The sequence below is a fragment of the Hirsutella rhossiliensis genome, assembly GCF_020360975.1.
Source record: "Hirsutella rhossiliensis strain HR02 chromosome Unknown scaffold00001, whole genome shotgun sequence".
NCBI lineage: Eukaryota > Fungi > Ascomycota > Sordariomycetes > Hypocreales > Ophiocordycipitaceae > Hirsutella > Hirsutella rhossiliensis.
The window spans coordinates 5,607,945-5,752,123 of record NW_025408667.1 but is presented as its reverse complement, the minus strand read 5'-3'; the positions used below and the strand labels follow the sequence as shown (position 1 = coordinate 5,752,123).

Here is a 144,179-nt window from a genome sequence, read left to right as displayed (position 1 = left end):
CTGTCTTGGGCAGTGGCCCTGCGGAAGCCTGTGGTGACAGGGGCGTGCTGCGTCCAGAGTCTTGCGGGGAGGGCGTCGGTCGCAGCGACGGATAGGAAGGGTTCATGGGAGACGGTTTCGGCTGAAGGCCGCGCGGCTTTGACCAGTCAATTGCGGAAAGGTCATCCATCGTGGAATGGGTCGAGGGTGTTGCGTCGAGGGTCGTCGGTCGTCAAGTCATGGCCAGAAAGTCACGGCATCTTTCAGCGAGACGCGCAAAAGGTGATGCGTGGCCATTGGCAGTTGAGGTGACTGACTGGTGGCTGTACTGTAGCGCATCACATGACTCGCGGTGGTACATGGTTGCGCGCTGCATAGCAAGGGGAGGCGGGTGGTACGTGACAGCGTTTGGCGGGAGAGAAAGACTACGACGACACGCTGGACTGATGGCAATGCGAGTGAAGGCTTGGTTCGACAGACGGTGAGCAGCTGTGTCGCCGACGTCTGGGAGGCTCTACCTAGGCACCGTCATCGAGTGGTGAGTGCGCGTAGAGTACCTGACGTGTACAGTACGCAATGCGGCAATACCTGTCCTGCCTGAGCCGCGGTACCAGGTACTCGGTCTGGCATTTGAGAGCTTTGTCCCGAGACCGCCGTGGCTTGGGCTAAAGGTAAAAGACAAGCCGCCCGTGCTTGCGGTGGAAGACAATGTCGAAAGGGCATTCGGCCGCCCAGGGGAGGGGGGGCGCGTCGCCTGGCGCTCATTTCCAGCACCGAGGCATGACACCTACCCTACGCCTGCTGCCAAAGGCAGGCCCCTATTAATTAATGGACGGAGGTGGTGGACATGACGGAAGCTGGCCTGCTGTGAAGACGAGCGAGGCGCTGCCACGTGACATGACAAGTAGTGGATGCCATTCAGAGCAGGATGCGTCGGTACAGGACGTTGACTGCTACGGGGAAGTTGCTGCCCGCGAGAGTGCTGGCGACTGTTCATTGCATCTGGGGTACAAGAAACGGAGAGGACTGACTGAGCGGCAGCCAGTGTGCGAGACTGTGCAGGTACATGCATGGGCCACGTAGCTTAGGTGTCTACAGAGTACAGAAAAAGATGAGATTAAGGGAGAGCTTCCCATCCTGTCGGAGCCACGGCATTTTAGTGCTTGCAGGCATACGGAGTATGTGGCGCTCCTGACGATCGCCATATCCGGGTCTCAAACGCATTGCCTTGGCGCGGTTGCGCAGCGCTTGCGACCTTGCCGGCCTCTGGATTGGGCGCAGTTTGTACTTGTGTGTTTGATGACAGCCAATGACAGCCCAATGACAGCCAATGACGCATTCCAGGCCAGGCAAACAATTGGCACAACATCCTTTGTGCAGATGCAGATGGACCAACGGCGCGTGTTTTAAAACAAACAGAACAGACGGGACCATCGTGGAGGGGAGAAGAAGGGTCAGATGAATAGATGGATGGGTGATGCTTAATATTTTTATGGGGCTTCGTTTCATGTTTCTGGCGCTTGCCCCTGAGGTTAATTTCCGTGCCGAGGATCGATTGGGAAGTACCTACGGGTACTACACACGGCATAAAGTTGCGGGAGGGCGCTTTGTATCGCACATCATCGGTCGGCTCCGTGGAGGATCGTCGTCGGACGTGGCCAGCGGATCCCTGCCTGTTGCTTGGCCCAAGTCGAGAGCTGCCGCCATCATGCCGGAGAGCCATGTTAGTAATGGAGCGAGTGCCTAGAAGCCCAACCACGAAGGCCCCAGTCGCGAGCCTGGCGCTCTTGATCAGCCAACCAATGTACGAATATCCTATCCGTACGAGCACAAGCGTGCGAGAGGGCGGGTACCTTGCAGACCAGTCCGCAGCCCGCGCGCGTGGTGTGGCTGGCCGTTCGTGCAGCCCCGGGCGGGCCCTTGCAGCAGCGTCATTGCGGGTTTGGGTGCTATGGATACAGTGGCTTCCTGGCTGCCCATGCACGGAGCAGCGGGCGCGAGTCTCCAGCACGCACCGTGCGGCGGGGACCACGCTCTGGCGGCGATACCTGTACTTCTAGAAGGAGAGGCAGGCGCATGCATTGCATATGCAGCGACTGCAAGCAAGTGAGGCATGGTGATGACGGCACACGACACATGCATTACTTTGGCTGTACTGTACAGCACTGTAGAGCACAGTACCGTGGCCAAGGTCAAGCCGAGACGTGCATGCGTGCATTGGTGCTAGAGCCCAAGACGCACAAATAAAGACCACGTTGAGGCGACACGACACGGCCGGCGGTCAAGTGCCCCCAAAGCACGGGCAACCACCTTCTTGCCTCGGGGGAATAATGTTGGTTGAGGCCCCTTTAACTTACCTCGAATCCGCACGGAGGATGCAGATGACCAGATGGATGACCAGATGGCATTTCACAGGCGCGGGCGACGCACGTCCCCGCGCTCATTGCCTTGTGTGCAACAGTGCCACCGCAGTGCCCCCCCCTTGGAGGGCGCCAACAAGGGGCCGTCTCTCGCTCTCTCTCTCTTGTTGGCTGCTCATCGTTATTGGGGCCTGGGGAGCGGAAAGGACGGGAAAGCTCACTCATCTTATTCACGGCCAATGCCAGCAGCATCCTCGTCGTCCTTCATTCACCCCACCGCTGCACCACCTTGGCCCTTGGTTGGCCACCCCTCTCTCCGCCCTCCGCACCCCCCCGGCCCGGCCCCCCACCAACCGGCCCGGCCCCCTGCTTTGCGCTTGGCGGTGCCCCCGCTAGAGGCCTCGCAGGCCAATCAAGCGTGCGCCTCCAACTGGCCCTCCCCCGGCTTGGGCCCCTCTCCCTCCGATCCAGAGGTGCCCGATACCTCGCCCTCGAGCCCCTGAAGGCGCGGCGCCCATTGTCCCGGCCGTGTACTCGAGACTCGAGGGCTTGTTTGCTAGCTTTTCCACAATAGACGTCAGTTTGTCCCTTGCACATCAGCCCCCCGTATTCTGGCTAGACTGGCACAACATGTGAGCAACATGTGAGCATCTGGGCCCTTTGATGGGGTTGATGGACAAGACACACCCTACCACCCTACCCTTCCTACGCTCACTTCCCCCTTGATTTCCCGTGTCCTTCGTATCCCCGGCCATGCACTTCTCCTTTTCTGTCATTTACCTCTCTCCTCCTGCCACGCGCATCTCACCCTGTCCAACTACACCTACCTTCGTTTCTTGTCTCTCGACAGTTTGAGCAGTTCTCTCCTTAAGCTTCTCCGCTCAACTGGCCATCCGCTAAAGCCCTGCTCGGAATCGCCGACGACTTGTTCAACGAGCAACGACACTTGACAGCCGTGCCCGTGCAACCTTGAACAAAGCGTTTCGTTGCACCCGTCGACGACCGCCCTCTCTCCAGGCAGCGAGCCGTTGGCAGTCAATCCATTGTCCGGCATTTCAACCGGCTGATCGCGCCGACAAGTAGCCGACCAGCAGCTGTTTTTTTGTTTACGTGGACAGCCGCGCGAGCAAGCAACGGGTAGAGTGCCAGACATCTGTGTCGACACGCCGCGCTGGAATTCACCGTCTCGGATCAGCACTCGGGCATGGTTGAGCATCTCGCACCACAATCAGCTTGAGTAGAAAACTTTGGCCATCTTCCAGTTTTTGTCTGGCTCGGCCTTGCTGGACTTGCTCTCCTTCGTCCCCAGACTCCTCTGGCCATTGCGCCAACAACCACCTGGACCCCCGTCAACAGCAGCGGCCTTGCACCGACTGGTTTGCAGCGTACATAACCCGTTCGTCTTGGTAAGTAAAGAAAGAGGAAGAAAACAGCTCCTCATACAGCAACTTGCTGCGCGGTGCAAGTGCAGCAGCTCTCATCCCCTTGGCGCCATGACAAGACTATGGCATGGGTCACAAGGCGGACTCTTCTTCACTGCACTCTTTATGTTTCATGGTTACCGACACTCGTCAGGTGCGGCGGCCAGACGCGGTTGCCTCAGGTCGTCTGTTGCCGTCTGTAAACAGCTCACGCGCCTGCACCTGCCCTGCCCTCTCAACTCCCTCACGCTCCCCCGACCCGGCATCCCGCCTTTTCTCTCCACCATTCCACAGTTCAACTCCATCCTCACGCTCTTTTCTACTGTCTTGCCTTTGCCGACTGCCACCCCGTCTGTCTGCAGTAGACGGCTTCGGCCACCGCTGACCCTCCTCCAGACAGCCTGGTTGCGTCGTCCGCTCCTTTTCACCGCTCGTTAACCCAACAACGACCAAACACCACAGCAGCCTCCTACCGTCAGGCAAATCCGCATACATATCAACCATGATGAAATCCGTTGTCGCCCTGTCTGCCGGCTTCGTCGCCGGCGCCAACGCCTTCTGGCGGATGGAGTGCCCCGGCCGCGTCGGTATCGCGCGAATGGATCCCATTGTCAACCCTGGAGAGATGTCCAGCCACGTTCACTCGATTCACGGGTCTTCTGGTGAGAACAACAACAGCGACTCGTTATCCTGATGGATGCTAACTCGCGCCAGGATTCTATGGAAACGCAACGTGCCCCGATCTATTGGCCGGCGAGTGTACATCGTGCCGTGTCAAGCAGGACATGTCTTCCTACTGGCACCCTGCGCTGTACTTCAAGCACGAGTCCGGCGAGTACGAGCTCGTTGAGCAGGTTGGCGGCATGCTTGCGTAAGTCGTCGCCCCGGCGTCCAACTCTAGCTCCTGGGCAAACAAGCATTGGCTCTGAACTGTTCAGAGCTGACTCTGTCGACTTAGCTACTATCTGCTCTACGGAGATGACATCAAGGCGTTCCCTCATGGATTTCGAATGCTCTCTGGCGATACCGAGCGCCGTGAGTATACGCTGGGAGACCCGAGCAAGCCTGACCCGGACAAGTCTTCTTGGGCCTCGCTGAAGCAGACGACCCAAGCTGCTTTGGCTCAGCGTGCAGTCGGCTTCAATTGTCTCAACTACGGCAAGACCCCCGAGGGTACCCTTGCTCGCCACTTCCTGCCCGACAAGGCCTATCTCGACGCCAACTGCAAAGATGGTATCCGCTTCGAGATCATGTTTCCTTCCTGCTGGAAGGGTCATGGCGCCATCGACAGTGACAACCACATGGACCACGTTGCTTTCCCTGACCTCGTCATGAGCGGTACTTGCCCTGAATCCCACCCGATTCGCCTGCCCAGCCTTCTCTACGAAGTCATCTGGAATACCGGCGGATTCAAGGACAAGAAGGGCAAATTTTTGCTGTCCAATGGCGATGAAACAGGTATGTTGTCCCACAAGCTTCCACACGGCACAGTCCTAACTGGTCGCAGGCTACGGCTACCACGGAGACTTCATGATGGGCTGGGACGAGGATTTCCTCCAGAAGGCTGTCAACACGTGCACCAACGACTCGGGAAGAATCGAGGATTGCCCCCTTTTCGACATCATGACCAAGGACGAGGCCGACAAGTGCAGCATGGAGAAGCCGCTTCCCCAAGAGCTCCGCGACGAGAATGTCAAGGGACCGATGCCCAAACTTCCCGGCGGCGGCGGCAAAGGCCACGGCAGCGGCAAGACGCCCGTGCCAACCAAGAAGTATAGCCCCGGAGAGAAGCCTGCCAAGCCTGCGTCTCCCCTCCCGGGCCAAATTTTCAAAGAGAAGTCAAGGGGACCGGCGCCGGCCGCCACTGATACGGCCAAGAACGAGGCGGTTGTGGTGCCTGAGGCGGAGCCTACCCCGGCTGCCGCAGCGCCAGAGCCCGAAGACAAGAAGTGCTACAGCACTCAGTACGTGACCCATGGCAACGTGGTAAGCAAGATTCTGCTCGAAGCACAGACGGTGTATGCCACGGAGTATGTTGAGTCGACCAAGACGGTGACTGCTCGCGCAACCGATGCTGCCCACTACCGCCGCCACCGGGCCGCTCATCTGCACGCTCACGGCCACCGAAAGCGCAAGCTGTGAGGGGGCATGACGAGAAAATAAAAAAAAGACAAAATGACGTTCCTGGATTTTTGGGGTGAAGTTTTGCAATCTGGACGGGATCCAGACTTTTCAAATGACTTTCGAGTGGCATGATTGGAAGTACATTTGGCTTTGGTGCTCTTCTTTTCATAGTGCAGAGATGCTGTCCAGGACTTTTCGTAACATAGGGTCAATTGAGCAATGTGTCCAGCTTTGCTGCTTTTACTCGTCAGTCTTGTGTTACGGAGTGCTTGTGCAGTATTCTGTCCTGTGCGACTGTTAATCCGCACGACGAGAAGAGGTTGCCCCTTGGGATGCCGACCAAGTGAGGATAAACCAGGCATTCATATAAACGCTTAACGCTAGTAAACATCCTTCCTTGCTGGGAAAAAGGAGCAGAAAGATATATCCTTGCATGATCAGCTATTGCGGTATCCCTTTGGCTGTCATAAGATCGCATCTAGGTCACGGGCCCTATAGTAGGTAGACAGGATGACCGGGCTGACCCTCAGCCGGACCGCAACAGACTATTCATCGATTCGCTCTGCAACTGAGACCCACGGCAAATAACGCCCCGCAGCAAGTAAAGTTGCCCGGCTTTGTTTTCCACCTCAACTTCAGGGAGGTTGGCGGACGGTTTCGCGGTCCTGTACGAAGTTCCTCCCACTTCTCCTCTCCGCCTTCAAGCTGCTCAACAAAAGACAATCGCACTCCCCGCATCGTTAACTCGGCATACCCGCCAGCCCTTGCAATGGCTGCAAAACGCATCTTTGCAGGCCGCCGCCACCCCGGGCCTTTGCAACAAGGTCAACGATGAAATCCGTCAGTGGCATCCCAACCTTTATGAACCCGCAGGGAGCCGCCACTGAGCTCTCCTACAGCCGTATGAGTACGCATTGAGGACTCGGGACGCCAGACGACGTGTGTCAAATCAATTTTATTTCTCGTGCGTCTCCCTACCTGCTTAGACGCACTATAGGATAATACTCAACCACTCTTTAGCGTGGTTATCTAGCTAGGTAGTTACCGCCCGCCCGTCTCCCGGACTGCGCTAGCTTCCCTATATTACGGTGTACGGTAGGCATACGTAGCGCATATACCGCGGACGACGCTGATGGTCGACCCGTTTAAGTATATAGTATAGCCTCCCGTCGTATAAGGAGTCACCACTACTTTAACGGTCACACCGCAGCGGCCGCAGACAGTGTGACTCTAGTGGCATATAGTGGTTGTTTGGCTTGCCTAGTATTGGGCCTAGTTAGCCTATCTCTTAGACAGTTCTAGGGGCGACTACTTACGGGAGTAAATCGACACTGAGGGCAGGAGACTTAGAAGGACATCGAAGGTGCCCATAGTCTTATAAACTCAGTAATTAGTAAGATCTTTAGGCGGGATTGCAGGTGGCCGTGAATACGCACTAGTAACATTGCATTGATATAGTATAGGAGGGGGGCAAGTAGTAACTAGAACGTGATAATATAGTTCTTTATAAGTCCTTTAAGCTAGGCTTTACCCCCTAGGATAAGATATATATATAGTAAGTATCTAGATCTACTAAATAATTTAGATAGAGGAGGTAAGTATATAAATTAATAGGTAAGTCTTAAGTAAAGGCATAAGAGTATAATAAAAGAAATAAAGGTATAAAAAGGTTTAATGTATATCTTAGTCTATTTATTAAGATAAGGGAGGGGCTTATATAGGTATAGTAACTATAAATAGCTAGCTAAAAGAGGGTATTAAGATATTCCTATATTTAAATTAAGCTTATTTTATATTCTTAGGCTAAGGGAGTTATATTAATTAAGTAAGCTCCCTTATATATAATTTAACGGGGGCATCTATACCCTAAGGAATATATAGCCCGCGCAGCAGAGTCTTTGGCAAGGTCCTTGGTAGGGTCCTTAGCAGGATCCTTAGCAGGATCCTTAGCAGAGTCTCTAGCTAGCCCTCTTCTCGATTAAATAATCCCTTAGCCCCTATTCGTCTAAGGAAGAAGGAGGGAAAATTCGGTCTATAAAAGAGGTCTCTTTTCCCCCTTAGCTAGCAGATAGCATCTTCTCCTATATCTTCTTCTATATCCTCTTCTACTAATATACCTTTTTAGCCCTCTTTGCCTTTGCCTTACCCTGCCTAGTGCTTTCTCTTTTCCTTCGTTCCTCTTAGACCCCCTCGTCCTTCGGTATCTAGCTGCTGCTATTGCCGTTAGCATAGGTGTGTCTTTAGGTACCTAAGTTAAGCTTATATTATATCCTTAGGCTAAGGGAGTTATATTAGTTAAGTAGGCTCCCTTATATATAACTATTAGGTCTACTAGGCATAACTATAGCCTCTTATACCTACTCTCCTTTATTTATATATATTATAATCGCTTTTCTACCGCTTTTTAAATTTAGGAAAATTTAGCCCTATTGCGGTAGAGTTATTATAGATTGATGTCGAGCTCGTAGCGGCGTGTAAGTTCGGCGGGTCACGGGATCCGGCAGATTACCGGTAAATCCCTTATAGCCCGCCGTACTTTGCCCCACCTTATGCGGTCAATTTCCCCCGCATCCGGACCCTAAAGTGTCTGTCCTTTCACCTTCATATTACTCCGATATTTCTACCAAGTATTTGCCATCTCGATTCGCTACGTTGTTTTATAAACATGAGCATTCAAGATACTATTTTGGCTATCTACTCAGCGGAAGATGACTGCTTATACAGAATCCTTCGCGAGGACGATGTTCATGGGAAGAGGGCAGTTTATGTCTTGCTTGAATATCCCGATCTGATCCCGAAAGACTCTCGAACGTATGGCCCTACTGCTATACGAGAACTGTCTAAACTCACCGAGTGGTATGGTGAATGGAAGACTCTTACCATCTCAATAGACGAGTCTGGTTTACGAAGACAGCCTGACGCGTTTAAGCCGCATGCCTTATCGCAAGAATACGTGTACGACGGCTACGGCCTATTCGATATTTTTAAATTAAAAGATCTCGAGGGGGTTAAGACTCGAACTTGGCGCTTCCGAGAGCAAGAGAAGCCGTGCTATTTAAAAATGGCTCGTTTTGATTTCGAAATCGAAGCCTTAGAACGGGAAGCCAAAGCATACCAGACTTTAACCTATTATGGTTCGACACTGGCGCCAAAGTTACTTGGTTACGCTTACGAGGAGACACACGACCGAGTGATAGGGCTGATCATCGAGGAGGTTATTGGACGACATCCTACTATTGCGGATCTTGCGATATGCCGAGAAGGATTGCGGCAACTACATGGGTTCGGTATAATTCATGGGGATGTTAATATGTATAACATCTTTATCACCAAGGACGGGGCCAAGTTTATTGACTTTGAAGAGTCATGCATTGGCACTGCCGATCAGGAAGAAGCTTGGGTGCGACGGGCGAACAAGGAAATGCAAAGCCTTGAAGAGAAACTGCTAGACAAGTCAGGGGAGGGACGCCCGTGGGAGTGACTGCTATAAAAAAGTATGGTTGGGGAACTATTGGTCGGTACAAAAATATTGACTACATTGAGATCTTTACACAAGTATAATATCCATTAGTAGACCATACCTATGCACCGGATTGAGGTATCCCCGGCCGAAGCCGCGTCTTGGGTGTGTCGGAGAGCCCTTCATAATAGACATGAATCCTCAACTCCTCGAACAAGCGCGGTGATCATCATCGCCCAACACGGACCGATCCCGACATCCTACCTCGCTTTGTCGCTACTAAGACATTTTCTGCATTTATGTGAGGATATCTTTTCCTCCTTGCGCTCCCACGATGCGCGACCGCATCGCTCATCCACCTTCTTATCGTGAGTGGGACACTTCACGAATTCGGAATCGATGTCGTGTCCACAGGCATAGTGGATGTAATATTAAGTACAGATAGATCGCTGAGCAGGCATTGAGTCGACGAGGAGGCACCGATATAATAGGATTTTTGTAAATAGATGCCGAAGTTTCAGTGCTTTTGAGAAGAGGAAGGAACTTTTTGATCTGGAACGCGTAAGCTGCCGCCGTTTATATAACCTGATGCCGGGGCACCCCCGCTTTCTTCCGTTGCTGCCTTATGGGGAACTTTTTTATTGCAAAGCACATGCATGCCAAGTCCGGCCTGCTGTCTGGTGCACTGCCCTGTGGTTCGAATTGTCCGCAATTGAGGCACGTAAAGGATGACCTAACTCCTTGAGATGCAGGCAGCAGAGTCGTCCATTATAATATAAACCTTGGCTAAGAGAATTCGGGGTGTGCTGCTTTTGGCGACGGTCTTGGTGATCTGTTCTCGACATTTCCCAAACCAACAGTCATGTGCGTCCGCTACTCGCCATAGTTCCTCAGTACGAGGCGAAACCATTCCAGCTTTAGCAGTGATGTTTGTGGCACATTGTTTGCTCGGAGGTTCTGTTGCTTCCTCGCAATTGCTACGTTTCCGAGCTTTCGGCCGCCTTTTTTTGGGACGATCCTTCCAACCTATTATAGTCTGGTCGTCCTTGTTTTCGAACAAGTAGGTGTCACAGGTCCCGGGGCCGGCTGACCGGTCATCCGGTAATCGGATTACCGCACCGCCCCATACAAAGCCATATCGTTTTCGAAGGCCCAGCCCTACTGGGCCGGCGTTTTCTTACTCGGATTACCGCTATTACGCGGCAAAATCGAAGCTCTGGCCCCGCGGAGCCCGGCTCGTAACCTTCGATTTCGGTCTTACTTACGCGCGTTGCGCTTTATATAAAAATATAAGTAGACTTTCTACTTAAAAACTATATACTACTATATTCTAGTAACTATCTACTAATAAAGTTAGTAGATTAGTCTCTCTTAGACTTATTTAATAAGCGCTTTAAGGCTTAAGGGTATATTATAAAAGCGCTTATTATTATAATAAACTATAGAAAGACTAACTAGTATAGCTATATAAAGTATAGATCTACTTTATAGTATTAAGATCCTAGCTAGGTCTTATCTTATTAGCGCCCTTATATTTTAGCTGTTTTAGTACTAATAAGTAGAAAAGGTAGAAAGGTTTCCTTTCTTTTAAAGAGGTAAGGACTAATATAAGATAATAGTACTTTACTAATTAGTAAAAGAGCCTTAAAGTAAGTATAATAGTATTTACTAAGATCTTATAACTTAAAGAGTATATTAACCCTTTTACTTATTAAAACTTAGCTTTATTATTAAGTAAGTATACTTAAGAATAAGTATCTAAGTATTATAAAAAAGCTAGTATTAAGACTTTTAAAGTTACTTATATACCTTAAATAACTATAATATAAAACGCTAATATAGCTAAAGTAAATAAAAGCTAAGTATATTATTTACCTTAAGTAAGGTATTAATCTTTTTACTTAAGCTACCCTAAACTATATAGATTTATAAAGCTAGTATAAGGGTATTTTAATAAGGATAAAGGTATATACTTAATATATATATATCTTAAAGTATAGTATAATTTTATAGTTTTAAAGATATCCTTAAGTAAAAGGGATTATAAGAGTATTTACCCTTAGTATAGGTCTAGGTATTAGCCTAGACCTTAGCTAATAGCGTTATAGGGCAGGGTAGGCTATATATATAAACGCGTATTTAATAGTAGTAAGCGTAGTATATAGTTAGATCCTATATAGCTTATTATTATAATATAATAAAAGGTACTTATAGTATATCCCTTTACTTATATTACGAAGCGTAGCCTAATTTTATAGTTCTTAGAGATATCCTATAGTAAGAGGGACCTAAGAAGCTAAAAATACTTAGTATAAAAAAAGAAAGAAAGAGCTAAAAGGAGGTATAGAAAAGAGGGTAGGGGTATAAGGGGAAGTAGAAGTAGCGATTGCTTCCTATAAAGGTAGCGAGAGATAAGATAGATATACTAATAACGGCTAAAAAAGAGGGGAAAAACTAGTAAAAAGCTTAGTAGTTAAGAGGATATTAGTAGCTTCTTTAAGTAGGATCTTCTTTATTAATTAAGATACTAAATAGGTATAAAAAGGGGCGTTAGATAAAGAAAAAAAGGATAATTAAAGTAATATAATAATTACTCTCTTATTATAATTACTACCCTTATAAGAATTAAATATCTCTACCTTACTTATTTAACCCCTTACTTTTAATTTTACCTTTATATATTTTATATATACTTTTTATATCTCTTTTTATAAGAGTTATAAGCTTAAGAGGAATAGAATTCTTATACCTTCCGGCTACTATAAAATGCACTTTTCTTATATCCCTTATAGCCCCTTCTTTTTACCCCTCTTATAAGAAAAGCCGATTTTTAACTAACTTTTCTACCCTCTTCTATAATAATATCGAAAAACGATTCCTCTACCGCCCCTATAGTTTATAGGACGATTCTTAAAGAGCCCTAAGATTAAGATAAGTAGGTAAAGGAGCTATAGGCTTATATAAATAGGACTATTTATAATTTAGTCTTCTTTAATAAGTAGGACTATCTTAAGCCCCCTTTTTATTCTAAGGTAATAGAATCTATAGAGGGAGCTTCCCTCTTCTCCGAGCTAACCTCTATATAGTAAAGAGCTTTTTCTACTACCTTAAGTAACTACGAGAGTTACTATAAGGAATACCTCTATAAGATAAAGCTACTAACTACTATATATATAGTAATAATAGAATCTATTAATACTATAAAGCTAATCTCTCTTTAAGAAAAAGAGACTCTTAGGTAATAGCTTTTAAAGCTTAAAACCTTAATAGCTCCCTTAAAGGGCTATATAACTAACTATATTAGGAAGACCTATATAGTATACCTAGGAGCCTTTTTTACTAGGAACCTACTAGCTTCTTTATAGCTAGCTAAGTAAGAAGAAATCCTTAAAGAAATAAAGAGCTTTTAATTAGTCTATCCTTTTAAGCTTAAGAGTAAGAGAAATACTTATATTAATAAAAGAAAGGCTCCTTCCTTTTTCTTTTAGCTATTTCTATTAAACTAAATATCTCTTTTATAGTCTCTTAGCTAGCTAAGTATTACTAGAATCCTAGTCTTAGGTACTAAGAAGTAGTAAAGTAAGCTATTCTTTATCTCTATTTAATAAGATTATATAGTTTATACCTAAGAAGGTAAGGAAGGAAACTAGCTACTAAAATCTTTTTTTATTTAAGCGATTTATCCTTTATAGATAATTCCTTAGATAAAAAAAGCTTATAAGGGTATATTATATTTCTTTTTAAAGGAACTATTACTTAGAGAGCTTTAAAGTAAGCTACTATTATAACTTTAAGTATAGAGGTAAAGCTACTAGCTCTTTTAAAAGCTTTAAAGAAAGCTATTTTCCTTAGCTAGCTATTAATATCTTTATAACTATAAATTCTAAGCTTATTATTTATAAAATATAATAATATATAAACTATATAAATTTTAATAGAAAACGTAAAGCTAGTAACCGAACTATAATATATCGATATCTATTAGTATTAGTTATACTAAGAAGTTTAAAAGGGACTTATTTCTATTTATTAAGTTTTAATAGTATTAATAAAAGCAAACTATCTTATAAAGCCCTTATTAAAGTAAAAGCTAGCTATCTTTTTATAGTAAATAAGTCTAGAAAACATCTATAAGAAGCTATCTTTAAAGGCCCGCCTTAAGAGTTTATAAAAGAAGCTAATAGTTTATATAAGAAGGTAATATCTATAGCTAAAAAAAGGGAAGAAGTTTTCCCTTTAAAGGGCTCTTAATTTAATTAGGTTTCTCCCTTTTAAGATAGCCCCCTTTCCTATAAGACTTTCCTTTCTTTAAGCCCCTATTCCTTAAGTAGGTCTAAAAGAGCCTAGGGACCTAAAAGGGCCCTTACTTTCCTTAAGTAAAAAGATAAGTATAGAGCTAAGAACTTTTTTTATACGCTTACTAGCCTAAAGCTATATTAGCTATACCTTTAAAGGGTAAGCTATAGCTAAGGGGGTATATCGTAAAGCGTTACTTAATTTTATAGTTCTTAGAGATATCCTATAGTAAGAAGGACCTAGGAAGCTAAAAATACTTAGTATAGAAAAAGGAAGAAGGAGCTAAAAGGAGGTATAAAGAAGAGGGTAGGGGTATAAGGGAAAGTAAAAGTAGCGATAGCTTCTTATAAAAGTAGCGAGAGATAAAATAGATATATTAGTAAGGGCTAGAAAAGAAAGAAAAAACCGGTAAAAAGCTTAGTAGTTAAGAGGATATTAATAGCTTCTTTAAGTAAGATCTTCTTTATTAATTAAGATACTAAATAAGTATAAGAAAGGGCGTTAAATAAAAGAAAGAAAGATAATTAAGGTAATATAATAATTACTCCCTTACTATAATTACTACCCCTATAAAAATTAAATATCTTTACCTTACTTATTTTAACAGGGATAAGGGTATATACTTAAAGCACGTATAGTACGTAGCTAAGGATTAGTAAAGTATTTAACTACGTAATTATTTAATTATTAGTCCTATATATAGCTCTAAGGGCCTTAAGTTATAAATATAAGTCTTAGAGATTTCTTTACTCTATGCCTCTTTATCTCTACTAAAGTTATATAACTAGCGGTATCTACTTTAAAGGGGAAAAATAAAAATTTAAATTAACTATAATTAAGGAAGATACTTAATTAAATAATTAAGGTCTTTAAGACGCCTTTAAGTATACTTAGAAGTAAGTTAAAAAGGGAGTACTAGGGGTCTTATCCCTTTAACGGGCTAATATCTATAGGGGTACGATCTTACTTATTAAACTCTTCCTTAGCGACTTTCTAACCTAAGATACTAATAGAAAGGGCGCGATAATAATAGGTAAGGCTCTCTTTCTAAGTATATAAGTAAGTAAATAAACTATCGACGGAACTTTTCTCCTTTATTATAATCCTTTCCCTTCGCGTTCTTTATTCCTCCCTTTACCTATAAGCTACTTATTTAGCTCTTTCTTATTTTTACTTATATACTTCCTTCTTTAAATAATTATCTACTACCCTTTATATATACTCCTAAGTATTTACGCTTATTATTCTTAAGGGCGTTAAGGAAATAAAGTAGTTAGCGTCTTTACTAGTCTATAGCTTTAGGTATAGCTAAATTAAATAAGATATAAAGTCTTATAGGCTAATCGTTATTATATTACTAATAGTCCTATATAAATATATAGAATTATAGTCGTTAATATCCTAGTAGTAGTTCTAATATATTCCTAGGTTTTTAACTCCTTTAACCTAAGAGGATTTAAAACCTAGTATAAACCTTATAAGAACCGTAGCTAGAGAGGCTATTACTATACTTTATTTCTAAGGAGTAACGGGGCGTGCTATAGGCGTTACTAGAGTCTTCGGCCTTAAGGTAATTAACTAAGCGCCTAGTAATTTTAGAGTCCTAGGGTAAGTTAGTAGTTAAGCTATTTACCTTTCTTCCTTACTAGCTCTTTATTAGGTTATCGGCGGGGGTATAGTTATAAGTCTTTCGCTCCTTTATACGTTTAAAGGAGTTATTAGTAGTAAGCAAGGAGTAGGCCTAATTAGCTATATATCGAAGGGGGAGAATAAAGGCATCGTTTCTATATATATAAAGGGACTAGTAAGGGCGCTTAGCTCTCTTCTTTATAGGCTCTAGGGTAGGGATCCTATCTTAAGGTTACTTAGGAAAAGGCTACTTAGTTTAAATAAGGAGCTTAATTCGGTTAACGCTTAAGGTAATAAAGGACTAAGTTTATTCTTAATTCCTATCGGCGTAATTAAATAGTTAAGGGTCTTTTTAAGGAGGAGTTATATAAAGAAACCGCGTATAGCTTAAGCGATTAAGTTAGGTTGCTTTATAAGGGCAGCTAGTATAGATAGCTCCTTTCTTACTTTCCTTACTATATAAGCTAGTTCTATATCTCTTTAAAGTAGTAGTCTTTATCTAGTATACCTATCTAGGAGGTTAACTACCTCTAGGACTTCTTAGAGGTCTTATTCTTCTTAGTCTCCTAAGATAATATAGTTATATCGGTAAATCCGCTCGCTCCTAGGAATCCTTATAGGAAAGACTCCGTTAAAGGTCGTTAGACCTTAATTAAATAGTATCCTTTATAGTCGTCTAACCCCGCTATTAAACTACTAGGAAACTCTACCGCCCTATAATATCGCTTACGTATAATTAAGCTCGTTCGCTACGATAGCTTAGATTCTATATATTAGCCTATTAACGTAGCTTTTTATACTTATCCTCTTATCTAGCTTAAAGAAATACTAGTCTTAGTATAAGATCTTATCTATTTATAGGGCTTCTTACGTTACCTTATACCTTTACTTTAAAATTACTTTAACTTTTAGGTATTACTATTTAATTATCTTAAGGTATAGCTTAACTATACCTTTAACTTAGTATTAAATTATTATTAAAGCTAAGTAGCTATATTCCTACCCTTTTTACTAAGTAGTATAAGGGACTAGCGTATAGGTAAAGTTATAAGGAACTTAGAGGATATAAAGAAACTACCGCTATACTTATAGGAACGTATAGAGTTTAGCGTATTATCCTTCTTTCTAAGCATTAAAAACGACTAGGTTTCCTTCTTTATAGTCCTAAAAGAACGCCCTTTAATAGAGTCCCCCTTTATTTATACCTACTAAAAAGTTAATAACTTTAGTTATATACTTTTATTTATATATTATAAGGAATAGTGTTCCTACTATAAATAAAGCAGCTATAATATACTCTCCCGATTATATAAGCTAATAAGTAGTATATTAATTATAGATAAAATCGCATCCTATAAAGTAAGAATCGCTCGTTATTTTACATATTATTATATATTAAACGGGTTGCCGGTTATCGTATAATCGGGAATCGAAGGAACAGAGCTAGCTTAGAATGCTAGCTAAGACCTCTTAAGAACACCGGCACGACAAACCTCCTTTAAACACGAATATTAGTAGAACTAAGACACTTTTAGATTCACTCGAGGTATCACGGAATTCCCTAGTCTTAGGGCTATACGGCAGCCTAAATCTAGTCCCGAAAGGTTCTTCCGTTTAGCTACAATTGTCTATATTAGACAGTATATCCGCTAGTAGATAGATAGAAAATTATTAACTTTAACACCTCTTCTATATACTAATATACTACTAATAAATTCCGTTGAAAATCCTACCTTATACTCCTTCTTCCCCTCTATTATATAGTCTTACGTAATTCCTTGATTTCCTAAAATTCCGCTTTTGCTTATATACCTTAAGAGGTTATAAGCCTAGCTTACTCCTTTTAAGCTAGGAAATTAACTTATACCTTTGAAATTCCTTGTCGAAATACCCGATTAAAATTCCTTTCGAAAATCCCCCTAACGACTTTTTCTACCTTCCTACGCTCTTAAACTCCCGCCTAGACTTCTCGATCCCTACGAACGAAATAATACCGAATTTATATAAAATAGGTAGATAGAAAGAATATAAATTCTCTAGACTTAAGGAAATTTAAATTATACTCTTTAAACTATAAGGATAAGAGCTATCCTTACTAAGGAAAAGCTTATCGCTACCTTAGAGTAAGAAAATTATATAAAGACTATAAAAGCTTTATCCTAGATTTTTCTTTAAGTCGAAGATAGCCCTTTAATATAAATTAAGCATTTAATAAATGCTAAAGCTGCTTAGGATAAGCTTATAAAGCTATATAATCCGTCGAATTTCTCGTTGAATTATTTGCTTATAAAGCAGCTCTTTAATCTTAGTCCCTCGGGCTCTAATTTAGAGAAATACCTTTATAAGGTAAAAGAAATCTACGAGGATTTAAAATCCCGTAATATAGAAATTCTAAAAGTTATCCTTATAGCATGGATTCTTAATTGCCTTAATAAGGAATTTAGAAGCTATATTATAAATATTACGTAGAGCCTTAGGCATAATTCTACGGCGTTTACCCTCGAATCCCTAATAGCTAGTCTTTTAGACGAAGCTAGAAGAATAGAGGATATAGATAAATCTTTAGAGAAAGCCTTCCTAATACGAAGGAAGCCTTAGAAATCCTATAGAAATTCTATAGATACTCCTTATTATAAGGAATGCAAAAAACCAGGGCATTTTATAGTAAATTGCTATAAATTATACCCGAATAAGGCTCCTACTTATTAGGTTTTAAATAAAGGAAAAAAGGACGATAGGACTCGAATTTCTAAGAAGAGAAAATCTTCTTCTTTATCTTCTTCTTTTAGGAAGAAATCCCCTTTTAGTAGTATTTCTACTACTAATAAAAGAAGGAAGGCTCGAATTATAGAGCTAGAGTCCGATTCGGACGATAGTAATAAGGTCTTAAATATAGCTTCGTAAGAAAATATAGACCTAGATATCGACCTTATAGACCTTTCTAGGGCTCCGACCCCTATATAAACGTCTAAGGATTTAGAGGTAATTTTAACCTTTATAAATACCCTTATAGTAGAAGCTAATAAAGACTCTTTTTTAGGACCTCTAAAAGCCTTAATTCCTAGAATAAAGGAATTAGTTTTAAAGGTAAGAGAAGGAGAATTTCCTAGTTATAAGAATAAAAGGATCTTTAATTTTATCTATAATACCGGAGCTACTAAGTATATAGTATCTAATAAGAATTTCCTTATTAACTATAAAGAAATTAAGTCTAAAGTTTACTAGGGAAAAGCTTCCTTTATATTAGTAAAAGGAAAGGGGGACTTAGTATTTAAGTTCCTATATAGTAGAAAAAGGTATATCCTTCGAGACTGCTTTTATATACCCGAATTAGGGGTAAATATACTATCCTAATCTTATTTTAATAATACCTATGCCTTAATAGGAGGAAATAAAGTCCTTTTATTAGATAATAAGGCTAAGGTCCTTACTAAAGGATTTCTTAGAAATAAATTATATTATATTCCTATAGAACCTTTATTAGAAAGCTAATCGATCCTTATTATATCTTTAAAAGCAAAGGATATAGATTTTTATACTTAGTACTTACGCTTAGGGCATATAAATAGTAGGGCTATTTTAGAAATATTAAAAAGATATAATAAGGATATAAAAATGCCTCTAAAAGAGGAAAATAAAATAAGGCAATGCGAAATATATATTAAAGCTAAAGCAATAAATAAGGTTAATAGATAACCTTCGTATAAGTCTTATTCTTATTTAGAAAAAATAGTATTAGATATTTAGGGGCTAATTAAAGTGCCTACTTATAATAAATATTACTATTATATTTCTTTCCTACATATAGGAACCTAATATCTAGAAATATATCTTCTTCGAAAAAAAGGAGAAGCTCTAGATAGGTTCCTAGAATTTAAAAATAAGGTAGAAAATAACCCTAAAAATACTAGGATTATAGAAGCATTTTCTAATAATAGTAAAGAATTTATATATAAAATAAAGCTCTATTGCGAAAAAGAAGGAATTACCTTTAATTCTAGTCCTCCTAGGACGCTAGAATCTAACGGTAGAATAGAAAGAATAAATCGTACTATATTAGAAAAAGTACGAGCTCTTTTATTTACTACTAGGCTTCTTAAATATCTATAGGGAGAAGCTGTTTTAATAGCTACCTATTTATATAATAGATTACCGCATTCTACGATAGGATTTAAAAGTCTTATAGAAAAGAGGGATAATATAATACTACCCTTCGAGACCTTAAATAAAATTAAGACCTTCGGAAGCCTTATATATTATAAGAATAAAGACCCTAAAGATAAGCTAGATAATAGAGCTTTTAAGGGAATAATAGTAGGCTATTTAGAAAATATATATAAAATCTAGGATTTTTCTAAGAGAAAGATTACTATCTCTAGAGATATTACTATACTAGAAAATAAATTTATAAAAAATCTAGAAATCTCTAGTAGTAATAATACCTTTAACTTTAATTCTATTCTAAATAAAGATAAGCTAGAAAGCTATATCCTTATAGAGGAAGCTACTAAAGAACCTAGAGATAAAAGTCCCTCGCCCTCTATAGAAGAAGAGTCTCTAAATAACGATCCTATTCCTACTACTAGTAAAATAGTAGTAGAATTACCTAAGAAGCTAGAAGGGTTTAATTCTAACTATATCGAATACCCTAACGTTAATTTATTTCTAAACTACGATTTTATAGAGTTAATTCTAGCTAGTATAGAAAATCAGGATCTAAAAATTCTAAAGACTATAAATAGGCAATAAATAGCCCTAAAATAGCATTTTAGAAAGAAGCTATAATTAAGGAAATTATCTAGCTAATTAAATATAAAGCTTAGAATTTTCCTACCTCCTAGGGATAGGAGGCTATAGGAGGCCGCTAGGTCTATACTATTAAGAAGGATAGTTAAAATAATATAATAAAATATAAAGCCCGTTTCGTAATATAGGGATTTAAGCAGATCTATAGCTTAGATTTCCTAGATACCTTCTCGACTACGGCTAGACCTAAATCTATTAGAATTCTACTTATTTTAGCTATTATCTATAAATTCGAAGCTTTATAAATAGATATAATAAATGCCTTCGTATATACCGATATAGATAGCGAAGTATATATCGATCTTCCTATAGGCTACGAAGAATACGCTCTTAAAGAATATTATTTAAAATATAGATTAGCTTATAGAGCTAAAGAAATTAAATTAACTAAATTCCTAGACCTATATAAAACCGGTTAAATTAAAGCAAAGCTAAAGAAAGCATTATATAGCCTAAAATAAAGTCCTAAGCTCTAGTATAATTATTTAAAAATTATACTAAATAAACTCGGATTTCTACTTCTTTTAATAGACGAAGGAGTATTTATAAATAAGGACTATAGTATAGCCTTAGTAATTTCCGTCGACGACTTTCTTATAGTAGGGCCCCTTAAATCTATAATAGAAGAAAGATTATTTAAAGAATTATCTAAATTCCTAGATTTTACTATCTTAGGAGATATAAAAGACTTCTTAGGTCTAAATATTATAATAAACCGAGAAAATAAAGAGCTATCTATATCCTAAGAAAATTATACCTTAAATAAATTAAAGGAATTTAATAAAGAAGGTTTAGGACCTCGAATTTACCCGCTATAGTAGGCTTTAAGCTTATAAAAGCAAAGGAATTACCTTCTAAGGAAGATATATTATAATTTTAGAAAGAAATAGGATCTCTATTATACTTAGCCTTATTTACTAGGCTAGATATCTTATATTCTATAATTTCCTACGCTAGATTCGCGGCTAAGCCTAACTAGACGTATTTTAAGGCTTTAAATATAATTTAGAAATATTTAAATAAATTCTCTAGCCTAAAGATTAAATATAATTATAATATCCCTTTTACCTATCTATATATAAAGGGTTTTACCGACTCTAGCTAGGCGTCGGATTTAACGGACGGAAAATCCTTTTCTGGTTACTATTTTTATATATATAATAATATAATAAGCTAGGCTTGCTCTAAGTAAAAGGCCGTTGCCCTTTCTACCTATAAAGCAGAGTATATTAGCCTTAGGGAGGCAAATAAAGAAGCTATTTATTTAAATATGCTTTTTAAAAATATTACTAAGGATCTATCTATTAAGATTCTTAATACTATACCTCCTATTTTAACGGATAATACTGCTGCTATTAAATTAGCAGAAAATCCGGAATTTTATAAAAGGTCTAAGCATATAAGATTAGCCTATTACTATACTAGAACTAGTATAAGAGAAGGGGAAATTAGAGTTTTTTATATTAAATTAGAAGATAATATAGCTAATATTTTTATAAAGGAATTAAGACCTAGATTACTCTATAAATTTAAAGACGGTCTATCCTTAATATAAGTTCCTAAGCAATTAAAAGGGGTTTTTAGATATTTCTTATACTTTCTATATCTTTCCCTTACTAGGTTTTTCCTTTTAAGTTTCCTAGAGAAATATTTACTAGGTTTTTATCTATTAAGATTTTCCTAGCAATAATAGGTTTTACCTTATATAAGGTTATCCTATAAATAATTATTATAACTATAGATTTTTCCTACTATAGGTTTTTCTATTAGTATATACCTAAGGATTTCTTTCCTAAGAAAGAATAAGGTTTTATATATCCTATTAAGGTATAAGAATAGTTTTCCTAAATTAGGTTTTTACCCTATATATATACTACTATAAATAAATTAGTAAAGAGTATATAAATCTACTCTTTAAGGGAGGCTATAAGGAACGGTGTTCCTACTATAAATAAAGTAGCTATAATATACTCTCCCGATTATATAAGCTAATAAGTAGTATATTAATTATAGATAAAATCTTATCTTATAAAGCAAGAATCGCTCGTTATTTTACATGTTATTATGCATTAAACGGGTTGCCGGTTATCGTATAATCGGGAATCGAAGGAATAGAGCTAGCTTAGAATACTAGCTAAGACCTCTTAAGAACACCAGCACGACCAACCTCCTTTAAACACGAATATTAGTAGAACTAAGACACTTCTATATTTACTCGAGGTATCACGGAATTCCCTAGTCTTAGGGCTATAACGCAGCCTAAATCTAGTCCTAAAAGGTTCTTCCGTTTAGCTATAATTATCTATATAAGATAGTATGTCCGCTAGTAGATAGATAGAAAATTATTAACTTTAATACCTCTTCTATATACTAATACACTACTAATAAATTCCGTTGAAAATCCTACCTTATACTCCTTCTTCCCCTTTATTACGTAGTCTTACGTAATTCCTTAATTTCCTAAAATTCCGCTTTTGCTTATATACCTTAAGATATATAAAGCGACTAAGGTTAAAGGTAGGAGCGGTAAACTTAATTAGATACTCCTTATTATTTAGGTATTTATAGTACTTCTTTTATCTATCTTTTATATCTTTAATAGGTTCCCCTTAGTAGTCGGTATAAACTAATAATAAGTAAGGTAAAGGGTATACTACGTTCTTAATACCTCTTATTAAGATTTTAATTATAGCGCTAAGGCTAAAGCTTATAGCCTATCGTTTATCGATAGCTTTATAAAGAAAGTTATATATATCGACGATATACTCTTCTTAGCGGGCCTTATTCCTAGCGAATCTATTTATCTTTTTAACGCCCTTATATATTATCTAAGCGTTTTTAAGGGTAATATCCCGCCGCTTAATAAGGCCTATTAGTATTAGGTACTAACGATCTCTATAAATATACTAAGGAGGTTGCTTCTACTTATAAACGTCTTATTAGTCTTAGTCTATAAACCTTTCCTTATCTTTAGCATAGAAGCGCCCTTTACTACTTTTTACTTTAACTTTACTATAGTAAGTAGGTAAAATAGAGCTCCTACTCCTAAATAGTAATACGCTAAAGAAGATAGCGGCATTCTTAGGGAGGTCTATAGCTAGGCCTAAGATACTATTTAGGTTCGCCGCTATATCTTAGGAAAGGGTAGAGTAAGTAAAAGAGAGGGAGAAGCTAAGATTAAATAGTTAAGGTAAGTAGTTTTAAGTTATAATACTAAAAGGCTAAGAGGGTATTATATATATATATAGGAGTTATATTAGTAAAGGGGATTATTATAAGTAGGGAAGCGTATAAAGTATATATATATATATAGAAGGAAGAAGAAGGAAGGAAAAAGGAGGGTATAGTAAGAGGAATAAATAGTTATTAAAGTATATAGTTATTAGTTACTTTAGCCGGCCTCTATAATAGTAAGGTCTTAGGCGTATTTAAGGGTTACGCTTAAATAGCTTCTTTTACTAGTTATTAATTAAGGAGCTATTTAATCTCTACCCTTTTCTTTTCCTTTTTACTCTTTTTATTCCTCTTTTTCCTCTTCTCTCCTTTATCTTCTTTATTTTTCTAGACCGCTACCTCTTATCTTTTCCTTTTATAACTACTTCTTCTTCTTTATTATATTTCGTAAGACCGCTAAACTTAAAACTAAAGAGCTACTAAATATCGTTAACCTCTCTTTAACTACTCTTTTATAACCTTCCCTTATTACTACTACTCTTCTTACTTAAAATTATTATACTAAGGTCTTTCCTCTTTATATAAAGTACTTTTAAGTAATAACTATCTAACTTATCTAATCTTACTTAGCTTATTTTAACTATCTTCTTTTATAGATCTATAGTTACTTTAAGACCTAAGTCTATAGTAGAAATAATATTAGTTACTAAGGGTTTTTAATTTATATAGAAATTACCTTTTAGTTATAGGTTTTATTAAAAGCTCTTAATATTATTAAGATTAAAGCGTATAGTCGCTCTCCTCTCTCTTACTTTCTTAAGAGTATACTAAGTTAGTATAATTAAATTATCTTTTATACTCTTTATTATAGATATTACCTAGTAACCTATATCCCTATAGAAATCGCTTATCTATATAGATACTTCTTTTCTTAGCTTAGTTTAAGGTAGTAAGAATACTCTTAAGTAGTCTTAATTACTTTATATAAAACTTATAATCCTTGCCTTTATTAAGGGTATATTTAAACTTATTAAATAACTATAACTTTTACTTATAAGTATATTATATTTCCTTTTTATAAGTATATCTCTCTTTTAAGTACTACTAGTAGCTCTTATATTAACTATATCTAGGATTTAACTAAAGCGCCTATTTATAAATAGCAGTACTTCCTTAAATACTATAAGGCTACTTATAACCTTAATAGATTCGCTAACTATATATATAGTTATAATTTCTATACTAACCTTAAGACTAATAAATTTTATAATAAGTATATTAGTAATAAGACCGCCCTTTATCTTTTTCGTAATATCTTTAATCCCTTTAGTCTTACTAAGGATTTAAAGAAAGAGGAGGAAATTAACCTTACGCCCGTTTTACTTAAAAAGAGATTATATAAGTTTAACGAGCTCTCTCTTAAGTAATAATTAAATAGTCTTTAAGTCCGCTTTATAATAGTCTATAGTAGGTTTACTAAGAGTAGGTAGTCTCGCTTAGTCGCTATCTTTAGTAGTAAAAGTTTTTCTCTTAAGGTTATATACGTTTAATCTAGTAAGTCGAAAATATATTAAAATTTATCTTATAAGCGCGTTTATTTTCGCTATAGCGGGTCTCCCCCTCTATAATAAAGAATAGATATCCTTATTTATAAAGTAAAAAATCCTATTCTTAAAGGAGGTAAGTAGTAAGAATATTTATTTTCTTACTTTATTATTTAATTATATCTTTATTTATCTTCTTTAAGGTAGTAAAGGGTAGGTTATTATTAAGGAAGGGTAGGAAATATTATCTTTATTTACTTAAGGAGCTTTAAGTAGAAAATTTAAAATAATAAGGTAGTTAATAGGGCGCTTATAAATATCTTAGCTACTATAGTCGTCCTTCGATTAAATAGTTAAACGGTGCTTTAGTTACTAGTTAGGTTTTAGCGTACTTCTTACGATAGTTATAAATTTTTATCTTTACTACCTTTTCCTCCCTAGCTCCTTTTTACCTCCTTCTTTTCTTATTAGATTAGCGTTTTTAGGGCTCTTATATAAAGGTCCTTTTTTACTTTACTAAGTTATAGTAGCCGAACCTTAATTATATACCTTAGGCCTTTCTTAGGTATTTTAACGGTAACTATAGTATATACCTAAAGATAAACCTACGCTAACGGTAATAGTAGTAGCTAGATACCGAAGGATAAGGGGGTCTAAGGGGGATAAAGGAAATAAGAAAGTACTAGGTAAGGTAAGGTAAAGGCAAAGAGGGCTAAAAAGGTATATTAGTAAAAGAGGATATAAAAGAAGATAATACTAATAATAAAGAAGGAGAAAATAATACTAATGCTATCTACTAGCTAAGGAGGAAAAGAGACCTCTTTTATAGACTAAATTTTCCCTCCTTCTTCCCTAGACGAATAGGGGCTAAGGGATTATCTAATTAAGAAGAGGGCTAGCTAGAGACTCTACTAAGGATCCTACTAAGGACCCTACTAAGGACCCTACTAAGGACCCTGCTAAAGACTCTACTACGCGGGCTATATATTCCTTAGGGTATAGATGCCCCCGTTAAAGTATCTATAGTCGCTCTTCTTCTTCTTCCTAGCTTTAATCCTTCTAAGGTTTATTAAGGAGTCGTTACGATTATAGCACTATTTAATCTAAGGCTTCTCTACTTAGTAAAAGTAGTAAATTATTTACTTTATTTATTATTTCTTCCTTCCTCCTCTTATTAAGAGTAATATTATCCTAGAGTAACTAGTTATCCTTAATAGAGTACTATTAACCTTTCTTATCCTTTTTAAACTTCTTTAAATACTCTCCTAGGATTATCTTATTAAGTACGATTCTATTTAAAGTCTTAATCTTATACGCCCTAGACTACTTTAAGCGCGATACTACTTAAAAGGGACCGTTATACCTTATCTAATACTTAGCTTACCTCCCTAAATTATTTAATTATCTTACGTTAAATAGTAAGATAAGGTCTCTAAGTTATAGGCTTTCTTTCCTTATTATATACTTATTAGCTTTATCTATCCTCTCTACTAATTAATTTTAATATCTTATTACTCTTTTCTTAGCTTCTTTTATATCTTTTTCTTTCCTTTTTAAAACTTATACTTATACTTTAAATAATTCTTCTCTTATCTTTACTTTATCTTAGTTAATTAGTCGCTAAGTTAAGTATTTTACTTTAAGAGGTAGTACCGGTTCCTATCTATATAGTAGGTAGAAAGCTAATATTCTATAAGACTCTTTAACTACTATTCGGTCTATAAAGATTACTTAGTTAAGGTATTTAATCTACTTACCCTTTTTCTCTACTATTTTTATAAGTACTATTATTAACCTTTAGTACCTTTATTTTACTACTACGTTTACCTTTAAATTATATACTAAAGTTTAGATAACTTTAATGCCTATATCCTCTAGGATATACTTAAAGTCTTTCTTTATTTTAGGCCTTCTATCGATTATAGCGTATAGTATTACGCTATACCTATAAATAATAAAGAGTATAAATTTAGTTATAGCTCCTATAGTAATTTCTTTAACTAGGGTTACTTCTACTTATTTAATAAGGTCGTCTTATAGAAGTATAAGGTATAAATACCTATAATTAAATAGTATATACTAGCTATTAAAGTAAATCTTACTTATAGGGTAGCTAGGTACGGTCGCGGTTATAACTTCCTAGGGTCTCTTAGTTATAAAGTATTGGTATTCTTTATAAGAAGAGATTACGCTATAAATATCGTTTTAAAGGCTAGCTTATTAATACTTATTCTTTATAAATATATATATAACTTATTATCCTTTATATCCTATTTACGCGTAGTACTTTATAATAATCCTTTTCCGTTCTTTTAAGTCGTCTACGACTAGTATAGGTCCCCTTTCTTCCTTCTTAAGGAGTCGCTAAAGCTTTTAATCTTTAACGTAGAAATTTAAACTTTTTAGACATAGCTTCCTATAGTCTTATTTAAAAAGGCCCTCTAGCCGTTTTAACGTTTAAAGGAAGTCCGTAATTATCCTTAATTCCTTTAAGTAGTCCCTTTATAGCTTAGTCCCTTATACTACGTTTAAGTAAAAGTCTATAAATTCTTTAATATCCCTTTTTATTTCCCTATCTAATATATTAAAAGGTCCTTTAGGCTTTCTTAAAAGTCCGTTAGCTACGCTATTCTTCTTACTTTCGATATATCGTATAGTAAAGTTAAAGAGGAAAATATTACTTATTTAGCGAGTTACTATAGCTTTAAGGACGTCTTTAAAGGCACCTTTTAGTTAATTAACTAAGACCTATATATTAGTTTCTAGGATAAAATATACGCTATATAAGTATATTCTTAGTCTCCTAAGTATACTTAATATAGCCCTATACTCCCTTTTTATTATATTATATTTAGTTTTACTAGTAACTATATTTTACTTTCGAACCTTATAAGGCGCCTCTTTCTATGTACGATTTATATTAAGACTACCCCCTAGCGAAGTAGACTAGTATTATATATTAAAATAATATCTCCTCTTTCTAGGCTAACATTAAGGGATACTAAAAAGACTGGATTAATAATAGCTTCCTTAAGGGCAGCTATCGCTTTTATTTATTTATCTCCCTATTCTTAATAGACTTCTTTCTTTAATAGGTCTATAAGGGGTTTTATTAAGACATCGAACTATTTAATCTAGATTTAATAGTATCCTATAATACTAAGGAAAGCTTTAATATATATTATATTAAGGCATCTTATTTATTCCTTAATTTTAATAACTTTAGCTTCTACGGGGCACCTTCTATTTACTCTATAAATATAACTAATAACTTTAGTTACTTACTAGTAGTATTTCGATTTAGCCCTTATAATTATATAACTAAAGAGTTCGACGTTAACTAGGACTTTATTAAGGTTAATAAGGTATTTAAAGATAAATCTCCTTACTCCTAGCGCTACCTCTTTATTATTATATATTATATCGGGCCCCTTAATACCTATATTATTATAGAAATTCCTATAAATATTTAGTATAAGGTCTTATAGGATTCTTTATATTATCCTTATAAATTAGCCGACTAAGTTTATAGCCCTTTAAGGGAGTATATATATATATAAAAGGCTAATAAGTATCGCGAATATCGTTAAGTTATAGCTTTTAATATTAAGAGGGATCTAATTATAGCCTAAAAAAAGGTCTAGGAGGGAAAGGATCTTATATATCGAGAAGTAGTCGCTAAACCTATCTATATTTAGTAGTAGGTTTATATTTCTTATTATAACGGTATTTATATATATAGCGGAATTAATTAAGCATAGTCCTCTATCTTTCTTTACTACTAAGAAAAAATAGTTCTTATAAAGCCTATGCCTTTCTTTAAGGACTTTTATTTTTAGTTTAATTTTAAGGATATCGATAACTTTCTACTCTATCGCTTTTAGGATCGGGATTAAGGCTACTTACTATACCTTATATTCTATTATCTTAATAACCTATAGTAGGGCTATAGCTAAGTCGACTCTACCTCTTTCTATAAAGTCCTAGGATAACGCTACTTCCTTATTAAATAGAATACTATCGAAGATTTAGATTTCTACCTCTATAAGAAAGCCCTTAAATTATTTATAAATTACTTTAAGTCTTTCTTATATTAGCCGCTTTCCTTTCTATATACTTAAGAAGTTTCCTATTAAGTATTCTAGGTAGGGTCTAGGCTATATCTTATCTTTAATAGTATTTTATTTAGTTTTCTTTTAGTTAAGGTCCCCTTTTAGCGTTAAGCTGTTTAATAGAGTATCGTTAATAGGGTTAATCTTATAGGGTTAATCTTATTTACTTTTCTTTTAAAGAGAGTATTAACTCTTAGATTATATAATCTAATATATCGTTTCCTCCCTATCTTAACTTTAACCTTCTAGATCTTTCTAAACTTCTTTTTAGCTCTAATAATATTTTTCTTAAATTCTCCTATAGCCTTTATAACTATAACTTTAATAATCTCTTTTACTATTTTAGATCTAATAGCTAGAATCGCCTTATCTCCTTTATCTATAATTAATTACTATCGTACTAATACTATTAAGGGCTCGTTTACGCTAGCGTAGGCTAAGTTAAGGACTTAGTTAGTACCCCCTCTATAACTAAGGATCTTACCTCTTAGTAAGAGAATCTCCTAAGCCGTATAGTTACGTGCGGAGGGCCGGATCCTATATATATATATATAAGTTAGCCGCGTATAGAAGAGCTCTATATAGCTTATTAATATTATCCTATAGACGGTAGCTATACGTACGCCTTTACTTACTTTATAATTATAAGAAGGTATAAGCAATAAGTATAGAATCGGGTAATCGAAGTCGTAAGCGGAAAGATCGGTCGAAGGAGTATAGGGTAGGATTTCGTTCGGAATTTATAACGAGTATATAAGGGGCTAAATAGTATATTAAAAGAATAGCGTTGTAAAAGATGCTTACGAACTTGCTTATTCTATCTACTACTCCTAGGGAAATCCTTTGTCTTTTATAGACTATTGCTCGCCTACTAGTAGACCAATTAGTTAGCTTTCTAGTATATTCTATAGTGCTTAAAAAGCTCTATCTATAGTATATCTTCTTAACTTAGTAGGTAGTCTGATTATAGCGTGATAGTTAACGTAAGACTATGGGTTCTGGTATAAGTAGTGGATTTAACTAGAATGTTCTATGCCCTACCTATTCTCGTATCGCGGATATCTTTAGAACCGCTAGGCTAAAATAGGCAATAGGGTATCCGTTCTGCTCGTAATTAACTTATGTATTTTATATATATTTTTGTTTATAGGGATAGGCTTATCCTAACCCGCTTTTCCTAGAGGAAGATATAGATATCTAGTAAAGGTCTTTATCTTTTAAGGGTTATTCCCTTAGACTATATTATAGAGCCTCTTTTTACTAGCTTATTCTATAAAGCCTCCCTATACCTATTATTTCTTTATAATAGTAAAATAGGAATATAAGGGTATATTCTTATAATAATAGTATAAGCTATTAACTAATAGATTTAATAGATATCTCTTTAAAGGGGGTGCCTCCTCCTCGAGGAAGTACTCCGCCCCTCCCTAGATAAATAGGAAGTATCGTAGCTATCTTAGAAGCGATTAGAAGCGCGACGGCTAGCGAGAAGGACGAGGTTCTCGCTATACTAAGGGAGCCGTTTATAAGATAAGCTTTAACCCCTACGACCTCTATAACGCCGGTTACGGCAGCGATACTATTAATATAGAAGCCGCTCCCTTAGCCGACTTAGGATAGTAAGCCGGAGTCCTTTTACTTCTTCCTTAGCCGGCTATAGATAAAGTTTATAACCGACGAGAAATAGGGCCTAAATAGCTATCGCGATATAGCGTAGTATTCGCTCCTCTATACGCTACCGGAGCCCTAGATACGGCGGATCTCTAGATTCTAGGATAAGGGCGGCCCTAGGGGTAAACGCGACCTATAAGACTTCTTCTAATACCTTATATATATATTTAGCAATATATAGGAGCGGGTAAAGGCGTAAGATAGGCTATAGACCCTTAAGTAAAGAGACGGATAAACCTTTAGCGAATTCCTACCTTATTTTAAAGAGACGCTTTTATAGGTAGCGGGGACTATAGTATAGGAAGATAGCGCGAAGCTTATATAGCTACCGAATTCGATTACGCCGGCCTTATAAGAGCTACTTATCCCTATAATTATACTTACTAACTATAGCGAGTATATAAGCTAGTTAATAAAGGTAGTATAGGGCTATAAATAGACGCCGCGTTTTTAAAAGCTCTATAAGCGCTCGCCGTATAGCGGCGACGGGATTACCGCCCCTCTATAAGATAAATAACCGGCTATCGATATAGATAGGGATACCTTAATATCGGCTACCTATACGGACTAGGCTAAACGTAGTAAGAAGACGCCGTTAACTACCCCTTATACCGCCTTATACTTTAAGTAGCGGGCAAAGTAGGTAATAAGCGAGGAAATTAAAAAGAGGAAAGCTAACGGCCGCTACCTATATTACGGCGCGTTTATATACTTTATATTAAAATGCCCCTTTATTTTAGCTAAGCGGCCTATAGCGGTTTAAGTAGTAAAGATAGAACCGCTCTTTGCCTTAGACGATAAGGAGGACTCCGCCCCTTTAAGCCTAGAGGAAAAAGACTAGCTCTAAAGTAAAGATAAGCTCTAGAGCCCTAGTTACTAATACTAGTAAAAGAGAAGGAGGAATTATCCGCCTATATAAAGGAGGAGCCTACTTTAATATAGGTTATAATTAATAACTCCTTACTTATTACTACCTTTATAGATAAGGGCTACTAGTACTACGCCGTAGTTAACGAGGCGCTTATATAAGAGATATAAGTACTAGTAGAAAAGATCGCCTTAAGGCGAGTAAAGGGCGCCTTAAGCGTAATAAAGGGTGCGGTAATTAAGGGCATTATATAGCTAGCTATAGAGGTTAACGGTTATTATAAGCTTATCGTAGCTTATATAATCCCCTAACTAAAGTTTCCCTTAATCCTTAGGAAACCCTAGTTATTATATATAGAGTTATACTTAGTTCTATACTAAAGGAAGCTATAGTTTAGGCCTATGTAATAGTAGGTTTACTATAACGACGGTTTTATAGGCGTAGGACTAAGCGTACGAGCTTTATACTTAGTATAAGAAGTCCTTGCCTCTATCTTTATAGGAACTATATAATAGGTAGAGCGGGGGCAAGGCTAGCTAGCGGCTAACGCTATAGTTTATATAGTTAGCTTAGTAGATATCGATAAGGCCCTTTAAATAAAAAAGCTAAAGTCGCCTTCTAAGCTATAGTAGTAGATACTAAAGCGCTTTTACGACCTCCTACTACTATTTAAGTCCTAGGAAGCGGATAAGCTTAACTTATATAAGCTAAGGGTAGACTATAGGATTATACTTTATACCGATAAAAAGGGGTAAGAACTACTTATACCGTTTAGACCGCTATATAGTATATTATACGCAGAGCTATTAATACTAAAGAAGATACTAAGGGACCTCTTAGATAAGGGTTTTATTTAAGTAAGTAGCTTTAAAGTAAGAGCGCCGGTCTTATTTATATATAAACTAAGGGGCGGGATATAGTTTTATTATAACTATAAGGCTTTAAACGTAATTATAAGGTTAGACCGCTACCCCTTACCCTTAATCTTAGATACGCTTTATAACCTTTTAAAGGTAAAGTAGTTTATAAAGCTAGATATAAAATAGGCGTTTTATAAAGTATAGATCTTAGAGGGTAATAAGTAAAAGACAGCGTTCTATATATACTATAGCTTATTTAAGTAGCTTATAACGCCCTTTAGCCTCTTAAAAGCGCCCGCTACCTTTTAGTATTATATTAATAACGTACTTTAGGACTTCCTCAATAAGTTCGCCTTTATATATATAGATAATATCCTTATCTATATAAGCAGCTCCTATAAGGACTATATATAGAAAGTATAGAGGGTCCTAAAGCGCCTCTAGCTTTATAGGCTCTACCTTAACCTAGATAAGTGCGAATTTAAGGTTAAGAGGGTTAATTACCTAGGCTTTATTATCTATATAAGCGTAGGTATATAGGTAGATCCTATAAAGATCTAAGCGATCTAAGACTAAGCGGCCCTAACTATATAAACGGGCGTATAAAGCTTCCTTAAGTTCGCGAACTATTATAGGATATTTATTAAGGGCTTCTCTTATATTATAATGCCCTTAAATAAGATTACTAGGAAATAGACTGCCTTTTATTAATGGCCTATATAAGAAGGAGCATTCTATACGCTTAAGGACCTATTCTTATAAGCCCTAGTACTACTTTAGTAGGACTTCGACTAGTCTACGTTAGTCGAAGCGGACTATAGTAGCTAAGCACTTAGAGGAACGCTCTCTTAGGAGGTAGACGGGCGGAAGTAACTAATAGCGTTCTACTCTTATAAGCTAACCCTAGTAGAGCGGAATTACGCTATTTACGATAAGGAGATACTAGCGATTATTAGCTACCTCGAGTAATAGTAAGCGGAGCTCTAGAGTATTACGACTACGGTTAGTAGGCCGTAAGAGAGCCGGCTAAGTTTACGTAATAAGGCAGCTCGGAATAAAGGTCGGGATAAGAAGTTATATAAGCTTAGGTTACCTAGAGCGTACGTAAGCTAAGTAAGCCTTATATAGATAGATTACTACTTAGGAGTATAGCTTATAAGTAAGCTATAGTAAGCTATAAAGGGGATTATAGCTAGGACTATAATCTAAGGATAGTCTCTATAAGTATATATAGCTACCTACTTTTACTCCTTTAGATAGATAGCTCTCTAGCTTTTAATATAGATCTTTATTACGATTCTATCTTTAATTCTAATTACTTAGTTATAGTCTATAGTCTACGACCTCCGACTTATTACTAATATAATATATATATTATTACTTAGACCACGCCCTATTATATCTACTAATATAAACCCCTCGATAGGTTTATCCCTTAGGAATAATACTAGTCGTTATACGTTAAAAGCTCTTATTTAGTATAATACCGCGTTACTTTAAGTAATATCGTAACTATTAATATACCTATATAGTAAGCTAGATTAACTAACTCTAGAGCTATTATATTGCCTTAGGATATAATACGCGAAATTATCGCCCTTTAATATAAGGTATAGTTACTTAAGAACGGAGGAGGTAATAGATAAGTTAGGGACCTTAGAGAAGTAGTTAAACTAAAATAGCTAGGACTATTTAACGGTACTTATAGCACGCTTCGAGACTTTCTTACCTAACTTAAGGCCTACTACCGGTTTTACCCTACGAAACTTTTAGACCTAGTCGAAAAGGTACTTTATATAGGAAATTATTTATCTAGAATAGTACTCGCTTAGTTTAGACCTATTATAAGGGACTTTCTCGATAATTAACTAGCGCGACGAGATAATAAGATAGATAAAGTCTTTACTAGTTTCTAAGGATTTAAAGAAGCTATTATAAAGGTATTTAGAATAACTAACGAGGAATAAGAAGCTAAATAAAAACTTCGAGAACTTTAATAAAGGATCTTAGTATCGGATTATACTATAAAGTTCTGTTAAGTTACCTTAAAGCTTAATTAGGACGACGAACTTCTTATATTACGATTCTACGACGGGCTTAAGGAAGAAGTTAAGGACGAACTCTATAAGGAAAATCGACCTAATAACCTCTTAGACTATATTACTATAGTAGTACGAATTAATAATAGATAGTATACGCGAGAAATAAAAAAGAGGAAACTAGAACCCTTCTTATAAGAATAACTTTAACCGACGCGCTAACTATAAGAAAAAGCGCGAAACTCCTATTACCTACGCTTATATAACTAACCTAGGTAAGATAGATCTAAATATAATATAAAAAAGTAAAGGAAAGTATTTTAACTATAGGAAACTTAGATATTACTTTAAAGAATATAGATAACCTTATAAGGAGAAGAAAACCTACTAAGCACTAGCCCTAGAAGGTAAGAAATACCTAAACGCTATTAATAGATAGGAACTAAAGTATAAACTCCTTAGTTAGACTATATATTATAACGACGAATATATAGTATACTTAAGCGATAAGAACGGTACTAAATAGTTCCTAAAGCTATTAAAGAAGACCCTTATAATAATATAATAAAGGGACCCTAAAATATAGAAATAAGTTAAATTTATAAAACTAAAATACCCTTATCTTAAAGGAGTCTTATAAGACTAGATTAGAAAAAATAGTAAACGATTTTAGGAAGATATATAAAATAAAAATCAATAATAATAATAGGCAGTTTATAAGCAATATAATAAAGAAGATATAGACGTAGCCTTTATACTTATAAAACTTAAATAATAACCTAAAGAGGAATAATAAAGTATCGACGATATAAGCTTTAAAGAATAAGAAATACCTAGAGAAATAGAAGATAAGAACGAACTTATATTACTACCCTTACTACTAAGGGAAAATACTACGATTAAAGAATATGCTTTATACTTTAAAGAATTTAAAGAAATACTTAAAATTAAAACCTAATAAATACCTTAAATTCTTATAGAAAACTAATAAGCTATATTAATTCGATATTAACTAGCACTATATAAAGGAGACTACGCTATAGCTATTACTATAGTTAATACCTTTATAGCTTTATAATAAGAATAGTAACTATAAGGAGAATTTAAAGACGATCTACGAATACTACTTACTTATAAGTACTATAAGTATATTTTATAGATATTATACGTTTACTTAGATTATATAATATACTTCTAAATAAAAGCACGATATAACGCTTTCTTAGTTAAGTTCGAGGGATAAGTACTTTCGAAACCCTACTTAAGTATAAAACTAAACTACTAGAAAATTAATAAACTCTACCTAAACAATTAAGTTATATTATTAGAACCCGATTATAGTACGCTACTTAAATACTACGATAATTACGGTTTATTAATAAGATATCTTTTAAAGATATATAAAATCTATAAATACGCTAAAATAAAGGAATAATATAGCGCTACTTACTTTAAGGTATCTAAACCCTTAATCTTTTAAAGACTTACGTAATAAGTTAAATATAATAAAGAAAATTATAATAAATATATATACCTAAACTATAGAGTTTATAAATATAAAAAGGTATAAGTATAGTATAAACGATATAATAGTATATTAAAAGATTATTAGTAATATATATAAAGGCTATATACTATATTCGACTAAGGAAGAATTAATAAGGAAATACTATATACGAAATAAAAAGATATAAAACGAAAACTTAACCTTTAGTATAAAAATAAATAGAATTATAAAGTATAGTACGTAATTAACTATAAAGTAGTATAATATAAATAATATAGTATCGAGAAATAAGAAATCTTTAATTAGCTATAAGAAATTAGTCTCTTAAGCCTTAATATAATACTACGCGACGAAAATATAAAGAAACGATATTAATAATAAATCGAAGAAGAATACCTAAATAAAATAAATAAGGACTAAGTAAAAAATAAGGTATATTATTTATAAAAGGGCTATAGACTAGTATGATATAATAAGATCTAAGGACCCTATATATAGTAATAGTAAGCTATAGTAACTAAATAGTATTAGATATCTAAATCGCGGGATATTATATATATATACTTTTAAACTATAGCGTAATAGGTAATTACGTTTTACCTAAAGTCGTTAATCGTTACCGACTTATATAGAGATATAAGAAAGATCTATATAAACTTATAAATATCGAAGGAGAAGTATTTAACTATAATAACGGAATTATTAATATAGAGATTAATTACCTTAATATTAATATCTAAGGCTATAATAAACGAGTTAACTTTAATATTATAGATATTAAAGAATATAACCTTATATTAACACTTCTATAGCTATAAGAGAGCAACCTACTAATTAACTAAAAAACTAGCTAGCTATATTAAGATAAAGATATAAGTTTCTAAGACTAATAGATTTAGGAGAAAGTAAAATTTTATAATAATTTAGCTATTAAATAGAATAAAAAGGATATTATTATTATTAAGATTATACTAAGGACCTAGCTAGAGGTATCTAGAACTTTAATATTAAATAGGAGGGAAAAACTAAAGTGCCTAAGGGAAAACCCTCCCCTCTTTTAGTATAGGTCCGCCTCGAATAAGGTCGTAGTAGTAGTATATAGGAAATTTACGCTAGCTACCATGGGCTCCTCCCGAAATCGCGTTCGGCGCGGGCCCTTAGGCTATAGCCGCTACTATCCCGAGCGGCCGCGGCCCGGGCTCGCTAGCCCGGGCCTAGGGTTATAGGCAGTAGTCTCTCTCTAGGGGCCTAACTCGCGGGCGCCTCTATTTACCCTAGCTCCCGCGTCGTAGCTACGTAGCCGCGGTTATATTAGCTTATCGGTCTATTAGTTAGTAGGGCAAGTAATATCCGGTTGCTAGGCCGGGCGCTAGTATAGGTCGCTCCTAGGTAAGGCCGGTTAATCGAAATTCGGTCGGCTAGCTCTATTAATCGTAAATCGGTTCCCGTCTAGCTACGCGACTTCCCGATTAAGGGCGCGGCGGCCTATATTTACCCTCTATCTTATAGTTACTAATTACGCGCGCCCGGCTCGCGCCTATATATACCTGCCCTCCCCCCTTAGTTCTATATATACCTCCTCCTATCTCTCTATTATTTATCTCTTTCGTAGGCCTAACTACTACCTCGCCCGCCTTATTTCTATAACTCTAGGTCTCCTTAATACTATATCTAGTTCGCTCGTTATCGCGTCGCAATATCTAACTAGGAAGCTAACTTAGGTAGTAGCGGCTCGCCTCCTTTAAAACCCCCTCCTTATAAGAAAGTCGCTATAGTAGCGGGATCGGAGCGCTCTATCCTATATTTTATATATATCGGGCGTCTTACTAGTAAGCTTACTTATAAGTCCTTCGCCGGCTATTAAAACTAGTCTTATATATATTAATCCTAGCTTTATCTTAGGTCGGTCTTACCTTTAGTATTTTTACTAACTTTAATAGCCGTAAAGGCTAAAGCGTATATTGCTTACGCTAACTTTAACTAGTCTTATTACCGAGTAAGTAACCCCTTCCCACTATAGTACTATCTAAGTTTAGTACTAATCTAAGTTCTAGATTACCTCTAAAGGCGAGGAGGCCGCTAGTGCCCTCTACTAAGTATAGTCTAAGGTCGATAGCCCTTCCCTTATTAAGGGTTTAGTATAAGAGCGCCTTTATTATATTACTTTAGAAACTTATATTCGCGCTAGTTAGAAGGCCCCCGCCGCTAAGGGTAAGGGCGCGTTAAGCGAGTCCGCCCCTAGTCTAGCTATAGTCGCTAAGAATATAAAGACGCTTACGTCGGCCTTTACCTATTTTATAGATAATACCCGATATATATATAAGTCCCTAAAGAAGCACCTAAGTAAGTTTAGCGACGCTATTAAGACCGTAGCCTAGGTCGGGCCTAAGTCGCTCTTAGTCGCTTAGAAGACTCTTATAGTAGTTAACGATCTCGCTAACTATTTCTATCTTATTATTAGCGATAGCCCTAACGCGGAGGATAGCGGCTTTAATCTTACTAGTCTTACTAAGCCCGTTCTAGCCTTAATCCCCGTCGATAAGGGGAAGGGTAAAGGTAAGGGTAAGGCGGTAGCCGCGTTTAAGGCCCTATTTAAGGCTAAGGCTAAGGTATTTATACCTATAGCTATCGCGGAGCTAGCTTAGGAGCTAACTACGTCTCCTTCCGACGCCGAGCTATAGCCTAGTAGTTCTCCTAGCGCCGAGCCCGCCCTAAAGCGTCCCTATCTTACGTCGCCTACCGATCCTACTAACGCTCCCGACTTCGTTTAATAGCGTCTTTATAGCTATCGCGGTTTAGTCCCGGCTAAGATTATTATTAGTCTTAACCTCGATTAGATCTATAGTTATAATATAGGCCGTAGCGAACGCCTCTATACCGCCGCTAGTATAGGTCCTACTTTAGTAGAGACCCCGGTCGTTACTCTATCTCGTAAGCTAGCCGTCTAGGCTAGCTCCGGTTTAGGTTTAGGGTCGGGTCTATTCGGTTATTATTAGGGTTCTCGTAGTAATAGTAGTCCCTATACTCCTCGTAAGCCTTAGGTTACTCCCTCTTATACTCCGCGTACTACCTTAGGGGGGTCTCGTCGTTCTTACCGCGATAATAAAGCGGACGTTACTACCGATAAGCTAGGCTAAGGTCGTAGTTTAAGGGGGGCTAGTTATCGGCTCTATCTTAGTTCGGTTCTAGGTTAAGTCTTATTTAGTTACGGTCTTTCGGTAATAGGTCTTATTCTATAGCTATTAAGGTTAGTTCGGTTAGGTTATATTAGTTTTATTTAGTCTATAGTTTAATCGGCGAGGTTTACGCTTAGTCTAGGTCTAGTTTAGTCGAAGCTATAGTCTTATAATTATAAGTCCTCTCTCTTTCTAGGTCGCCCTAATAAGGGAGGTAGTTAGCTAAGGTAGTCCTAGTTAAGGCCGCTCTATCCCTAGCGCAACCCCGGTTTTATTATCCGGTATATCTATATATAGCTTCCGAGCTAGGTCGAACTAGCGGAGCCTACCTAAGTAAAGGAACTATTACGCTAACGGCGCTATAGTCCTTTTCCCTTAAAGGCCCGCTCTTATATTACCTACGTCTCGGGCCTATATTAAGAGGGACTCCCTTACCTCTACCGTTAATAGATAGTTAATTATCGTATAGTAGATAGTATCCTATCTTTATCTATAGGTATATATTAGCGAAACTATATTAAAGACCCGTCGGTTAAAGAGAAAGTTATTAAGCTTAATCTTTCCTATATATATCTAGGTAATTACTATACTAATATACTTAGGAAGGCCCTCGTAATAGTCTAGCGTTATCGCCTTATTAAACTAAGGCGGGAAGTTAGTAGGGTAAAGGGTAGTTTAGTATTATTAGATCGCGTCTTCCCTAGCGTTCTATTAAGCGGCCTATTCCTCGTTTAGCCTTTTAAGCGACTTAGCTTTATCTAAGAGGTCGTCTATTCCTATTTAGTTTTAGACCCCCCTTATCTCCTCTATAAGGGGGGGTTTACCTAGAGGTAGTGCCGCTAAGGGTCTGCCCTCTCTCTAGCATCGCCTCCTTTTAAGTATACCTATAACCGTATTAGACGCGCGTTAGATTTAGCTTAGGAGCCCTAAGTCTTTTAGTTTTTAGAGGGTATCTATTATTCTTTAGTTTAGGTAGAGGTCGATTAAGGGCACCTACGCCTCCGCTTCGACTTAGTAGACTAAGGTCGCGCGGTAGGCACCTATTACTACCTAGAGGTAGGCTAACTAGTCCCGGGTAAGGTCCCGCGCGATTTTATATAGTTTCCCCCCTATAGGCGTTATCTCGTAGAATATAACTATAGCGTAGGAGATTAAGCACCGGATTACCTTACTATAGACTTCCCTAGCGCGTAGTAGGGTATAGCCCTACGTAGACGCCGCGAGCCCGGTTAAGGCTATAGTCTAGCGCTTTAACTTTACTCGGAGTTATTTTAGGTACGCCTTCTAGCGTAGTTTCTAGTATACCTAAACCCTTAGTAGGCGGGCCTCCTAGACCGGGGTTACTACGTTAGCTCCGAGGTATACCGGCGTCGTTATTACTTATCTCCTTTATATAAAGTATATTAATTCGCTCTTCGACGGTTTAAAAGTAACTACGAACTCGGTCGCTTATTCCGCGTATACCCTCTAGGCTTCCTCTAAGCGTGCTACTATAGTAGCCTTATCGAGTCTAATATTAACTATATTTATATTATCGGCGAAGCCGATAGTATAAATACTATATATTATACTAAGCTTTTTATATAAAGGGGTTATATAGTATAGAAATAGGATCGGGGATAGGGGGGAGCCTTAAGGGACTCTTATCGGCACTTAAGTTAGCTCTAAGGTCCTTTTATCGAAGTAAAGGGTCGATCTCCTATCGCTTATAAAGCTCCGTATTAAGCTTATAAGCTACCTAGGGTATCCCCTAAGCTCTAGTTCCCTTATAAGCTTATTATAGTTAACTATATTAAATACGCCCTTAATATCTAGCTATAGGAATAATATAATGCCCCTCTAGGCCTACGTTACGCGTACTAGTTCTATTATTAGTAGGATCGCCGCCTCCGTAAAGCGTTCCCTCCTATTCCTTATTTATCCGTTTAGTAAGATACCGTTCGCCTCCGCTACTCCCGCGATCCTCTAAGCTAGTATCTACTCGAGTACTTTTCCTACTATAGGTAGGAGGGAGATTAGTCTCTAACCCCCTACTATATAGTAGGCGTCCGGCCTCTTACCTAGCTTTTAAATAACTACTATATTCGCGCTATAGAACTAACCTAGGAAATATAAGAGTTAGGTATAGGCGTTAAAGATCGTAGCTAGTCGCTAGACTAAGGCTAGGCTATACTTCTTAATAAACCTTAAGGGGACGCTATCTAGACCCGCTGCTTTCTAGCTTACTATCTTACCTAGCGCCCCTATAATATCGGCTAGCTAGATCTATTAGTTAACTATAAGGGTCGCCTTAGCTATAGGCCGGGGTAGCCCTTAGGTCGTACCGGCCTCTAGTAAGAAGAACTTAGCGGCTAGTAGCTAAGCCTTCCCTTTAAAGGTTTCCGTTAGTTAGTCCTTACCTTCCTTAACTAGCGGTAGGATATAGGTTAGTTCCGGTAGTAGCCTATTATAGAGTCTTACCTACCTCTCTACGTTCTAGAGCTTAGTATTATCGGCGCTAAATTCCTTTAAGAACTTACGCTAATAGGCCCTCCTCGCCTCGCGGACGGTCTACTTCTAAGCTATAGACGCCTTATATAGGTCTTCTTAGTTCGCCTTATTCCTTTCCCGCTTATACTTCCTCCTTGCCCTCTTAGCCTCCCTTATCGCCCTCCTTACCTCCGGGGTAAACTATACGTTGCCCTTAGGTAATACTCGCCCCCGACGCGGAACTATAGCTATCGCGATCTACGCTAGAGTAGCGAAAATATAGTCTAAGTCCTTATCGATATCCTTAGGCGTTTAGAGCATTAGCTAGTATAGTCCTAGCCGGGATATAGTCTTAGCTTCGACTAGCTTTACTTCCGCTTCTTTTTACCTTAAGGCTAGTTTAGGTACCTAGGCTTAAGTATCGACCTATAGTATAATAGTTTAAGGGATATAGTTTAACCTAGTTAGGTCTAAGTCGGGCCCGGTATACTATATTCTAGTCTCTAGCGTTACCTAAGCTAGGTCGATAGTACTATCCCTTTAGCTATAGAAGAATCTTATATACTCCCCTCTTAAGGTAGCGAGTTTAAGTTATAGCCTTATCGCCTCTTATATAAGTTATATCGCGCTATCCGAGGTTCTATTATATCCGTCCTAGAGCGGGTAATAGATATTAAAGTCCCCTACTATTACTATAAGGTGCTTTAGTTCGATTACGCTTAGGTCGCGTAGCGCTCTTACCCTCGCGGCCCTTAGTAGTAAGTAAATCGCCTATAGTTTAGTACTATCCCCGAAAATTACCTCGCTTTAGTCTAGTCTAGACTAAGGCGACTAAGTCCCCGGCCTAAGCCTTTTATATATATATAGCGCGCACCTCCCCTCCTTATAGACTAGGCTATAGGGCGCCGCTCTAAGGGGGGGGGGGCCGCCTCTTAGTATAGCTTCTACTTCCTATAGTACTATTAGGTTAAAGCCGGCCTAGTAGTAAAGCGCTAACTAAGCTAGCTTATATCTCTTTTATATATTTTAAAATAGTACTTTTAGTTATATATAAGTAAGGTTAGGGTAAAAAGGGTCGTCTATATAAAGAGGGAGGCGCTCTATCTCTTAGCGCTTCTCTATCTACTATACTTATAAATATCGTTCGTACTTAGTTCGGCCTCCCTAGCCCTATTAGCCGGCGGGTGTCTCGAGCTCGACCTCTTATCCCGGCGCGGTCTACCTAGTCCCCGCTTCCGGACTACGGTCGATTTAGGAACGCCCTAGGTTTCGACGGTAGGGAGCACCTATTACTCGGCGTACGTCTAGGTATTCGTAAACCGTTAGGGTCGTCGCGGGTAGTTTTCCCTCGCTTTTTCCTAGGCTTTATTTACTACGGGGTAGGTCTAGGTCTATAATAGGTAGTCTCCTTAGTATAAGATATAGTTATAGGGGATTTCGCCCTTCTTAGCCTTATATTCGTCCTTACCTCTATTATATACTATGCTCCTATATTAGCTATAGAGTTATATCGATATATATCGCCTAGCGATATAGCTATATCTATAGTAGTTATAGTACCTTTATAGTTAGACCGACTTATTATAGGGTTTATATTAAAAGATCTATACTTTAAGGACTAGGCCTAGGTCGTAGAGCCTATTAGCCTCCTCTAGGCTACTAACCCTAATAAGTATAGTCGTTGCCGTCGATATCTTAGATCGGGGGCATAGCGCCTAGGCCTAGAGGACCTCGACTTTATTTACCTCTATAATCTTATAAAGCAATCGCTCCCTATTTACTATCGCTACTACTAAGGGGACGTTCTTTACGACTACTATATACGCGCGGCGGGAGATCGTAGCCTCTAGTCTAAATACGGCCTTAACCTAGCCTTAGTCCCTTTAATAGGCTCTTACCGCGGTATTAAATATAACCGCGATATCTCCGCTTTAGAGGCGCCTCGCCGCTATAGCGCTCGTAGCTTTTAAGGCTATATTTACCGCCTTTACTATATCCTTCGGTTCGCGACTTAAGATTTCGGGCAGTGCCCTAGTAAGGACTATAATAATCTCGCGTTTATAGTACGGTAGGACCTATTTTACTATAGCTTTATATTAGGTTAGTCCCTTAGTCTCGGCTACGACCGCGGCCTAGGTTCGCTTAGGGCCCCTAGGGCCCGAAGCGATGCCTAGGCGGAGTTCTTCCTTAACTACCTCCTTAATTATATCCCGGATTATCGTCTTAAAGCTCTCGTCCGCGTAGAGCACCGCCGACGACGCGCTACCGGCGCAGCTCTTCGCCCTAGAGAGCCGTTCGACTACTGCCTATACCCTACCGAACTATACGCTTAGGATAAAGCCCGCGAGTTCGTCGTATATTACTTTTTCTATAAGGTCGCTCGGCGCCTAGGCCGGTATCGTATCGCTGCTTTAGGTTTATTAACTCGCTCTATCGGGGTATATAAATTCGGGTAGCGTCTCTTCGCGCTACGCGCTCTAATCGAGCCCGGTACGTCGAGGGCCGCTACTACGTCTACCTACCCCTCGGCCTTAGCGTAGCATCGTTACTAAGGGTAATTAATACTACTAAATTAATTCCTAGTATTAGTTAGTGTTTTAGTCGCGATGCGTACCCGCTACGGGCGTATATCGGTTTCGCGAGAAGTTTTTAATAAAAAGGATAACTATTTAAGTAAATTATTATAGGCTTTAGTAATATAAATAAAAATAGTAACTAAACTAGCGGATATAATAAAATCGATTAATAAGACCTATATACTAACTAATACGGCTATATAACTTAGTATCTAATATAAATAGAATAAAGGATATAATATAAAGATTTAAAGAGTTATTACTACTTTAAGGAAAGACCTTAAATAAATTAATAAAGAGCTTAAGTTAAGAGAAACTAGCTCTTAAAAGAAAGAATAAAGCTTATAAGATAGAATAAAGAATATCCCTTAAGAATACCGGAAATATAATAAACTCTTTAAGGAAGAACTTAAGATAGGGTTACCTAAATATAGCTAATAAGACTATAAAATTTATCTTAAGGATAGAATAACGCCGACGTTCTATAAGATCTATAACTTAAACGAAAAGTAACTATAAATACTATACGACTACCTCGACGAGAATCTATAAAAGGGATATATATAAATATTAATATCTAAAGTAAGCTATCTAGTTATATTTATTTTAAAGAAAAACGGTAAGCTACGATTAGTTATTAACTATAAACGCTTAAACGATATTATAATAAAAGACTAAATACTATTACCGCTTATATTAAAACTATAAAATCGATTATATAGTAAAAAATAGTTTATAGCCCTTAATCTTAAAGGCGCCTATAACTTAATACGTATAAAAAAAGGATATAAATAGATAATAGCCTTTAAAACGAAATTTAGACTATTTAAATATCTAGTAATACTATTTAGACTTATAAATATACTAGCTACCTTTTAATAGATAATTAATAATATCCTACGCGAATACTTAGATATCTTTATAATAGTATACTTAGATAATATCCTAATCTTCTTAGATACCTTAAAAGAATATAAGGAATACGTCTATAAGGTACTCCGCGTACTTTAGAATATAAAGTTACTAGTTAAACTAAAGAAAAGTAAGTTCTATATATAGGAAGTAGACTTCCTTAAATATACGATCTTACTAAGAGAGATATAAATATAATAAGATAAGATTAACTTAGTTAAAGAATAGCTAACGCTAAAGAACGTTAAGGATATATAAAGTTTCCTAGGATTTATAAATTACTACTAACGATTTATTAAAGATTTTAAAAAGATCGTAGTACTACTATATAACTTAATAAAGAAGGAAAAAGAATTTATATAGGACGATAAAGCTAACGAAGCTTTCGAATATATTAAAACTACGATTATATAAGAACTAGTCTTAACTACCTTTAATCTAAAACAATAAATCGAACTTAAAACTAATATATTAGACTTTACTCTAGGAGTATAAATCGGATAAAAGGATAATAAAGGAAGACTATAACTAATTATATTTTACTTAAAAAAGCTATATAGCGTAGAACTTAATTACCCTATCTACGATAAAGAATTCCTTATAATTATTTAAGCTTTTAAGGAATTTTAATACTACCTTCTTAAAAGTAAGTATAAAGTTAAGGTCTATATAGATTATAAGAATATCTTATACTTTATAATAATATAATAGTTAAATAGATAATAGATCTAATAAGCCGAATACTTATTAGAATTTAACTACGAAATAATCTATAAAAAAGGAATAGAAAATAGTTAAGCTAATACCCTTAGTTAATAAAGTAACTATAATATAAGAGCACCTATAGCGAAAGGATAGCTCTTAGAAATTAACGAAAATAGGAACTACTAGTAATAATAGCTAAATATAATATTTAAAGTATAACCTAACGACTCGATATACTAAAAGATCCTAAAATAAATAAAAGAATATAAAGTATTAAAGGGATACGATATAAAATATTCGGAAATTCTAATATATAAGAATAAAATCTAAATACTACTAGCGTTACGAGATAAAGTTATATAAGATATATACGAATATTTAATATATAGATACTAAGGAATCTAAAGAATAATAAAACGGATTAAACGATAATATAACTTCCTATAGCTTAAAGAAGTAGTACGATAAGTTATTAAAGAATATAAACTTTACGTATAAAGTAAAGCTAAACGATATAAACTATATAGAGAATTATAACCGCTACTAGTACTAGAAAAACTATAGGATTCGATAGCTTTTGACTATATTATAAAGCTATTACTATTAAAAGAACCTATAACTAACGTTAAGTATAATAGTATATTCGTTATTACTAATAGACTAATAAAGTATAAATACTTCTTACTATATAAAGAAGTAAGTAATATAGAAGAACTAGTATATATATTCCTATAAATAATTATTAGTAATTATAGACTACTAAATAAGATTATCTTTAATAAAGGAAGTATATTTATAGCTAAGTTTTAGTAAGCTCTTATAGTATAATTAAGGACGAAATATAAGCTTAGTATAGCTTATTACCTATAAATAGATAGATAAATAGAACGACTTAACTAAACGCTTAAATAATATTTACGATACTATATTAGCTACGAATAAAACAATTAAGTTAAATAGCTACTAATAGCGTAACTAGCTTATAATAGCTTAGTTATAAAAATAACTAAGCTCTTACTAGTATACGCTAATTATAGATATAACCTAGAAGTATTTAAGGTTACTCAATAAGGACTATAAGTAAAATAAGCGATACTATAAGTAGATTAGCTACGAAAATTATATAAAGAAATATAATAAGAACTTTAATTTATTAAAGAATAAATATCTACTTACTATAATCGGAAAAGATTATAGGGACTAATCTTTTAAGAGAGAGATATAGTCTACCTTATATAATAAAATATTAAAATAAAACGACTAAGTAATAAATTAGATTTTAAGAAACTTAGACCGTTTAAAGTTAAGAAAACTATTTTAAAAGTTAACTATAAACTTTCGCTACTAATAATAATACGGATATACCTAATATTTTATATCTTATTATTAGAACTAGCGCTACGAAACGCTAAACTATAGGAAAAAATTAAAGTTAACGACGATTAAGAATATAAAGCTAAATAAATACTAGATATAAGAAAATAAGGTTAGTAATAGGAATACCTTATTAAGTAGAAGGGATATAAACTAAAAGAAAATACTTAGGAACTACTTAAGTACTTAACCTACTACGGTTCTCTACTTTAATAGTTCTATTAGTAAAATCTACCCTAGGTATTATAAAATCGCCTAACGAACTAATAGCGTTCTAATTAATTATATTAAATCTACCTATAGACTAAATATCGACTACCGCTTTAGATTCTTAGCGCTTAGCCTCGTTAAGGTTATCTAAGGAATAAAGGCCCTAATAAACTATCTTAATACCCTTTATCTTTAGCTAGCGCTTTTAATAGTAAAGCCGCGCTAAACGAGCTAAGGCTTTATTTAGGTCGGCTTAAGCTTTTAATATTCGCTCCTTAGCAATTTCTTCTTCTTTATTTAATCGATCGGACTTTAGATTTATTTAGGATACTAAGGAATATATTAGCTATAAATAATAAGTAGGATAATAAAGTTACCTATAGGAGCTAATCGCTACGCCCGATATATCGTAAGAATAACCCTACTATATATATTCGGTATACTTAGAAGATTTCTTTAGTATTTTATAGCGGAAGCCGCGCGATAAATAGAAAGAATATAGTATAACGTCGAAACTAAGACGATTAATAAACTTAGCTAAACGAATACGCTTAAGGGTCTTACGAGAACGATCCTTCGATACGCGACTAAATATACTATTAGTAGTATATCCTAAGGGATAGAAAGGACGAATAGGGAATATATATACGCGCGATAAGGGTATATTTATATATAGCGGCTAAGGTAGTAGTAGGTCTTACGGATAAGACTAAAAGGAAGGGAGATATTATATTACGACTACGGTTAGCGGGCTATAGGAGAGCTAGCTAAGTTTACGTAATAAGGCGGCTCGGAATAAAGGTTAGGACGAGAAGTTACGTAGGCTTAGCTTACCTAGAGCGTATATAAGCTAAGTAAGCCTTATATAGATAGATTACTACTTAGGAGTATAGCTTATAAGTAAGCTATAGTAAGCTATAAAGGGGATTATAGCTAGGACTATAATCTAAGGATAGTCTTTATAGGTATATATAGCTACCTACTTTAACTCCTTTAAATAGATAGCTTTCCAGCTTTTAATATAGATCTTTATTATAATTCTATCTTTAATTCTAATTACTTAGTTATAGTCTACGGTCTATAACCTCTAACTTATTACTAACGTAATATATATATTATTACTTAGACCACGCCCTATTATATCTACTAATATAAACCCCTTAATAGGTTTATCCCTTAAGAATAATACTAGTCGTTATATAGAGCTACGAGAGCTTTAAGGTTCTTATAGATTATAGGAACCTTAAGTACTTTATAACCTACTAGTACCTCTTAGAGCGGTAAGCCCGCTAGGCGGAGTATCTCTTATACTTTAACTTCTTAATTAAGTACCGCCTTAAGCGGGACCCTATAGTCTTAAACGCGCTTTCTTAGAGGGATTAAGACTAGCTAATAAGAGCGGATATCAAGGCCTAGGATCTATAGCTTATCCTATAAGAAGCGCTACGGACTTATATAGGAGCTTCCTTAGTAAAGGAAAGCGCGGTACTAGTAGACGAGCTTTCCCTTATACCTTTACTACTAAACGAGCTTTACCCCGCGCCTTTACCTTAGCCTAGCGAGGAGGGATAGACCGGCCTAAGGGCGCGCGCGGCGAGAGTATTCTAAGATAAGGCCCTTTAACGCTTATAGGATAGGATAGCGGCTCTAGACTATACCTACGAGGGTATACGCCGCGCTATAGAGTCCGGCGCTCGATACTTAGACCTAAAGCTAAAGTTAAAGGTATAGGTAGCCGACTACTATATCGACCTATAAGGGCATCTACGCTAGTAAGGGAGACTATAAGTACTAGGCGTACTATATACTATAGAAGCTAAGGAGAAGGATAGACCGCTAGAGCTAGATAAATAGAACGAGCTTTAAAGGAAGCTAGTCTAGCTTATCTATAACTTTAATATCGTAGGCTACCTAGGTCGGTAGGGTATAGTAGTAGGCCTCGTAAGGGATTTTTACTAGCCCTTCTTATAATACTACGTTCGCTACTTCCTTTATAACTATAATATTTATAGCTATACTAAGATTTAAAGGGCATAGCTTAAGGGGCTACTTAAGTAGCTTCCGGTACCTAACTAGTTCTATATATATATATAAATAGACTTTATAATAGACCTTCTACTTATAGAAGGAGGTAACTACTATATATAGGTAATTAAGGACCGGCTTAGTAAATTAGTAGTACTAGAGCTAATACTATCTATAGATATAAAAGCTTATATAGAGCGCTTCCTTTAGTACTAAGCCCGCTTATATAGCTAGCTAACCTTTATTATAAGTAATAAAAGTTTAAACTAAACTAGCTACTTTTAGTAGTACCTATACTAGCTACTTTAAATTATATAGCTACTTAGTATAGCCTATTACTTATAGACTAATAAGGGACCTAAGAAGGTTAACTAAGAAGTATAGGCGTACTTATAAGTAATAGTAGCCTATAACTAAGTAGACTAAGACTATTAGCTCCCCGCGGCCTAGCTTACGTTAAATAGTAGACCCTAGACCTCTATTAAGATAGCCCCCTTCTTTACTATATATAGCTTTAAGCTGCCCTCCTTAATCCCGTTTACTATAAATATAGTAGTAGAGTAATATAGTAGTTCGTTACTAGAGAGCCGCGCCTCCGCGTTTATATAGAAGCTATAGGAAACTATAGAATACTACTAATCCGCGATAGCCGCCTCGGTATAAGATTAAAAGCGGCACGCTAATAAGACTTAGGCCCTAGTAAATAGGTTTATAGTAGGAGATAAAGTATAGATTAACCTCTATAACTATAGGTTAGTATAGTTAAAGAAGAAGCTATACTAGCTATATATAAAGTTTATAGTATAAAGGGTTATTAGCCTATAAGTAGTTAAGCTCGATAGTCTTTTAACGGGGGTTTATAATAAGATTAATATTAACCTCCTTTACTAAGCCTCCTTTAACCCGCTACTTAAATAAGAAGTAGCGGACGCTTAACCGCCCGCTATTAAGGTAGAGGGGGATAACGAATTCGAGGTTAAGGAGATACGGGCTATATACTAAAAGAAGGTTAGCTAAGGGAATCGCTAAGAGGTCCTTATAAAGTAGCGAGGGTACCTCGACCTAACGTAAGAACCTATATATAAGTTTACGGGAGCTATAGCCCTTAATAAGTTTAAGGCCTTATATAAACTAATAGATAAAAATAATAAACTAATAAACTACTAGCGGTAGCTTAGGCTAGGACTATAAAGTAAGTAAAATAGAAAGGGTAGTTATAGTAACGCGGGCGTAGTAGTATAAGTAGAGATAAAAATAGCGTTTATTATAAAGCAAAGCCCTTAGACTACCTAAGCCTATTCCTTATCGTTATTATTACCTTTATTATTATTATTATTATTATTATTATCCTTATTAGCCTCCTCTTACTTATTAGCGGCGGCGGCGGCGCTCTTTAGCGCGCTAAGTTAGCCCTCTAGGCCTATAAGCTAGTCAGCGGCGGCGGCGGCTCTAGGGGCAAAGGGGCAGCGGCTAGCTCTAGCGGCGGTAGTAGGGGCGGTGGTAGCGGCGGCGGCGGGCATAGCTAAAGGGACCGCTAATAAGGCGACGGAGGCGGTGTCCCTAGTACCGGGAGAGTTAGTAGCGGAGGTAGAAGAGCGGAGGGGGGAAGAACCTACTTAAGGATAAGCCCCTAGCGCTCTAGGGCGCGGAGGTTATAGTAGGCGGCGGCGGCGGCGGTAAGGCGCTTCTTAGTAGCCCCCCGTGCCTACCTATACGCGCCGGCCTTCTAAGCCGACGCCGTAGCGAGTAAGACGAGAGGCGCCGCCTTATAAGCGCGGCCGGCACGCGTATACTAGTAATAACTACCGCCGCGGCGGCGCCCGACTTAGTCGGCGTAAGGGAGCTCCTACGACGTATACCGTATATAAGGAGCCGCGCGAGCGGCTCTAGCCTAGACCTAGCGCTTATACTTTAAGAGGTTAGCGGAAGACGTCTATTACGCTTACTTAACTATAGACTTACGGGGGTAGCGGAGACGGAGGCGGGGGCCGAGGGGCCGGGCGTTCTAGGTAGCGGCGGGGACGGCGTTGTTACCCTAAAGGGCGATATAAGAGCGGCTAGCGCGGCGGAGGTATTAGCAGCGGCGGTAGGCGCGGTGGCAGCGGCGCGGGCGGGAGCAGCGGTAGCGGCGGAGCCGTCGTCGGCCGCGCCTAGTATAGCGTCGACGAACGACTCCGTATACTCTAAGAAAGAGGAGGCGGGGGAGGGGAAGGTAGATATATCTATCGCGGAAGTTAATATTATAGATTACGGCCTCCCGCTCTATAAGGTAGGAAACTTATTAGTTAAAGTTATTATTATTATTAAGGCTATTATTATTACTATAGCTATTACTATAAATATATATTAATAGAGCGGCCTATATAGCTAGGAACGAACTAACGCTTTAAGTAGAGCGGAACTTACTTATTATAACTATTACTACGGTTAAAGAAGGAAGAGAAAGAAAGGGAAGAGGAAGAAGGGTTACTGCCTTATATACCCCTTAGTAGAGGAGGCTGCCTAAGGTTAAGGGGACGGGCAACCTAAGGCTTACGTAGGTCTAGGCCGGCCGCCGGCTACCTAAGGGTATATATAATAAGTTACGCTCTTATTTAAACGGCTAGCCGGCCGATAAGTATAGAGCTAGGTTATAGCTGCTTAGGCTAATAAGCGTAGGGATAATAGGGCTAGGGGGGCTAGTACGATTAACGGGGAAAAGGCTAGGTAGAGCTAGCGGCACGGGCCTAATAGTACGGAAGCTATTAATAGGGCAGCGCCGCGCCGCGCTTAAGGGAGGGCATTATATAAGAGTCTTTAACTATTATAGGTTATAAGCTTAGGCTATAGCCTAAGCTATATAGTTATATATAAAGGGCCGGATCCTATATATATATATATAGGTTAGCCGCGTATAAAAGAGCTCTATATAGCTTATTAATATTATCCTATAAATAGTACCTATATATATACCTCTACCTACTCTATAATAATAAGATAGGGTTAAGGATAATTATATAATTAACTATTAACTAAAAACGCTTATACTACTAATTAACGCTATATACCCTATATATATAAAGGAGTTACTTTCTAAGGTTACTTTATAGCGGGGCTAATATAATTCCGACTAACTATAACGATACTTAAGATAGCTAGCGTAAGATTCCTATATATTATAACCGCGACCTGGTATAAGGGCGTATTACGACTACGGTTAGCGGGCCGTAGGAGAGCCAGCTAAGTTCACGTAATAAGGCGGCTCGGAATAATAGTTAGGACGAGAAGTTACTTAGGCTTAGCTCACCTAGAGCGTACGTAAGCTAAGTAAGCCTTATATAGATAGATCACTACTTAGGAGCATAGCTTACGAGTAAGCTATAGTAAGCCACGAAGGGGATTACGACTAGGACCGTGATCTAAGGACAGTCTCTATAGGTATATATAGCCACCTACTTTTACTCCTTTAGATAGATAGCTCTCTAGCTTTTAATATAATATAGATCTTTATTACGATTCTATCTCTAATTCTAATTACCTAGTTATAGTCTACGGTCTACGACCTCCGACTTATTACTAACGTGATATACCTATTATTGCTTAGACCACGCCCTATTATATCTGCTAATATAAACCCCTCGATAGGTTTATCCCTTAGGAATAACACCGGTCGTTATAGGGCGGACTAGCTATAAAAGAGGGGAGGGTTTTCCTTTAAGTACTTTAGTTTTTCCCTTTTATTTAACGCTAAAGTTCTAGATACCTCTAGATAGGTTACTAGTATAATCTTAATAATAATATCGGCTTATAGAACTAGAAACCCTCGCTTACTATTTAATACCTATATACTACCTAGCCTTAGATTATATCCTAATAATAGTAAATAGCTAGCTTAACCGTAAAGTATTAATAGAGAAGGCTTAATAAGCAGCGCTAGCGGCCTTTCTAGATATAACGTTTATATAGTTATAGAGCGAGTAAGAAGAATTATAGAGCGAGCCCGAGAGGGTGTTTCGAAGCCTCTAGGCCCGTATACTCGGCGTTAATACGTCCTCTATCGTGAGGAAGACGTTATTCCTCTTTCTTAGCGGAGACTTACTATCTACTATAAGACTAGTTAATGCCGCAAGAAAAGAAGGATATTTAATTACCGTAGCAGACATGCTCCAGCGGCCTGCCCTTGCTAACATAGCGGCCGTGGCACGACGGGAGGCACCCGGCATCGTCTCGACACCGCCATCTATCCCGCCCTTTTCCCTTCTTATATAGGAAGTTGATAAAGCTAAGTTTGGATTCGCCTATTGCAAAGATGCCTCCTATATCGAAGACGCGTGTCCGTGCTCGCCGCTACAGGCCGACATATTAGCACGCACTGCGCAGCACGCTAGAGATTTGTCTCCCGAGGCTTCATCCTATTACCCGCTAAAGTAAACTTAGACTGCTTAAAGCAGGCCTATGACACCGTGGCCGAATACGCGCCTATCTTACGCACGAGATTCGTTGATTTGCCTGGCCAAGGTCTGTTGCAAGTAGTGCTAAAGGAGCCCATATCGTGGTCTGTCTACGACAGCCTTAGCTAAGTCTCGCACATATTAGTGAGCCTTAGCGAGCCTCTTATCCGCATCTATGTTATTCATTCTGCCGGTAGAGAATGCTCGAGCTCTTATCTCCTTATCGTGATTTATTACGCCGTCTATAATTAATAGAGTACTTCGCTTATACTTAAGGCCGTCGAGTCCGTCTACTTAGGCGGACAGCTCCATAAGAGGCTGCTACCTTATAATATATTTATCTAGCACCTTAAGTAGAATCTCGATCAAGAGCTAGCCGCGGCGTTTTAGAAAAACTACCTTACGGGCATTAATACTTCCGAATTCCCTAGTCTTCTAAGCCCGAGACATCATGCAACCCTAGACGCTTTCCTTAAGCACCATATATAGGACATGCACTGGCCCCAAAACACGACACCCTTAATACTTGTTAAGGCCAATTAGGCGATCGTGAGCTCTCTGTCTAGCAACAATAGCGACGTCTTATTCGGCCTAACGGTTATAGGCCGGCAGGGGTCTATAGTTAGTGTCGAAGCCATTGCTGGCCCAACCGTTGCCATAGTTCCTATACGCGTTATTGTGGACTAGAACTAAAGTCCCCTGGCCTTGCTGCGAAGCGTTCAACGGCAGGCGACGGACATTATTCCCTTTGAGCAGTTTGGCCTGGGCAGGATTCGGAGGCTCAACAAAGATACAGAGTACGCATCGCATTTCTAGTGTCTTCTAGTCATTCAGCCAGCGGACGAGAAAGCCTCGGATCATAATATGATAAGCCTGCAGTTGGGTGACGATGACTTACATAGCGGCAACACGGTGGCCGCCATTGTAGAATGCGTCCTCGAGGGCTAAGAGAGCGTGCTATCAACCTCAGCTTTAACCAACAAGTCTTAGATCCGACACAAGCGCGACGCTTACTCGACCAGCTAGACTATATGCTAAATCAGCTCTGCACACATGCCGGGTCAGACGACGTGGCCCTCATGCATCTTAGCATGGTCTGCCAGCAGGACCTACATGCCATCTGGACGGCGAGTTCCGTAGGCAATCAACGCATGCGTTGGTGATGTTCTCACGGAGCGCATCGCCGAGTGGCCTACTGCCACGGCTATCAACGCTTAGGACGGCGAGCTTTCCTGTCGAGATTTTCATACTCGATCTCGTCAACTAGCTCACCTGCTAGTCGTCTAGCAAGGCGCTAGGCCCGAGGTCCCGGTTCTTATATGCTGCGATAAATCCCTTTTAGCTCCCGTCGCCATGCTAGCCGTCCTTATAGCCGGCGGTGTTATCGTTATGCTAGACCCTCGGCAGCTAGTACAACGTCTGATTAAGATAGCCCGTTAGGTTAACGCACGTCTCGTCCTAGCATCGAGCTAAATAGGGATGGTTTCCCGGCGCCTTTACCCGGAAGTCGTCGTCGTCAACCACGACTTACTCGCTGCGCCCTATATAAACGGCGCCGACGACTTATAGCTACGCAAATCCAGTCTAGAAAGCGCTGCTTATATTATCTTCACGTCAGGCAGCACTAGCACCCCTAAGGGGGCCGTCATCACGCACAGCAACTGCTACAGCGCCATAGACCATATACAGCAACGGCTCGGCATTAAAACGACGACCCGTGCCCTAGACCTATCCTCGTATAGCTTTAACATCTCTTAGAAGCTCTTTTTACACATCATCTATACGGGAGCATATCTCTATATCCCCTCGGAGCATAACCGCTTTAACGATATCGAAGGCGCAGTCCGCCGCCTAAGGGTCAACTATCTAGACACGACGCCTTCACTTACCCGAACCATTAACCCATCGGCAGTTCCTAGCGTCGAGACAATCGTCTTTAGCGGGGAGCCGCTTTCTATAGACGATATTTTACGCTAGGGCTCCAAGGTAGACGTGCGCAAGTCCTATAGGCCGTCCGAGTGCACCCTATCGAGCTCTGTTGCCGTATACGGACACGACTTCTTCAGCAAAGTAAACCTTGGCCTAATATGCGGGCTAAATGGCTGGATTATTAGCAACGTCCCGCCAGATGCGTTAGGCCCCGTAGGAGGCATAGGGGAGCTCGTGCTCGAAGGGCCTCTAGGAGGTAGGGGCTACGCGAATTCCCCAGACGAGACGGCCAAGTCCTTCGTCCGCGATCCAGAGTGGCTATAGAGATGGAACGGGGCGTCCAGGCCGGGACGGAGAGGCCAGACCTACCGGACCGGCGATCTAACCACGCGTTTTTTGAAAACCCTCCCCGCTTACATAGTTCCATCCTCTTTCGTCCCTATAGAACGTCTTCCTCTCACTCCCACCGGCAAGATCGATCGCAAGGCTCTAAGACTGCTCGGGAGTCAAGCCAAGGTCCATGCCATGCAGTAGAGGAGAAGGAGCGCGCAGCCCGTAACGGATAGCTAACGTTATCTAGCATCGTCTTAGTCTACAGTGCTCGGTCTGGCCGTCGAGACCATTAGCCAGCAAGACAACTTCTTCGACATAGGAGGCGACTTAGTAGCGGCCATCGAACTAGTTAGGGATGCCCGCAAGTTCGGCTTATGTCTCTCCGTCGTTATGGTTTTCCGCCACCTAAAACTTATCGACATGGCCCGTTAGCTTAAAGATGCCAGCGAATTACCAGAGGAAACTGCCTCCCTATCGTCGCGCCCCTTGATCGCCCACTGCACTCCGCTCCCCACCCCTGCCGAGCTATCTGCCATGATATCCGCCGACGAAAAGGCCATCACGGACGTTCTGCCAGTCACATAATTCCAGCACTATTCTATCCTATGCGCCTAAGCCGAGCCCCGGACCGAGTGGAACTACTTTGCCATAGCGTTTCGGCAGCCAACGGATAAGACGGTCCTGCTTCGAGTATGCCACCGGCTAGTCCAATATATCGACTCTTTCTAAAGCATTTTCGTCTAGCACGGAGACGCTTACCTCTAGGTTTTCCTCTAGAATGCTAAGCCTTAAGTTAAGTTGATTAAATCCTCATAATCTTCAAAGGCCGCCTGCGAGAGTGCCTGCTAGCAAGACCTCGGCGATGCCCTCTATCTTAGAATGCCTTTTATTGGGTTCTTAATAATTCAATGCTAGTAGAGCCATAATATCTAGCTTATTATGGCTATATCACACGCCCATTATAACGGTATTAGCCTCGTTCGTATAGCAGAATGCATTGGAGTACTCCTCGACGGACGTCCGCCCCCGACTATAAGTAGCTTCTGGACTTATTTAAGGCACATATCTCTACGTGCTACCGAGAGCTTTATACACTAGACATCGCTTCTCTAAGGCAGCCCACCACCGAGCTATCTCCCTATCGAGACCCCGGGCTTAGATCCTAGGCCGGGACGCCGTATTCGGGTTAGCAGGGCGGTTAACATTAGCCGCTATCCTTAAGGCATCACGGCCGCCACGGTTTTCAGTGCGCCCCTAGTGCTTATAATCATATCCGTGACGGCATCGTCCGACGTTATCTTTAGCAGGGCTATCTCCGGACGGGACGTCCTACGGCTGCGTTTTCTACTACCAAGGCATGCCGGAGCCTACAGCCCGTACCGCAGACCACGACGTATACCTAACCACAGTTCGTCTAGATAGGTCCGACCCTCCGGAGCCATTAAGACTTAATGTGACGCCCTGCAAAGACGAAAGGAGAAACACTCTAGAGCTCTCGATGCCGTGTAGTACGAGTAGCTTAGACATAGCAACGAGGGTTCTAGACGACATCATCGCCCGCCTATTAGAGCTAAATATTGCCTCGTAGCAGCCATCGGCGAGGGCGAGCCGTGACTATATCCTCATGGCTCTCGAATCTGCCTCATCGAATCTTAGTTGTGATTTATAGATTTATAATTCCCTTGCTAATATCTAATCCATAAAATACATACCCGAGCGATGAATTATTGGTGTATAATCAAAGTCTTTAGGGCACCACCATACATCCATGGAAATGTGTACGAGGCTCCGAGCACGTTCTAGCCACCTCTTTACGGATTCTCGATGCGCATCGTAGGCCCTAGTCAAGTCCCTCCGGCTGCTCTCGGCTTCTCCTCCGCATAAAAGCAAGGGGGAAAAGTGACGTGTGAAGTGCAAAGGGTACGTATCCTGATTGCAACACGGATGGTGAGAGGTCAGTAAAGACATACGACCAATTGCGCAGTTTCCGGAAGTTATAGGCGAAAAATGCCTCCCGAGCTCATAACTGTCACACAACAAGAGGCACGGACAGGATAGATGACTGAGAAACGATCGGCCAGAAAATCCCCTATAAATCGGGCAACGAAAGACTCTTAATTCTCTATCAAAGTAATAGTAAGAAGTTAGCGTCTTATTTAGCCGAAGACTGTCTCTATATTAATCTATAAGTTTTCCGAATAGGAAGGGCTCGGTTTAAACGAGTATAAAGACTAGCTAAGAGTTTACTACCTCCTTAAGTTAGTATTCTAAGCTAAACGTTATTTCTTTAATTCCTAATTATACGATATCTTATAACCTAATTAAAATATAATAATATAAGAAATAAATAATATAAGAAATAATAAGCGTTTCTTACTCTATAAGATAAGATTTATTCTATAGTTAATATACTACTATTAGCTTATATAATAAGAAGAGTATATTATAGCTACTTTATTTATAGTAGGAAAACCCCTTTACTTATATTATCTAAGTAATATTACTATAAGATAAGTAAGCTTATTAATAAAGTACTATCTTTCGGGACTTTTAGGTCTACCTAGCGTTTTATATATTAGATCTCTATACTATATTATAAGGCTTTAATTCTCTTAATTATCTTATTCTTACTTTTTACTACCTATATATAAAAAGTTAAGGATCTACTTATAAGTATTATCTAGGTTTATCTCTTAATATAAGTCTATCTTAGTTCTTAGGTTAAAACTATACTAAATACTTACTTAATTAATATAAATCTCTATAAAAGGCTATAGGTTAATTATAATTATACTATTACTAATAATATAGGCTATAGAAAGGTACTACGCTAAAGCTAGGCTAAGATATAACTATTATTTTAGAAGTTCTAATTTAATATATTAATATATTAACTTACTATACTTATTTATAAAGTAATACTAGATTGTTAAAGAATTAGCTACTACTAGCTTTTTATATATAATAAAAGCCTCTTAGATTAGCTATTAATATAGTCTAATAAATATAATATTCTTACTATTAGCTAATAAGTTATTATTTTTCTTTAAGTCTCTATATTAAATAGAGTTCCTAATAACTAATAATACCTATATTTCTTTTAAAGAATAGGTATATAAGTAGACATTTTAATTAAATAAAGGGATTTAAGAGAATAATAAAAGGTTAATTCTAAGGTTATAAAATAATTTTAAATAAGCTTCCTAGTAACTATTTAACGCTATTCTATTATAAGAGAGGGCTAAGCTTTAATATAAAAAGATTATTTAAACGGAGTAATAAATAAATAAATATATATATATATATATATAAGATATATTAAAAGGAGCGCTTATAGGATAAAAACTATAGTATAAGAAATAGACTATCTTAGCGGAAAATAATAAGATCGTAAAGGTCGGATTAGCTATAGGCGGGAATATATAAAGATAGGATGCCTAGTAGGGGGATAGCGGCTAAAGATAAGGGAGGCGACGGGAGAGAAAGGGGAGGAGAGACGTCTAGAGTATAAGAAAACGGGGAGGATAACTTGAGGTCGGTCTATTTATACGGCTCTTGGAGGGCGGGGCCCGGAGAGGGCGCCTTACCCGATCGGGGATACTACCAAACGCGGCGGGGACAATAGCGTGTCCTAGACTATACAGTGATAGCTCTATTAGAGACGTTCGTGGCCATAATACTCTGCAATTTTGGAAATTATACGCTCTGCTTCGGCCTGCGGAGCGTAAGAAATGATTGCTAATCTGGCGGCAAAAAGACCACATCAAGTGCCCTGGTGCTGTTAATCGAGGCCCTGCTTGCGTGGTGAGAGGGGCCGTATTAATAGACAGCCGCCGAGAAGACAACACCAAACCACCTACGTATGTATATACAGATCCCAGCTCGACATCATATCCCTGCAAAACATTGACTCAGGGCACAAGATGAGGTCTCGACGCTGCTTCCGACCGGCAAGCATGCCTTGGCGGCGCCGTACGGCGCACAATGGTCGAAAATGAGATGAGTTCGGGGTGGGCCATGGACTGGAATGGGTGACACTGGGCAACGCATTCCTCGCGAGATTGCACAGAGGCCGTTGCAATAAGCTTGGGCCGGCGACATGATGAGAGATGTTTACGACAAGGAAATGATCAAGACCTGTCATCCTCGATGGGTTGCTTGGACGGCACACATCTATGAGCCCTTTCGCAACTCGTCGCAGCTGCCCGGCCACGACGACAACGACGACGACGACGACGACGACGACGAAGACGGCGGCGGCGCTGCACCATGACGGACCCGAATATCCTGGCGAGAGAGGAGCCGAGAGGGCTGGGGCTGGGATGGCTGCTGGCGATTGCGCTCGGGGGCGGTGCCTTGCTGTTCATGGCCATCGGGCTTCTGCTGGCGTGGCGCATCAACCATCGTCGCCAGCCGTGCCGGACGACGGTCTATGCCCGGTCCGTCGACGAAATGCGTGGCCTGTCGTCTCGTCTGACCAAGCGGCGCCTCGTGGAGTCGACGAGTGCTCTGCCGACGGCCTTTTCCAGCCGCCGCTCCCTCGCCATGCCGCCTGTGCTGCCGCCCCTGCCCACCTACAACAGCTTCAACTTCTTCCGCGCGCCGAGCAACAGGAGGCCGCATTCGCAGGTCTGGGTCGACGACGACGACGGCCAGGCGCCCAAGCCGCGCAAGAGCCTGCGGGAAAAACGCTTCAGCAGAGATGGCTGGTTCGGCCGCGTGCGCACGCTGCCCAACCTCGTCACCGCGGAACAGGGCGAGGCGGTTGAGATGCAGCCGCAGGGGGGACATGCTCATCGCCACCAGTCCCAGCCGATGCCGCCGCCTCCGGCGCCGCCGCTGCCGACGATGATGCAGGACATGGACATGCAGAAGCGGCATCCTCCCAGGACGCAGTCGGATCCGGCGCTGACCAAGGCCGTGCTGCAGCCGAGGCCGGAGGATGACGTGCCGCCTCCGCCGCCGCTGCGGGATAGGGCGAGAGTGGTGCCCGTGCATGCGAACTCGTGGCTGGTGGTGGCGACGGATACGGACTTGCGAGATATTCTGCGGTCGACGGATGAGCGGCTCCGGGAACGATCGCGCGGGCCTTCGCCTGCCATGACGCCGTGGTCGTCGCCGACCAAGACGCCGCGGAGCTGCCGCACGGCATCTTCCCGGGCCGGCCGCTCGACGCCGAGCCCGACCAAGCGAGGCGGCGTGATGAGCACTTCCTCGACAACGACGCCGACGCCGACGACTGGCCAGGCGATGCTGGGCCGCGACGCCTCGGCTGCCTCGGTCGATAGTGCGGCCGACAGCCTCATCGCCGAGGCCACGCAGGAGCTTGAGCTGCCGGGGGGGCTGTCGAGCCCCAGCAGGCTACGGGGCCAGGAGTGGGAGCAGCCGCGGGGAGAAGATGAGTGGCAGAGCCAGCTGAGCCCGAAGCGCAGCCCGCAGCGCAGCCCGCAGCGAAGCCCGCATCGAAGCCCGGAGAGGCCGCGGTCGAGGGACAGCGATGCTTCGAGCTCGCTGTCGACGCTGTACAGCGTGGGCGAGCCAGAGGAGGGAAAGGACCAGCAGTCGCAACAACAACAACAACAACAACAGCAACAAAAACAACAACACCAAGAAGGAGGGGAGACCGGCTCCCAGGAAGCAGCACCAGCGCAGCCCAGTTGGCAGGACCCCTTTGTGGGCAACGGGCCGTATCAGGCGCCTAGCTGGCAGTCCAAGCCGCAGCTGTCGGGCCCGCGGCCGCTGCGGCGCATCAAGACCATCAGCCCGCGCAGCATGGAGAAGAGGATGCAGACTTCGCCGGCGGCGGGCGCCAAGCCCCTGAGGCCGATATCTGCAAACTCGCTGCACGCGCTGTACCGCGACGGCGAGAGGGCGACGACGAGCGGTCGGCGATGGCCGGTGCTGCCGCCGCCGCCGTCGGACACCAAGCCCCGGCAGGCTTCGTCGTCGTCGTCGTCGTCGGAAACAACATCAGACGAGGGGGGGATCTGCTCCAAGGACGATGAGGCGGCTCGGCGCAAGCTGCAGCGGCGATCCGGCATGACTGGCGCGGCGTCCGAGTCGAGCTTCACGACCGACTCGGTGCACAGCGCATCTGACTCGGGCGACGACTCGGACGTGACGCAGAAGCCCACGTGCGAGACGCCGCGGCGCGAGTGGCTCCACGGCGACGACAGGCGGCGGTCGCCGACGGCGAGCCCCGTGACGCCGCCCAAGCGGCACAGCGCGGCGTCGTCGGCAGCGTCGTCGTCACCCTACAACGAGCACGACATCCTGTCCATGCTGCTGTGCACGTCGTCGCCGCGGCGGGCCCTGCCGCGTCCGCCGACGACGGTGACGGCGCCGGACGGGTCCATAGTCGCGACGCCCTTGTCGCCGCGGCCCAGGGACAATAGCAGCAGCAACAAGGCCAGAATGCCGAGCCCGTGTTCCGTGGAGCGCAAGCTGTCCGCGTCGAGCTCGTCGTACTCGATGGCGCCGTCGGTGTCGGTCGCGGGGGGCTCGCCGTCGAGGTGTCCGACATCGCGCTCTGCGCGCGAGCAGCAGTATCCGCAAACGCTGGGCAACACCATCGCCGAGCTGCGCCGGATGAACAGCATGGTGAGCTCGTACAGCGCCGCGTCTGTTGCGTCGACGGCCGTGGGCGGCGGCGTCGACATGGCCGACTCGCCGACGCTGCCCAGCCTCTTCAGCGGCGGCGTGGCGGCGGCGGCGGCGGCGGCCATGTCTCAGGCGCAGGGGCGGCCGATGCCGCGACCCAGCGCCATCGGGAGCCGGCACTACCTCAACATCGGCAACAGCCCGCCCAAGCACCGGCCCCACCACCACCGCAAGTCCGCCTCGGCCGACGGCCGCTCCGCCGCCACCGCCGCCGCCCGCCCCAGCAGCGATCGGGACCGGCTCCTGCTGCAGCACCAGCAGCGCCGGGACAGCCTCGGCAAGGAGCAGCAGCACGGCAAGGAGAACCAAGGCCTCGAGGTGCTCAAGGCGCCGCGGGTCGACGGGGGCCCGCCTCCGGTGCCGGGCCTGAAGAACCCCCGTCGCAGCGCGAACCGCGAGATGCGGGTCCCGCTGCCGGGCTCGTGCACCGTGCCGCTGTCGCCAGCCACCGTCTCCGCCTCTGCCGCCCCTGCCGCCCCCGCCGCCCCCGCCGGCATCAGGCAGAAGCTCGTCCCCGGGCCGGTTAAGAACCTGGCCGTCGCGTTTGAGAAGCGCATCGCCGACGGCCGCCAAGGCCGCGTCGATGGCCTCGGCCGCCGCGAGCGGGACGGCTCCCCTGCCACGCTCTCGTCTGACGGAGAGTCTCGGAAGCGGTGCCCGAGGATGTGAGCATCCCCGACAGGCTGGGCTGGAGGAAGAAGAGGACGACGACGACGACAACAGCCGATATAGCACAGACGTGCAGTGCCAAGCACATCCTCTCCAGTAACCTTTCCTTTCTATAAACACCCCCCCTTTCTTCTTCCTTCCTACTCTTCTTCGCAACCCCTATTTCTCTTTTAAACTTTTGAAAAGAAATCTTCTTCATTACACATAGAATATTGGCGATGCATTTGACGTCTCGGGAGTAGAAACCCCGCGGCTCGGATTCGGTTCATAGTAGCATCTATGATGTCGAGGCCTTAAAAATTAATGACTCCTGTCGAGGAGGTTTAGTGTTTATTACTCTGTCGCGAACGCCATAAGACTTTTCCGCACCTAAGCACCGAGCCCTGGTATTCTCGTTTGCCCTATTTGTCCTTGTCCTGTCCTGAAACGCCGCGCGCCCTTGCGTCGGCCTCGTGTCGAGGCTCGGTCACGTTCTTCGTTTTCTATTCGTCGACTCGTGGCCGCTTCATGTCTTGATCCTCGTTTGCGCCGTCGTAGCCGTTGGCGCCGTCCGGCTCCAGCTCGTCGCGAGGGCGGGTTCTACCAGCGCCCTCACCCAGCTCGCCGTCGGCGCCGTCCTGGGCCTCTCCGTCACGGCCGAGCCAGTTGCCGTCGCCGTCAAAGAACTCGTGCACATTGTCCGCAGTGATCCATCCCCCGCTGCCGGGCATCGGCGGCGGCAAGCCCCCGTTCGATGAGCCGCGCAAGACCCCCGCGAAACCCTCCAGCGCCTCGTGCTCAGCGCCACCCTCGAAGACGATGCCATCGTACTCACCATCGTCGTCATCTGCGTCGTCGGGGTCGGGATGCAGGTCGGAACAGTTGGACACGGCGTCGTACAGCTGCTGCGCAGCGGTGCGCATCGCATTGCCCTCGGGGCTCGAGGGAACAATGGTCAGCTCGACGGTGCTGAAGTCGTCGTCGTTTGCGCCGCCGTCGGAGAACTCGAGCTGCATCCAGACTGCCTGGATGCGGCTGCCCTCGGCCTCGCCGGCGACGTGTTTGACTGCGTGGATCGAGATGGAGGGATACGGGATCGAAACCCCAGCCTCGGCTTGCTGGCTGAAGACGGTAAAGCTCCTGTCATTCTGGTCAGCCATGCGGCTGTCCCTGATTGCCGTGGCTGCTTACTCTGAGTTGACAAAGACATCGACCTTTTGCTTCACAGGCTGCTCTTCGTCGGCTTGCCCGTTGGCCTGGGCGTCCTCGTCGGCTGCAGGCACCATGTCTGCCGGGAACAGGGCCAAGCGGCCACACTGCGACTTTGGGACCGAAGCCGTCGCGCCTTGGAGGTGGAAGTGCAGCACGGGCTTGCCGTCGGCAAAGGACTCGGGCGTCTGCGACTGGTACTCGGCAAGAGGCACATAGTCCTCCACCGAGGGGGGCGCGCGGATGGTCGTGGCGAGCATGGCGGGGATTCTACCGCAGCCGTTTGGCTGGCGAAGTCGGCGCGAGGCTTTTGTTGTTTCGTAGAAAGGCGATGCCTCGTAGCTTGAAGCGTGAACCGCGCTGCCAGTGAGGGGCAGGGCGAGAAAATGTTAGGCCTATCAGCCTATCGATACGAGCAGCTGCTTATCGCTCTAACGTCCCCGATTCCTCATCCCCGATTCCCCATCTCTCTTCTCGACACGTTTCGACGCGGCGTCTTGCATCCCGGACCATTACAGCGAACGACCGCTCTTTCTGAGTGCGACAAGCGCCCCTTACGCCGGGCCAAACGCATCTAGCCCAAGCCACCTCGCGCGACTGCATGGCCAGCGTGGATCTAGCGGCCACCAAAGCATGTACAGCAACCGTGAGCCTCCAATGCCTACGATGCCCGCTGCGGCACAGCTGACCCAGCCACCTCAAGGCCCCCATCCCCTGCTAGAGCAGGTCCCCCTCACCGTCTCGCCCTTTGTCTCTCTCCCCACCGCCACCACGCTCTCCTACAACTACAAGACGATGCCGTCCAATATCCCGCCGTCCTCGCTCGGCATCCCGACGGCGGCCGACAACGGCTCCTCGGAGCAGCCCAAGCCCCGGTTTGTCGTCTCCGGCTCCGGGCACGCGGCCTCGCCAGACGAGATCCTCGAGTCGTGCCACGCGCTGCTCAATCACGTGACGGACCTGCAAAAGGACGCCGAGCGGGAACTACGCGAGTTCGAGGACCGCATCAAGGAGCGGGAGCTGGCCGAGAAGCGGAGAGTGGCGCCTGGATGGCTTGACAGCGATGCGCGGCTGCTGGAGCCTGAACGTGCTCCGTCGGCACAACAGCCTGGCCCGAGCTCGGTGCCGCAAGGGCGGGGGGAAGCCAGGGCGGAGACGCAAGCGGATCATGATCAGGGTGCCGAGTTGGATCGAGCATTCGGGGGCATGGCGCTCAAGTAGCGTTGCAGAAGGATTGATGAGTTACGAATTAAGAACACTATAGTACCAAAGCAGATGACATCCGACCAAGACGAGCATGCCGACGGCCCTGGATGACATGGAAAGAAAGGCTTTTCGACATATTATCAGAGCATGGCGGCCGCAAACAAGACGGCAAATGTCGCGACCAGAGGGACGAACGCGACCGCATGTGAGCTCCGAGCGTCGTTGCTTGCGCTGGAGGAACGGGCGGTCTTGAGGGGCCATGTCAGTGGAGGTCCGGGGCGCGAGCGTGGCGGATGACTTACGGTGCTTGCGTTGGCCCGGGTGCCACCGATGACGGATGTAGAGGTGGCTGAGACAACAGCGCTGTTCGCAGACGAAACAAGACTGCTGAGGCCAGTCGAGGCTGGGCTAACCACGGCGGCGGTGCTCTCCTGACTGGCAGACGTGGGCCGGACATGGGTAGTAGACGTGGGCGGGACTGCGACAGACGAGGGAGCAGCGCTGGACGGCTGCTCACCGCCGGCAGAAGTGGGCGGGGCCTTGAGACCGCAGGGCGCGAGAGCCTCTTGGAGCTTGTCGTGGTAATCCTCGGCAATGTTATCGTATTTGGGAGCACACTCGTCACATTTCTTCTGAAGCTCCCCCCAGGCGTTATCCTTGCAGTGGCCCTCCTTGCTGGCCCCAAGGATGGTGTTCCCTGACTCGCATCAGCTCCAGGACGACGAACCCGCCAGAGACGACGCAGCAGAGAAGATACCGCAGGTCTTGTGGCATATTATGGCCTCGGGGCTCCGATCACGCGCACGCTTGGCGAGGACGGCAGCATCTTGGAACGGCAGCAGGCTGGGGGAGGCGGTGGCGACGGCGACCGAGACCAGAGAAGCAGCAACGGCAACGAGGGTGGAGAAGTGCATCGCGGCGAGCAAGAATCTTGAGGATGAACGACGGGTAAAGACTTTGCGAGAAGCGTGCATGTACTGGGTATTCAAACAAGGGTCGCTTGAGACTACAAGAGGGCGGCGCGAGGGGCTAGTGGGGGAGGGGATGCTGCTTTTAAGTACATGACCTGTGAAGATTTTGGTGTGCCCAGCCAGACCCCTGCTTCCGGCACAGGTCACCTGTTGATATCGAGACAGGTAGGTACTTTTGGTGTCGAGAAAGGCACTTGGCGTCGAGACAGCTACTTGATGTCGAGACAGGACCTCGGTGTCGAGACAGGTCCACCTCGTTCTGTTTTAAAAATGTGCAGACATACTATTAGGCTGCTGGTGTTCTGGGAACCACGCCATGCAAGCACCTTGCAGCGTGTCTGGCATGTGGAAGCCCAGATACAAGGAATCGGAAAAAGACTTGCAGCTGGACATTGACCGAGCTCGGCAGGTCGTTTGTGCCGGGCCTGCATGCGGTGGGGAGAAGGCGTGTAAGCCAGCCAATGGAAAGGGGCCGTCGCATCTGATTAGATTTAGACCGGGCTTATCAGATGATCTGATAAATTAATGCCTCGGACTGGTGCTCTTTGGGTCTAGTGTCGGCGGAATTGCAACTGGACAAGAGTGCAGCCACGCTTGTTGTGTGGTGAAGAGGATGGATGATGGCCGGAAGCAAGAGGCGTGGGCCCGCATCTCAGTGGCGAGAATCGGGCTGGTGTCACCAGCAGCCAGCTGGCTATTGGTTGTCGACCCCTCTTTCTCGTCTGCTTTCAGCCGAATCAACAGCCAGTCGCAAAGGCTGCCGGCAGTGACACAAGGTGAGGGGAATGTGCCGTTTCTGCTCGCTTCATTAATAAAGAGCCGGGGGGGACGGCTTGCGCGTCCAAGGAAAACAAGAGAATCGCGCGAGAACAAGGCCACGGTTTGTAGTCCAGCCTGAACATCCACATCTCGAAAAACAATGACACAGCTCCTCTCCAGAGTCTTGGTCGCACTGGCCGTGGGCATCACGACAGTCCCCGCGGTGGGCGCCCAGATGACCTCGGGAGACATGGGCCCCGCCGCCTTCATGTGGCCGCCGGACCGCGTCTGGTCGGCCGCTGCGGACAACACGGCCCCCTGCGGCTCCGTCGCCAGGGTCGGAAACAGGACTGGGTTCCCCCTGAGTGAGTTGTACAGACCATGGCTTCATGCTGCCGAGCATGGCTAAGCAACGAGGCCAGAGAACGGAAAGATTGCCCTGGTGGCCCAGGACGAGTCGTGGGATGCCGTCCTCAGCATCTCCTACCGGGCCGGTGAGCAGTCTCGTGTCCTTTGCGGCCGCACGCGTCCTAACATGCTGTGACACCAGACCCCAAAGCCAATACAGACTTTTCGACGCTTATAGATGCCAAGGCCTTTCGTGACATCGACCCGGGCCACACGTGCGTGCCGGTAGCGGATGCCCCGTCGTCGGTCAGAGCGGGGGCCAAGGCCACGCTGCAGATCAAATACAGCGCCGAGTTCGACAAGCCCGAGGTGGAGACGTTTTATGCCTGCGCCGACATCACCTATGTCGAGCCGGCGCGCTTCACCACGGCGATCCCGTGCTTCAACGCCACCGAGCCCAGTTCTGACCAAGACCTGGACGGCGGCAGCTCTCCGTCGTCGGACGTGTTCGCGGGCCCTTCGGAGGACAGGACCAGCCTGTCGGGCGGTGCCATTGCCGGCATCGTCGTCGGGTGTGTCGCCGGCGTTGTCGGGCTGGCCGTGGCGGCGCTGCTGGTCTACCGGAGGAAGCAGCAGCATCTGCACATGCTTCGCCGGCAGCGCTCGGCTCGTGGCGTCAAGTGGGAGGAGCAGTCTGGCCGGGACTCCAACTCGAACCCGAGCGTCAAGATGCAGAACCTGTCGTAGCGCCGTTATGGGGGAGAAGCCGGGTTTGTGTGATTTATTCAAGCTGCAAAGTATGTACCGTCTATGTTGATGCTATGGTCTGCTTGCCAAGGCTGCTGCGTCGTACAAATGCGGACGAGCTCCGGCGAAAGTGAAGCTGATGATGCCCCGACCGGTCCGGACAGCTCGACGTCTATATTTAGAAAACTGTTCAGACCCTCGCTCTCGACGCCATCGTGCATGCGCAGGGTAACTCGGCGTCGGCAGGATTTGTCTGACGAGGCTGCCTGGCCGCCTGCGATGGAGGCAAACAATTGTCAGGTTCGCAGACCAGGGCGCCAATGGCCGCCTTCCTCAGCCGCCCAATGCTACCCCTGCGTCGCGCGACCAACAGGCTCAGCAGGGACATGCGTGTCGACTGGGCGTCGAGGCCTGCGGTAGAACCCGTGCTGCGCCTCTGCGCGGGCGGTCGCAGCGACATGGCCCATCGAGGAGCCTCAGCCCCAACTCTCCCCCGAGTCTGCGTGAGGACGTGAGATGTGTTGGGTGGGGGGGGGACGGGGAAAGTCCCCAAGGCCGCCAAATGAGATTAGAGGAGCCCTGAATCTCTGGCCTCAGGCCTCGGCAGCCGGGACCCCAGCGACAGCCCGCTGTACCCGCTCCTACCCCCCCTGTCAGGGCCATTTTGGCAAACATGAACCTCGAAGCCCTCGCATCCGCCGTCTGCCTCGTCCTCAGGGAATCCCTATAAATACCCGTCTTGGCGCTTCAGCTCGCTTGCATGCACACCTCCTCTCGAGAGGCAAAGCTCGTCCGTCCGCCAGTCTGAGGAGACAATCACTGACCATGGACGTCTCCCTCAGCCCGACCGTCCTCGGCCAGCTCAACACGGCCGAGGCCAGGGCCCTTCACGAAGTCACGGACCGCCTCAGCTCGTGCGGCGTAGGCAGAATCGTCAACCTGCCCCAGATCATCGTCGTCGGCGAGCAGTCGGCCGGCAAGTCGTCGGTCCTGGAGGCCATCTCCCACGTGCGCTTCCCCGTCCAGGGCGGCCTCTGCACCCGCTTTGCCACCGAGCTTGTCCTCCGCCAGGCCAAGGAAACCCGTGTCGATGTCAGCGTCAAGTTTGCCGACCGCTCAAGGCCCTCAAAGACGTTCCAGAGGGCCGGCTTCAACCAGGCCGACCTCCCCGACATCATCCAGGAGGCCAAGGAGTCCATGGGTCTTGCTGGCACCGGCCGAGACTTCTCAAAGGATGTCTTGCGCCTCGAGATCGAGGGCCCAAGTATGTACCCCCTGACCCTCGTGGATCTTCCGGGCCTCTTCCAGGTCGACACGGCCGACCAGTCCATGCGCGGCAAGGAGACGGTTGATCAGCTCGTCGAGAGCTACATGAGCCAGAAGAACAGCATCATCCTGGTCGTCATCACCGCCAGCAATCAGCTGGCAAACCACATCGCCCTCCGCAAGGTCAAAGAGCACGATCCCCAGAGAGAGCGCACCATTGGCGTCATCAACAAGCCCGATCTCACCCGCCCCGGCTACATGGACGAGAGGACCTACATCCAGCTGGCCAGGAACCAAGAGAGCGCCAACAAGCTCAAGCTCGGGTGGCACGTCTTGCGTAACAGAGCAGAGGACGAGCCCAGCCTCGACTGCAGAGACGCCAACGAAGACAACTTCTTCCAGAACTCGGCCTGGGCCTCGATACCTCGAGAAGACCGTGGCGTCGTCAGTCTGCGCAGGAAACTCAGCCGCGTCTTGTACGACCACATTCGCAACAATCTGCACGGTGTTGTCCAGGACATTGAAGGGAAGCTCCGAGAGCGCCAGGAGGAACTGGATCGACTGGGCAACTCGAGATCCAGCCAGGAAGACATGCGGTCCTTCTTGCTCACCATCACGGGCGAATTCCAGCGCTTGGCGCGTGACGGCATTCATGGGCGCTACAACGACCCTTTCTTCGGAGACCTGGACGACCAAGACCACAAGCTGCGTGCACAGCTTCGCAACTTCAACCGCGTCTTCGACCACGTGCTGACGACCAAGGGGTCTAACAAACAAATCGGACGAGCCGTCGACGACAGCCAAGTCCCAGACTATCTTGAGACCTTTATGGAGCGCTATCCCTACAACTTCCCCAATCCCGAGACAATCACGCTTGAGGACATGAGCGCCCAGCTCCAGCAGCAGGCTGCTTCCAATCAAGGCCGGGAATTCCCGGGGTCCCCAAACCAAGAGCTGGTGATCCAGCTATTCCAGAAGCAGGCCTCACCTTGGAGGTCGATTGCCGAGTTTCACATCAACACGGTCACGCTTGCTGCCAAGGCATTTGTCGACCAGCTGTTCAGGCATGTCATTGGGCATCCCGACACGAGCAGGACGACCGAGGCCATCCTCAGCACATGCGTCGACCCCTTTTTCAGCGACAAGGAGAATGCGTTGCGAGGCAAGCTTGAGGAGCTGCTGCGACCCTACACCCAAGGCTACGCGCTCCCCTTGGATGCCGTCTTCCATCGGACCATGTCGCAGCGGTCCACCAGTCGTCTCGCCGATCACCTTGTCGAGGCATTTCGCGAAGAGCATCCCGACATGTTCGAGGACCAGAAATCCCGCAAGAAGCTCACGCGCACCTTGATATCCGAGGTCGTTTCCAATGCTGATGACATTGATGGAGGCGAGTTTGGCTCAGACAAAGTCATTGATATGATGGAAGCTTATTACGAAGTACGCCCTCACGTCTCTTCCACTTGAGAAAGCATCGGGATTTGCTGAATACTGGACGGTAGATGTCTCGACGGACCTTCACCGACAACATCATCAACCTCGCAATCGAGAGCTGTCTCGTCTGCGATATCCCCGACATTCTCACGCCGACAAAGGTGGATCGCATGTCCAGTGAGCGGCTGCGCGAGCTAGCTGCCGAGTCGGAAGACGCTCAATCGCGGAGGCGACACCTGCAGGACGAAATCGACGTCTTGCGTCAGGGTCTAGAGCAGTGTCGCCGATATAAACCGAGAGCAGTCACTGGTGAGTCTCGTGTTACCTTTATGAAAACACGTCGAGAACGTACATAAGCTGAAACGTAGGATCTAGTTCTCCCGACGGCGTGCCAGAGTCAGTACCCCGCTGCTTGTGTTTTTTTATTTTCACGAACAAAATACCCTCAATCCAGGCCTTTTCAGCAGTTAAGTTTGGTGGAGACTAACAAGCCTTTCCCCAGATCCCTCCGTAGCCACCCTCCCCACCCCTGCCTCGACCTCGGCCTCCAACAGCACGGCGACATCATCCAGCCAAGCCTCGCCACGACCACTATTCAGCCAGAAGTTGTTTGGACCCGGGGCCGACGGGCCAAAAAGTTCACCCGCGTCTCTTCCTAAATGGAAGCCATTTGTTTTCACTCCGTTCACGCCGAAACCTGCCAATGACTCGGAGCATTCCTCTACATCTTCGGGAACTCAGGCGACTTCGAACAATCATAACGGCAACTTGTTTGGGAGCCGCTACTCACCAGTGCCTGTGAGCAAGGGCTCTCAAAATGGGCTCGGAAAGACCCAGGGAGACTCTGGACGATCCGTGGTCGAGCCCGTGCATCCCATCAGCCTCTTTTCACCGCGTTAGGCTCCAACAACGCGTCATCTAGCGGCGAATGTCTCGGGAAAGTGGGTGGGGGTACGGATAAGCGAACCAAGCGCTAATTTCCTCGCCAGGCAGACCAGCCTTGGGGTAAAACGAGCTCCGGAGCGAACTCTTGACGGAGAAAGCATGGGCAGTAAGAAAGGCGCGTGGAAGTCAGACTCACCGACGAAAGACTGCATCTCTGCCAAGGAGACGCCATAGGCGGCGATTGATTTTCGATTATACGGGAGAAGAGTGGCTGTGGGACGGGAAACGATTTCTGGATCCAGTTGAACTACTTGCGAGATGTCGTGGGTTTGACCTTTCCCGCATGTATGGAAGAACGTCATCCAACATCTGCAACGAGGGATGCGGAAGCTGGCAAATAAGAACGGCGAAGTTGCGAGGGAGGTAAACCGACAATGTCCTGGCTGCGAACTGTTGAACAAGTGTACTTTGTGCAAGGCGTGAGACGATCGAGCATTCGATAGTTATTCAACCCCATCTGCCCCAGTCATTATGGGCGCTTCACGGGCTGGGACAGAGTTTAATCAAGTTGATTTGACCGAATCGATGGTCCAAGAAACTGGTATAAAGAAACGCCGCCCCCCCAGCCCTCTCCCTCAGTTTTTCGCCCGTCCCTCTTATCAATAAGAATCGCGAAGGAGTCAGTCTGAGGAGACAGGGCAAAGTACAACGTCCAGGCTTTCAACGGCATGTCCTGCGAGAAGTTCAAAACCCATCTTAGAGTTGCTGGCCGTAACAACTAGCATGACCACTCTCTCCAAGGGGCCACCGACATTAAACGTCGTCCAGGCACGCCGTGGCCGTGTTGCTTCACATATAACCGTCTGTTGAGATTGGCAAACATGATTCGAGCTTTTCAGTCCATGAACTCTGGACGACTTGGAGCGAGCATCTGGTCGGCGAGGGAGACGAGGTAGAGGCTGGGGAACGGGACCGGGGTCAGTTATTCGACGACGGATCTAGATGGTAGTCTCTAACCCCCTTGTTCCTCGACGTCCCTAGGCACTCAAGGGGACCGGACGCACAGGACAAACATGCCGAGGACCGTCTGGTGCGTCCAGACGGTGGTGATGGCCTCGACACGCTCGACGCCGCCCTGCTTTGCAGACCCGGGACAGCCGGTGTCCGAGGCGGTGCGGGATGCTAGATCATGGCAGACGCTGTGTTTCCCTGCTTGCGCGGCGAGGTTGTACAGTACAGTGTGGAATAAGTAGTCATGCTTGTGCGACGGGGGGCAAACAGTGATGCCGTGTAACCATATCGGACCGACAGCGTCCAGGTCCCAATGTGACTTGACGAGAGCGGGGGAAACTCTAGAAGCTTGATCAATGTACTTGTAGCTCGCGCAAGGTTTGATGAGACGAGGATGAGCTTCGCGGCGACATGGGCTTTGAGCTTGAAGAGACGAGCCTCGACGTTTGGCCCAACCGTGGGCGGGCCTCGCCGTGGTTGAACCGCCGTGGTTGAATATTTGTCACGCAGCGACGCAGTGAAACTTGCAAGAAATGGAAACCTTGCAGCTTGCATAAAATGGAGAGTGTCTTCAGCGGACAGAGAGCTCCTCCGCCATCGGAGCCAGATGGAAATTGAAAAACTGCTAGTATTGCTTGGCTGGCGCCGCTGACGGCGCCCGAGTCAGGCACCAGTAGCCTTATCCCCACCGTGACTATAGCACGAGGTGGACCCTGCTCGCTGCATTACTCCCCATAGTATCCACAGCCGCCGCTATAATTACAGCGCCCCTCTCCCGGTATGCACCGCGGAGCGACATCGGCGCCTCGTCCAGGTACCGACCTCCTCCACAGTATCGTCAACCTCATAATATCAACACACCGAACCTCGGCAAATTACACTCAAAACAGCCTGTGGAGCACACGCCGCCACAGAGGGAGACCTTTGATGTACTCCCGGTACGCATTCACCTCGTCCCAGTCCAGCTCGCGCCGGCCCGTGTCGACGTCGATTTCGTCGAGCCGCAGCCAGCCTGACCGCTTCCAGATGAAGCCCAGCAGCCAAAAGGCCAGCACAATCGGCAGCGCCAGGCACGCCTTGAAGAAGCCCTCGGCCGTGTTGAGGCCGTCGACGCCGACGGGTGCGATGGCGGTGAAGAACTAGAGCAAGCAATCAGCCTCAATCTCGTCTCCCTCCCTCGGTCGCGACACGTACCTGTGCCGCCATGACGATGAGGCACAGCCCCAGCGACACCCACGAGCCCCAGACCCCGAAGAGCGCCTTGAATGGTATCTCCTCCAGCGAGTGGCCGTTGTACGCCCACGCCTTGCGGAACCGGATGTGCGCCAGGCAGATGGCGCCCCACGAGAAGAGCACCGCGAGCCCGGACAGGGCCTGCAGCCACTCAAACACCAGGGGCCCCGTCGCGCTCAGGTTCACGTAGGCCAGAGGCCCCGTCATGATGAGCACAATGACGGAGAAGAGCGGCCGCCCGGACCGGTCAATGTAGGTAAACAGCTTCGGCGCATACCCCTGCTGCGCCAGCGCCGTCAGGGTCCGCGAGCCGCCAAAGACGCTCGACACGCCAATGGAGAGCACCGAGACGAGGATGACGCCGTTCATGAAGTGGTCGAGCCCCCTGAGGCCGGCATAGAGGCCAATGAGCACCCACGGCGACGCCTTGACGTCGGTAATGGCCTTGCTGGCCAGCAGCCGCGGGTCGTCGGCCGGCACCAGCAGTCCGATGAAGAACAATCCCAGGATATAGAAGACGAGGATCCGCCAGAAGACGCGCTTGACGGCGCCGGGCAGCGACTTGACGGGGTTCTTGGTCTCGGCCGCGGCCAGGCCCACGAGCTCGGTGCCCGTCAGCGAGAAGGCGGCCGTGACGAAGACGGAGCAGAAGCCGCGGAAGCCGTTGCGGAAGGCGCCGGGATCCGACCAATAGCGTGTGCCCCAGTATTCGTTGTATCTCCCGTTGCTGGGGCCGCCGCCGAGCACGAGGACGAGGGCGACAATCATAAACGTGGTAATCGCCGTGAGCTTGATGAGTGAGGCCCAGAACTCTTCCTCGGCAAAGCCGATGCCCCCGAAGATGTTGACGATGATGACGGCGACGAGGAAGATGGTGATCCACGCGGCCACGCTGGTCTGTTCGTCCCAGTATTGTATCACGAGCGAGCACACGGTTAACTCGAGCGGCAGGACGGTGAGCCATAGGAACAGGTAGTTCCAGCCGACGGCGAAGCCAAAAGACGGGTCGACGAAGCGGGTCGCGTAGGTGTAGAAGCCGCCGGAGATGGGATACATGATGGCGAGCTCGCCGAGAGCAAAGACTGCGTACGTCAGTTTCCCTAGCCGCTCGTCGGCGGAGGAAGAGATGGGGGACCTACCGATGTTGAAAACCATGAAGCCGACAATGGAGAAGCAGATGAGGATCGAGGCGGGGCCCTATGAGAATCGTCCGTCTCAGATCAGCCTCAATGACCTCACACACTGCCCATTGCCCCAACGGCAAGCTCGCATCAAGGCAGGCGAGAAACAACAAACTGGTGGCGACTTACACCCTTGCTCAGGGCACTGCCGGAGCCGACAAAAAAGCCAGCGCCAATGGAGCCTCCAATCGCAATCATGTGCAGGTGCCGCGTCTTGATGGACCGGTCGAGCTCGACGACGCCGCGGCCATAGTAGAGGGGCTTGAAGGAGCGGAGGGTGAGGCCACAGCGCGTCCAGGGATCCTCCTGCTCAAAGGCCGTGAGCACGGCGGGCTCCTCATGGACCTTTGTCTCGCCGGCGCTGACGCCGGGGGCGCGGGGGCTCGCGAGGCCCTTTTCGCCGGCCGAAGCCCCGGTGGCGACGGCGCTGTCGTGGTCGGACATGAAGAGGCTGGTCGGCGTGGGATCCGAGAGGATGGGTGTATGAGCAGAGAAGGGCGCAACGACGGTCCGTCAAAGGGACTCTCTAGTCTTGTGCACGGGAGCCAGATACCAACGACGAAGAAAGCAGCAAAGACGAGACCCCCCTCCTTCTGTCTCGTCGGAGGCGGGGAGGGGGGAGGGAGCGGCTCCCGCCACCTTATTTATTATTTACGCCTGCTTGTGGGTGGGCGAGAGTGGGATCGTACGTAGGCCAGACTACCTACTTTCGGGGGCTTGTAGCCACCGACCGTAATAACAAGAAAAAACCAAAATATGGAGAATAATAGTGATGGTAATAATAATGGGTAAAATAGTATGGGGATGGTGGCTAGCGTCAGGGGACCCTCTCATTCGTAGAGTTATGCAGCGAAACTGGGGTTATAGCAGGACCAGACGAGCTCGTGTGGAGTCAGTCATGCGAGGCCGTATCAAGTCTAACGCCGGACACGAGGCACCGGATTATGGCCTGATGCTGCTACCCGCTCCCCTTGGTGCGGATGGATGGACGGATGGATTGGAGAACCGAGTGACGAAAGGATTGGTGATGTCGCCAACGTCAGTGGAAGGGGTTTAAGTGACGGAGAGGGGGGAGAGGGGGACGGGCAACAGGCAAGAAAGAAGTGGATCGCTCGCTCTTCATATGATGGGCTTTCAAGGTAACTTTACGGAGCTTTGTGGTGACAAGGTTACGTGTAGACGGGGCAGCAAGGGGAGAGGGCGCACGAAGCGGCTTCGCGTTGAAGGAGGTGTCGAGATTAACGGGCACACCGAACAGACACTTGGTGCTTTCCACTTTGTATGTACAGTTGAAAAGAGGAAAGACGGAAGAACAGTCGAAGAAGAGACGCAGCTCGCCACAACCCGGCTCCACGTGGGGTTCGGCGTCGAAACTCGAGAGAGGGTCCCCTGTCATGGACCGGAAGACCTATACGGATGCACACACCGACATACGTAACACACACATACACACACACGCATCCATAAGACGGCGAATAAATAGGGGAAAGCACAAGACGAGGACGAATTCAAGTCCATGACTCACTGCCCAGCAAGTAACAATCTTGGGCCAGCCACTTGCAGCAGCGGCGACCGGGCGATCTAGAAAAGGCCCAACCTTAAAAACTACCACGGGCCATGAGCCCGCGAGGAAGAAAAAACGAAAGAAATCAAGGCACTCGAGCAAAGGTGGCAAGGTTTTTCTCGGCGGCGGGTCGCCGTTGCAGTTGCAGTCGTCGTGGCTTCACCGCGCAAGTACAATTATGTGTCCATGTACGAGAGACCGGAGACATTGGCGAGATGGAAAGGAGGCCCAAAAAAGTAGAACAATAGTAATAACAGGATGAAAGAGCAAAAATTCAGGGACCGAGTAGAACCGGGCGGGGGCGGGAGACTCGGCAAACCATGCGTTTGCTTTGGGAAATGCACCGCCGTCTTTTGGACCCTCTCGCTCAAGTTCCTCGTCGCATCTGCCACGCAAAAGCGGGCCTGGGAGGAGACAGGAACCGAGGAAAAGCATGCATGATGCACAGTCGATTCCCACACCCTCCGATGCCACCCCGACGTACATACATGAGCCCAGTCTTGGGGCCATGCATCGTGAGTGGGTTCGCGGCGACGACGGGGAAGCGTTGCGAGGCCGAGCGTGATAAGAGAGAGGCAGAAAGGTCGTGTGGAATCCCCGGCCTTCCAGTGCCCCTATCCAGCCCACTTGCTGTGTGTACACAATAGGCCGGCCTTGCATCGGGGAACTCGTCTTGGTTCGACCAGCATCGCTCCTCTCCACCCGACGGTTCTTTTGGATTTGGCCCAAGCCCGCTCGGCGGCTAGAGGATGGCCGAGTGAAAGGGACATTTACCACCGCCCGGGGCCCCGCGCATTGTCGAACCTTGTTTCGGACCCAATTCCATTGTTGGTCCCGTGCGTTATCGACGCCTCTCTTGGCGGGGGGCCATGACAGTGAGTGGCCAAGACGGGGGGCTTGGCCTCTTGACGCGAGAGCCGGATGGCTGCTGCCATGGCCCGTTGCCATCAACGTCCCATCTTCGTTGGCATTGTCCTATCCAGACACCGCCGCCGGTGGCCATGGCCGATCCGCGACAAGGGCCTGAGCCAGTCATTGCGCAGGCAGCTTCCCCCGGCAATAGATGCTCCGGGCGGCCTTTTGGACGGCCTCGGTGGCGATGCGGTACAGGGCCGGCCCGACGCTGATGCGCGCGACGCCCAGCTCCGCCAGCTCCGCCACCGTCGGCTCGCCGGGGTAGGCCGCCAGCTGGACGGCGACGCGGTCGTCGAGCTCCCGCACCAGTCGCTGCACGTGCGTCTTGCTCATGCGGCGCCGGGGCCCGCCCCAGTAGAAGACGGTGGCGGCGCCGGCCTCGAGGAAGGCCTTGCCGCGGGCGATGGCCTCGGCGAGGCGGGACCCGTCGTCGTCGGTGTCGTCGAGGCAGAAGACGTCGCACCGTGCGTTGAGGACAAAGTCGCGGCAGCCCGCGGCATCCGCGGCCGACACGGCACCCCGGAGCCGGCGGACCTGCTCGTCGAGGGGATACAGCGAGCCGGCGATGCCCTTTGCGAATCCAGCCTGGGGGATGCTGTCCTCGATGTTGGCACCCACGACGCCCGCCTCGACGGCCGCCCTCACCACCTCGTCTATGCGGTAGCCGTACCCGTCCTGGAGGTCAGCGCTCAGGGGCAGGCCGGCGTCGCGACACAGGGGCGCGATGCGGGCGATGGCGTCGCGGTTCAGCTCCCAGGTGAGATGCTCGTCGCGGACGCCCGCGGCGGCGGCAATGGCCCACGATGCCGTTGCCACGGCCTTGACAGGCTGGTCGGCGGCGTCGTGGTTGAGGGCGAGGATGGCCTGGAGGGAGGCCACGTCCCAGACGTTGGCGAGGATGAGGGGGGACTGGGGGACGTGGAGGGCCCGGAGCGTCTTGGCCGCGTCGTTGCTCATCTTGTCGAAACGTAGGGATGCGTCCAGGCTATCAAGGCGAGGAGGGATGGCGGCCAGAGGCGGGGTTTTCGGCGGCAGCAAGACACGTGCATCCTCACAGGCAGAGACATGGGAGCAAACTGTAGCCAAACCCAAGACCACGTACCTAATAAGCTAGAATTTGCCTGCAGTATCACAGAGGGACTTGTCCTTCTACCAGCCACCAAATAGTGACGAGATGCAGATGTGGATTTCCAATCGGGACCAACAAACACTTCACCAAGACATGGACCAACAATTCAGTAATTATTCGGGCTGTGTCGGAGTGGCTGATGGCCTGTAATCCTGCGCGCCCGTTGCGCCTCGGTAAAGGTGGCCAATAGGTGTCACCGGCCGGCCTTTTCTCAATCTCCGGTCCCTGCAGCGCCCCATAATCCCATAATACCAAAACACCGTGAAAACTCCGGGCCGAGCAGTCGTCAGCAGCGCCACCAAAGGGTCCGTCCTGAGTAGGGGTCTTGGTGGCGTCACTGCGGCCATCCGTTCATGATAAAATCACACGTGCATCCATTTTTCACCTCTGATCGCTTCGCTTCGCTTCCCTTGCGCTGTTTCCTCTTTCTTGCAACCCTCGTTCCACCTCCATCATTTCCTCTTGTCCACCATCTGTATGCTCCGCCGCAGAGCCACACCTGCACTCCCGTCCGCCTCCCCCATTGGCCGAATCCAACGCCGTCTCAGCCAGCACTGACGGTTCGCCCGGCCTCGTCGACTCGAGAGACGCTCCACCATGGTGGCCACCGAGGAGGCCTCGGCCACGTCCAAGATGGCCGGCTTTCTCTCGCGCATGAGCCCCGTCCCGGCCTTTCCCGAGTACACAGGCCCCTTCAAGGTCGGGACCGTCGACGTCGAGATACCCGTCGCCGACCTCGACGCCCCGAGCCCGCCGCCCCCGGCCGCTGCCGACATCCCCACCGTCCAGTTCCGCGTCTTTTACCCGGCGGTTCCCGAGTCGGACGGGAATCGCATCAGCTGGCTGCCCAATCCGCAGCGCCACCATGTGTCGGCCTACACCAAGTTCGTCGGCATTGGACCTACCTTGGCCGATTTTCTATCGTAAGGACGAGCCTGCTGGACACCGGTTGATCAGCACTGACCACTTCGTGGATAGCTTCTTCCCTCGTCACCTCTACTACACCTCGATCCCCGCATACAAAAATGCAAAGTTGCGGCAAGCAGACACGGCACACGGGCGCTGGCCGACCATGATCTTTTCCCACGGCCTCGGTGGCAGTCGCAACTCCTACTCCTACATAGCCGGCTCCCTCGCCTCCCACGGCGTCGTCGTCGTCTGCCCCGAGCACCGCGACGGGAGCGCCGTCATCTCCTTCATACGTCGCTCCAACGAACCCGATCGGTTCCTCGGACCCAACACCTGCCGAGTCGTCCCCTTCCAGAAAATCTCCCACGACGTTAGCCCGCAAGTCTACGAATCTCGAGAAACGCAGCTCCGCATCCGGCTCTGGGAGCTGGGCCTGATACACGAGGCCGTGCTTTCCATGGATGGCGGCAAGGGCTTTGCCAACTGGAACCGGTCGACGCCGAGCCTGGATCGGTTCGTGGGGCGGCTCGACGTTCGGGAGCCAGGGCGCATCATCTTTGGCGGGCATAGCTTCGGTGCGACGACGACGGTGCAGTTTCTAAAGAGCGTCTACTACGCTGCGAGGCCCGAGGTGCATGCCATGTCGAAGCCGCTGTTTAAGCCCGCCACAGACAGCAGCATCCGCACGCAGGTGACGGAAAGGACGGTCACGATGCTCTTGGACATGTGGTGCATGCCCCTGATGGCTCCAAACTCGGCACCGCTCTTCAAACTGCCGCTTCCCGCGTATGCCGATGTGCCGACGGCCCCCGGTGGAAGTGCCCTCCTGGCGGTCGAGTCTGAAGCCTTTTACAAATGGACCGAGCATCTGCACCTCAAGGCCCGGCTACTGTCTCCCGACCCTTCGGCCAAGATTGTCACGCCGCACATGTACGAGAGGCCCGGCGGCGTGAAGCTGCCCGAACCCAACTTCTTCTACGTGATAAACTCGGCGCACCTGAGCCAGTCGGATTTTGGCATCCTCTTCCCCTGGCTGACCAAGAAGATATTTGACGCAGACCAGCCCGAGCGGGTGCTGCGGCTGAACCTCCGGGCTCAACTGCAACTCTTGCGGACAAACGGCGTTGCAGTGGCGCGAACGAGCGCAGGCGATTTGGTCGACGGCGGCCACGTCGAGAAGCTCGACTCTGACGATAGCGACGACGGCGGCGGGCTCAAGGGCGGTGTAAACAACGACGAGGCCATCTTTGACCGAAGCGGCCGCGATGTCGTGGGACATTGGAAGTGGGTCGATGCCGTCGGGTTGGGAGACGCAGGCGAGGCCGACACGGGCAAGTCGGCCAGCGAGCAGGTCGAGGAGGGCGAAGACAGGATGAAGGGCGAACTTGAGCCCAGCGAGCAAAGACCGGCATCTCACACGATGCGGAAGATGAGTGCTGCCGCTGCCGTCTCGACGCCGTCATAGAGGAAGCACGATTGCCCACGGGTAGCTGGAGAAGAAATGGACGAGTTTCAGCGACGACGATACGAGATTCACGGACAAGGGGCGACAAGCCCCCCTGGTTTCTCGGGGTACATGCAGCAGGGGTTTTGCTGCTGGAGTTTGCCCTTGGTCATCCTGGGCGTCTTGAGTCGTGAATTCTGGCAAAGGCAAAGATAGAGCCGGGAGCAGCGATGCATACCTGTTGTCAATAGAATACTAGCATGCCTCGGAAATCGGTTCACTAATTATTCCGTCAACAAACACGGCTGAGCGGGGGGCGTCGGTCCTATTGGAGCAAGTATGACTCTTTGGGCACCACCATTGATCAGCCTGCAGATCTGCAAGGCAGCCACTGGCATCTTCACGGCTGTGAGTGTGACCACACTTTGCTGCCTGGTACTCCATCCATCTCGCTCGCTTGGGCCAACGACAGGCTGGAAGCCGTCCACGGCCCGCGCCGGCTCCGCTGCACGATGGATCCCCGGGCGCTTGCCAAGGCAGACAAGCCAACGTGAACACGCGGCGGAGGTGAAGAGACGGACACGGCCGGCGCAAGAGCTGCAAAAAGCAACCCCGGTCGAGAAACGGTGGAGCCGCCGCGCCTTGGTTGGCGGCGGCCGGCGAGAGGGCCTGAACAGCAACGGCCAGGCAGAAAGATAGGCAGGCAGGCAGGCAGCCGAGGCAGACTTGTGTGGACTGCGAGTGTGAGTAACACGGGAGGGATCCAAAGGCGGCCAAGTGGCAAAAGCGTTGAATGTATGGGTCAGAGGGAGATCTGCAGCTGCTGACTCGTAGTTGGGGGCCAGGCCAAGCGCAGCCATGGCTATAAGAGCGGGAGGACTAGACCATTTGCGTTGGACTTTTGCTTCTCCTTTCAGTCTCTCAACATCGCCATCCTCTGCAGCTTCTCGTCTGCTCTCGACTACTGCTTTTCCCCTCGGCGGCGGTCAATCGTATCAACCCACAAACGAGCTGCTGTTGACGCTGGGGAGCTCCTCTCTGCTGCGGCAGCACACCCCATGGGATGCATCATGTTGAACGAGGGCGATCAAGTCTCCAAGGTTGACGACGAGACGGCATCGGTTGTCGTCGTCACCCCTGAGGAGATTTCGGCGGCGGCGGCGGACAAGGAGAAGAACGTGGCCGTGGACAAGTCTGAAAGCAGTAAGTGTCTTCCTGCCTCTCACGGCGACGATACGTGTCCATGTGTGACAGGGCACCGAGAAACATGGCTGACTGACTGCCTGCGTCCAGGCGACGAGGCCGACGAGGAAAAGAAGGAGAAGAAGAAGAAGAAGCAGGTCGTGGGCATCGTTCCCGAGAGCAAGGACCTGTACGCCAAGTTTGACAAGCACGGCAACCGGTCATGGACGGAGAAGAAGCCCGATGACTTTGAGGAGGCGGCCGAGAACGAGGAGACGGAGAAGTACGCCGTCATTGTTCGCAAGCGTGAGTCTCGTCCAACCCATGATGCAACGGACTGTGTTTCTGACGACGAGGCCAACAGACAAGCTCAGGGACGCCGACTCGGCCCAGTCGCTCGCCATCGACAGCCTCATCATCCAGTCGCCGTACCTGAAGCGCCTCCTGGCCGACGTGCTCGATGGCTACCCGGGCATCCTGACGAACCTGGCACGCCTCAAGCTGTCGGCGCCCTTTGAGTGCTTCGTCCACCGCTGGGACAGATTCGAGGCCGCGCGCAACGACACGTCGCTCGAGGCGCCGGCCAAGGCGCACGTCGAGTTGCTGCATGCCATCATGCGCCAGGAGCTGGGCCACGTCATCCAGCTGCGCGACGACTACCTCAAGAACAGGGCCGTGACCTTTGAGCACGCCTGGACCCTCTTCCCTCCCGGCTGCCTCGTCGTCGGCCACAAGCAGGGTAAGCCCGTCGCCGCCCGCTTCAGCCGCGGCCACTACGCGAGCACGAACTGCGGCGAGGTCTACGTGCTCGAGTGCCGCATCATCGACTGGGACGGCAGCATCATGGGCTGGTCGGACCTGACCCTGCAGATTCGCAGCTTTGCCGGCACCATGCCCTTTGCCTCGCTGCCCTGCTACCCGCTCGACCATCACCACGACGCTGCGGGCTTCAGGGCCGCCCTGACGGACCGTGGCCGGCGCTTCGAGAGCCTCGCTGGCTTCTTCTACCGCGGCTACAGCAGCGTGGCCCTGTATTACCAGGAGGAGGGGGCGCCGCGGCGCGAGACGGTGCAGTCGCGCATCGTCATCGACGGCGCCAACTGGGAGAAGGAAAACCACGCCCGCCAGCTCTGGCTGACGCCCTTGCATAAAGAAGACGTCGCCAGAGACCGCAGACGACGGAGGCTCCGCCGATGCGGGAGCTTCTCGAGCTTCAGCTCCGACGACGCCAGCGTCGACGGCGACGACAGCGGCGACGAGAAGGGCCGAGGCAAGAGGCTGCCCCTGACGGAGGAGCAGCTCCTCTTGACGAGCCCCATTGTGCGCGGGTATGCGCTGCAAAACAAGCGGTGGATGGAGTTCTACGTCGACGACGTGGCGGCGGTGCAGTTTGACGAGGACGCCTTCAGCTCGCTGGTGATGCCGGCGGACAAGAAGGATCTGATCCTCGCGTTTGCGCAGAGCCAGGCGCGCTACAAGGACGCCTTCGACGACGTCATCTCGGGCAAGGGCAAGGGCATCATAGTGCTGCTCTCGGGCGGGCCGGGCATCGGCAAGACGCTGACGGCCGAGTCGGTGGCCGAGGAGATGCGCGTGCCGCTCTTCGCCATGAGCGCCGGCGACCTGGGCAGCTCGGCGTACGAGGTGGAGCAGAGCCTGGGCAAGATCCTGGCCCTCGTGGCCAGCTGGAACGCGGTGCTGCTGCTCGACGAGTGCGACGTCTTCCTCGAGGAGCGTTCGGTCCACGACATGGAGCGCAACCGCATCGTGGCCATCTTCCTGCGCACCCTCGAGTACTACCAGGGAATCCTGTTCCTGACGACCAACCGCGTGCGCAACATGGACCCGGCCTTCCAGAGCCGCATCCACGTCTCGCTGCAGTACCCGCCGCTCGACGCCGCCGCCCGCGCCGCCGTCTGGCGATCCTTTCTCGGCCGCACCGTCGGGCTCGGCGACACGGGCCTACGCGGGCACGACGCCCACGACGTGTCCGACGCCGAGGTCGACGCCCTCAGCGCCCTCGACCTCAACGGCCGCGTCATCAAGAACATCCTCAAGGCGGCCAATCTGCTGGCCTGCCACCGCGGCGAGAAGCTGGCCATGGGCCATCTGCAGACGGTCCTGCGCGTCGAGGGCCACTCCCTGTGACGGGGATGATGATGGTGGAGTTGGTGGCTCTCGACTCGACCTGGTTTGTTTCCGAGCTGGACGGAGCTTGCGCATTGCAAATTCGAGACTTTTATCCGCCGCGTGTCTGACGGCTTTTGGAACGATTATTTAACGGCCTGAGTGTTGGCTATAGCTTTACGTTCTTTCCTTTCGTGTCGTTGTAAAGAGAGTCTACGCTTGGAAGACGTGAATGCCGTCATGAGATGCAAATCGAGCAACGACAGGATCTGCGACAGAGTTGATACCTTCGGCTGCCATTTAGAAGAAATATATACCTATGTCCTTGGCCTTGATACATACTAATAACTACATAAAACGACAGCTTCGATTTTGATCCCATAGCAGCTGTGCCAGCAGAGGTAGGCCGCGTAGCCGGCAGAGGCGCGGCGTGTCTTGGGCAGCCAGAGATTTGCTTTGCCTCTGGTAACGGTTCACGTTGGTATACAGCTTTGTAGAGTAATGAAGTGGTGATCACGATGTTCTTTTGGCGGTCTCTTCGTCTCACAGCCCCATTGCACGTGTATAGCTATTGCTTGATATTTGCTAGTTACTAGCTCGGAAGATGCCAGTCCAACAGACATCTCCTCTACCAACCTACAAGGCAATCCGGACATCCCTGATCCTGTTTTGAGACAGGTCCTTGATGTGGCGAAAGACGTCTTCGATTGGCGTTACCAGCGCGTACGAGCCTTTCGCAGTCTGTTGAGGGTTGCCTCCACTAAAAACAACGCCCACGACTTGGCCATGCTCGTTGAAAACGACCGCGCCGGAGTCGCCAGGAGTTGCAAACGGCCCCATACCATCGGTGCCAAGAAAGCTGTGTTCGTACGACGGGCTTGGAGAGAGGTGGCGATCATGGTCCATGAATATGACGCTGCGGTACTCGTTGTAGACGCCAACCGTCACTCCCGAGACGGCTCCAATCTTGTACGCGGTTTGGCCGCTCTTCCAGGTGTTCAGCGCTTCTGCTGCTGTCGCCTGACGCAGCGGCTTGCCATGCAGCGTGAAAGGGTTCGTGCTGGCGTCTACGCCGGACCATGCTTGCATCCAGAAGTCCCGGGCGGGTAGCTGATTGCTCGCTTGACGGCTTGCCTCCACCTCAACCAAGGCCCAGTCCAGTCTTCTTGGCCTGGTGACACCGGTGGTCCGAGCCGCCAGACCAGACCCCGCCCACGGCTCGCCAAGATGGTGGTGGCCGCCGTCGAAAAAAGCCAAATGCTGGCGACGAAGCTGGGTCCGCTCATGGTGCAGCCCGGTGATGTCTTGGTCCCCTGGAGTGGCCTGCATGGAGTTGGCGAGATTCTTGATGACAGCATCGTTGGTGCTGACAGTGAAGTTGTGCCAAGATCGTGTCGGGTGCTCGATTGATAGGCCGCTTTGGGCGGGCCCAAACCCCTTTTCATCCCGCTTCCAGAGCGTGGAGCCAGGTGCCGGTGAATCAACCTTGCCTCTCGTGTCGCCAGGCTCCCCCCGGGATTCGGCTACCTTGACCTGGTATCCGTCAAACGCTGGACGCGTAACGTGGTAGTTGGTCAAGGCAAGCTTCTTCCACCCTGGTTCGCTCTCATCGACCCAATCGACCTCAAGATAGCAGCCCAGAGTTCCGGTGGGCGGATGGCATGTTTCCCCGTCGTCCCTCTGGAGGTAGGTGCTGACCGACAGGTCGGCGCCAACTTGGGCCGTTTTCGGGTATGATTGCTCAACTCTGAAGTGGTTGCCAGCACCTTTTCGCCATGGCGAATTCTTCTTGGGCGGCAAAAGCTGGAAGGCAAAAGGCTCAGGCCCGTCGCCATGCTCGATGAAGGCAACAAGCTTGTGAGGCCATTTGTCCAGCTCGTCCTGAATTCTGCCAAGTATCATCGGCCAGCTGTCTTCGAGGCAATCGTAGCTGACCGATATGTAAACGGTAATGGGGTTTGTGTCGGCAGGCAAAGCGTAACCGAAATGGAAAAGCGAGATGCTGGTTGCTCGATTCTGGGCTTCGGGAATGGACTCGAGCAAAGACGTAACCCTGTCGGAGATTTGTGGCCAGTCCTGGCTGAGCCTCTCGTTGCCTACAACGGGTGCCAGATACTTGACGGCGCAAAGCTCAGCGGCTAGCATTTCAACCGCAATGTCGACATGGCGCCAGGTTGGGTTGTTGGTCAGCCTGTCCACAAACTGCTTGAGCTGCGTCACGATCTTGGGCCACGACTCGAGTGAGGTGGGCGTCCACAAGGCAGTAACGAGCACGGTTGGCTGCTTGGTGTCGGGGTAGCCTTCGACATAGCGGTCGACTACCGATACGTCCGTCCAGCTGTCGCCAAGATCAACGCCATAGCTCTCGAGCAGTTTGTATGCTTCGTCTTGGATGGTGAGACCGAACTCGTGGTTGACAGGTCTCGAAATCTCATCGACTTTGGCCTCGAGAGGCAGTGGTCGCGCTGGCGGCGCGGCAACGCGAAACTTGCGGCAGCTGATGCCAAACGGCCCGCGCTCGCTGTCGGACGAGGAGTTGGCGTCGCGACGGCGAGAGCGCGCAGATGAGGCAACAGACTCGGGAGGGGTAGGCCAAGAGGGACGCTGCGGTTCCATGGTGCCCGGCTGCTTTGGAAGCTGGCAGACTTGTTGGAGGGAGAGGCGAAAAAAGGGGTGGAGGAAGAGGTGGAAAAAGGGGTTGGAGGAAGAGGTGGAGGAAGGGGTGGAGGAAGAGGAAGAGTGCAGGCAGGTGCTTATAGAGAGTTGGGGGCACGCCACTGATCTCTGATGAGATTCACTTGGAGTGATTCAATGACAAACCAGGATGAAAGCATTCGCGCAGAGCTTGACCAAGATGTGAAAAGAGTTCAAAAAAATGGGCCTTGCCGAAGTCCGCACAGCAAGGCTTGACGCCTGTTGAGGCGTAAGGGGGGGTGCTTGACTATGAACGAGCCCCGGCGGCGTCGTCCTCCAACGCAGGTTTAATTCTCATGGTTTCCCGTTCCTCGTGCGGATGGCGTGTAGGCGCAGCGGTAAGGTGCTTTTTGGTCGGTTGGTCAACTCTCAATAGAGTTCTGGAGATTTAGATTTTGGCGCACTCCACTGACTTCAGCCCAACGTGGCACTGCCAAAGATTCAAACTATTAGTCTTGCGGTTCGGCATGCGAGGCCTTACTTATAGGCAGGGAGATTAAAGACTTCTCTCTCTCCGCGAGGCGCTTACTCTATAGACAGCCAAGCGAAATTATTCTTTGGTAATATTCCTATACAACCACTACATGTTTTCCTTACCTTGGAGCTACTAGAGAATTGTCTCCTCCCTTAGGCAGTAGCTTGGCGCTTTATGGGGATACAACGGATGTCTGGCAGGCTCGGGGCTCCTCCGAGGCAGACAGACACCCCCAGGCAACACTGACGAAGTGCCTTCCTTGAGGGCATCAAAGCCCATTTGGTGAGATTTTGGAGCTAAAGGCAGTCGCCATAGCCCACCAAGGGCGAATCAAGCGACAATTCCAGCAGACAATCGAACGAAACGTCTACCAGGAAATCCAGCAAATAGGCAACTCCGTCCAGAACTTAGAAAGGCAATTCCAAAGATGGCAGGTTTTGGCAAATCATGCACCTCAGCCGGCACTTCCTTCTTGCCTCCGCAACAGGCCCATTATCACATCCCTTCTAAATCAATTTCAATTTCTAAATACAAGAAGCGCAAATTCGAGATAATAAATCTAATTTTAGAAACCAACTTCCATGTCCTCCTCGTTAGGCACCTTGTGCCCTCTACACACAATGCTCAGGTAATCGTCTTTCTCGCCCGCTTTACTCCTGAATACAGCCGGATCACCCGCGTACTTGAGCAGGATGGCATTCAAGGGGTCGCGCGATAGGCGGCTGTTACTGTCTCTGAAAGGACATATCATGATAAGATGGTGGTGGTAGCACGCCGTCAAGCTGTTTAGATCGATATTGTTCTCTGCCTCGGCCTTAATGACGTTTTCGTTAAGATGGGCCGCTATCTGGTCATGTAGCCTAACACAGCGTTTGCTCGCATGCAAACACTTCTCTTTTTCCTCTCGCTAGGCTTGCTGTAGCATACGGCTACTTTATCGTTACGATTAGCTGCCCGGCTTGACGTCTTCGTCGAGGCTCTTCAGCAGATTGCAATGTGTTCGGAGAATCACATCATCAGGCAGTGGCCTAGCACCACTCGACGGATCATATAGAAGCTCGTCGAGCAGCGGATATTTGAATAGGTGACAAGAGCAGTATTCCAGCAGCAGATGCCCTGCATTTTGCCAGCCGCCAGCGGGAGGCTCTGTGAGTCAATGGAGCATTACCCATCGCACGCCCCATAGGCGCTGAATCAAAGCCCAAACCCACTTAGCGCAGTTCCTGAACGCCCATTCCTGGCAGTGTCCAGCCAATGAGACTCAACCGTAGTACCTTAAAAGAGGCGAAAGTGCATATAGGAGAATAGAGGCGTGTGTCTAGCAGTGCCTAACTTAACTCGAAGCAAGACGATCGTAAACAAGATACCGTCGCCCTTGTTGCCGTCTAAGCTGTCCGCTGGCTTGATTCGGGCGCATTTCACTCTCGTTGATGCATGCTGCACGCCATTGCAGAGAAATAACTCATATCTGGAGACACGGACATAGTTCCTTCGCTTGACTTTGGCGGTCCAGTGCAAAGGACGTTGTCCCGCAGATGACGTGCGAACACCCCATGGAGCCGTGATTATCTGAAATTATGATACTTCTTGATATAAGGGCTGATACTTGGTAGCAGCAGAGAACTCCAGCTTCGGCATTGCAAATGCAATGATGTACATTGTCAAGCAAATATAATTATGCCACTGCCTGCAAGCAGTACCGACTGGAGCTTGTATTCGGTTCCCATCGGCCCCTCTGCTCGAGGTAGATGAGCCGCTCATTGCCTGACTCACTACACGCTGGGGGCTTCTACCCGATCGTTGTCATCCATCCTGTCCATGCCACCCATCTTTCGACACCTACTCAAGGTATGATAATGCAGCGTGGTAACAAGATCCGACAAGGGGAATTAAGAGCTGGAAGCGTTCAGCTAAGAGCTGTCGCGTCAAGAAACATTTTTCGGAGCTTAGATGCTTCGAATCTCTCTACAAGCAAGTTGTCAAGACTGGCCACTGGGTACGGTCGTGGCGTTTCTGCCCGTTTCCACAGTCATTATTCATTCTGCGAAAAAGCCAGGGGATCATGCGGCTCGGAAGAAATGTTGGGATCCTTGGGAGTTTGACCCATCGGCGCGTCTTAAATGTTGACTGTACGCATCTCCTATTATACCTGCACTGAAAAATATAAGTACAAGCAAATCGGCGCTTGAGTCTTCCTGCCCGACACCCTTCTCCGTCAGTGACAATCTTGAGGTAACAAGCATCTTTGTGAACGTTCATAACAAGGTATCAACATGAAGGTCAGTATTGAATATCACGCACAACGGTGAACGCAGGCATCTGACATATTGGTTCAAGGTCTCTACTGTCTACGTCGCCATCTTCGGCGCTGCTACAGCAATGGCTCGATCGCCGCCTGTTTACGTTAATGGGGCTGGGTCGGGACCTCATGGACACGACGGTGAGCTGGAGCACACGGCCACGATGGCGAGCCGGGACCTCACGGACATGAGGGTGAACCGGGATCTCACGGACATGACGGTGGACTGGGGCCACACGGCAACGAGAGCCGCCCAAGGCCGCATCACCACAGCGGTGCCCCAGGACCGCACGACCACGATGGCGAGGGTGCCTCGGGACCACATCACCACGAGGGTGCCTCGGGACCACATCACCACGAGGGTGCCTCGGGACCACATCACCACGAGGGTGCCCCGGGGCCGCACGGCCATGAGGGTGCTCCGGGACCGCGCGGCCACGAAGGTGCCCCTGGACCGCACCACCACGAGGGCGGAATTCTCACATAAACAAGATGAAGCCCACATCCCTTCTCACAGTCGCTGCTTGCCTCCAAAGCTTGACGCTGGCCGCACCACTGGAAGCCGAAGATGCGGTAGAGAAAGACAGCATCTTCAAGCAAATCCACGACCAGGCTCACTGCATCCTTCCCGTGCTCAAGGCTTCACTCACCCGGAAAATCCTCTCGGCTGGACGAAACACTGCCGGTGGTATAAACTCACTCACGGCGCTGTAGATGGGAAGGGAAGGAAGCATGATTGGTGGGAAAATCGGCATGGTCTAAAGATGTACGGGCGAACGGGCGGCTCTCCCTGTTTGCCTCTAATGGTTCCACTTTGAGGCCTTGCAGAAGCAAACGTGATGAGGAATTAGGTGCGACGAGGCGACGATATGTTATCGCGAGGGAAGATATATCAACAATGACTCCACGAACATCGTGGTCAGATAAGACCCTTAAAGTTCTACAGTCAGCCGACATATCGCCTAAATCCCGTCCCGTTGGCGGCCGAAGTAGCCCAGACCTGGGGGTTCAATGACTGGCATAAGCCGCTGTTAGTATTATTAATGTGCCCGCTGCTCTCGGTGACAATTCCAAGGCTATTTCTGTTTGACTGGGTTGTATTTTTCACCTTCCGCCGAGGCCATTATGCTCGTTGCTTGTATGCTTTCTACAGCCCGCTCGTCTCTATACGTCTTGTCCGCTTCGACGCAGCACCTCAAAGAGTACCAGCGCGCAGTTACGGAGGTTGATATGGCGCATTTGAGGGCTTCAAGCAAAGTTCAGTCATGTTCTGCCCCCCCCAACCCCCCGCCGATGTAGCTATCCGACCCTCTTTCATATGCTGCTGGACATTTAACGACAGTCTCCCGCACCCGCTTATCAACCATGGCAAGTGCTCAAGCATAGATAGTTGCGTTATAAGATCCCTATCCAGGCAGGTAGGCAGACAGCGAGCAGCCGACCCCGCCTTAAAGCCGTCAGATCCTCGGCATTCTCAGCTAGTCATCAAATGCCGCCTAGCCATCGGCAACCAAGAATTCTAGCGGAAGCGGGTAGAGTGACAGTACTCACAAACCTCATCTAATTACACCTGTGGGGACGAGTTAAGTGCTAATATAGCTATACCAGAAGAAACGACGGAAAGAATGCGAAGTCTGTCAGAAGATCATTTCGACATTGCGCCTCGAGAAAGGCATCGGGATAGATACGATAGACATTGGGACGTTAAAAGAGGTGCTTCATGACACGGACTGCCAGGCACACAAAGCCATTGTGATATCAACTTTGGAGGCCATCGGAAGAAAGGACACTGACCAACCTCTGGGCCTAATGGGCCCTCCACGCAAAGGGTTATTCTTCCTCGATAAACCCTGGACGATTGGACCCGGTCTGCACCTTCTCCAACGACCTCCCCCTCCCCCCAATTACCTGGGCGAAGGCGGAGGAGTCATCAATGGAAGATGGATCGACCGGAACCTCCCCTTTAGGTGGAAGGTGCGCTGCGCGACGAAGCACCGCTCAGGGATGTGCCAAAGGCAGTTTCCAGACCAGAGGGTTGCATCCGCACGACCCGAATGGCTGATTGATGTGTGGCAGAGGTGTCTTGTGCGAGCCACCGAGTCGATGCCGTATGTTGCTCTCAGCGATGTCTGGGGCGGCGTCAAGTCCTTGAACTGTCTCCGGTGCAATGTCCACGAGTTGCAGATTCCCTCGATCCTGTCCGTCGAAAGCAAGGGCGTTGTTCTTCCTAAGACCATCCGCGACGCCATGGGGCTCGTCGAGCTTCTACGAGAGAGATATCTGTGGGTGGACTCGCTGTGCATCGTCCAGGACGGGCCGGGTAAGCAGCTCGAGCTGGCCAAAATGTCCGCTATATTTGCCAACGCCATGGTCACTGTCGTCGCCGCGGACGGCTTCGACGCCAATCACGGACTCCAAGGCCTGCCCGGCATCTCCACGCCCCGCTGCATTCGACAGAAAGTCTTCCGGCTTGGCCGCGGGATGTACGTCTTGGAGGACGACGATGCGCCCAGCGTCGGAGCCAACGATGGATCCGTGTGGGCTACTCGGGGCTGGACATTCCAAGAACAGCTTTTCTCGCGCAGGAAACTTTGCTTCGAGAGGGGACAGGTAGTATGGCGCTGTACAGACGCCTGTTGGAGCGAGGCCGAAGAATCGACGGGTGCTCGTCAAACCGGGATTGATAAGGACCAGCAGGACAGAGCCTTGTTCCTTCAGGATGGTCCAAACATCTGGCCACTGGTGCGTATCCTAGACCAGTACAACCAGAGGACCTTCACGTATCCTGAGGATTGTCTGCGCGCCTTCGACGGTATTGCCTACGCCCTGGAATCGTCTTATGAGGGGGGGTTCGTTTCGGGCCTCCCAGTCACATTCTTCGGCATCGCTCTACTTTGGCGGCCCAGGAAGCAAGCTGTCCGTCGAGTGGCCGCCAACAAAAAAGCATCCGACGAGAATTCCCTGCCGTCTCGGAGCTACGCTGGTTGGAAAGGGGGCCTAAACTTCACCAACTGGAGCAGCGTTATGGACTTGATTAAACACAAGCCATCTGCTGTCATCCCCGGCGCGGTGGACTGTCATGTCTTCCCCACGGTCGCCTGGGCCTTCCGCAGAAGACCTGGCGACGAAGCAACGCCAATGCGCGAGTCGTGGCAGGAACAGAGAGTCAGATACTCCAAGGGAGAAGACATGAGGTCCTGCCCGCCTGGATGGACCCGGCACGACATGTCGGACTTCCCGTATCGCAAGGGAAGAGATGAGTACCGGCCGCCAAGTGCGCCCACAGCACCTCGATGGGTTTTCAAGCACGCGTCGGACACGGACAGCGAGTTCTGGTACCCCATTCCTATACCCGCGAACAAGTCGCCAGAGTCAGAGCAGAGGCCGTTATCTGTGAGCGTCCCGTTTATCTCGAGCAGGGTTAGGCGAGCTTGGGCCGTCGGAGGGGAGAGGTGCAAGGCGCCAGATCCGACAATATATCTCCGGGACGCGTTGGGACGGTGGATCGGGGCTTTGCAGCTTCACAACGATGATGGTGCATGGAAGCCGGGCGATAGTAGCGCCCGCAAATGGCTGGAACTGGTCGAAATTTCCCGCGGCCAGCACCCCGAGAAGTTTCCCGACCCGAGTTTCGAGCCGCCGAAGGAGGGTCGTGAGGCGCGACCGAGAAGTAGTACCGACGGCTACGTCAAGTTTTACTTCGTCCTGTGGATCGAATGGGTGGGTGGCATCGCCTACCGCAGGGGACTGGGGCATGTCGACAAGGAATCGTGGGAGGCTCTGGGTTTGGAGACGATTGATTTGTTGCTTGGGTAAATATAGACGGGGGAGTTGAACGGTATCTGTATGATCCAATAATGGTAGGGTCAACTCCAGGCTCCTCCTCATTCATCCAGAGACATCCAAGGACGGTGATCTCAAACCGTAGCCCAGCGTACTTCTCGTTGATGTTGAATTTTTCGAAAGCGGTCGCTTTAAAGCCGGTCAAATTTCCTTGACTCCATGAGAGACCTCAGAGAGCAAACAACAAGACAACTCGGCAGATTAGGCTGCTACTGGAAGCTTGCGTTCTAGTTTATCTCTCGGAGATTAGCAATGTACTAATTAATCCTATCTGGATTTGAATGGATCATTGGACGAGTTCTATGATTAGTTTGCCTATAGACCGACGGTGGAGAACGGGCTGGACACAGTCACATACCCCTTTCAACACGCAGTACCTGGATCCTGCAGACGACGGGCAAATCCCTCATTGACTGGGAACCCACGTGACGGGAGCCTGCCTGCATCGCGCCTCCTGGTCTGGCTTCTCGCATCAGAGTTTTCCCACGGCGTAAGTTGTCAGTCGTATGGTTTGGATCATATTCCAGGCGCAACGATGCCAACGCTGCAGAACATGCCTACCGTGGCAATGTGCGAAGCTTGCAGCGGACTATTCACTGCCCTCGACAAGGCCAGTGGCAAGAGCATCAGAGAGCAGATTCGGCAGACCGGTGGCTACCGTTATCACCGGACTCGGCGCGAGTTAGAGCGAGGCGCAAAACTCGGGTGCCCCTTCTGCAGCACGATTGCTTCCCACGACGTACGCTACCGTTCACCTGGTCAAGATCAAAGCCATGTTCTTCAACTACTATGTGGCGAGGACAAGCGGCCGCATTGGTATCCTCCCGAAGACGCGGAAGTCGTGGTTGAGGCTAGTTTTGACATAGACCGTGGGGTTTTGGCTTTCTGTGGCCGCAACGGACTTGAGCTGGCCACCGAGCAGTTCATCAGAACCTCGTCCGTGCATTGGAAACTATACGCGCCCGCCGGTGAGCGTTATCAAGCCACGTGAATGAAATGCTCTGGCTTAAAAATTGTGATAGGTGACCCAGTATCTGCCATCATCCCCCAGACGGCCGTCCTTACCAACTTTGCTTCCCCTCAGAGTTTTATACCTTTCTGCCAGTATTTACACGAGTGTCTCGCAAGCCACCAAGAATGCCTGGGCGTCACACCCGTCGAGTTGCCGACGCGACTGATCGAGCTATCCCTCCTGGGTGAGCCCGAAACCGCGCTCCTGCAGCAAACGCAGGGAGTAACCGGTGTTTACTGCGCTCTAAGCTACTGTTGGGGTGGACCCCAGCCCTTCGCCACCACGAGCAAGCAGTACGACAAATATCAACAATGTCTGCCGCCATCAATCGTTCCACGAACAATACGCGATGCCTTTCAAGTAGCTCGGAATATGGGTATACGGTATATATGGGTTGACTCGTTCTGCATTATTCAAGATAGCCAGGATGATGTGCGAAGCGAAATGACCAAGATGCTCGATATGTATACCAGGGCCCAGTTCACAGTCTCAGCTGCCAGTGCATCGAGCTGCAATCAAGGCTTCCTGGGCAGATTCCCAGACGCCGCTACTGACCTCTTCAAGCTCCCCGTACATGTTGGCAAGGACATCATGGGCTCGGCCTTGATCTCAAAGACTTGCTGGCCTACGGTTGGAGGACGTCTACAACCCATCAACAAGCGAGCGTGGACGTTCCAGGAGTCACTACTTGCTCAACGCCTCCTCATTTTCACAGAAATGAACATGCTTCTGAAGTGCAATCGAGGCTTTCATTCTGATCCTGCCATAGATATCAACTAGCAGGGTTGGTCGACTTCTTGTGGGTATCAGTTCTTGCTACCCAAACCAATCAAAAACCCGACTTCACGCGACCAGCCCCCGCCACCTCATGGACTTCCTTTCAACTCGGCACAAGCACCGTTATGGCGAGCTTGGCACACTGCTGTGCAGTCTTATTCTGGCCGGAGCCTTACCTTTGCAGTGGACAAGCTGTCCGCTATTTCCTCCATTGCACGGCTCTTCGCATCGCAGCTGGGGGAAGAGTATCTGGCCGGGCTATAGAAGGATTATCTTATCTATGATCTCATGTGGATAGTGAATCCTTGCGAACGGCCGAAAGTACACGAGCTAACGTTAGGAAGTCCATCATGGTCTTGGACAGGACGCACATTACTTCAGCAGACATCTTGGATGTAGCACGACCCTTGTCTCTCATGGAGATCCCTTCGGACCTGTCATTTCCGGGAGGCTTGTTCTAAAGGGATATTTGAAGGAGGTGTGTGTGAACACAGATGGAGCAACATTATCCGATGTCACCGGCAAACGACTCGTCAATCTATGGTTCGAAAGCGACGTGGGGCAGGGACGCTGGGCTCTTTCTGCTCGTCAAGAGGAATGCGCTCGAGTCTGGTGTCAAGCACTGGGAGGTACGCGGTTTAAAAGCGAAGGTGTTACGATATATGATGCAATGGTGATTGTCGAGAGTGAGCGCTATCCTGGTTGTTATCAACGAGTTAGATATGCTAGGGGTCGCTTCCCTGACATGAACCCAGTGTTTAAATGGGACGACTGTGACCGAGCGACTGTGACGATCGTTTGACAGGCGTGAGTGCTCTGGCAGAATAGCCGTGTCATACGACGGATCAGGACATCTATAGCCTACCTATTTTATATAATCCCAATTGGTTTATATATGCCCGCCGTTATATATAGATAGCCGACCCCTCCATCAAGGGATGGTACCGTAATCAACACTCAGTCTCTCCACGTATGGTCTATATAGCCAGCAATATGAATGACTATCAAGAGCTGCTGTTCACTCACACTCATCCTCGAAACGCTCGTTGCCCTTTATGGCACCGAGTTTTGCACCACCTATTGCAGCATGCAATATGATTCTTAAGCGTGGTATTTGTTGACGTGCTCGACACCGTTAGGCTCGAATGCTAGAATGCCGAGCACGGTTCTGTGCCGCGTGATAACAATAAACGAGTTTACTAGGATAAGGCAAACAATGCACTCTAGTAGGCGAACGTAAGCGAGTAGACTAAGAGAAAGGGATTATACAACTTCTTAAGCTGCTATTAGGAGAAATAAGTATTATCTATTTACGAATAGCATAGGAGCACATAAGCATTCGAACGATTTTATTGCGTCCAGAGGGTCTTGTAGGATATAGCCATAGTACATATGGAGTTAGAGGAACAGCTATAGTAGACTAACTATACATACGCATTGAATGTCAACACATTTAATGTCGTCTAATATGCTACAATTTAGTTCCACCTCCTACATTGTGACAATAATCATGTCGAATCACTTAAGTATGTCCCTATTCCACGCACCATTGTCGAGACGTCGTGTCTAGGGCACCGCCTTTTAAGACACCAATAGGTCCGCAAAGACCACATCCACTATCTTGGAAAAACACAGGTGCTTGATGAGGCCTAGGCCCGGCGAGTTGCTAAGCGTTGGCTGACCCGCCTCGAAGCCTACACCAACCACGAGCACACGAGATGTAATATGTGCTAAGAAGCTGCGTCGAGGCCGTCGGTTCGTCAGTTTCTCAACGACCTGCGCGGCAATCTTGGCGGGTCAACGAGACATGGCCTAGCTAGAGCCTAGCAGCACTAAGGAGAGGAAATAAGCTGTTAATAGAAGGTAATAAGGGTTGACTGGGATGCTATGGTCACCAACATTATGTAAAGGGCAAGTTATTAGAAGGCTTTAGTCGGAGCAGCGGCGCAAACTTCGTACGGGTCGATGCCATAGGGGGTGTATGCATCGACTATCTCGTTGGCGTACGCAATGCACATTATTCGGTGGCAGTTCTCGTATAGCTTTACCATTTCCGCCACTTCTGGCTTCGATACCGCGACAATCCGGTCGAAGGCTGCAGAGTAGAGCCTTGTGGTGCTAGCCGGGTGTGATTTCGTCTAAGCCTGACACTACCCTGAGGACGAAAGGGGCCCGAGGCTCGACACGACCCGGTCGACGCGCCGTTGGACACGGATCACCATTGCCGCGAGTTTCTAGTATAACTTTTTTCTTTTAGTATAACGAAATAAATTCACGGAAGTTGCTTCGTAGTAAAGACAAGAACCCGCTAATAGTCGGTCGAGCTTAAACTCCAGTAGAGAACTCCATACAACGACCAACGCTCTCTCCCTATATAGAACCAGCTTATATAGCCTCACTTCAGTCATCGCCAGCAACTACCACCAATAACAGTATTAAAACCCAAATTCATTACCGAAAATCAAAGCGCGAGTTTTGAAAACCATCAGGTGCATTGGGATTGCCATCGACTCCACCACCATTCGGGGTGTTGCCGGCACCGAATAAATCATCATCGAATTGAGGTTGTCGGCGGGAAATCGTTTTGCTGTCTGCAATTGGACCGGCAGTGGCCAGTCCAACAAGGACAATAAGTAGGGTGCTCGAAACCATCATATTGGCGGTAAGACGTTTAGCAAGGAGTTGAAAATGCTTGTAATGGGATAGATGGGATAGGAAGTTTTGAAGAAAGTGTACCGGAGGCTCTTATGTACTGCTAACATCAGCCATTGCGGTTGAATTCGACGGTTTATATAGCTTTTGAATTTTTGAAAATACACCAGCCAGGAGACTACTCTTTCATGGGATTCTTGTCTCTAAGACGGTCTCACAGTCTGCGGCACTCGTGTAGCAAGATCTTCGGTGGACCCATTATCCTTAATACGCCCGCGAATTCATGCTTATGCATTATATTCCTGCGAGGTCGTGAATTACGATACTAAGTCTCTCTAAAACCAGCCGACAACGATATCCGAAGGTGGTCTGCGTCTCTGCTAAGCGTCGAAGTCTAATTGCTGTGGATAGACTTCGGATAATGGTTCGCTCCGAGGCGGATTGTCTCGGCTGCGGACCATCATTTACCAAGCACCGCGCCTCTATTATGACGGCGCGTAACTCGGCACAACTTCCTCCTTGCAACATTATCACAATGACCAAACCCGTCGAGTGGCCGCCATGACGCCAGCAACGCCGCCAGCCAACCCTGCTCTGTCCATCTATCAGCTTGCCCGAATTCACTGCAGAGAACGGCTCCTCGTCTCCCCCTTATACTAGACCAACCGGCAGCTCGAGTTGTTGCAATGCTCCTTTGACGATGCTTGTCCCGCGCCGCCGACAACGAGAACGGATTTCACCGGCGAGCGCAATAGTGCTCGATATATTGCAGAACTTTTCACAGGTAGCCAAATGGTTAGCCGTGAAAGTAGTCTACAGATAATTCTCGCAGACTTAGATTGTCTACTTCTTAATAGGTCTATCCCCCCCCCAATTCAGCATTTGCAAGCCTCTTTCTAACTACGTCTACTTTTTATAGAAGAGATCTTTGCTTCTACTTTAACGGGAACCAACGCAAAATCCTCAGTTGCATCTCGCTCTTTCTCCGCGATAAGCCCGACGCACCCCCCATCGCCGCATATATCGACCAGGTGCATCTTGAGCTTATGCGCTCTGACGCACTGGCGCCAGATATATTCTCGCGACGACCGGGTCGATTGATTGCCCGCGCCTTATATCGAAAAAGCTAAAGAGGATCACGCCTTTAGATCCCTTGCACGACCCCTATATCGTTGCGCTTCTAATAGCCATAGCGCAGCAACAGTATAAGCCGGCCTTGGACCGATTTGAGGATTACAGCGAAAGCTGCCCTCCTACATTTTTAGTAAAATACCCTTGCTTTCCTGTATAATAATATGCTAATAAAAGTCTATCTTACAGTCTAAGGTATTATTCTCGTCTCCAAAAAGCGAGAGCTTATACCTCTATACGGCCAATATATCCCCTTCGTTCCTCAACCTACTTGATGAACCCGCTGTTCCACCAGTGGCGCAGCCCTCCGTTTCGGTTCAGGTTACGGTTATTCGCTATAGGCCAGGCAAATCTCTCCGCGATCGTCTATTCGCTCTTCTTCTTCCGCCCCAAAATTATAGACAAGACGGGGAGCAGAAATCGGACGACAAAGGCACCCCACTGCGGCAGGAAGTAGAAGGGCTACTCAAATGCCACAGTTAACCACAGGGGTCCATATAGATGGCAGCTAGTGCATGTTTACACATCATGAATGGCTAACGGAACAAGCAGGCGACGTAACCGCCATCGCGGTAGCATCCTGTTTTCTGTGCATTTATGCTGTTGGCTGGGCCCCCTTTCAAGGCCTAAGAGGATCAGCCTGGCGCTCGGCTTCCTTGCCCTTGTCTGCGGAGGGTGCCACCACCCACATGAATAACGGCCTACATTCAGAGTTACTTGCGGTGATATATCACAATGCAAGGCAACAGTCGTATTTATATCTTCGGCCGAGTAGCATCGCTCGGGCCTTTTGCAATCTGTAGCTAAGGGTGCTACTCCTGAGCGCCGGCCATGCATCCTGGCTAGGCAGCAGCAGCAATTGCAGAACAAGACGGAGAGAATCGGCACGTGAGGTGGAAGCGGACCAATATGCAAGAAGCCCGAGAACCCAAACGCCAATCAGTCTCTGTCTTTGCGATGATAGTTATGTCGTTGGATGCATGACTCCCACGCAAGCAGAATCGCGCACTCTGCGGCCTTGCACCCTCCCGCATGTGGTTCTCATTCCAGGTAGTAGACAGAAGCAGGAGGCATAAATGATAAGTACTACCCTCAAGGCCAAGAAATCTTAAAACCGCCACGCTCCCTTCTTTACCTACATCAGCTTCTTCATCACCTGCGTTGCAGCACCACTCATCGTTATGGCTTACTACGATACCGTCAGATATCCAAGCACCCTCTCTAAGAAGGCCGAGAATTTCAATGCCCTTTACGAATCTGACGGATGGGAGAGCGCTGTCAGTCGTTGGGGTCGCAAGCACCTATTTCCAAGCCGAGTCATCTGCAGCGAGCCCAAAAGACGCCTCGCTCTTTTCCACAGCTTTTACCCAGACAACCTAGACAAGTTACACCCATGCATCAAGCGACCGATTTCAGGCCCGGGAGAACATGCAATTCTGGCCGAAATGTGGGAGCCTCAATGTGTCCAGCAGTATCAGCCGGACAGCCTGGGCTATACATGGGCAGCGCTGGCCTTCTTTGCGCGAGCTGAACAAGTCAAACCGTCCCCTGCCCTGTCCGAGCGGCCCAAGAGAGAAAGAAAGCCAGCTTCCCGGCCCGAGGAATTCGTCACGTTTACGAACATCCGGATAGGTAGCAGCTCACCAACCCAGCCAAGCTCAGGCGACGCATCTGATGCAAGCGCCGGGTTTACAAGCGAAGTTACGCCAACTCTTGTCGAAGATCTCACTATACGCCTGGCGAGCTGCTTTATTCGGTGTGTACTTAACTGGGCTCAACCACTTGCGGGTCCTTTGTTTCACTTTCGAGATCAAAGACAAACATATACCATCACCACGTCGCAATAGGCGCATATTAGGGCCATCGACGATGGCGGGGTGCAGCTATACGCTCGTGGGAAGATAAGACAAGTGGCTACGTTAGGAGCGAAGCGAACCTTCCAGAACGTAGATGACGGCGAGCCTAAGGTTTCCGATCAAGTACTGGCTCAAATGGTTGGCGAAGCTCTCGCATTAAGGCGAGACCAGAAAGCCTTGAAAATCTCAGATCACAGGTAGTTCCGCCAGGCAGGGGCGCTGCCGCGACCTCCTGCTTCTGGATGATCCAACTACATGTACTAAGACACATAACAGGAACAGGTTTATAACTATTCTTGCTATTACACACCACATCAAGTTCTTCTATTTCCGTATCACCGATGAATTTGTCGAAGAATACGAGACGGCCCCTATCACCTCCACGGGGCGCTGTCTACAGTAATAAGGTGTAAAAAGAGGGGGTTTTTAAGTAGATCTTCCGGAAAGAGACGATTCCTCGAAGAAACAATAATATAACGGGAACCGCCCTACCTACCTAGCTTATAAAAGAACCTACCGACTAGAAGACTACTAGTAGGTCTTCGAGGAACTTTAACCTTCTAGAATTTAGTCTCTTAGGAAGCTAGAAGGGATCGTTAAATAGTCCCTTAAGAGGGACCCTTCTTTATAGAAAAGGATAGACGAAATTCGGGTTACTAGGAAATAGCAACTAACGTAGCTACCCCTATTCGAGCCGTAAATTTAAGGAAAAATTGTTAGTATAGTAATTCTAGCCTTTATCTTCCCTATGGATTAACTAGGCCAAAACCAACCGTTAGAGCCCTCTAACTATCCTCTATAAAAATCAGCTATCCCTAATTCCGGTGCTTCCCTCGATATCTATAATACCCTCTTACGATTCTAATCCTTTAAGAAGGCACGGAGGGAATACCTTATTATAGGGGAATTAACCGTACGAATAGAGGAATATTCTCGCAAAGAGAGATGCGAGAAGTGTATATAAAATGCACGAAGGTAAAATTAGAAGTAAGGGGTCGGACAGGCAGGGCAAAGATGTTTGATTCTTACGGGGGCAGTAGTTACGGTAGGGGAGTGATTGTTGTATTGCCTTAATTGTCCTTCTTTCCTCTATCTAACGCTCCTCTTTATACCTATCTAGCATCTCTATTAACAAAGAAGATCTTGCTTAAAGAAGCTACTAATGTCCTCTTAACTACCGAGCTTTTTGCTGGGTTTCCCCCTCTTTTCTAGCCGTTGCCGGTATATCCGTCTTATCTCTCGCAACCTCTATAGGAAGCTATCGCTACTTCTACTTCCCCTTATACCCCTACCCTCCTTTCTATACCTCCTTTTAGCTCCTTCTTCCTTCTTCTATACTAGGTGTTTTTAGCTTCCTAGGTCCCTCTTACTAAGGGATATCTCCGAGAATGCGAATTAGGACACGCTTCGCGATATACCCCCTTAGCTATAGCCTGCCCCTTAAGGGTAAAGCTAAATAATTAGGCCGGTAAGCGTATAAAGGAGGTCTTAGTCTATACTTATCCCTTACTCGAGAAATCTAGGGTTTTGCCCCGGGCTCTTTTAGACCTACTTTAGGAAAAAGGGGCCTTAAGGAGGAATCGAGTTATATAAGAAAGGGGGTCTTCCTTTTTTAAGAAGATTAAGTCCTAATTAAGCTAGGGGCCCTCCTTTAGGATAAGTCCTATTTCCTTTCTTTAGCTATAGACGTCTCCTTCCTTATATATAGCGTTAGCTCCTCTCGTAAACTCTTAAGGCGGGCTTCTAAGGATAGCTTTTCTCGAACGTCTTCTAGCTTAATTTACTATAAAAAGATAGCTAGCTTCTACTTTAGTAGGGGCTTCGTAAGACCGTCGGCTTTTATCGTTACCGTTAGAACCTAACGGACGGAAATAAGTCCCTTTTAGACCTCTTAGCGTAACTAATACTAGTAGATATCGATATACTATAGCTAGGTCGATAGCTTACTATTTTCTATAAGAATTCGTATAGTCTATATATTATTATATTCTATAGCTAATAGGGACGGAATTTATAGTTATAAAGATATAAGTAGCCGGCTAAGGAAAATCGCTTCTTTTAACGCTTCTAAAAGAGCTAGTAGCTCTGCCTCTATACTTAACGTCGTAACGGTAGCTTACTTCGAAGCTTTCTATATAATAGTTCCTTTAAAGAGGGATATAATATACCCCTATAAGCTCTTTCTATCTAAGGAATTATCTATAAAGGACGAATCGCTCGAATAAAGGAAGATTTCGGTAGCTAGTTTCCTTCCCTACCCTCCTAGGCGCAGACTATATAATCTCGTTAAATAGAGATAAAGGATAGCTCTATCTACTACTTCTTAGTGCCTAGGGCTAGGATTCTAGTTATGCCTAGCTAGCTTAGAGATTATAAAAGAGATATCCGGTCTAGTAGAAATAGCTATAAAAAGGTAGGGAGCCTACCTTCTATTAATATAAGTATTTCTCTTTCTCCTTAGCTTAAAAGGACGGATTAGGTAAAAGCTCTTTATATAATATAGGCCTAGAGGGAAGCTTCTTATCGAGGGAATTAAGGAGGAATTTATAAGCGACCTTATCGATATAGGCGTCCTAGGTAAGCTAGATAGTCCGTTAGGACCTATTCTAAAGGATTTATATCCCTAGGAACCACTTTAGCTCCCCTAGCTTAGTTATCTTATACCTTTATTATAGGCCTTTTATAGCCTCCCTAGTAATTACTTCTTCCTCTTTTAGGTAGGCTTAGATAATATTATTAACGTAGAAGAAGACTATGATTTTACCCTTTTATATTATACACGGTTCCTAAGGGACTTTCTCGAAGCTTAGGGCTTTAAGGGAACTTATTAAATACTATTACTAAAGAAGGGGTAATCTTTATAGTCTATATAGAGCTTTCCTAAGCTATAGAACCTTTCCTAGCTATTAAAAGCCTAGTAGAAGGCGTATATAGATAACTTCTTCTTCTTCCTTAAGAGGGCAGTTAATAAAGGCGTTAAAGGTATCTATTTAATCGAGTTTAAGGTCGAATTCTACTACTATAGCTATAAGGGTCCGAAAAGGTATCCTTATTAGGGTAGTTACCCTACCCCTTTTCCCTACTTATTCTTATAAACGACTAGCCGGGCTTTATACTTTTAAAGGAAGCTATGTTTATTAGTCTTATAGATAAAGACCTACTTATAGCTAAGGACTTATTTTCCTCTTACTTTTTCCTTAAGGACCTCTTTAAAAGACCCTATCTCTTTATATAAGGCTAGGTAGTCTTTCTAGGCCTAGAAAAACTAGTTTTTAAAGGGGTGTTTTTCTAGCTACTTCTAGTTTACTAGTAGGTCTAAGAGGTCTCTTTTATATACCTTCCTTGCTAATAGCTATAGCTTAAAAGCCGGCCTACTATAAATGCTTTATAGGAACCGTCTTCTATAGGTATATAATAGAAGTCGGAAAAACAATCGAAATAAGGAAAAATTAGTCTTTTTTTATATCGGGCCCTATACCTTCCTTTACTTCTTAAAGTAGGGATAAAAAGGCAGCCGGATAATCCTTTAAGAGATATACCTTTCCTACCCCCTTAGGGGTTAAAATAGGAAGATTAATAGAAAAAGCTACTTCTAGATCTTCTTCTTATTCTATAAGAGGAGGCGTAGGAAGGTAGAGGTATTCTAGCTCTACCGCTTTCCTATAGTCTCCTTCTTCGTTTAGATTATCTAATCTAATAGCTTCCTCTTTTTCTTCTTCTTTAAAGTTAGCGTTATCCTTAACTACTTTAACGTTAGTTTCTTCTTCCGTTTCTTTATCTAAGACCTCTTCTTAAGACTATTAGGAAAGGGGGATTTAGATCTTTTAAATTAGCTAACGTTATAAGAGTAAGATATTACGACCCGACTAACGGTTAGTTATAAGCAGCCCTTAATAAGGCCGATATATAACGGAGGGGTATAGGATCCTATAAAGTTATATAATAGATTATTTAGATTACCTAGTAATCCTAACGATCCGGCTTATTAAATTACCTTAATAATCTAACGATCTATAAATAGGATTATTACGCCCGCTATATAATCTATAAAGGACTACTAAGTATATAAGGACACTTAATTCTACTTCTTTAGACTAAATAGCTCTTTAGCTTTTAATATATTATAATTATTACGATCTTTATTACGATCTTATCTTTAATTCCGATTACTTAATTACTTAGTTATAGTCTATAGTCTATAACCTCTAACTTATTACTAATATAATATACTTATTATTACTTAGACTACGCTTTATTATATCTACTAATATAAACCCCTTAATAGGTTTATCCCTTAAAAATAATACTAGTTATTATACGTTAAAAGCTCTTATTTAATATAATACTACGTTACTATAAGTAATATTATAACTATTAATATACCTATATAGTAAGCTAGATTAACTAGCTTTAGAGCTATTATATTGCCTTAGGATATAATACGCGAGATTATTACCCTTCGATATAAGGTATAGTTACTTAAGAATAAAGGAGGTAATAGATAAGTTAGGGACCTTAGAGAAGTAGTTAAACTAAAATAGCTAGTATTACGACCATAGCTACTAGGCCGCTAACGGTCGACCGCGTTAAGCACGTAATATAGTTTAACGGATAAATAGTCGGCATAACTATTTAATAGATATAGGATCGATAGGATCGTAGAGATCTAAGTAATCTAAGATTAATAGGATTACTACGCTCTATACGATCTAACGTTAGGGATTATAGCTAGGCCTATAATCTAAGGATAGTCTCTATAGGTATATATAGCTACCTACTTTCACTCCTTTAAATAGATAGCTTAATAGCTTTTAATATAAATCTTTATTACGATTTATCTCTAATTCTAATTACCTAATTATAGTCTATAGTCTATAACCTCCGACTTATTACTAACGTAATATACTTATTATTACTTAGACCACGCCCTAGTATATCTACTAATATAAACCCCTCGATAGGTTTATCCCTTAGGAATAACACTAGTTATTATACGTTAAAAGCTCTTATTTAGTATAATACCGCGTTACTCTAAGTAATATCGTAACTATTAATATACCTATATAGTAAACTAGATTAACTAACTCTAGAGCTACTATATCGCCTTAGGATATAATACGCGAAATTATCGCCCTTCGATATAAGGTATAGTTACTTAAGAACAAAGGAGGCAATAGATAAGTTAGGGACCTTAGAGAAGTAGTTAAACTAAAATAGCTAGGACTATTTAACGGTACTTATAGTACGCTTCGAGACTTACCTAACTTAAGGCCTATTATCGGTTTTATCTTACTAAACTCTTAGACTTAGTCGAAAAGGTACTCTATATAGGAAATTATTTATCTAGAACGGTACTCGCTTAGTTTAGACCTATTATAAGGGACTTTCTTAATAACTAACTAGCGCGACGAGATAATAAGATAGATAAAGTCTTTGCTAGTTTCTAAGGATTTAAGGAAGCTATTATAAAGGTATTTAGAATAACCGATAAGGAATAAAAAGCTAAATAGAAACTTTAAGAACTTTAATAAAGGATCTTAGTATTAGATTATACTATAAAGTTCCGTTAAGTTACCTTAAAGCTTAATTAGGATAACGAACCTCTTATATTACGATTCTACGATAGGCTTAAAGAAGAAGTTAAAGATAAGCTTTATAAGGAAAATCGACCTAATAACCTCTGAAACTATATTACTATAGTAATATAAATTAACGATAGATAGTATATATAACGCTAAGAAAAGAAATAAGGAAGAGGAAACTAAAACCCTTCCTATAAGAATAACTTTAACCGACGTACTAACTATAAAAAGAAGCGCGAAACTCCTATTACCTATGCTTATATAACTAACTTAAGTAAGATAGATCTAGATATAATATAGAAAAGTAAAAGAAAGTATTTTAACTATAGGAAACTTAGATATTACTCTAAAGAATATAGATAACCCTATAAGGAAAAGAAAACCTACTAGGCACTAGCCTTAAAAGGTAAGAAATACCTAAACGCTACTAATAGATAGGAACTAAAGTATAAACTCCTTAGTTAGACTATATACTATAACGATAAATATACGGTATATTTAAGCGATAAGAACGGTACTAGATAGTTCCTAAAGCTACTAAAGAAGACCCTTATAATAATATAATAAAGGGATCCTAAAATATAGAAATAAGTTAAATTTATAGAACTAGAATACCCTTATCCTAAAGGAGTCTCCTAAGACTAGATTAGGAAGAACGGTAAACGATTCTAAGAAGATATATAAAATAAAAATCGATAATAACGATAGGTAGTCTATAAATAATATAATAAAGAAGATATAAATATAGCCCTTATACTTATAAAACTTAGATAATAACCTAAAGAGGAATAACGAAGTATCGACGATATAAGCTCTAAAGAATAAGAAATACTTAAAGAAATAGAAGATAAGAACGAACTTATACTACTACCCTCGCTATTAAGGGAAAATACTACGATTAAAGAACACGCTCTATACTTCGAAGAATTTAAAGAAATACTTAAAATTAAAACTTAATAAATACCTTAAATTCTTATAGAAAACTAATAAGCTATATTAATTCGATATTAACCGGCACTATATAAAGGAGACTACGCTATAGCTATTACTATAGTTAATACCTTTATAACTTTATAATAAGAATAGTAACTATAAGGAGAATTTAAAGACGATATATAAATACTACTTACTTATAAGTACTATAAGTATATTTTATAGATATTATACGTCTACCTAGATTATATAATATACTTTTAAATAAAGGCACGATATAACGCCTTCCCGGTTAGATTTAAAGGATAAGTACTTTTAAAACCCTACCTAAGTATAGAACTAGACTACTAGAAAACCGATTAACGCTACCTAAACGACTAAGTTATATTATTAGAACCTAATTATAGTACGCTACTTAAATGCCGCGATAATTACGGTTTATTAATAAGATATCTTTTAAAGATATATAAAATCTATAAATACGCTAAAATAAAGGAATAATATAACGCTACTTACTTTAAGGTATCTAAACTATTAATCTTTTAAAGACTTACGTAATAAGTTAAATATAATAAAGAAGATTATAATAAATATATATACCTAAACTATAAAGTTTATAAATATAAAAAAGCATAAGTATAGTATAAACGATATAATAGTATATTAAAAGATTACTAGCAATACGTATAAAGGCTATAAGCTATATTCGACTAAGGAAAAATTAACGTAGATAAACTACGCGTAAAATAGAAAGATATAGAACGAAAACTTAATCTTTAATATAAAAATAAATAGAATTATAAAGCATAGTATATAATTAACTACGAAGTAGTATAATATAAACGATATAGTATCGAGAAATAAGAAATCTTTAATTAGCTATAAGAAATTAATCTCTTAAGCCCTAATACGATACTACGCGATAAAAATATAAAGAAATAATATTAATAATAAATCGAAGAAGAATACCTAAATAAAATAAATAAGGACTAAGTAAAAAACGAGGTATACTATCTATAAAAGGGCTATAGACTAGCACGATATAATAAGATCTAAGGACCCTATATATAGCAACGGTAAGCTATAGTAACTAAATAGTATTAGATATTTAAATCGCGGGATATTATATATATATACTTTTAGATTATAGCGCGATAGGCAATTACGTTTTACCTAAAGTCGTTAATCGTTACCGACTTATATAGAGATATAAGATAGATCTATATAAACTTATAAATATCGAAGGAAAGGCCTTTAACTATAATAACGGAATTATTAATATAGAGATTAATTACCTTAATATTAATATCTAGGGCTACGATAAATAAGTTACCTTTAATATTATAGATATTAAAGAATATAACCTTATATTAGGGCTTCTATAGCTATAGGAGAGCAACCTACTAATTAACTAGAAAACTAGCTAGCTATATTAAAACGAAGATATAAGTTTCTAGGACTAGTAGATTTAAAAGAAAGTAAAATTTTATAATAATTTAGCTACTAAATAGGATAAAAGGGATAACCGTTTAAGTAAATTATTATAGGCTTTAGTAATATAAACGAAAATAATAACCGAACTAGCGGATATAATAAAATCGACTAATAAGACCTATATACTAACTAACACGGCTATATAACCTAGTATCTAATATAAATAGAATAAAGGATATAATATAAAGATTTAAAGAGTTATTACTACTTTAAGGAATGACCTTAAATAAATTAATAAAGAGCTTAAGTTAAGAGAAACTAGCTCTTAAAAGAAAGAATAAAGCATATAAGATAGAATAAAGAATATCCCTTAAGAATACCGGAAATATAATAAACTCTTTAAAGAAGAACTTAAGATAGGGTTACCTAAATATAGCTAATAAGACTATAAAATTTATTTTAAGGATAGAATAACGCCGATATTCTATAAGATCTATAACCTAAACGAAAAGTAACTATAAACGCTATATAACTACCTTAATCAGAATCTATAAAAGGGATATATACGAACGTTAATATCTAAAGTAGGCTACCTAGTTATATTTATTTTAAAGAAAAACGGTAAACTACGACTAGTTATCGACTATAGACGCTTAAACGATATTATAATAAAGGACCGAATACTATTACCGCTTATATCGGAACTATAAGATCGACTATATAGTAAAAAATAGTTTATAGCCCTTAACCTTAAAGGCGCTTATAACTTAATACGTATAAAAAAGGGATATAAATAGATAATAGCCTTTAGAATAAAATTCGGACTATTTAAATATCTAGTAATACTATTTAGACTTATAAATATACTAGCTACCTTTTAACGGATAATTAATAATATCCTATATAAATACTTAGATATCTTTATAGTAGTATACCTAGATAATATCTTAATCTTCTTAGATACCTTAGAAGAATATAAGGAATACGTTTATAAGGTACTCCGCGTACTTTAGAATATAAAGTTACTAGTTAAACTAAAGAAAAGTAAGTCCTATATATAAGAAGTAGACTTCCTTAGATATACGATCTTACTAAGAGAGATATAAATATAATAAGATAAGATTAACTTAGTTAAAGAATAGCTAACGCTAAAGAACGTTAAGGACGTATAAAGCTTCCTAGGATTTATAAATTACTACTAACGATTTATTAAAGATTTTAGAAAGATTATAGTACTATTATATAACTTAATAAAGAAGGAAAAAGAATTTATATAAGATAATAAAGCTAACGAAGCTTTCGAATATATTAAAACTACGATTATATAAGAACTAGTCTTAACTACCTTTAATCTAAAATAATAAATCGAACTTAAAACTAATATATTAGACTTTACTCTAGGAGTATAAATCGGATAAAAAGATAATAAAGGAAGACTATAACCGATTATATTTTATTTAAAAAAGCTATATAGCATAGAACTTAATTACCCTATCTATAATAAAGAATTCCTTATAATTATTTAAGCTTTTAAGGAATTTCGATACTACCTTCTCGGAAGTAAGTATAAAGTTAAGGTCTATATAAATTATAAGAATATCTTATACTTTATAATAATATAATAGTTAAACGGACGATAGATCTAATAGGCCGAATATTTATTAGAATTCGACTACGAAATAATCTATAAAAAAGGAATAGAAAACGGTCGAGCTAATACCCTTAGTCGACGAAGTAACTATAATATAAGGGCACCTATAGTAAAAGGATAGCTCTTAGATATTAATAAAAACGGGAACTACTGGCAACGATAGCTAAATATAATATTTAAAGTATAACCTAATAACTTAATATACTAAAAGATCCTAAAATAGATAAAAGAATATAAAGTATTAAATAGATATAATATAGAATATTTAAAAGTTTTAATATATAAAAATAAAATCTAAATACTACTAGAATTACGAGATAAAGTTATATAAGATATATATAAATATTTAATATATAGATACTAAGGAATCTAAAGAATAATAAAACGGATTAAACGATAATATAACTTCTTATAGCTTAAAGAAGTAGTATAATAAGTTATTAAAGAATATAAACTTTATATATAAAGTAAAGCTAAACGATATAAACTATATAGAGAATTATAACCGCTACTAGTACTAGAGAAACTATAGGATTCGATAGCTTTCGACTATATTATAAAGCTACTACTATTAAAAGAACCTATAACTAACGTTAAGTACGATAGTATATTCGTTATTATTAATAGATTAATAAAGTATAGATACTTTTTACTATATAAAGAAGTAAGTAATATAAAAGAGCTAGTATATATATTCCTATAAACTATTATTAGTAATTATAGACTACTAAACGAGATTATCTTTAATAAAAGAAGCACGTTTATAGCTAAGTTTTAGTAAGCTCTTATAGTATAATTAGGGATAAAATATAAGCTTAGTATAGCTTATTACCTATAAATAGATAGATAAATAGAACGACTTAACTAAACGCTTAAATAATATTTACGATACTATATTAGCTATAAATAAAACAATTAAGTTAAATAGCTACTAATAGCGTAACTAGCTTATAATAGCTTAGTTATAGAAATAACTAAGCTCTTACTAGTATACGTTAATTATAGATATAACCTAGAAGTATTTAAGGTTACTTAATAAGGACTATAAGTAAAACGAGCGATACTATAAGTAAATTAGCTATAAAAATTATATAAAGAATATAATAAGAACTTTAATTTATTAGAGAACGAATATCTACTTACTATAATCGGAAAAGATTATAAGGACTAATCTTTTAAGAAGGAGATATAGTCTACCTTATATAACGAAATATTAAAATAAAACGACTAAGTAATAAATTAGATTTTAAGAAACTTAGACTATTTAAGGTTAAGAAAACTATTTTAAAAGTTAACTATAAACTTTCGCTACTAATAATAATATAAATATACCTAATATTTTATATCTTATTATTAAAACTAGCGCTATAAAACGCTAAACTATAGGAAAAAATTAAAGTCGACGATAATTAAGAATATAAAGTAGAATAAATACTAGATATAAGAAAATAAGGTTAGTAATAAGAATACTTTATTAAGTAGAAGGGATATAGACTAGAGGAAAATACCTAGGAACTACTTAAGCACTTAACCTACTATAGCTCTCTACTTCGATAATTTTACTAAAAGGTTTAGGAGGGATTAAAGGACTAAGATCTATAAACTCCTCGCTAATACCGAACGAGGACTAATTCGCCTCGTTAAGAACACCTAACGATTATAAATTATTTACTACCTAATACTTATATATATCGAGCGTAGGTAAAACGCTATCCTCGGCATTTACTTCTTAGATACTACGACGAAATAACTTAGAACTCTTTTCCTTTATATAATTCTAAATCTTCTAGATATAAGCTAAACGATTAACGGCGATAGATATTTATAACTAAAGGTTTATAAGCTATACTTAAAGCTCTAATAAGGCTTCTCTAGCTTCCTCCTCTTTAGAATATAGCTTACGCTACTCTACTAATAATTTAGTTACTAAAAGAAATACGTTAGCTACTATATATAGAAAGAATTAGAAAATACCTATAAGAAGAGGCTACTAAAATACTATTATAATAAGGACGACTACTAGTAATATAATTATTATAGCGCGAAGAATTTTCGGCTATCTAATAATTCGTCTTCTTTACCTTAAAGTATTAAGTATATAGTATATTAATAGGATCTCTACTTAAGTCGATATATTCGGTAAGAGTAGCGCGCTTAGAGGCTTTTTAGGAACGATTTTTTTAGTATATAACTAGATATACTATTAGTAGTATATCCTAAAAGGATAAAGAAATAAGGAACGATATACTTACGTACGACGCGATAAGGGTATATTTATATATAGCGGCTAAGGTAGCTATAGTAGGTCTTATAGATAAGACTAAAAGGAGGGGAGATATCGTATTACGACTACGGCTACTAGGCCGCTAACGGTTAACCGCGTTAAGTACGTAATATAGTCTAATAGATAAATAGTTAGCACGACTATCTAATAGATATAGGATCGAGGGGATCGTAGAGATCTAAGTAATCTAGGATTAATAGGATTACTACGCTCTATATAATCTAACGTTAGGGATTATAGCTAGGCCTATAATCTAAGGATAGTCTCTATAAGTATATATAGCTACCTACTTTTACTCCTTTAGATAGATAGCTCGATAGCTTTTAATATAGATCTTTATTACGATTCTATCTTTAATTCTAATTACCTAGTTATAGTCTATAGTCTACGACCTCCGACTTATTACTAACGTAATATACTTATTATTGCTTAGACCACGCCCTATTATATCTACTAATATAAACCCCTCGATAGGTTTATCCCTTAGGAATAATACCGGTCGTTATAGCTAGGACTATTCGATAGTACGTATAGCACGCTTTAAGACTTTCTTACCTAACTTAAGGCCTACTATTAGTTTTACCCTACTAAACTCTTAGACTTAGTCGAAAAGTCTTAAGGTATATAAGTAAAAGTAGAATTTTAGGAAATTAAGGAATTATATAAGACTACGTAATAAAGGGGAAGAAGGAGTATATAGTAGGATTTTTAATAGAATTTATTAGTAATATATTAGTATATAGAAGAGGTATTAAAGTTAATAATCCTCTCTTTATCTACTAGCGGATATACTATCTTATATAGATAATTATAGCTAAATAGAAGAACCTTTCGGGACTAGATTTAAGCTGCTATATAGCCCTAAGACTAAGGAATTTAGTAATACCTCGAGTATATTAAGAAGTGTCTTAGTTCTACTAATATTTATATTTAAAGGAGGTTAGTCGTACTAGTATTCTTAAGAGGTCTTAGCTAGTATTCTAAGCTAGCTTTATTTCTTCGATTCCCGATTATACGATAACCGGCAACCCGTTTAATATATAATAATATATAAAATAACGAGCGATTCTTACTCTATAATTATCGCGAAGCGTGGCCTAATTTCGTAGTTCTCGGAGATATCCCTTAGCACGAGGGACTAAGGAAGCTAAAAACACCCGGTATAGAAGAAGGAAGAAGGAGCTAAAAAGAGGTGTAGAAAGGAGGGTAGGGGCATAAGGGGAAGTAGAAGTAGCGATAGCTTCTTATAGAGGTAGCGAAAGATAAGACGGATATACCGGCAACGGCTAGAAAAGAGGGGAAAAACCAGTAAAAAGCTCGGTAGTCGAAAGGACATTAGTAGCTTCTTTAAGTAGGATCTTCTTTATTAATTAAGATGCTAGATAGGTATAAAGAGGGGCGTTAGATAGAGGAAAGAAGGATAATTAAGGCAATATAATAATTACTCTCCTACCTTTATTACTGCTCCTATAAGAATTAAATCTCTCTGCCCTACTTATCCGACCCCTTACTTTTAATTTTACCTTCGTGCATTTTTATATACTTCTTATATCTCTCTTTATAAGAATAATATAGGATTTTATCTATAATTAATATACTACTTATTAGCTTATATAATCGGGAGAGTACGTTATAGCTACTTTATTTATAGTAGGAATACCGTTCCTTATAAAAAGGTACTCTATATAGGAAATTATTTATCTAAAACGGTACTCGCTTAGTTTAGACTTATTATAAGGGACTTTCTTAATAACTAACTAGCGCGATAAGATAATAAGATAGATAAAGTCTTTACTAGTTTCTAAGGATTTAAAGAAGTTATTATAAAGGTATTTAGAATAACTAACGAGGAACGAGAAGCTAAATAAAAACTTTAAGAACTCTAATAAAGGATCTTAGTATTAGATTATACTATAAAGTTCCGTTAAGTTACCTTAAAGCTTAATTAAAACAACGAACCTCTTATATTACGATTCTACGATAGGCTTAAAGAAGAAGTTAAGGACGAGCTCTATAAGGAAAATCGACCTAATAACCTTTTAGACTATATTACTATAGTAGTATAAATCGAAGATAGATAGTATACGTAACGCTAAGAAAAGAAATAAGGAAGAGGAAACTAAAACCCTTCTTATAAAAATAACTTTAGCTAACGTACTAACTATAAAAAAAAGCATAAAATATAAATAGCCTAGGTATATATAATAAATCCTAGACTAATAGATTTAAGTATAATATAGAAAGGTAAAGGAAAGTATTTTAACTATAGGAAACTTAGATATTACTTTAAAGAATATAGATAACCTTGTAAGGAGAAGAAACCCTACTAAGTACTAGCCTTAAAAGGTAAGAAATACTTAAACGCTACTAATAAATAGGAACTAAAGTATAAACTCCTTAGTTAGACTATATACTATAACGATAAATATATAGTATACTTAAGCGATAAGAATAGTACTAAATAGTTCTTAAAGCTATTAAAGAAAACCCTTATAATAATATAATAAAGGGATCTTAAAATATAGAAATAAGTTACATTTATAGAACTAAAACACCCCTATCTTAAAGGAGTCTCCTAAGACTAGATTAGGAAGAATAGTAACTAATTCTAGGAAGATATATAAAATAAAAATCGATAATAATAATAAGTAGTCTATAAATAATATAATAAAGAAGATATAGATATAGCTCTTATACTTATAAAACTTAGATAATAACTTAAAGAGGAATAATAAAGTATCGATAATATAAGCTTTAAAAAATAAGAAATACTTAGAGAAATAAAAGATAAGAACGAACTTATACTACTACCTTTATTACTAAGGGAAAATACTATAATTAAAGAATACGCTTTATACTTTAAAGAATTTAAAGAAATACTTAAAATTAGAACTTAATAAATACCTTAAATTCTTATAGAAAACTAATAAGCTATATTAATTCGATATTAACTAGCACTATATAGAGGAGACTATACTATAGCTATCGCTATAGTCGATACCTTTATAGCTCTATAACGAGAATAGTAACTATAAGGATAATTTAAAGATAATTTATAAAATATAACGCCTTCTTAGTTAGGTTTATAGGATAAGTACTTTTAAAACCCTAACTAAGTATAAAACTAAACTACTAGAAAGTCAATTAATGCTACTTAAACGACTAAGTTATATTATTAGAACCTAATTATAGTACGCTACTTAAATACCGTAATAATTATAGTTCGCTAACGAGATATCTTTTAGAGATACATAAAATCTATAAATATACTAAAATAAAGGAATAGTATAACGCTACTTACTTTAAGGTATCTAAACCCTTAATCTTTTAAAGACTTATATAATAAGTTAAATATAATAAGGAAGATTATAATAAATACGTATACCTAAACTATAGAGTTTATAAATATAAAAAGGTATAAGTATAATATAAACGATATAATAGTATATTAAAAGATTACTAGTAATATATATAAAGGCTATAAGCTATATTTAACTACGGAAAAATTAATATAGAAATACTATACGAAAAATAAAAAGACGCTAAATAAAAGCTTAACCTTTAATATAAAAATAAATAAAATTATAGAGTATAATATATAATTAACTATAAAGTAATATAATATAAATAATATAGCGTTAAGAAATAAGAAATCTTTAATTAGCTATAAGAAATTAGTCTCTTAAGCCCTTATATAATACTATACGATAAAAATATAAAGAAACGATATTAATAATAAATTAAAGAAGAATACCTAAATAAAATAAATAAGGACTAAGTAAAAAAAAGGTATACTATCTATAAAAGGGATATAAACTAGTATAATATAATAAGATCTAAGGACCCTATATATAGTAATAGTAAGCTATAGTAAATAAATAGTATTAGATATTTAAATCGCGGGATATTATATATATATACTTTTAAACTATAGCGCGATAGGTAATTATATTTTACCTAGAGTTATTAATTATTACTAACTTATATAGAGATATAAGAAAGATCTATATAAACTTATAAATATTAAAGGAGAGGCCTTTAACTATAATAACGGAATTATTAATATAAAGATTAATTACCTTAATATTAATATCTAGGGCTATAACGAATAAGTTAACTTCGATATTATAGATATTAAAGAATACGACCTTATATTAAGATATCTATAGCTATAAGAGAGTAACCTATTAATTAACTAGAAAACTAGCTAGCTATATTAAAATAAAGATATAAGTTTCTAAGACTAGTAGATTTAGAAGAAAGTAAAATTTTATAATAATTTAGCTACTAAATAAGATAAAAGGGATAACCGTTTAAGTAAATTATTATAAGCTTTAGTAATATAAATAAAAATAGTAACTAAACTAGCGGATATAATAAAATTAATTAATAAGACCTATATACTAACTAATATAGCTATATAACCTAGCATCTAATATAAATAGAATAAAAGATATAATACGAAGATTTAAAGAGCTATTACTACTTTAAGGAAAGACCTTAAATAAATTAATAAAGAGCTTAAGTTAAGAGAAACTAGCTTTTAAAAGAAAGAATAAAGCTTATAAGATAAAATAAAGAATATCCCTTAAGAATACCGGAAATATAATAAACTCTTTAAGGAAGAACTTAAGATAAGGTTACCTAAATATAGCTAATAAGACTATAAAATTTATCTTAAAGATAGAATAACGCTAACGTTTTATAAGATTTATAACTTAAATAAAAAGTAACTATAAATACTACGCGACTACCTTAATAAGAATCTATAAAAGGGATATATATAAACGTTAATATCTAAAGTAAGCTACTTAGTTATATTTATTTTAAAGAAAAATAGTAAGCTATAACTAGTTATTAATTATAAACGCTTAAATAATATTATAATAAAAGACCGAATACTATTACCGCTTATATTAGAACTATAAGATCGACTATATAGTAGAAAGTAGTTTATAGCCCTTAATCTTAAAGGCGCTTATAACTTAATATATATAAAAAAGGGATATAAATAGATAATAGCCTTTAAAACGAAATTCGGACTATTTAAATATTTAGTAATACTATTTAGACTTATAAATATACTAGCTACCTTCTAGTAAATAATTAATAATATCCTATATAAATACTTAGATATTATTTTAGTAGTATACCTATATAATATCCTAATCTTTTTAAATACCTTAGAAGAATATAAGGAATACGTATTACGAAAAAGATATAGCCGCTTATTAGATATAAGCGATAGCGTTAATTAACGTATATAGTATACGCGATATACCCTCTTAGGGATATCGGGTTAATTCGTCCTAGGATACCTAGATATCCTAGACTATAGCGGGAATTTTTATAGGCAGGCCCTATACTAAAACCGCGCTTAATTACGCTAGCGGGACTCGAACTACGGGCCTTTTAGGTAGTACGCGCTAGGCTAGCTAGAAGAAGTACGTACGTAGTTACCGGGAAGTTCCTAGAGGGGTAACCCCTCCGCCCGGGCTTATAACTCTCGCGTAAAGAGATACGAGAAGTATATATAAAATATATAAAGGTGAAATTAAAAGTAAGGGGTTAGATAGGTAGGGTAAAGAGATTTAATTCTTACGGGAGCAGTAATTATAGTAGGGGGGTAATTATTATATTACCTTAATTATCCTTCTTTCCTCTATCTAACGCCCTTCTTTATACCTATCTAGTATCTTAATTAATAAGGAAGACCTTGCTTAAAGAAGCTACTAATATCCTTTTAACTACCGAGCTTTTTACCGGTTTTTTCCCCTCTTTTCTAGCTATTACTAGTATATCTATCTTATCTTTCGCTACCTCTATAAGAAGCTATCGCTACTTCTACTTCCCCTTATACCCCCTACCCTTCTTTCTATGCCTCTTTTTAGCTCCTTCTTCCTTCTTCTATACCGGGTGTTTTTAGCTTCCTTAGTCCCTCGTGCTAAGGGATATCTCCGAGAACTACGAAATTAGGCCACGCTTCGCAATATACCCCTTTAGCTATAGCCTGCCCCTTAAGGGCATAGCTAATACGGCTTCGGGCTAGTAAGCGTATAGAGGAGGTTCTTAGCTCTATACTTCTCCCTTTACTGAGGAAAGTAGGGGCCCTTTTAGGTCCCTAGGCTCTTTTAGACCTACTTAAGGAAAAGGCCTAAAGAAAGTCCTATAAGAAAGGGGGCCTTCTTAGAAGGGAAAAACCTAATTAAATAGGGGGCCCTTTAAAGGGAAAAACCTATCCCTTTTCTTCGGCTATAGACGTTACCTTCTCGTACGTACTATTAGCTCCTCTCGTAGACTCTTAAGGCGGGCCTCTAAGGATAGCTTCTCTCGAACGTCTTCTAGCCCTATTTACTATAAAAAGACAGCTAGCTTTTACTTCGGTAGGGGCTTTATAAGACTATTGGCTTTTATTAATGCCGTTAGAACCTAATAGACGGAAATAAGTCCCCTTTAGACCTCTTAGCGTAACTAATACTAGTAGATATCGATATACTATAGCCGGGTCGATAGCTTACTATTTTCCTCTATAAGAATTCGTATAGTATACGTATTATCGTATTATATAGCTAACGGGGACGGAATTTATAGTCGTAACGATATTAGTAGCCGGCTAAGGAAAATCGCTTCTTTTAACGCTTCTAAAAGAGCTAGTAGCTCTACCTCTATACTAGAAGTCGTAATAGTAGCCTACTTCGAAGCTTTCTAAGCAATAGTTCCTTTAAAAAGGGATATAATATACCCCTATAAGCTCTTTCTATCTAAGGAATTATCTATAAAGGACGAATCGCTTAAATAAAGGAAGATTTCGGTAGCTAATTTCTTCCTTTCCTACCCTCCTAAGCGCAGACTATATAATCTCGTTAAATAGAGATAAAGGATAGCTCTATTTACTACTTCTTAATGCCTAGGGCTAGGATTCTAGTTATGCCTAGCTAGCTAGGAGACCGTAAAAGAGATATCCGGTTTAATAGAAATAGCTAAAAAAAGTAAGGAGCCTACCTTCTATTAATATTAGTATTTCTCTTACTCCCTAGCTTAAAAGGACGGATTAGGTAAAAGCTCTTCGTTTAATATAAGCATAGAGGGAAGCTTCTTATCGAGGGAATTAAGGAGGAATTTATAAGCGACCTTATCGATATAGGCGTCTTAGGTAAGCTAGATAGTCCGTTAGGACCTATTCTAAAGGATTCGTATCCCTAGGAACTACTTTAGCTCCCCTAGCTTAGTTATCTTATACCTTTATTATAAGCCTTATATAGCCTCCTTAGTAGCAACTTCTTCCTCTTTTAGGTACGCCTAGATAATATCGTCGACGTAGAAGAAGACCGTGATTTTACCCTTCTATATTATATACGGTTCCTAAGGGACTTTCCTAAAGCCTAGGGCTTTAAGGGAACCTATTAAATGCTATTACTAAAGAAGGGGTAATCTTCGTAATCCGTATAGAGCTTTCCTAAGCCATAGAACCTTTCCTAGCTATTAGAAGCCTAGTAGAAGGCGTATATAGATAACTTCTTCTTCCTTAAGAGGGCAGTTAACGAAGGCGTTAACTATATCTATTTAATCGAGCTCGAGGTCGAATTCTGCTACTATAGCTATAAGGGTCCGAAAAGACATCCCTGCTAGGGTAGTTGCCCTAGTAAGTAGATCCCCTTTTTCCTATTAATTCCTATAGATAACTAGCCAGGCTTTATACTTTTAAAGGAAGCTATATTTATTAGTCTTATAGATAAAGACCTACTTATAGCTAAGGACCTATTTTCCTCTTACCTTTTCCTTAAGGACCTCTTTAAAAGACCCTATTTCTTTATATAAGGCTAGGTGGTCTTTCTAGGCCTAGAAAAACTAGTCTCTAAAGGGGTGTTTTTCTAGCTGCTTCTAGTTTACTAGTAGGTCCGGGAGGTCTCTTTTATATACCTTCCTTACTAATAACTATAGCTTAAAGAGCCGGCCTACTATAAACGCTCTATAGGAACCGTCTTCTATTAGCGTTAGATAGAAGTCGGAAAAACGATCGAAATAAGGGAGTAGTTAGTCTTCTTTAGTATCTATATCGGGCCCTATACCTTCCTTTACTTCTTAAAGTAGGGGAAAAAAGGCAGCTAGGTAATCCTTTAAGAGAGGTGCCTTTCCTACCCCCTTAGGGGTCGAGATAGGAAGACTAACTAAAAAAGCTACTTCTAGATCTTCTTCTTATTCTATAAGAGGAGGCGTAGGGAGGTAGGCGTATTCTAGCTCTACTACTTTCCTATAGTCTCCTTCTTTATCTAGATTATCTAATCTAGCAGCTTCCTCTTCTTCTTCGAAGTTAGCGTTATCCTCGACTACTTTAACGTCGGTTTCTTCTTCCGTTTCTTTATCTAGGACCTCTTCTTAAGACTATTAAGAAGGGGGGATTTAAATCTTTTAAATTAGCTAACGTTAAGAGAGTAAGAGGGGCTATTAATCCCTCTTTCCGTCGAAGAAGCTAGATTTATCGAAAATTATATCCCTAGTCGAAATAACCTTCCGTAGAAGAGGAATCTAGATCCGGAAGATATTCATAGAATTATAACTAACTAGGTAACTAATAAAGGCTCTTAAATTAAGCTTTCTTTTCTTCTTCCTTTTTAGCTATATATCGGTAGTTATTGCGTATACCTTATAGCTATAGGCATAAAGGTAGGCTAGCGAGGCCCTCTTCTTCGTAAAGAGCTCGAGGGGGGATTTCTAGTTTATTCCTTAGGTCTTAAAAAGGGTCTCTAGGTCCCTATAGTCCCTTAGCCCCCTAGGGTCCCTTAGGGTCCGGTTTTAAAGGTAATAGGCGGTCTTAACGACTTCCCTTTAAAGGTCGTATAGAAGCTTTATAGTAAGTCTTATCGTACGGGCCCTTTCTATTATAGCACCCCCTAATCTTTCTGCCCCTTTATTCTAAGCCTAGGTATTCGGTGCTAACGGGAGGGGTAAAATGCCCCTTTTTCGAAGCTAATTTAAGATATCCTTTATAAATAGCTCTCTGTTAGACCGTATCTTCTTTACCTCGTAGCTAAAGTAGGATTTTATCTAGTTAACGAAGTCTTAGAGGGCAAACTAGTTATACTTACTTAGGTAGGTCCGTAAGAAATAGGGGAAAACTATCCCTAAAAAGGCATCTATAAAAAACATTACCCTAACGAAGCTTTCCTAATCCTTAGAGACGTTAGTTTAGTCGACCTAAATTTCCTTATATAGCTAGTCCGGCTATAAAGGCGTTCGTCTAGAAATTCGTCTCCTAGTCTTTCCTTAGCTATAGTATTCGCATTTAACGGTCTTTAAGCCCCTTATTCGTACGCCCTATTATTAGCCTAGCTTATATAAAGCTAGGGGGCCTAGGTAACTAAGTCGTACGTACTAAAGAATGCCGTCTCCTTAGGCTGCCGGAAGAGGGTCCTTTATAGTAGACCTATTCCTCTTAGTAGGGAAAGCTAACTTCTCGAGAGATTCCTTCCTAAGGATAGGTCGGAATTCGAGAATAAATTAACCGAATTTCTCCTCGATAAGCCTAATAGTCTAATTCTTCTAGACTAGCCTCGTAGGCTTAGACGTCGTATCCTAGAAGATTCCTTCCTCTTAAAGAAAGCGGAAGGAAATTAAGCTCGTTAAAAATCGAGGGTAAAAAGCTACCCTTTTTCGTTAAAGAATTTATATAGACCTATTAGGTAATTTCATCGTAAAATTTACCCTTCTAAACCCCTCTATCCGTATAGTTAATTCCCTAGCAATAAGATATTCCTTTCGTGCCTTCTTAAAAGACCGGAATCGTAAGAGTATATTATAAATATCGAGGGAAGCACTAAAGTTAAGGATAGCTGATTTTCGTAGGGGATAATTAAAGGGTTCTAATAGCTAGTTTTAGCTTTATTAATCTATAGGGAAGACGAAGGCCGGATTTGCTATACTAACGATTTTTCCTTAAATTTACGGCTCGAATAAGGGCAGCGGCGTTAGTTACTATTTCTTAGCAACCCGAATCTCGTCTATCTTCTTCTATAACGAGGGGTCCTCCTTAAGAGACTATTATACTATTTCTTATAGCCTCTTTAAAGGGTTAATTCCTTTAGGTCGGTTTTCCTCGAAGACCTACTAGTAGTCTTCTAGCCGATAGGGCTTTTTGCATGCTTAGTAGGTAGGTCGATTCCTCCTTATATATTGTCTCTTCGAGGAATCCTTATCCTTTTCCGGAAGGTCTACTTAAAAACCCCCCCTTTTTACCCCTTATTACTAATTTTAACGAAGAGGTTCGATTTTAACTAGTTCCCTGATTTTTCGACTAACGGACTAAAAGGTCTATTAGGGGACTAGTCGGGCCGGTCTAACTAACGGGACCGGGGCCGGGCCCGGAGTAAGAGGCGGAGCCGGGACCGGGGCAGCCGTTAAAGACGGGGTTAAGGCTCTCGAGGGAGGAGGAGCCGAAGGAGCAACAGCCGCAGTAGCAGCAGCGGGAGCCGCAGCAACAAGGGCTGCAGCAGCTATAGGGGCAGCAGGTCGAGCCGTCTAGGTCGAGTGCTAGCTACGAAGGAATAAGACTACTTACTATTATACTCTAGCAGCCTCTTCGTTTAGTTCCTAGCTAGCCTCTCGAAAGATAGTCGAGTAACCGTTACTAATAGGCTTTATTAGTAGAGATATATCCTATAGCTACTAGCCGGAAAGAGCTTCTATAAGGAAGTATTAGTTAGCTTTCTTAAGGATTTCTTCCTACTTAGCTAGCTATAAAGAAGCTAGCAGGTTCCTAGTAGAAAAAGCTCCTAGGTAGGCCGTATAAGTCTTCCTAATATAGTTAGTTATATAACCTCTCGAGGGCGCTATTAAGGTCTCGAGCTTTAAAAGCTACTACCTAGGAGTCTCTTCCTCTCGAAGAGAGATTAGCTTTACGGCACTAACGGATTCCGTTATCGCTATACGAGCAGCCGTTAGTAGCTTTATTTCGTAAAGGTATTCCTTACGGTAACTCTCGTAGTTACCTAAGGTAGCAGAAAAAGCTCTCTATTATATAGAGGTTAGCTTAGAGAAGAGGGTAGCTCCCTCTATAAAGTCCGTTACCCTAAGATAAAGAGGGGGCTCGAGAGGGTCCTACTTATTAAAGAAGACTAAATTATAGATAGTTCTATCTATACGAGCCCGTAGCTCCTTTACCTACTTATCCTAATCTTAAGGCTCTATAAGAATCGTCCTATAGACCGTAGGGACGGTAGAGGAGTCGGTTTTTATTATTATTATAGAAGAGGGGGGATAGAAAAGTTAGGTAAAAATCGGCTTTTCTAATAAGAGGGGTAAAAGGAAGCTACGAGGGATATAAGAAGGGTGCCTTTTATAGTAGCCGGAAGGTATAGGAATACTATTCCTCCCGGGCTTATAACTATTACGAAAAAGATATAGCCGCCTATTAGATATAAGCGATAGCGTTAATTAACGTATATAGTATACGCGATAATACGTCTATAAGGTACTTTATATACTTTAAAATATAAAGTTACTAGTTAAACTAAAGAAAAGTAAGTTCTATATATAGGAAGTATACTTCCTTAAATATATAATCTTACTAAGAGAGATATAAATATAATAAGATAAAACTAACTTAGTTAAGGAATAGCTAACGCTAAAGAACGTTAAGGACGTATAAAGTTTCCTAGGATTTATAAATTACTACTAATAATTAATTAAAGATTTTAGAAAGATTATAGTACTACTATATAACTTAATAAAAAAGGAAAAAGAATTAATATAAGACGATAAAGCTAATAAAGCTTTCGAATATATTAAGACTACGATTATATAAGAACTAGTCTTAACTACCTTTAATTTAAAATAATAAATTAAACTTAAAACTAATATATTAAACTTTACTTTAGGAGTATAAATCAGATAAAAAGATAATAAAGAAAGACTATAACTAATTATATTCTACTTAAAAAAGCTATATAATATAGAACTTAATTACCTTATTTACGATAAAGAATTCCTTATAATTATTTAAGCTTTTAAGGAATTTTAATATTACCTTCTTAAAAGTAAATATAAAGTTAAGGTCTATATAGATTATAAGAATATCTTATATTTTATAATAATATAATAGTTAAACGGATAATAGATCTAAAAGGCTAAATATCTATTAGAATTTAACTATAAAATAATTTATAGAAAAGGAATAGAAAACGGTTAAGCTAATACCCTTAATCGATAAAGTAACTATAATATAAGAGTACTTATAGTAAAAGGATAGCTCCTAGAAATTAACGAAAACGGGAACTACTAGTAATAATAGCTAAATATAATATTTAAAGTATAACTTAATAACTTAATATACTAAAAGATCTTAAAATAGATAAAAGAATATAGAGTATTAAATAGATATAATATAGAATATTTAAAAGTTTTAATATATAAAAATAAAATCTAGATACTACTAGAATTATAAGATATAGTTATATAGGATATATATAAATATTTAATATATAGATACTAAGGAATTTAAAGAATAATAAAATAGATTAAACGATAATATAACTTCTTATAGATTAAAGAAGTAGTATAATAAGTTATTAAAGAATATAAACTTTATATATAAAGTAAAGCTAAATAATATAAACTATATAGAGAATTATAACCGCTACTAGTACTAGAGAAACTATAGAATTTAATAGCTTTTAATTATATTATAAAGCTACTACTATTAAAAGAACTTATAACTAACGTTAAGTATAATAGTATATTCGTTATTACTAATAAACTAATAAAGTATAGATTCTTCTTACTATATAAAGAAGTAAGTAATATAAAGGAGCTAGTATATATATTCTTATAAACTATTATTAGTAACTATAGACTACTAAATAAGATTATCTTTAATAAAGTAAGTATATTTATAGCTAAGTTCTAGTAAGCTCTTATAGTATAATTAAGGACGAAATATAAGCTTAGTATAGCTTATTACTTATAAATAGATAGATAAATAGAACGACTTAACTAAACGCTTAAATAATATTTACGATACTATATTAGCTATAAATAAAACAATTAGGTTAAATAGCTACTAATAGCGTAACTAGCTTATAATAGCTTAGTTATAGAAATAACTAAGCTCTTACTAGTATACGTTAATTATAGATATAACCTAGAAGTATTTAAGGTTACTTAATAAGGACTATAAGTAAAACGAGCGATACTATAAGTAAATTAGCTATAAAAATTATATAAAGGAATATAATAAGAACTTTAATTTATTAAAGAACGAATATCTACTTACTATAATCGGAAAAGATTATAAGGACTAATCTTTTAAGAAGGAGATATAGTCTACCTTATATAACGAAATATTAAAATAAAACGACTAAGTAATAAATTAGATTTTAAGAAACTTAGACCGTTTAAGGTTAAGAAAACTATTTTAAAAGTTAATTACGAACTTATACTACTAATAATAATATAGATATACCCGATATTTTATATCTTATTATTAAAACTAGCGCTATAAAACGCTAAACTATAGGAAAAAATTAAAGTTAACGACGATTAAGAATATAAAATAGAATAAATATTAGATATAAGAAATTAAGGTTAGTAATAAGAATACCTTATTAAATAAAAAGGATATAAACTAAAGGAAAATACTTAGGAACTACTTAAGCACTTAATATACTATAGCTCCCTACTTTAGTAGTTCTACTAACGAACCTAAGGTTAGCTAGAAGGGACGGAGAAAGCGCTACCTTAGAGTAGATAGTATCTTAGACCCTAATAAAATCTAAAGGTAGCCGATTAAAGTAAGGGGAATATAGCTATACCTTACTAACTTAACGCTGCTCCCTCTTTATTTCCTCGCGCTCGATATACTCTAGCTCCTCGATACTATTAAGATTATAAGAAACCGCCTATATTATTCTCTTAAACTATATCTTCTTTTATTTCCGTAACCGCTCTACTTTAGTATCTAACTTACGATGCTCCTCCTCTATAGCCTCGAGCTTAAACTTTATTTTTTAGTGCTATATACTAATCTTATAGAGCTACTAAACTAAAAGCCCCTTAGTATTATAGTAAGATAAGTTTAGACGAACGTAGTTATAATAATATAATAAGTCGGACACTAATATTTAGCAATCTATAAAACTATAGGAACGGTAAGATAAGTATACGTTAGGTATAATAGCGGAACTTCCTAGTATAACGCTAAGAAGGGCGTTACATTACTTTATCTTAAAAGAATAAGGTTTAAAGCGATTCTTAAGAATATAGTTAGATAGTATAATAGGCTATAATAATAAAGGAAGGAAAGAAAAATATATATACTTACGTAGAAAGATAGCTAGGATATATAATATAGCGGCTAAAGTAGGTCTTAAGGGCAAGACTAAAAGAGGGGGAGACTTAATATTACGACCTAACTAACGGTTAGTTATAAGTAGCCCTTAATAAGGCCGATATATAACGGAGGGGTATAAGATCCCGCGAAGTTATATAATAGATTATTTAAGTTACTTAGTAATCCTAATAATCTAGCTTATTAGATTACCTTAATAATCTAATAATCTATAAATAGGATTATTACGCCCGCTATATAATCTATAAAGGACTACTAGGTATATAAGGATACTTAATTCTACTCCTTTAAACTAGATAGCTCTTTAGCTTTTAATATATTATAATTATTACGATCTCTATTATAATCTTATCTTTAATTCTAATTACTTAATTACCTAGTTATAGTCTATAGTCTATAACCTCCGACTTATTACTAACGTAATATACTTATTATTACTTAGACTACGCCCTATTATATTTATTAATATAAACCCCTTAATAGGTTTATCCCTTAGGAATAATACCGGTCGTTATATAAGAAGGGCTATTAATGCCTCTTCTTATTAAAAAAGCTAGATTTATCGAAAATTATATCCCTAGTTAAAATAACCTTTTATAGAAGAGGAATCTAGATCTAGAAGATATTTATAGAATTATAACTAATAAGGTAACTAATAAAGGCTTTAAGATTAAGCTTTCTTTTCTTCTTCCTTTTTAGCTAGGTATCGGTAGTTATAGTATATACCTTATAGCTATAGGTATAAAGGTAGGCTAATAAGGCCCTCTTTTTTATAAAGAGCTTAAAGGGGGATTTTTAGTCTATTCTTTAGTTTAGTTCCTTAAGGTCCTTAAGGTCCCTAAGAGTCTAGTTCTATAAGTAATAAGTAGTCTTAACGACTTCCCTTTAAAGGTTATAGGGACGCCTTATAGTAATTCTTATTATATAAGCCCTTTTATTATAGTACCCCTTAATCTTTCTACCCTACCGTTCTAAGCCTAGGTATTTAGTATTAATAGGAGGGGTAAGATACCCCTTTTTTAAAGCTAATTTAAGATATCCTTTATAATAGCCCTCTATTAAACTATATCTTCTTTACCTTAAAGCTAAAGTAGGATTTTATCTAGTTAATAAAGTCCTAGAAGGTAGACTAGTTATACTTACTTAAGTAGGTCTATAAGAAATAAGGGAAAACTATCCTTAAAAAAGCGTTTATAAAAAACATTACCTTAATAAAGCTTTCTTAATCCTTAGAGACGTTAGTTTAGTCGACCTAAATTTCCTTATATAGCTAGTCTAGCTATATAGGGGTTCGTTTAAAGATTTATCTCTTAGTCTTCCCTTAGCTATAGTATTTATATTTAATAGTCTTTAAGCCCTTTATTTATATACCTTATTATTAGCCTAGCTTATATAAAGCTAGGGGGCCTAGGTAATATAGTTATAAGTGCTAAAAAAGACCGTTTCCTTAAGCTATTAAAAGAGGGTCCTTTATAATAGACTTATTCCTCTTAGTAAGGAAAGCTAACTTCTTAAGAGGTTCCTTTCTATAAATAGGTCGGAATTTAAGAATAAATTAACCGAATTTCTCTTTAATAAGCTTAATCGTCTAATTCTTCTAGACTAGCCTTATAGGCTCTAAAGTTATATCTTAAAAGATTCCTTTCTCTTAAAGAAGGTAGAAGGAAATTAACCTTATTAAAAATTAAGGGTAAAATACTACCTTTTTTTATCGAAGAATTTATATAGACCTATTAAGTAATTTTATCGTAAAATTCACTTTTCTATATCTTTTTATTCGCCTATTAATTCCCTAGTAATAAGGTATTCCCTCTATACCTTCTTAAAAGACTAGAATTATAAGAGGGTATTATAGATATTAAGGGAAGTACTAGAGTTAAGGATAGTTAATTTTCGTAGCGGATAGTTAAAGGGTCTTAATAGGTAGTCTTACTAATCTATAGGGAAGATAAAGGCTAGATTTACTATACTAACGATTTTTCCTTAAATTTACGGCCTAAATAAAGGTAGCGGTATTAGTTACTATTTCTTAGTAACCTAAATCTCTTTTATCTTCTTCTAAAATAAGGGGTCCTCCTTAAGAGTCTATTATATTATTTCTTATAGCCTCTTTAAAGGGTTAAATCCTTTAGGTCGGTTTTCCTTAAAGACCTATTAGTATTATAATAACTTATAGCCTAGGGATTTATAGGCTAAGCAGCCGTTTTATCTTCTAGTCTTTTATTTCTTTAAGGAATCCTCGTCTTAGTTTAAAAGGTCTACTTAAAAACCCCCCCTTTTTACCCTTTATTACTAATTTTAACGAAGAGGTTCTAATTTAACTAGTTCCTTAATTTTTCGACTAACGGACTAAAAGGTCTATTAAGGGACTAGTTAGGCCGGACGGACTAATAGGGCTAGGGCCGGGCCTAGAGTAATAAGCGTAGCTAAGGCCGGGATAGTAGCTATAGTTAAAGATAGTATTAAGGCTCTTAAGGGAGGAGGAGCTAGAGGGGCAGTAGTAGTAGTAGTAGGGGCTATAGTAGTAAGGGCTATAATAGCTATAAGGGTAGTAGCTCGAGCTATCTAGGTTAAATACTAACTATAAAGGAATAAGACTACTTACTATTATACTTTAATAGCCTCTTTATTTAGTTCTTAGCTAGCTTCTTAAAAGATAGTTAAGTAACTATTACTAATAGGCTTTATTAGTAGAGATATATCCTATAGCTACTAGCTAAAAAGAGCTTTTATTAAGAAGTATTAGTTAGCTTCTTTAAGGATTTTTTCTTACTTAGCTAGCTATAAAAGGGCTAGAAGGTTCCTAGTAAAAAAGGCTTCTAAGTAGGCCGTATAGGTCTTCTTAATACGGTTAGCTATATAGCCCTTTAAGGGGGCTATTAAGGTCTTAAGCTTTAAGAGCTACTACTTAAGGTCTCTTTCTCTTAAAAAGAAATTAGCTTTATAGTACTAACGGATTCTATTATAGCTATATATATAGTAGTTAGTAGCTTTATCTTATAAAGGTATTCCTTATAGTAACTCTTATTATTACTTAAGGTAGTAGAAAAAGCTCTTTATTATATAAAGGTTAGCTTAGAGAAGAAGGAAGCTTCCTTTATAAATTCTATTACCCTAGGATAAAGAGGGGGCTTAAGAGGGTCCTACTTATTAAAGAAGACTATATTATAAATAGTTCTATTTATATAAGCCTATAGCTCCTTTACCTACTTATTATAATCTTAAAGCTTTATAAGAATCGTCTTATAAACTATAGGGGTAATAGAGTCGTTTTTCGATATTATTATAAAAGAGGGTAGAAAAGTTAGTTAAAAGTTAGCTTTTTTAGTAAGAGGGGTAAAAGGATAAAGGTAGTAAGAAGGGGCCTTTTATAGTAGCTAGAAGGTATAAGAATTCTATTCTTCTTAGGCTTATAACTCTTATAAAAAGAGATATAAAAAGTATATATAAAATATATAAAGGTAAAATTAAAAGTAAGGGGTTAGATAGGCAGGCAAAGATATTTAATTCTTATAAGGGTAGTAGTTATAATAAGGGAGTAATTATTATATTACTTTAATTATCCTTCTTTCTTTTATTTAACGCTTCTCTTTATACCTATTTAGTATTTCTATTAATAAAGAAGATCCTACTTAAAGAAGCTATTAATATCCTCTTAACTACCGAGCTTTTTACTAGGTTTTCCCCTCTTTTCTAGCTATTACTAGTATATCTATCTTATCTCTTATTATATATATAAGAAGCTATCGCTACTTTTACTTCCCTTTATACCCCTACCCTTTTTTCTATATCTCTTTTTAGCTCCTTCTTCCTTCTTTTATACTAGGTGTTTTTAGCTTCCTAGGTCCCTCTTACTAAGGGATAACTCTAAGAATACGAATTAAGCTACGCTTCGCGATAGATATAAAAGGGTGAATTTTACGATAAAGTTTCGTAGTAGGTCTATATAAATTCTTCGACGAAAAAGGGTAGCTTTTTACTATCGATTTTCTATAAGCTTAATTTCCTTCCGCTTTTTTTAAGAGGAAGGAATCTTTTAAGATATAATTTATAAGCTTATAAGGCTAGTTTAAAAGAATTAAACTATAGGACTTATTAAGGAGAAATTCAGTTAATTTATTCTTAAATTCTAACCTATTATTAAGAAGGAACCTATTAAAAAGTTAGCTTTCCCTATATAAAGGAGGGTAGGTTTAAGAGACCCTCTTTTAATAGCTTAAGGAGACGGTCTTCTTTAGTATATACGACTTAGTTACCTAGGCCCCCTAGCTTTATATAAGCTAGGCTAGTAATAAGGCGTTTAAATTAAGGGCCTTAAGACCGTTAAATATAAATACTATAGCTAAGGGAAGACTAAGAGATAAATTTCTAAGCGAACCCCTTTATAGCTAGACTAGCTAGCTATATAAGGAAATTTAGGTCGACTAAACTAACGTCTCTAAGGACTAGGAAAGCTTTATTAGTATAATATCTTTTATAGACGCGTTTTTAAGGATAGTTTTCCCTTATTTCTTATAGACCTACCTAAGTAAGTATAACTAGTCTGCCCTCTAAGACTTTATTAACTAAATAAAATCCTACTTTAGCTATAAGGTAAAGAAGATATAGTTTAATAGAGAGCTATTTATAAAGGATATCTTAAATTAACTTTAAAAAAAGGGCATTTTACCCCTTCTATTAATACTAAATACCTAGGCCTAAAATAAAGGGGTAGAAAGATTAAGGGGTACTATAATAAAAAGGGCCTATATAATAAGACTTACTATAAGGTTTCCCTATAACCTTTAAAAGAAAGTTATTAAGACCGCTTATTAACTATAAAACCGGACCCTTAAGGACCCTAAGAACCTTATAAGGACTACCTAAGGAATAAATTAGAAATCCCCCTTTAAGCTCTTTATAAAGAAGAGGGCCTTACTAGCTTACCTTTATACTTATAGCTATAAGGTATACGCTATAACTACTAATATATAGCTAAAAAGAAAGAAGAAAAGAAAGCTTAATCTTAGAGCCTTTATTAGTTACCTTATTAGTTATAATTCTATAAATATCTTCTAGATTTAGATTCCTCTTTTATAAAAGGTTATTTTAACTAAGGACGTGATTTTCGATAAATTTAGCTTCTTTAATAGAAAGAGGGATTAATAGCCCCTTTTACTTTTATAACGTTAGCTAATTTAAAAGATCTAAATAACCCCCTTCTTAATAGTCTTAAGAAGAGGTCTTAGATAAGGAAATAAAAGAGGAAAATAATATTAAAGTAGTTAAGGATAATACTAACTTTAAAAGAGAGGAAGCTACTAAATTAGATAATCTAAATAAAGAAGGAGACTATAAGAAAGCGGTAGAGCTAAAATACGCTTACCTCCCTACGCCTCCTCTTACGTAATAAGAAGATTTAAAAGTAGCTTTTTCTATTAGTCTTCTTATTTTAACCCTTAAGGGGGTAAGAAAGGCACTTCTTTTAAAGAATTACCTAGCTACCTTTATATCTTTACTTTAAGAAGTAAAGGAAGGTATAAGGCCTATAAGAAGGTATAAGCAATAAGCGTAGAATCGGGTAATTAATAACGTAAGCGGAAAGATCGGTTAAAGGAGTATAGGGTACGATTTCATCCGGAATTTATTACGAGTATATAAGGGGCTAAATAATATATTAAAAGAATAGCGTTATAAAGGATACTTATAAACTTACTTATTCTATCTACTACTCCTAGGGAAATCCTTTATCTTTTATAGACTATTGCTCGCTTACTAATAGACTAATTAGTTAGCTTTCTAGTATATTCTATAGTGCTTAAAAAGCTCTATCTATAGTATATCTTCCTAACCTAGTAGGTGGTTTAATTATAACGTAATAGTTAACGTAAGACTATAGGTTCTAGTATAAGTAGTAGATTTAACTAGAATATTCTATGCCCTACCTATTCTCGGATCGCGGATATCTTTAGAACCGCTAGGCTAAAATAGGCAATAAGGTATCTACTCTACTCGTAATTAACTTATGCATTTTATATATATTTTAATTTATTAGGATAGGCTTATCTTAACTTACTTTTCCTAAAGGAAGGTATAGATATCTAGTAGAAGTCTTTATCTTTAAGGGTTATTCCCTTAGACTATATTATAAAGCCTCTTTTTACTAGCTTATTTTATAGAGCCTCCCTATACCTATTATTTCTTTATAATAGTAAAATAGGAATATAAGGGTATATTCTTATAGCCTCCCTTAAAGAGTACTAAGTAAATAGTACTCCTTACTAGTTATTTCTTTTAAAGTAGAATTATCCTTCTTAAGAATAAGGTATATAATAGGAATATAAGGGAAAATTTTAAAACCCTTTCTAGGAAAAAACCTTAGTAGGAAAATCCTAGTTATAATTATAATTTTCTCCTCTTTTTAGGCAAACCTTTATAAGGAAAAAGCCTTATAGAGTTATTATAGGAAACCTTTAATAAGGAAAAACCCTATTTTTATAAGTTGTTTTTTACTAATAGGAAACCTTTTTAAAGGAAAAAACCTATTAGTTATATATAAAGGAAAAGCTAAGAAAGCGAAAGATAGCTAAAAAACCTCTATTAAAGAGATATGCTTTTCTTTTAAGTCTCTTTAATTCCCTAAGGAAAGAAGCTCTTAGAACTTAAAGAATTTTTCTCTTCTTAGTTCCTTAGTAAATATATCGGCAATATTATCTTTAGATTTAATATAGAAAACCCGGATCTTCTTTTCCCTAATATTTTCTTAGGTATAGAAGTAAGTAATATCTATATAATTTATCTTTTTATAAAATTCTAGATTTTCAGCTAATTTAATAGCTACCTCGTTATCTATTAAAATAGGAAGTATAGTATTAGGAATTCTAATAGATAAGCTATTATTTATTATATAAAATAGCCGATTTAGATATAAAGCTTCTTTATTAGCCTCCTTAAGGGCAATAAATTTAGCTTTATAGGTTAATAGGGCTATAGACTTTTACTTCTAGTAGGCCTAACTTATAATATTTTTATAAATATAGAAATAGTATCTAGAAACGGATTTTCTATATATAAGGTTAGACGCCTAGCTAGCGTCGGAATAACCTTTTATAAAATTATAAGTATAAGGGATATTATAGTAATAAATTATCCCTAGGTTAGGGTATTTATTTAAATATTTCTAGATAGTATTTAACGCTTTAAAATATATATTATTTAGTTTAAAAGTATATCTAGCGTAGGAAATAATAGTATATAAAATGTCTAGCCTACTTATTATAGCTAGATATAATAGAGCCCTTATTTCCTTTTAGTAAATAAGGATTTCTTTTTACGAAGGCGTTACAGTAGCCTTTTTAAGCTTTACTCCTACTATAGTAAGCGTATTAAAAGTCCCTAAGTCTTCTTTATTATATTCTTATATTTTATTACGAGTATAATTTTCTAAGGATATAAATATCTCCTTTCTACTCTAGTTTATAATTATATATATTCCTAAGAAGCCTTTTAGTTCGCCTAGAGGCTAAACCTTTATATAATCTACTACTTTTTTAAGCAGACTATTTATTATACCTTTATTAGGCCCTATTATTAGGAGGTTATCTATATATATTACTATCGTAATTTTATATTACGTATTTATAAATACCCCTTTATTTATAAGAAGGGCCGAAAATCCTATCTTAGCTAGTATAAAGCTAAGATAGTTATACTAGAGCTTTAGGCTTTATTTAAGGCCGTATAATACTTTCTTTAATTTTACTACTAGCCTTTTCTTTTTATATAGCTCTAGAAACTATAAATAGCTAATATTATACTTATACTAGCTTTTATTAAACTAGTCTTTAAGTATTTACTCTTTATAGCTTATAGGGATTTTTATATAAATATCTATATCTATTTCGGTATATATAAAAGTATTTTTTATATCGTATTATAATAGAGTATAATTATTAGAAATAGCTATTATAAGTAGCATTCTAATAGATTCGGGTCTTACTATCGTAGAAAAGGTTTTTAAATAATCTAGGCTATAGACCTAATTAAATCCTTATACTATATAGCGGGCTTTATATTTAATAATATTATTATTATTATCCCGCTTTATTTTATAGACCTAACGGCCGCCTAGGGCCTCCTTATCGCTAGGAAGAGGCTTTAATTCCTAGGTATTTTAGTTTAAGAGCTCTTTTATTTCGAGAAATATAGCTCTTTTCTATTCTATAGCTTCTAAGCTATTTATAGCCTATTTAAATATTTTAGGCTCTATAGGATCCTTATTTTCTAGTAAAGATAGAATAATCTCTTTACTTTTACTATTTAATATAGTATTTATTTCGGGGTATACGATATAGTCTTTATAAAATCCGTTTAGCTTCTTAGGTATATTAATATGGATATTTAAATGCTTATTTAATCCCTTTTCTAAAAGAGGATTATTTCCCTTTTTATAAAAGGGTTATCTTCCTTCTCTATAAGAGGGTTATCTTCCTTCTCTATAAGAGGGTTATTTTCCTCTTCGTTTAAAGAAGAGTTATTACCTTCTTTATATATAGGTTCCCTTTATAAATAATTATCTAGGACCTTATTTATAGAAGGTAAGGTATTAAAATTAAAGTCCTTAAGGTCTTCTTCTTTTTAATTTTCTATAAATTTATTTTCTAGGATAATAATATCTCTAGAAATTATTACCTTTCTTTTCGAAAAGTTATATATTTTATAAGCATTTTTAGTATAGCCTATAATAATACCCTTATAAGCTCTTATTTCTAGCTTATCTAAGGGGTCTTTATTTTTATAATAAATAGTACTTTTAAAGGTCTTAATTTTCTCTAAGTCTTTTAAGGCTAGAGATTTATTTTCCTTCTTCTCTATAGGAGTTTAGAAGCCTATTTATAAGTAAGGGGTCCTATTATATAAATAGGCTGCTATTAAAACAGCTTCTCCCTATAGATTTTTAGGTAGTTTTGCCGTAAATAAATCAGCTCGGACTTTATTTAAAATAGTCCTATTAATCTTCTTTATTACTCCGTTTAATTTAAGAGTCCTAGGAGGGCTAGTATAATATTTAATTCCCTTTCTTAAGTAGTAGGGTTTTATTTTATATAGGAATTCTTTTACGTTATCCGAAAAGACTTCCTTTATAGTAATATTATCCTAGTTATTTTTAACTAAGGCTTTATATTCTAAGAATTTATCTAGGGCTTCTACCTTAAACTTTATTAAAGATATTTCTAAATATCTTATCCCTATATCTAAAAAGGATATAAAGGAGGTATATTTATTATAAGTAGGGGTCCTTATATAGCCCTAAATATTAATAGTAACTCTATTAAGGTAATTATATACCTTATTAGATAGGGATTTATTCCTTTTATTAGTTGCCTTTACTTTAATATAAGCCTTATATTCTTTTATTTTTATAATATCCTTCTTAGGGATAGTTATATCTTTATTATATCTTTTAAAGGTTTCTAGTAAGGCTTTAAGACTTATATATTATAGCTTTAAATACTATAAATAAAAGTTAAGGTCCTTTATATTATTCCTTATATTATTAATATTATATAGGAATGTCTTCTTCTTTAAGAAAGGAATTTCTAAAGAGAAGATATAAAGTTTATCTTACTATTTTCCTTTAGATATAATATTAGCCTAGTTATCTAGTAAGAAAATTTCCTTGCTATTAATAAAGGTATAAGTATTTTTAAAATATAATTAGCTTATAATATTTATCCTTAATTTAGGTATAAAAAGGTAGTTTCTTAAGATAAATAGCCTTTTATTATTTAGAAATCTAAAAAGAAGATCTCTATAGCCTTTAATAACTATATAGGATGCCTTTCCCTAATTAACCTTAGTAAAGATAGTTCGAAAATTAATAAGGAATTTCTTTTCTAATACTATATACCTAGTAGTACTAGTATTATATATAAAATTATAGAAATTTCTATTCTCTAAAGTTTTATAAGGGATTTCCTTCTCTTTTACCTTATATATAAGGTCTTTAATTCGAGAGGAATTTAAAGGTCCTATTTACCTATTATTAAATATAGCTTTTTTAAGGATATTCGAAGAGATATATACCTTTGCTTCTTCTTCGGAGCTTTTATAATATCTAAGGGTAGAAGGAGGAATAGAAAAATCGATTTCTAGTTCTTCGTCCGTTTAATTATCTATTTCTATTTTTTCTGCTTCCGATATATATAAAGAAGAGGGTTTTTTCGTCTTCTTATCGACGTAAGAGTCTAATTTAATAGGATTTCCTTCTATAAAAGGTTTTCTAGGCCTCTTAAAAGGTATTCCTTTATTTTAATTTTTTAAATATTTAGAAAAGCCTTTAATAGCCTTTTCTAGGTAAAGATAATAGTAATCTTTAACTAGATACCCTTTCTTCTTATAGTAAGTATATTATAATATAATTTTTATCTTTTTCTAAGGCTTCTTAGTAAAGAAAGATTACTTAAGGGGATTTTCTAAAGACTTAGTAAAATTAAAGATAGAATTATAATAAAGATCTATATTAAAAGCTAGAGAGCTATCTATCTAAAGGAGTAAAAGTAGGTAGCTATATATACCTATAGAGACTATTCTTAGATTATAGTCTTAGCCGCAATCCCCTTTATAGCTTACTATAGCTTACTTATAAGCTATACTCCTAAGTAGTAATCTATCTATATAAGGCTTACTTAGCTTACGTACGCTCTAGGTAAGCTAAGCCTAAGTAACTTCTTATCCTAACTATTATTCTAAGCCGCCTTATTATATAAACGTAGCCGGCTCTTTTATAGCCCGCTAACCGTAGTCGTAATACGATATCTCCCTTCTTTTTAGTCTTATTTATAAGACCTACTACTACCTTAGCCGCCGTATATAAATATACCCTTATCGCGTATATATATATTCCTTATTTATCCTTTCTATCCCTTAGGATATACTACTAATAGTATATCTAGTTACGTATTAAAGGATCGTTCTCGTAAGACCCTTAAGTATATTCGTTTAGCTAAGTCTATTAATTATCTTAGTTTCGACGTTATACTATATTCTTTTTATTTATTACGCGGCTTTTACTATAAAATACTAGAGAAATCTTCTAAGTATACCGAATATATATAGCGGGGTCGTTCCTATAATATATTAGGCGTAGCGATTAGCTTTTATAGGTAACTTCGTTATCCTACTTATTATTTACGGCTAACGTGTTTCTTAGTATCCTAAATAAATCTAGAGTCCGATCGATTAAATAAAAAAGAAGAAATTGCTAAGGAGCGAATATTAAAGGCTTAAGCCGACCTAAATAAAGCCTTAGCTCGTTTAGCGCGGCTTCGCCGTTAAAAGCGCTAGCTAAAGATAAAGGGTACTAAGATAGTCCGTTAGGGCCTTTATTCCTTAGATAACCTTAATAAGGCTAAGCGCTAAGAATCTAAAGCGGTGGTCGATATTTAGTCTATAAGTAGATTTAATATAATTAATTAGAATACTATTAGTTCGTTAAGCGACTTTATAATACCTAGGGTAGATTTTACTAGTAGAACTATCGAAGTAGAGAACCGTAGTAGGTTAAGTGCTTAAGTAGTTCCTAGGTATTTTCTTTTAGTCTATATCCCTTCTACTTAATAAGGTATTCCTATTACTAATCTTATTTTCTTATATCTAGTATTTATTTAGCTTTATATTCCTTATTATCGTTAACTTCGATTTTATCTTATAGTTTAGCGTTTCGTAGTACTAGTTCTAATAATAAGATATAAAATATTAGGTATATCTATATTATTATTAGTAGCGAAAGTTCGTAGTTAACTTTTAAAATAGTTTTCTTAACCTTAAATAGTCTAAGTTTCTTAAAATCGAATTTATTACTTAGTCGTTTTATTTTAATATTTCGTTATATAAGGTAAACTATATCTCCCTCTTAAAAGATTAGTCCCTATAATCTTTTCCGATTATAGTAAGTAGATATTCGTTCTTTAATAAATTAAAGTTCTTATTATATTTCTTTATATAATTTTCGTAGCTAATCTACTTATAATATCGCTCGTTCTACTTATAGTCCTTATTAAGTAACCTTAAATACTTCTAGGTTATATCCGTAATTAGCGTATACTAGTAAGAGCTTAGTTATTTCTATAACTAAGCTATTATAAGCTAGTTACGCTATTAGTAGCTATTTAACTTAATCGTTTTATTTATAGCTAATATAGTATCGTAAATATTATTTAAGCGTTTAGTTAAGTCGTTTTATTTATCTATCTATTTATAGGTAATAAGCTATACTAAGCTTATATTTCGTCCCTAATTATACTATAAGAGCTTACTAAAACTTAGCTATAAATATACTTCCTTTATTAAAGATAATCTTATTTAGTAGTTTATAATTACTAATAATTATTCGTAGGAATATATATACTAGCTCTTTTATATTACTTACTTCTTTATATAGTAAAAAGTATTTATACTTCGTTAATCTATTAGTAATAACGAATATACTATCGTACCTAACGTTAGTTATAGGTTCTTTTAATAATAATAGCTTTATAATATAGTTAAAAGCTATTAAATCCTATAGTTTCTCTAGTACTAATAGCGGTTATAATTCTCTATATAGTTTATATTATTTAGCTTTACTTTATACGTAAAGCTTATATTCTTTAATAACTTATTATACTACTTCCTTAAGCTATAGGAAGTTATATTATCGTTTAATCCGTTTTATTATTCTTTAGATTCCTTAGTATCTATATATTAAATATTTATATATATCTTATATAACTTTATCTCGTAATTCTAGTAGTATCTAGATTTTATTTTTATATATTAAAACTTCTAAATATTCTATATTATATCCGTTTAATGCTTTATATTCTTTTATTTATTTTAGGATCTTTTAGTATATTAAATTATTAAGTTATACTTTAAATATTATATTTAGCTATCGTTACTAGTAGTTCCCGTTTTTATTAATTTCTAGGAGCTATCCTTTTACTATAGGTGCTCTTATATCGTAGTTACTTCGTCGACTAAGGGTATTAGCTCGACCGTTTTCTATTCCTTTTCTATAAATTACTTTATAGTTAAATTCTAATAAATATTCGGCCTATTAAATCTATCGTCCGTTTAACTATTATATAGTTATAAAGTATAAGATGTTTTTATAATTTATATAAACCTTAACTTTATACTTACTTTTAAGAAGGTAGTATCGAAATTCCTTAAAAGCTTAAATAATTATAAGGAATTCTTTATTATAGATAAGGTAATTAAGTTTTATACTATATAGTTTTTTTAAGTAGAATATAATTAATTATAGTCTTCCTTTATTATCTTTTTATCCGATTTATACTCTTAAAGTAAAGTCTAATATATTAGTTTTAAGTTTAATTTATCGTTTTAAATTAAAGGTAATTAAGACTAGTTCTTATATAATTATAGTTTTAATATATTTAAAAGCTTCGTTAGCCTTATCGTCTTATATAAATTCTTTTTCCTTCTTCGTTAAGTTATATAATAGTACTATAATTTTTCTAAAATCTTTAATAAATTGTTAGTAGTAGTTTATAAATCCTAGGAAACTTTATACGTCCTTAACGTTCTTTAGCGTTAGCTATTCTTTAACTAAGTTAATCTTATCTTATTATATTTATATCTCTCTTAGTAAGATCGTATATCTAAGGAAGTCTACTTCCTATATATAGAACTTACTTTTCTTTAGTTTAACTAGTAACTTTATATTTTAAAGTATATAAAGTACCTTATAAACGTATTCCTTATATTCTTCTAGGGTATTTAAGAAGATTAAGATATTATCTAGGTATAGTACTATAAAGATATCTAAGTATTTATATAGGATATTATTAATTATCCGTTAAAAGGTAGCTAGTATATTTATAAGTTTAAATAGTATTACTAGATATTTAAATAATCCGAATTTCGTTTTAAAGGCTATTATCTATTTATATCCTTTCTTTATATATATTAAGTTCTAGGCGCCTTTAAGATTAAGGGCTATAAACTATCTTTTACTATATAATCGATCTTATAGTTCTAATATAAGCGGTAATAGTATTCGGTCCTTTATTATAATATCTTTTAAGCGTCTATAGTTAATAATTAGTTATAGCTTACTATTTTTCTTTAGAATAAATATAACTAGGTAGCTTACTTTAGATATTAATATTCGTATATATCCTTTTTATAGATTCTCGTTAAGGTAGTTATATAGCGTTTATAGTTACTTTTCGTTTAAGTTATAGATCTTATAAAACGTTAGCGTTATTCTATCCTTAAGATAAATTTTATAGTCTTATTAGCTATATTTAGGTAACCCTATCTTAAGTTCTTCTTTAAAGAGTTTATTATATTTCTAGTATTCTTATAGGATATTCTTTATTTTATCTTATAGGCTTTATTCTTTCTCTTAAGAGCTAGTTTCTCTTAACTTAAGCTCTTTATTAATTTATTTAAGGTCTTTCCTTAAAGTAGTAATAACTCTTTAGATCTTTATATTATATCCTTTATTTTATTTATATTAGATACTAGGTTATATAGCCGTATTAGTTAGTATATAGGTCTTATTAGTCGATTTTATTATACCTACTAGTTCGGTTATTATTTTTATTTATATCGCTAAAGCCCGTAATAATTTACTTAAACGGTTATCCCTTTTATCTTATTTAATAGCTAAATTATCGTAAAATTTTACTTTCTTTTAAATCTACTAGTCCTAGAAACTTACGTCTTCGTTTTAATATAGCTAGCTAGTTTTCTAGTTAATTAATAGGTTACTCTCCTATAGCTATAAAAGCCTTAATATAAGGTTATATTCTTTAATATCTATAATATTAAAGTTAACTTATTTATTATAGCCTTAGATATTAATATTAAGGTAATTAATCTCTATATTAATAATTCTATTATTATAGTTAAAGGCTTCTCCTTTAATATTCGTAAGTTTATATAGATCTTTCTTATATCTTTATATAAGTCGGTAACGATTAACGACTTTAAGTAAAACGTAATTACCTATCGCGCTATAGTCTAAAAGTATATATATAATATCCCGCGATTTAGATATCTAATACTATTTAGTCGCTATAGCTTACCGTTACTATATATAGGGTCCTTAGATCTTATTATATTATACTAGTTTATAGCCCTTTTATAAATAGTATACCTTGTTTTTTACTTAGTCCTTATTTATTTTATTTAAGTATTCTTCTTTAATTTATTATTAATATTATTTCTTCTAGCAACCGGATATTACCTGCCCTACTAACTAACGGACCGACAAGCCGACGCAACCGCGGCCACGCGGCCGCGACGCGGGAGCCAGGGTGAATAGAGGCGCCCGTGAGTCGGGCCCCCGGAGAGAGACTACTGCCCACAACCCTAGGCCCGGGCTAGCATATCGTTTATATTATATAGCTTTATAGTTAATTATATACTATACTTTATAATTTTATTTATTTTCGTACTAAAGGTTAAGTTTTTATTTAGCGTCTTTTTATTTTTTATATAGTATTTCTATATCGATTCTTCCTTAGTCGAATATAGCTTATAGCCTTTATATATATTACTAATAATCTTTTAGTATACTATTATATTATTTATATTATACTTATACTTTTTTATATTTATAAACTCTATAGTTTAGGTATATATATTTATTATAATCTTCTTTATTATATTTAATTTATTATATAAGTCTTTAAAAGATTAATAGTTTAGATACCTTAAAGTAAGTAGCGTTATACTATTCCTTTATTTTAGTATATTTATAGATTTTATATATCTTTAAAAGATATCTTATTAATAAACTATAATTATCGCGGTATTTAAGTAGTATACTATAATTAGGTTCTAATAATATAACTTAGTCGTTTAAGTAGCGTTAATCGATTTTCTAGTAGTTTAGTTCTATACTTAGGTAGGGTTTTAAAAGTACTTATCCTTTAAACCTAACTAGGAAGGTATTATATTATACCTTTATCTAAAAGTATATTATATAATCTAAGTAAACGTATAATATCTATAAAATATACTTATAGTACTTATAAGTAAGTAGTATTTATAGATCGTCTTTAAATTCTCCTTATAATTACTATTCTTATTATAGAGCTATAAAGGTATTAACTATAGTAATAGCTATAATATAGTCTCCTCCGCGTAGTACTAGTTAATACTAAATTAATATAGCTTATTAGTTTTCTATAAGAATTTAAGGTATTTATTAGGTTTTAATTTTAAGTATTTCTTTAAATTCTTTAAAGTATAAAGCGTATTCTTTAATCGTAGCGTTTTCCCTTAGTAGTAAGGGTAGTAGTATAAGTTCGTTCTTATCTTCTATTTCTCTAGGTATTTCTTATTCTTTAAAGCTTATATCGTTAATACTTTATTATTCCTCTTTAGGTTATTATCTAA

At 41.4% G+C, this 144,179-nt stretch overlaps 17 protein-coding genes across 17 annotated transcripts in view; 11 read left to right on the top strand and 6 right to left on the bottom strand.

Annotated features, from left to right (window-relative positions):
• HRG_00690 (UBA domain-containing protein 7) overlaps positions 1 to 169 on the bottom strand; it is a gene marked incomplete at both ends in the record, with an annotated part of 2,691 nt that extends 2,522 nt beyond the window's left edge. The window contains one exon of the mRNA XM_044859161.1: positions 1 to 169. This exon is cut by the window's left edge and continues 1,111 nt beyond it. Coding sequence (XP_044725561.1) covers positions 1 to 169 — 169 coding nt within the window.
• Positions 170 to 4,262: 4,093 nt separating this feature from the next.
• HRG_00689 (WSC domain-containing protein) lies at positions 4,263 to 5,902 on the top strand (the record flags this gene model as incomplete). The annotated part of the gene is made up of 5 exons (XM_044859160.1): positions 4,263 to 4,422; positions 4,475 to 4,631; positions 4,719 to 4,795; positions 4,895 to 5,218; positions 5,268 to 5,902. The coding sequence occupies 5 exons, from the start codon at positions 4,263 to 4,265 to the stop codon at positions 5,900 to 5,902; spliced, it is 1,353 nt and encodes a 450-aa protein (XP_044725560.1).
• A 56,366-nt stretch (positions 5,903 to 62,268) lies between these two features.
• Positions 62,269 to 63,318, top strand: HRG_00688 (uncharacterized protein; the record flags this gene model as incomplete). The annotated part of the gene is made up of 1 exon (XM_044859159.1): positions 62,269 to 63,318. One exon carries the CDS (start codon positions 62,269 to 62,271, stop codon positions 63,316 to 63,318), a length of 1,050 nt encoding a protein of 349 aa, XP_044725559.1.
• Positions 63,319 to 63,800: 482 nt separating this feature from the next.
• On the bottom strand, positions 63,801 to 64,766 carry HRG_00687 (regulator of volume decrease after cellular swelling domain-containing protein; the record flags this gene model as incomplete). Its single annotated transcript, XM_044859158.1, has 2 exons — positions 63,801 to 64,437; positions 64,489 to 64,766. 2 exons carry the CDS (start codon positions 64,764 to 64,766, stop codon positions 63,801 to 63,803), a joined length of 915 nt encoding a protein of 304 aa, XP_044725558.1.
• Positions 64,767 to 65,163: 397 nt separating this feature from the next.
• On the top strand, positions 65,164 to 65,727 carry HRG_00686 (uncharacterized protein; the record flags this gene model as incomplete). The annotated part of the gene is made up of 1 exon (XM_044859157.1): positions 65,164 to 65,727. One exon carries the CDS (start codon positions 65,164 to 65,166, stop codon positions 65,725 to 65,727), a length of 564 nt encoding a protein of 187 aa, XP_044725557.1.
• A 125-nt stretch (positions 65,728 to 65,852) lies between these two features.
• On the bottom strand, positions 65,853 to 66,626 carry HRG_00685 (uncharacterized protein; the record flags this gene model as incomplete). The annotated part of the gene is made up of 3 exons (XM_044859156.1): positions 65,853 to 65,960; positions 66,015 to 66,409; positions 66,470 to 66,626. The coding sequence occupies 3 exons, from the start codon at positions 66,624 to 66,626 to the stop codon at positions 65,853 to 65,855; spliced, it is 660 nt and encodes a 219-aa protein (XP_044725556.1).
• Positions 66,627 to 67,602: 976 nt separating this feature from the next.
• HRG_00684 (GPI anchored protein) lies at positions 67,603 to 68,537 on the top strand (the record flags this gene model as incomplete). The annotated part of the gene is made up of 3 exons (XM_044859155.1): positions 67,603 to 67,807; positions 67,865 to 67,936; positions 67,993 to 68,537. 3 exons carry the CDS (start codon positions 67,603 to 67,605, stop codon positions 68,535 to 68,537), a joined length of 822 nt encoding a protein of 273 aa, XP_044725555.1.
• An 825-nt stretch (positions 68,538 to 69,362) lies between these two features.
• HRG_00683 (dynamin family domain-containing protein) lies at positions 69,363 to 72,137 on the top strand (the record flags this gene model as incomplete). The annotated part of the gene is made up of 3 exons (XM_044859154.1): positions 69,363 to 71,243; positions 71,306 to 71,546; positions 71,740 to 72,137. The coding sequence occupies 3 exons, from the start codon at positions 69,363 to 69,365 to the stop codon at positions 72,135 to 72,137; spliced, it is 2,520 nt and encodes an 839-aa protein (XP_044725554.1).
• Positions 72,138 to 74,014: 1,877 nt separating this feature from the next.
• On the bottom strand, positions 74,015 to 75,991 carry HRG_00682 (amino acid permease domain-containing protein; the record flags this gene model as incomplete). The annotated part of the gene is made up of 4 exons (XM_044859153.1): positions 74,015 to 74,272; positions 74,328 to 75,448; positions 75,506 to 75,563; positions 75,677 to 75,991. The coding sequence occupies 4 exons, from the start codon at positions 75,989 to 75,991 to the stop codon at positions 74,015 to 74,017; spliced, it is 1,752 nt and encodes a 583-aa protein (XP_044725553.1).
• A 2,152-nt stretch (positions 75,992 to 78,143) lies between these two features.
• HRG_00681 (phosphoenolpyruvate phosphomutase domain-containing protein) lies at positions 78,144 to 78,983 on the bottom strand (the record flags this gene model as incomplete). Its single annotated transcript, XM_044859152.1, has 1 exon — positions 78,144 to 78,983. The coding sequence occupies one exon, from the start codon at positions 78,981 to 78,983 to the stop codon at positions 78,144 to 78,146; it is 840 nt and encodes a 279-aa protein (XP_044725552.1).
• Positions 78,984 to 79,752: 769 nt separating this feature from the next.
• Positions 79,753 to 81,529, top strand: HRG_00680 (the record flags this gene model as incomplete). Its single annotated transcript, XM_044859151.1, has 2 exons — positions 79,753 to 80,078; positions 80,134 to 81,529. 2 exons carry the CDS (start codon positions 79,753 to 79,755, stop codon positions 81,527 to 81,529), a joined length of 1,722 nt encoding a protein of 573 aa, XP_044725551.1.
• A 1,037-nt stretch (positions 81,530 to 82,566) lies between these two features.
• On the top strand, positions 82,567 to 84,838 carry HRG_00679 (ATPase family associated with various cellular activities (AAA) domain-containing protein; the record flags this gene model as incomplete). Its single annotated transcript, XM_044859150.1, has 3 exons — positions 82,567 to 82,711; positions 82,802 to 82,996; positions 83,055 to 84,838. 3 exons carry the CDS (start codon positions 82,567 to 82,569, stop codon positions 84,836 to 84,838), a joined length of 2,124 nt encoding a protein of 707 aa, XP_044725550.1.
• A 615-nt stretch (positions 84,839 to 85,453) lies between these two features.
• Positions 85,454 to 87,433, bottom strand: HRG_00678 (uncharacterized protein; the record flags this gene model as incomplete). Its single annotated transcript, XM_044859149.1, has 1 exon — positions 85,454 to 87,433. One exon carries the CDS (start codon positions 87,431 to 87,433, stop codon positions 85,454 to 85,456), a length of 1,980 nt encoding a protein of 659 aa, XP_044725549.1.
• A 2,826-nt stretch (positions 87,434 to 90,259) lies between these two features.
• On the top strand, positions 90,260 to 90,999 carry HRG_00677 (uncharacterized protein; the record flags this gene model as incomplete). Its single annotated transcript, XM_044859148.1, has 3 exons — positions 90,260 to 90,265; positions 90,324 to 90,801; positions 90,848 to 90,999. The coding sequence occupies 3 exons, from the start codon at positions 90,260 to 90,262 to the stop codon at positions 90,997 to 90,999; spliced, it is 636 nt and encodes a 211-aa protein (XP_044725548.1).
• Positions 91,000 to 92,388: 1,389 nt separating this feature from the next.
• HRG_00676 (heterokaryon incompatibility protein (HET) domain-containing protein) lies at positions 92,389 to 94,101 on the top strand (the record flags this gene model as incomplete). The annotated part of the gene is made up of 1 exon (XM_044859147.1): positions 92,389 to 94,101. One exon carries the CDS (start codon positions 92,389 to 92,391, stop codon positions 94,099 to 94,101), a length of 1,713 nt encoding a protein of 570 aa, XP_044725547.1.
• A 562-nt stretch (positions 94,102 to 94,663) lies between these two features.
• On the top strand, positions 94,664 to 95,920 carry HRG_00675 (heterokaryon incompatibility protein (HET) domain-containing protein; the record flags this gene model as incomplete). Its single annotated transcript, XM_044859146.1, has 4 exons — positions 94,664 to 94,867; positions 94,928 to 95,096; positions 95,151 to 95,426; positions 95,502 to 95,920. 4 exons carry the CDS (start codon positions 94,664 to 94,666, stop codon positions 95,918 to 95,920), a joined length of 1,068 nt encoding a protein of 355 aa, XP_044725546.1.
• A 4,961-nt stretch (positions 95,921 to 100,881) lies between these two features.
• On the top strand, positions 100,882 to 101,547 carry HRG_00674 (uncharacterized protein; the record flags this gene model as incomplete). The annotated part of the gene is made up of 2 exons (XM_044859145.1): positions 100,882 to 101,456; positions 101,517 to 101,547. The coding sequence occupies 2 exons, from the start codon at positions 100,882 to 100,884 to the stop codon at positions 101,545 to 101,547; spliced, it is 606 nt and encodes a 201-aa protein (XP_044725545.1).
• Between the last annotated feature and the right edge of the window lie 42,632 nt (positions 101,548 to 144,179).